Source organism: Sorghum bicolor, chromosome 4 (assembly GCF_000003195.3).
Source record: "Sorghum bicolor cultivar BTx623 chromosome 4, Sorghum_bicolor_NCBIv3, whole genome shotgun sequence".
In the NCBI taxonomy this organism is placed as follows: domain Eukaryota; kingdom Viridiplantae; phylum Streptophyta; class Magnoliopsida; order Poales; family Poaceae; genus Sorghum; species Sorghum bicolor.
This window is the reverse complement of record NC_012873.2, coordinates 52,890,832-53,030,654: the sequence shown is the minus strand read 5'-3', so window position 1 is coordinate 53,030,654 and position 139,823 is coordinate 52,890,832. Positions and strand designations below refer to the sequence as shown.

The following is a 139,823-nucleotide window of genomic DNA, read 5'->3' as shown; positions in this document are numbered from 1 at the left end:
TTCCAGGTTGGCAAAGAGGCCCGAGGCCAAACCGAAAATGTTCAGAGCCGCCTTGACAGCCAGCAAGCTAGGAACGTCTGGGGTGACGAAGAACACGAGGTCGTCGGCATATAAGGATGCCCTGTTGCCATTTAGCCCCGGTACTTGCATCAGGAGCCCTCTCTGGTCAACCCACCGTAAAAGGTGGTTAAGCGTTTCCATAACCAATACGAACAGCATGGGTGAGAGAGGATCGCCCTGACGCAGTCCCCTTGCATGGCAGATCCTTCTCCCTGGACGGCCATTCAGCAGCACTTTAGTGCTAGATGAAGCAAGTATTCCTGAAATCCAGTTGCGCCAGCGTAGGCCAAAAAGCCCATGTGCTCTAGAGTCTCCAACAAGAAATTCCAGGCGACGCTGTCAAAGGCCTTCGCGATATCCACTTTGAGCAGAACGCACGGTGTGTGGTGCCTGTGGATCTCCACGCACGTCAAATGGACGTTTCTGAAGTTGTCATGGATGCTGCGACCTTTGATGAAGGCACTTTGGTTGGACCGGACTAGGCCATGGAGAACTCTTGCGAGGCGGTTGGCCAAGCACTTGGTGATAAGTTTCCCGAAGCTATGAATGAGGCTTATCGGCCTAAAGTCAGTGATCATCTCCGCTTGATCTTTCTTTCTGAGCAAGATGAGATGAGCATCGTTGACATGGTGCAGGCTTCTGAAATCTTGTGCCCAGAACGCGTTGAACGCGTTGACGACATCCGTCTTGATGTACGGCCACGCCACCTTATAGAAAATCCCAGTGAACCCATCGGGTCCAGGGGCTTTCTCATTTGGTAGCCCCTTAATGACTCCCCAGATTTCATCCTCCGTAAACACAGTTTCAAGCTCATTGAGATCTAGAGCAGGAAGGCCGATGGCATGAAGGTCCACTCTTCTTGTGCGCTCAAAGTTGGTCCCCTGCAACTGATTGTAGTGATCAAAAACTGACTGCGTCAGGGACTCGTCTGAGACAACCTGCCCTCCTTGCAGACGCAGCGAATCAATCCTCCCTCTTCGTCTGCGATGGCAAGCCTGCAGGTGGTAGAAACGAGTGTTGGCGTCCCCCTCCGCAAGGAACAGCACCCTCGCACGTTGTCGCGCAATCGTGCGCGGAATGGAGGCCAATCCCAGTACTCGCAGCTTTAGGGAAGTGCGCATGCTCGCTTCCCAAGGTGCTAGCGGACGCCTATCTTGCTGTTCATCAAGTCTTAGGATGACCTCTCTAGTCATCGCCAACTGAAGACGAATGCTTCCGATCTTCGTGCAACTCCAGCGTTGCAGCTCTCTCGCTGTGTTCCGCAGTTTTTGGTCCAGTACCCTGAATGGGTCGGCTCCCGGTATCGGCGTTTGCCACGCCTGCAGGACGACGTCTCCAAAATCGGCGAACTTGGTCCAAAACGACTCAAATCTGAACCGCCTTTTCCCCCCTTGCACCGTTAGCAGGTGCAGCAACAACGGGCAGTGGTCCGAGCAATCTGAAGAGAGTGGTTTTAGAGCATGGTTAGGGAATGCAGCGAACCAGTCGCTGCACGCGAAGACTCTATCCAGCAGCTCTAACGTTGGGTTGTCACGCTCACTGCTCCAGGAGAATTGCCTTCCCGACAACGGTATCTCTTCGAGTAGCAGTGAGTGGAGGAAGTTGCGGAACCGCCTCATGCTACGACGATCTAGGCGATCGTTGTTTTTGTCCTGGGCCCGATAGATCATGTTGAAGTCACCACACAGCAACCACGGCCCCTGCGCACCATCTCTGAACCGCCTTAGTTCGGACAGAAATTGCACCTTAGCGGCGTCTTGAGTGGGACCGTAGACAACAGTGAGCCACCAATGCAGTATCGGTGGAGCCGTCGCTGTGATCCGAGTGGACAGGTGGAACGAGCCCCTGTCGACGTGAGCAACGGACCAGAGATCCCTCCGCCAGCCAAGCAAAATTCCACCGGCCACACCCACAGAAGGCAAGTAGACATAGTCAAAGGGGCAGCCCAGGATGTCAATTGCAGTTGCATTACAAATGTTGGAGAGCTTAGTCTCCTGCAGGCAGACTAGAGAAGGCTGGTGCGTTTGAATTAGCGTTCTAACAACATTCCTCCACGCTCAATCATTGAGGCCGCGGACGTTCCAAACTAGGCACTTGGTATTTGACAACATTGGTTCACCAGTGGCTTGCTCCTGTTAGGCGGATGATCAGAGCATCTCCGCCTCCAGCCCGGCCACGTCCAAATCCATGGCGGAGAGGTCATAACCATTTAGCAGTAAGTTCAGACAGCGCTGCTTATTAGTGGACATCCCTCCCCCAAACGCAAGTCTGAGCTTGCCCTCGACGTCGCTATCTGGTTCATCTTCGCGAACGGAGATCCCCAGTTTTTTGAGCAGGACCCTTTGAGCCTGTACTAAGGGCCAAACACATGATCAGTTTTACAGATTTTTAATAAGAGTGGTTACATGCATCCAAGGCAATAAAGGAAACAGGGGTACAAAGAAAGATAGGAGAACTAGTAACGCTTTGGTCAGATACTCAGATATTTCGAGATCTCAGTGTCACGGTAGTAACGCCTAAAACATCGAAGCAGTTTTTTTTTCCCTTAAAGGCATATGTCCTCACTCTCTCACCCATTGGATTCGCTTTGAGAAGTGTACAAACACACATCTCAAAGCAATTTCGCATTGAGATGTGTGTTTGCACACTTCTCAAAGCGAATCCAATAGATGAGAGAGTGGGGGCACATGCCCTCAAGGGCAAAATAAACTTTACCCCTGAAACATTCATTTTTTCCTGCTCTCGAGGTGAGCTATGCCTCCAGCTTCTTGTCCTTCGCCCCAACAGTGATCACCCATCCCCGATCGTCCATGTAATAAGGTGTTCGCAAAAATTTTCAAGATTCTCCGTCACATCGAATCTTTGGTCGTATGCATGGAGCATTAAATATAGATAAAAATAAAAACTAATTGAACCGTTTATTTGTAATTTGTGAGATGAATCTTTTGAACCTAGTTACTTCGTGATTGAATAATGTTTGTCAAATAAAAACGAAAATGTTACAGTAGCCGAAAACCACAAATTTTGCAAACTAAACAAGGCCTAATCCACCTTGGACAACATGCATATAAATGACCACATATCGCCATCCTCGCCCAGTCCCAAAGTGGGTGTGCTGTAATTAAGCAGCCTCCTCAAGCTCATTGTATCGTCGCATTTTCTGGTTCTGGGTCAGTGCTCAGCCGTGGCAATGGCAGCAGCAGCTCAGAATGCCTTGGTGGTTGTCAATCCTTCCATGAAACCGTGGAAGAAAATACTGTTGGCTGATTTTTTGCTGCTGATTCGGTTGATAAGCTCAAAGGAACATCTCTCCCCTGTGCCAATCCTTAACTGGCATGGTCCAGACGGCCGCATCCCTTGTCCCTGCTGCTCTCCTCGGTTGGTAGTAGCTAGGGAAGGAGGAACCAAGCAGCAGGGGCCGAAATCGTCCATGGAGACGGATGATCTAATCACGGCGGGGAGGAGCTCTTGTTGTCGGACTCGGAGAAGCCGGGGACTCCGATCCTGATCCATATAGACGACGAGACCGTATCGTATGCAAAAGGGGCGTACTTTCCATAATTCCATGGATGTATATATCGACCGAACAAGAGTGCAAGAGATCGATCGACTGCGAGTACGTCTGCGACTGCTTCCATATCGTCCGTCAGCGGCGGGCACAATTGTGTTCATTGGTATTCAGTTGAATACCCAAAATTTTTGGCAAAAAAATATATATATATATAGTATTTATACATATATGTATTAGTGTATATAAGAAAAACAAAAAATATTGCACCTGTTACACTCGTGCAAAGGTGAATTACATAAAAATATTCTCAAACTCCATCGGTAGCATGAACTATATATATATATATAGTATATATCATATATGGCACTATACATGTCGAATATGAGCCATTTGGTTGTCAAAAATTTTGAAGCCATTTACTAGTTGTCAAGTTTTTTTTGAATACCCAGCCCTCAAATCCTGCGCCCGCCACTGTCGTCCGTGCACACATGGACAAGATCAACAAGATGACGACGACGATCATCCCTGCTTCTACGTGGCCGGCGAAGCGGCTGGCTTTCAAGATCCGCAAGCGAGGCTTCGTCGCCTACAACGACACGAGCCTTCTCATCAGCAACACGACCTAGGCGTCTGGTCGCTCCACCGCCGCCGGTACGTCAAGAGGCGGCGTTTCCTCCGTTTCAGTCTGCTCAAGGCCGAGGCCTTGCCGGTGGAGCGCCGGTATACGCCGCGCTGCGGAAGGCCGGCATGAACTCGTGGCCGGAGTACGACGAGCAAGTCGCCTTGCTGAGGAGCAGGCTGGTGGACACCTACTGGGACGCCGCGCCGGCGTGGTACAGGGAGGATGTCGTCGGCTACTACCGCGCGGCGAGGCGCTGGCGGATGCGGGATTGGTGGGTAGTACGCTTCGTCGTCGCCCCTACCAGCGCAGTCATGATCGCCGACGCAAGCTTTCCACTTGGTCAAGAAGGCCTTCTTGGGGGAGCGAATACGCTTGCTACTCTGCATCGTCTTCTATGTACATCAGCTGATTGTGTGGTGTGTAATAAAGCTGTTCAAACCGGATCTTAGTGCTCTTAAGATGTTGGAGATACTTCATAAAAGATATGTAAACGAAATAATAGAATGAAGGAACTCTTATTTTTGTACTAGCTATAGTAGACATGTAAACTTTTTTATGTGGTTGTAGTATAATACGTTCTATTATTATAGAAAAAAAAACTTTAGGATCATAATGTGTATATATCACATTGTTTAGAACCTGATTTTAGATACTAAATTTGTTTCAATGTATAGTTTGTTTGACTTTTTTGACCTAAAGTTTGACCACTCGTCTAATTCAAAATTTTTTGCTAAATATCACTTTTTTTTGTTGTGGCTTGATTTATTAACAAAATCCTTCAAAAATGACATAAATTTGACTATATTTACATAATTTTTTTAAATATGACAAGTGGTCAAACTTAAGGTTAAAATAATCAAATGAATTATAATTTAAAATAGAGGAAGTAACATTTTGTAATATAAATATATGTGCGATTACATAGCATAAATCTATCACTAGCGCGCCCATAATAGGCTATCGCTGTCAGTTCACAATTGAGTTGACGTATATACCGGCGCGGTTGCTTCTTCGAAAACATGTACGTATACTTTCTATACTGCCCCATATGAAAACAGCTAGTATCGATGCATACTTGTTAGGAAGAGTATGAGTACATATACGTACTACTGTTGTAGCTAGGCTGTATGTGTACGTCCTCAACTTTTTAGGAGTATGAGCATATACGTACTGCTATATATGGTAGAAAGTATGTGATACGTACACATTTTATTTGAGAAAATGTATGATTACATACTTTTTTTACACAAGGAGTAAGAGTGGAAACATACATATTTAATGGATCATAACGACTTAAGTATATCCACATACCAATACGAAATTTATTAGGAAGTATGTCCACATACCAATAGTACGTGCATACATATACAAGTGTATCTATATACGTACTAGTAAGTATATTGACTCACGTGTTTTCACTTTTTTTTTTACAAATGAGTATATGTATGTACATGCCATTCAGAAAAGGAGCATTAGTGCATGCATACAAGTCCGTACATGACTGGTGAAATATATAGATGGATAGTATATGAGTAGAAACATGAGTATGTCTATGTTATTAAGTTGGAATATAATATTTAAAGTGTATTGTAGAGAACATGTATCTAGTGATAATCTAGTATGTCTATACTATTAAGTTGAAATATAATATTTGAAGTATACTGTAGAAAACATGTATCTAGCTAGTGATACTCTATCTAAAAGTATGATACTCTAATTCTGAATAATGTATCGAGAGAGTGCATCATGCACATTCATTCTGCTAGTGCCGATGATTGTGGGAGCCGTAACACAAAGCAGTGTGACAAATCATATGGTTTAGAATCAGCAAATTAATTGTGTTCTAGTAAGAGCATCTCCAACAGTTCCCTACTTCTCACTTGCCAAATTGCGAGTTTTAGCAAGTTGCTATAATGATTTACCAAGTTGAAAAAAGCTCATCTCCAACAGTTCTCTATTTCTCCTTGCCAAATAAAAAAAAGATGAGGCCCACCTCGTTTAGTTTGTTGACCGGTACTTTGCCTGGCCGATCGATACCGCTTCATCCATCACGCGATCTCCTCCATCGCGCACGAACACGGCGCCTTCCTCACGCCGTCGCTGGAACACGTCGCCGTGGTGGTGAAACAGGACAACGGCGCCCCAGCCCCCCCTGCCGCAGGTCAGCATCTCTCCCTTGTAGCGCTAGGTTTTTTTTTGCTCTGTATGCCTGGTTATGTGATCTAGGTATTGATGTTGATCCTCTCTACTCGCGATTAGGAATCATGCCTAGGAAAAGATCCCGTGCTAGAAGAGTACTAGAGGAGTCATCATCCGATGACGATGAATTGCTAATATTATCGACTGCTCAACTTGTGCAAGCCGCCTTCTCCAATGAAAAAGGAAAACACGGTGGCTCTGTGAAAGGTCATAGAGTTCTTCACCGTGATAGACAAGGCGGACACGACAGGATGTTTCAAGATTACTTAGCGGACAATCCAACATACACCGATGAGATGTTCCGTCGGAGGTTCTTGGTCTTACAACTTTTCATTAATTTGTTTTACAAGCTGAAATCTTATTTTAGTTATGAACATTTTGTTTTGTTCTTCAGGTACAGGATGTCTAGGGACCTTTTCAAGCGCATAATGAAAGCTGTGGAAGAGCATGATGATTACTTTGTCCAGAAAAGAAATGCGGCCAATGTTCTTGGACTGAGTTCCTTCCAAAAAATCACTGCAGCAATGCGTATGCTTGCATATGGGGTTCCTGCTGATGCGACGGACGAGTATGTTCGCATTGGCGAGAGTACTGCACTTGAGAGCCTGCGCAGATTTGTTCGGGCAGTTATTGAAGTTTTTGGTGATGAATACCTCAGGAGCCCTAATGAAAAGGACATAGCACGCTTACTTGCATTGGGTGAGAAAAAGGGATTTCCAGGCATGATAGGGTCCATTGATTGTATGCATTGGGCATGGAAGAACTGTCCATATGACAAACAAGGTCAGTTCAAGGGGCATTGCGACAAGCCCACTATCATTTTGGAGGCTGTTGCTTCAGAAGACCTTTGGATATGGCATGCCTTCTTTGGAATGTCCGGGTCTCACAATGACATCAACGTTCTTGATAGATCTCCCTTGTTTGATAACTTGGCGGAAGGTATTGCTCCAGAAGTGAAGTTTACCGTTAACGGCCATGACTACACAATGGGTTATTACCTTGCAGATGGTATATACCCCTCATGGGCTACTCTCATCAAGTCCATCACTCTGCCTATGGGGAACAAGAAGCAATATTTTGCCAAAGCACAAGAAGCAGCGAGAAAGATGGTCGAGAGAGCTTTAGGTGTTCTTCAATCAAGGTGGGCAATTATTCGAGGACCCGGACGCCCTTGGGACAGTGAGACTTTGGCACTGATCATGAGGGCTTGTATCATCATGCACAACATGATTATAGAAGATGAAGGATACGTGGTTGATCCTCAGGAGCGTTTTGATTATGGTGGTGACAATGTGGAGCCTGAACATGGTAGAGCTCATCGCACACTTGAAGAATATATTGAAGCGCATAGAAAGATCAGAGACAAGGACACCCATGTGCAGTTGAAGGAAGACCTCATCGAACACCTGTGGAACAATCACTTTAGTCTTAGCAAATTTATATTGTTTCAAGCGCAATGATCCCTCTATATTTTATAGTCAATTTTGTATGAAAAGTGAAAACATTTGTATTGTTTCTATTTTTATAGTGCTTCTTGTCTGTGCGAAGGATATTATGAAAACATTGGCAGGTGATGGCGACAAAGTGCTCACGTACATAAAATACTAGAGCATGGCCAATTAACACAAAAGCAAATATTCGCCAAACATAATGATTTGGTAGCTGGTACAATATGTAAACTGAAATAGACTAATTGTTCATTGCATAAAAAACTAAATTGATAGCAACTTGATTTGGAAAAAAAAAAGCAACTAAATTTCAGCTTGAGTTCCACAACGCTTGGCAACAATGTCCTCCTGCATCATCTTAAGCCATTGAAGCTGCGCCGGGTTTAGGCCATTGAAGCTCGCCAACATAATATCTTTCTCTTGCTTTAGCAACTCGGCTTCAGCTCTCTTCTACTCAGCTTCAGCTCTCTTTTGGTCAGCATCAGCTCTCTTGAGTTCAGCTTCAGCCCTTGTCTTCTCCAGCGCTAGATTTTCCTTGTCAACCTCAAGGACAGCCACAAACCTCTCTTGTTTTGACTTTTCTTTTTCCTTATCGGTCTCCTCCTTCTTTGCCCACATCTTGTCGATCGCCTCCGCGCATACTTCCGCACCACCTCCCCGAAGATTAGCTTTCACCTTCTTAATTCCATCTGACCTTTTCCTGGGCTGTGTTTCTGGCACATCAGCAGCTGCGGCTGATTTTTCAGAGCTGGTTTCTTCTTCATCCCTTGGCCTGGACTCCTTTGAGGCCTTCTGAGTCTTTTTGTTTTTTTCCAGTTTCTCAAGCTCTGCGATCTCTACCATCTTAGCTGCCCACTTGTCTTCATCCCTCAGTACGTTCCAACAAGGGATAAGAGTGAATTTCTTTTTGTCCTTGTCTTCCTCCATGTACAACTTGCATGCTGCAGACACCTGCACAACAATGTACCAATTTATATATGAGTCACAAACAGATTAAAAACGGATTAAAAGTAGATTAATTTTTTTTTGGTAAAACAGATTAAAAGCACGACATAACCCTACCATGTCTGTGACAGTGTGTCCACTTTGATGCCTGCGTTTAATCGCCTCATAGCATCCGCAAAATTTGTTCACTTGATGCTGAATTGTGAACCACCGATGCATAATGGAACTCTCTGTCCGCACAGTTTCAGTTTTTTTGTTTTGCTCAAAATAAGCATGAACTCGACCCCAAAAAGTGTTACGAGTTTGGTTGGCCCCATTGAGAGAATCCTTGCTATCTTCCTTGAAATGAAAATTCTTGGAACGCTTGGTATGGTTCTTACTCTTGTTAGCACGACTTGTAGGCACGATTTCAACATCGGCATCTGGACTAGACTGTGTACCTGTAGCTAGGGAGACTGGAATGGCGAGGTCGTCCAAACCAACAACATGTTCGGCTTGTCCATTCAGGAGAATGCCCCCTAAGAAATTTTCTTCTTCCGTATCCATCATTCTAAACAAGTGCAATTTATCATCAGCAACATACTATGTGTACAATCATCAAAAAATTTGCAACCCCGACTACGTACCCCGACCAGCAATTTATCATCATCAACGTACAATAATAGAGTATCATCAAGGAACAGCTAGCAACATACTATATGTCCGATCATCAGCAAGGAATAAACAACAAAGTACCCATGAATGTATGCCGTAAAATTCAGAGAACTATCCTAAAATATTTGCATCAGAATTAGACAACTATCATCAATCTATGCAACAAACATACAGTACCATCAATCTAGACTATCATCTATCACTACATGCAGGAGGTTCACGCGAACAGATCGAATAAACACACGGCCATGAACTGATTCTATCGCGAGATCAATTAATCTACCAGCTGAACCCTAGCCTATCGATGAGAAAGGCATGAACCTGATCGCAAACCTGGATGGCGGCGCAAAACTGAACCCTAGCCTATCGCGAGATCGAAGACAACGGGGAGAAGCACATATCTGATCGCAAAACTGGATGCCGGCGCAAGGAGGACGGGCGCGATCCGCGATCACTCGTCCGGTTCCCTAGTGGCGGCGCAAGGAGGACGATCGAGAGGGAGGACGTGCGGGAGGGAAGAGTTTCACGCGGGAAGGAAAAGTCCAACGCGCGCCATCCACCCTCCGAGAACCGCGACGCTCGATGGCAAGGAGATGCGCGTGCGCATTTTTACGCACCGGGGGGCTCTCGATGGCAACTTGGCAAAAAATGGCAAACTAAATAGAGAAGTGTTGGAGATTGAAATTTTGATGTTTTGCCAAATTTTAGAGGATGACAACCCATATAGGGAACTGTTGGAGATGCTCCCCACAGCTTAGATCTGATCTGCTTTCTTCGGTTATAGTTATCCGACCATGAGCTGCTACGACAATTACTTAATAATAATACACGTATAGGATGAGGATGAGTCTGCACGCATTCTAAACTCATATACAAGGCCCCGTTTGGATCCCAATATTGCTAAACTTTAGCACTTCACTTTTAGCATTTTTTTAGCACTAAGATCCAAACAAGAGTGCTAAAAAGAGTGTTAAAAGTGTCCTAAAGCCTATAAGGCCCTGTTTGGTTGCTCACGTTTTTTATCACTTATCACATCAAATATTTAATACATGCATGAAGTACTAGATATAGACTATTTTACGAAACTAAAAACACAGCCAGAGAATAATTTACGAGATAAATCTTTGAAGCCTAATTAGTTCATGCTTGGACATTAATTACCAAATAAAACAAAAATACTATAGTACCTATTAAATTTTAACACTGTACATCCAACTAAACACCCCCTAATATGGGCTCTAAAGGAAGCCCTAAAAATCTTTAGCCTTTAGTGCTAAAGTTTAGCACATAGCAATGGATCCGAACAGCTCCTATGTCAACATGAAAAATATCATTTCGTAATAAACAGTGAAATAATGGAAAACAACGAAAATTGTCCATGCAGATTCCTCTGAAACGGCATCCTGATTCATCCTGGAACAAGAAGCGGCGCGGTTCCCATATCCCAATATCCAATGTGACGGGCGACGGCGGCCCTGGGTGTCTCGGACTCGATTGGAAAAGCCGGGGACGGTCCTGGGGTTTTTTATTCCTAGTTGGATCCATATAGTCCTAGTTCCATCCATGGATATATGTCTGTTATTATTAGCGGTAGATGGTACTTGAACCCGATCGAATCCATCGAACAAGCGCAAGAAATCGATCTCGACTGCGACTGCGACTGCTGCTTCCATCTATATATGGACAAGAACAAGAAGCAGCAGGTGGCTGGCAATAATAATGCACAAGCACGGAGGACGACGACGATCATCCCTGCTTCTACGTGTCCGCTGAAGCGTCTGGCTTTCAAGATCCGCAAGCGAGGCTTCGTCGTCCATAACGACACGAGCCTGCTCATCAGCAACTGCTTCGGCGTCTGGTCCCTCCGCCGCCGCCGGTACTCCGTTTCGCTTCGCTCAGGGCCAAGGCCTTGCCGGTGGAGAGGCGCTACGCCGCGCTGCGGAAGGCCGGCATGCTGTCGTGGCCGGAGTACGACGAGCAGGTCGCGTTCTGGAGGAGCAGGCTGGTGGACATCTACTGGGACGCTGCGCCAGCGTGGTACAGGGAGCATGTCGTCGACTACTACCGCGCGGCGGGGCGCTGGCGGCTGCGGCGCCAGTGGTGGGAAGCCCGCTTCGTCATCGCCCCTGCCAGCGCACTCATGCTCGCCGTCGCGAGCTTTCTGTTTGTCAAGGCGGTCTTCTCGCAGCGAGTAAACTTGCTACTCTTCACCGTCTTCTCCGTCTTCTGTCTACTTGAGGCCATTCTGTGGCGTATAATCGGGGTTCAAACCGGATGCTAGTGCTCTTAAGATGTTGGAGATACTTTCATCAATGAGATGTAAACGAAATAATAGAATTTAAGGACTTCTATTTTTGCACTGGTAGATATGTACACCCTCCGTCCCTTTTTAATTGTCGCTTGCGTTTCAAAAAAAATAACTGCTAGCAATTATATATTAAAAATATTAATATTTATAATACATAATTAGTATCATTAGAAAGACCTTTGAATCTATTTTTTAACAAATTAATTTGGAGATATAAATGTTGCACATATTTTCTATAAATCGAGTCAAATTTGTGACATGCACACCAACAACGACAATTAAAAGGGACAGAGGGAGTACCGGATAATAGGTGTGTGTATATATACACGGTAGCGCTATTCTACACTCTAGGTATAGAATATTATTCTATACCGCAAGCCAAAACTGAGTAGAAAAAATATTGAGCAATACTGAATATCATTCAGTATTACTCGACACTACACTCAGGACCACGAAATACTGAGACATGAATACTGAACGATACTGAATTATGTTCAGTATAACAGTTCGGTGTAGAATAGTATTACTCCATCATGTCATGCAAGCGGTAAATTCGTTGTGTGCTGATCTCCGGACTTTTAGGCCTTGTTTAGTTGACAAAAATTTTCGTTTTCGGGTACTGTAGTATTTTGTTTTTATTTGACAAACATTGTCCAATCACGGAGTAACTAGACTCAAAAGATTCATCTCACAAATTACAGCTAAACTGTACAGTTAGTTTTTATTTTTGTCTATATTTAATGCTTCATGCATATGACTAAAGATTCGATGTGACGGAGAATTTTGAAAATTTTTGCGAACTAAACCAGGCCTTAGTTTATTGCTGATAGTATTATTTAGACGAGAAACTTACTCCATCATGTCATGTGAACCATAAATTTGACATGTGTCAATCACACAACGTCCGTACACTGCTCGTGCTTCTTTTTATTATCGTTAGTATTATTATTTTTTATTAATAAAATAATTCTTTAATTTCCCATGAGCGGTAAAATAACCATGTTCTAATCCTCGAGGTGTCTGATTACCGATTACCGGTTGGGCTATCTTTTAAATGAGAAAATTATTCCATCATGCAATGCGAGCGGTAAATTCACCATATCACAATCATTGGGGGCATCTAAACATGACCAGACTATTAGTTTACTACTGGAAATATCATTTCGTCGGGAAAATTACTTCATCATGTCTTGTGAGAGTTAAATTAGCCATATCCTAATCTCCGGGCCGTCCGGTCACAGCCAGGCTTTTAGTTTATTACTGATAGTATCATTTAGTTGAGAAAATTACTCCATCATATACTATAAGAGACAAATTCGCCATGTGTGAATCACCATTAGCGTCCGAACACCGCTCGTGCTTATTTTTATTATTGTTAGTATTATTTTTTGTTAACAAAATAATTTCTTCCTTTCCTGTGAGCGGTAAATTAGTCATGTGCTGATCTTCGAGGTGTCCGATCACTGGCCAGGCTTTTAGTTTATTACTGATAGTATCGTTTAGATGGGAATAAAAATTACTCAATGAACAGTAAATTCGCCATGCGTCGGTCACCGTGGCGTCTGGACTCAGCTCGTCCTATTTTTATGATTGTTAGTATGATTTTTCAAAAAACAAAATAATTAGACATGACCAGGCTATTAGATTATTACTGTAGTATTATTTAGTCAAGAAAATTACTCCATCATGTCCTGTGATAGGTAAATTAGCCATGTGTTAATCTCTGAAACGTTCGGTCATGGCCAGACTATTAGTTTATTACTAATAGTATCATTTTGTTAAGTAAATAATTCCTTCTCTGACTGTAAGCGGTAAATTTTTCTAAGCTAATCATGGCCATCACTTGGATCACCTTGATAAACTCTTCACATGCACTTGCCATCTCTCAACCATGGCCTTCATGTTTTACTCAACTAGCTTGTGGACTAATCACATGTTCATCTAACATGAAACACATTATACCACCTAATTTGGTCACTCAATTATCAAAACCAAATTGGGACTTTCACTTTGTCTATGCAAGTGAGTTGGTCCAATTCTGCCACAAACATTGAATGCCAACACTGTATCTCAAGCTTGACTTTCCCAAATCCTTTGATTCAGCCCCATGGAGCATAGATGTTTGTGGCTTTGTGCCAACCTGGTTCAATGGGTAAACCAAGTATAGACTAACCACCTCATGCTATGCAGTCTTGGTCAATCCATCAATGGTTGCCCCAATCCATGGATAACATGCAAAAGGGTGTTGTGACAGGGAGACACCCTCTCCTCCTACTTGTTCTTGCCAATTACTGACATCATACATAATTGAGCAGGTTGACATTGTTCACCACCGACCATTAAGGGATCATGCTCGTTACTCTAGTATGATGATAAGAACTTAATCCTAGTCCAAGCGGAACTATTTCATAACTAAAGCATAAAAAATGTCCTAGACTACTTCACCTTGGGTATGGTACTATGCATCAACTTTAGGAAAAGCATTTCAGACCCGGCCTATGCATGTGCCTCCCAGATTCTCCCTCACCTAGTCAACATCTTTCGGTGCGAAGAGGCTTCATTCCCACAAGTTGATAAGCCCATGGAAGAAATAGTGATATACTTCATGGCTAGCTAGCATTGATACTTATGGTTTCAGAAATCAATACTATATCATTGGAAAGGTATATGAGTCTAGTTTTCAACGCAACAATCGATGCGTCTTTTGGGTTACTGATCTAGGAATTATGACTATGCTAGTGGAAGTTGTTAAGGTTGTTTTGTGACTGTGGGAGAAATATTATCCACAAAGATGATCTTTCACCTGCTTTTATTTATGCTTATTTTACACCCAATTAGAAGTACGCTCCTAGTATAAATAATCCATGTCCATCAACTTGAGAGAGTTGATAGAGAATTGTCCATGACTCTTATTTGAGAAACCTATAGAGAAAGCTATGGTGCTAGTTGATCTTGTTAAGTGATCTCTGAGTGATTCTAGTTTTATCCAACCCACCACCACATAACCTTTTGTGAGTTGATCCTTATTATTTGGTAATCAGAACTTAAGGTTATGGTTGGTCGTCTAGCAAACTCCAGCAACAACATCAAGAATGTGATCATCAAAGCATTCCAGGTAGTAGAAGCCATCTCCATGTCATTAGGTTTCCTTACGGACTCAAATACAAGGGAATAATAGTATTCCTAGGGTTTTTATGACTTTCCCTAGGAATCTGAACCCTAAGAGAAACTTGTGAATTCCAATAGTAAAGGTTTGGGGGAATAACTTCACCAAAGTCAAGAACACCTAGAGCATCTTCAAGCTACTAGCCATGAACCACATCATCAAGGTAGTTGGTCATGAGAGAGCTCACCACCATGCACATCGATGAGCCTAAAAGAACTTAGCAATGAAGTCAAAAATGGTTTGTTCTTAAATTTGTGTTGGCAAACATCGAAACAATAATTTCACTTATGTGTTAAGTAATGAAGTTTGATCCTCATAATTTATTGAATAGCTAAACACATGAACTTGCGGGCAAGTTTGATCCTAATGGATTTATGCTTAACACCACGGACCATGTTTTTGCTTATAAGAGGTCCCCCGATGAAGATAAAATGTTGCTAGCTAGTATAGGTGTGCTTGGTTACCAGGCTTCCTTCTAGCCTGGCTAGAAAATAAGTAGGCTAGTTTAAGCCTGCCTCCAGCATGCTAAGGTGGACTTGTTTGGTTGCCTACACTATATAAGCCTGGCTAGCATCTAGTTTGTTTGTTTGGTTGATTTGACTAGGATAGAGTCACCTCTTCTTTGGGCAGGTAACTTCACCACCTTTGATGCACTTCATCAAACACGTGCTAAGTAGAGGCAAGGACAGTGACCGCACTCCTTGTCGTGGTGGCAAGCTCCAAGTCCTAGGTGATGCCATGGCTGCCACTTCTCCCATAGTCTAGGTCTAGCAGCGGTAAAACTGCATGACATGGTGACTGCAATTGAGCACAATATGGAAAAGGATAAGGTATTTTCTGAAGAGCTCCAGATGCAGCTAGAAGCTCTAGAGGTTGTAAAGATGGTGTTGGAGCAAAAGCAAATTCAGCACATGAGGATGCCAAAATTCTCAACTAGAAGGTGGAGTTATCGGAAGCAGATGCTAATGTTGAGACTTTGCAGTAGAGAATGACTATGGAGCATAAACTTAAAATAGCAGACATGGAACTCATAAAGTTGACACACATGGTGAGCTTGCTCCATAGGGAGATCGAGTAGGAGAGATTGCTATTAGAAGACTAAGAACATAAATGCCAAATGCTAGAGGTTCAGTTCTCAAGAGATAGCTAGGATGCAAAGCTCTAGTGGCTCGCAAACTCAAATGGAGATCTAAAGGTTAAGAAGGTAAATACTTCTTCCCTTTCTATAGCACCTGAACCTAATATACTCGTATGGATTTATAGTACTTTAACCATACCATTCCAGAGGACAATTGGACAAACAAGACCATTAGCATCATTGAATTCAAGTCAAAATTTTATCATTTTTGTAAGAGAAGAAGCTTGTTAACGCAGCTGGAAAGCTCGCAATGTGCCAGAAGACAATTACTTCTCTAGAGCATCAAATCAAATCACTGACAAACCTCGACACTACGGACATGCCATTGCCAATAGACTTTGGAAATGGTGATGATGAATTTGCTATGTTTACATGTGACTTATATGACTTTGACCTTCCAAACAATAACAGAACCTTCTTTTTTCTACTCCTATCGATCAAGCCCTCGCTGAAAGGTCCAAATGGCTAGAGGGGGGTGAATAGTCTATTTAAATTTTCTACAAACTTCAACTAGACAAGTTGATTAGTAAAACAAAAGGCGAAGCTATTCTAGCACTAGCACAACTAAGCTATGCAAGCCACCTACACAAGTCTAACAAGAAAGCTAAACACTAGTTACAACAATAAAGCACAACAAGAAGCTTGCTACACTCCTAAACAAGAAAGCTAAGCTAAACAAGCTACACAACTAGTAAGATAAGCATATAAGTAAAGGAGAGGGGAGTGATTGTTATACCAATGTTGTAGAGTAGAAATATAGCCAATCAATCAATCACAATTACAAGAGAATCCTCGGTAAGAGATGACACAAGATTTTTTACCGAGGTTCACTTGCTTCCCGGCAATCTAGTCCTCGTTGTGGCGATACACCCACTTGATGGATCACGAGCAAATTGGCAATCCAAAGCCAAACCCTCAGCGGGTGCCGCACATCCACTCACAAGATGGGGATCCTCCAAGCCACGAGCAATCCACTAGAGTAGCCAATTGCGATCTCCCATGGGGAAGGCTCAAGAACCACTCACAAATCCTTGGTGAGGCTCGAAACAATCTCCAATCGCGAGCTCAACACCACCGCTGCTCCAAGCCATCTAGGGCGTCGGGAAACACCCAAGAGTAACAAGAAATCTGCAGCGAACTCAAGAATCAAGTGCCACTAAATGCAACTCTCAAAACAAAGCACTTGAATCTCACTCAATCTCACTAGGATGAGCAATCAAGCAAGGAGATGAGTGGAGGGAGTGTTCTCTAGCTCAATGTATGCCTCAAGTAATCAAATGTGCAAGAGAGAACCTCCCAAAGCCGGCCACCCTCAATTATAAGCCCCTCAAAGAAACTAGCCATTGGTCATTTTCACTGGGCTGAAATCGGGGGCACCGGACGCTACCAAGTGATCACCGGACGCTCGACCTCCAGCGTCCGGTGCTCAGGGGTTGGCCACGTGTCCATCCTGAAACTCGCGTGTCAGATCCTAACGGTCACCTGCAGATCACCGGACGCGTCCGGTGCACACCGGACTCATGCGCAGAGAGGGTCGCAAAACGCAGGGTCACCGGACGCTAAGCACCGGTAGCGTCTGGTGCTCACCGGACCCATGCGCAGAGAGGGTCGCAAAACACCCTTACACCGGACGCTAACCACCGAACTCTGAGGCCAGCGTCCGGTGCCTCCGTACTCAGCGTCCGGTGAGTGTTTCTCAGTGAGAAAACACTCCCGCGACTTCTCCAAATTTCCCACCGGCGCAATAGAAAATATACACTTATTTTTCTCAAAAGCGCCAAACCTCTCTCAACCCTAGGAACTCCACCTCCTTTGCAAAAGTGCTAACACCAATAAGTGTCCACCACCAAAGTGCATGTGTGTTAGCTTTTCACAAACATTTTCACCAAAGGAGTTAAGTTAGCACTTTACTAGATCCTAATGCATATGCTCAAGATATAGACCTAGTAGCACTTGATTCGAGAGATGACCGTGATTTCCCCTCTTGATAGTCGGCTATCTATCCTAAACCCAACATGGTGGCCGCAGAGGACACACCTTCCACCGATAGGGACAGCTCTATGTGTCGCCACGACAGCACGTTCACTTGGTCCTCAGCTCCTACTCAGCAGGCGGTGATAGGGATAGCTCCGTGGATGTTGTGGACCCAAGCCAAATCCTAGAGAGAGAGTGCGCAAGGAGAAGCGTGGCAAAGGACTACATAGGATGGAGCCCTCGCTGGTGGTAGGAGAGTTGTGTGTGATGCTTCGGGCAACGCTGAATTCGCGAACTACCAGGTGAGCAAGGAGGGCAAGGGGCTTGGTCTACTCCACCCGACATTCATACGAGAGAGTAGAGGGATGCAGAGAACGGAGCGTGGGGAGGGCCGCCGCCCACCGAAGACGAGCAGGGCGAGCAGACAAGGCACTAAAAGGGGAGCGAAGGGGGTGACGGGAATCGGTCAACGAGCTGGCCCAAGCCTAGCCACCGAAAAAGGAATGTCATCTCATTTTCCAGAACCTGGCTAAGGCCTCTAAGGTGGCTTAGTTGAGCCTGTTGAAAGGTCTTAATATGGCTAAAGGGGGGGGTGAATAGCCTATTTAAAAATTCTACAAACTCACTAGAGCAAGAGGTTAGTAAATAACAAAGCGAAGCTTTTTGCTTTAGCTCTAATGGGGTGTTTGCAAGCCACCTATCCAACAATTCTAGTTGATATAATCACTAGGCACACAAGAGCTATGTCACTACTTACACTAGAAAGCTATCTAAAGTTTCTATACAAGTAAGTAAGCTACTCTAGTTTGCGGGAATGTAAAAGAGATGGTTTGAACTTTATACCGCCGCGTAGAGGGGATGAACCAATCAATAATATGAAGTCCAATCACCGGGAGAAATCCAATGAACAATCACAATGGAGACACAATTTTTCTCCCGAGGTTCACGTGCTTGCCGGCACGCTACGTCCCCGTTGTGTCGACCAACACTTGGTGGTTCGGTGGCTAAGAGGTGTAGCACGAACCTCGTCCTCACTAGGACACCACAAGAACCTACTCACAAGTGAGATAACTCAATGACGCGAGCAATCCACTAGAGTTACCTTTCGGCTCTCCGCCGGAGAAGGTACAAGACCCCTCACAATCACCGGGAGATGGCCACGAACAATCACCAACTCATGCCAATCCTCCTCCGTTGCTCCAAGCCATCTAGGTGGCGGCAACCACCAAGAGTAACAAGAAAACCGCAGCTAGAACGATCCTCAAGTGCCACTAGATGCAATCACTCAAGCAAATGCACTTGGAATCACTCCCAATCTCACAAAAATGTATAATCTATGAAGGAGATGAGTGGGAGGTGTTTGCTTAGGCTCACAAGGATGTCAAGTATGTTAGAATGCCAAGAGTGTGAGCCCCAAGCCGGCCAAACACGTATTTATAGCCCCTCAAGAAAATAGAGCCGTTGGCTCTTTTCACTGGGCAAATTGCGGGGTCACCGGACGCTCAACACCAGCGTCCGGTGCTCCAACGTCAGCCGCGTGACAGAGTCTAACGGTAACCTGCAGTGCACCGGACGCTGAGCAAGTACGTCCGGTGTTCACCGGACCCATGCGCAGAGAGGGTCGCAAAACGCCCGCACACCGGACGCGCACCATCGGACGCTCAAGCCAGCGTCCGGTGCCTATCGTCTGGTGCCTTACCCTAGCTGGGCCAGGCACTGTCTGCACCGGACGCTCAGACTTAGCGTCCGGTGCCTCAGTGGCCAGCGTCCGGTGAGTGCTTCTCAACGAGAAACACTCCCGCGACTTCTCCAAACTTCCCACCGGCGCAATAGAAAATATGCACTTCATTTTTTCAAAAGCGGGAGGGAGAGAGGAACCCATCCTCTCTCTAACCTTCAAACTCCACCTCCTTCTCAAAGTGTGCCAACACCACAACGTGTGTACCAACAAGTGCACGTGTGTTAGCATTTTTACAAACATTTTCTTCGAATGAGTTAAGTTAGCTCACTAGATTCTAAATGCATGCACAAGAACAATGACACCTAGTGGCACTTGATAACCGCTTAGCCAAAGAATTCCCCTCTTTATAGTACGGCTATCTATCCTAAATGTGATCACACCCTCTTTGGTGTCTTGATCACCAAAACCAAAACCCTAAGCAATACCTTTGCCTTGATCTCCATAGGGTTTTGTTTTTCTCTTTCTTCTTTTCCAAGTGGAGCACTTGATCATCTTGTGGTCATCACCATCATCATCTTTGCTCCATCACTTGGCATGTACCAACCTCATTAAGTCTACACACACTTAGTATAGAGGTTAGTACTAGGGTTTCATCAATTATCCAAAACCAAACTAGGGCTTTCACCTGTCTATGAGCTATTTACATGCAACCAAACAACAAGAAATTAGCTTCCTAAAGTCTAGTTGGGAGTTAGCTTTTGGCATTTTTGTTTGTACTCTTCTGATAGCAATCTCTCCTACTCGATCTCCCTATGGAGCAAGCTCACCTTGTTTGTCAATTTTATGAGTTCCCCGTCTGTTATTTTAAGTTTATGCTCCATAGCTATTCTCTCTGACTACAAAGTCTCGACATTAGCAGTGAATTCATCAATTAACAACATCTGCTCCTTGAATTTTGCTTCCAATGACTCCACCTTCTGGTTGAAAATTTTGGCATCCTAATGTGTTGTCTCCGCTTCTGACTCGAACAATTTCTTTACAGCCTCTAGAGCTTCTAGCTGCATTAGGAGCTCTGCAAAAAATATTTTCTCATTTTCCACATCATGCTCAAGTGCAGTCACCATGGGTGTGGTTGGTTTCCTGGCTTATTTCTAGCCTGGCTAGAATCTTAACCTGGGTAGCTTTAGCCTTCTCCTACCAAACCAACTCCTACTTGTTTGGTTGTCTATGTTATTTAAGCCTGGCTAGCGCAGGGTGTATTTGGTTGTCTGGTTTACTTGGCATCGAGTCACCTTTTCTTTCAATTAGTAAGTTTACCTCATTGAGGATTTTGTCACTAGCGTTATGCTCCCATGGCCATCACATAGTAGTAATCTCCATGAAATGCACTAATCTTACATCAGAAAACTGCATGTGCAATGCTTATTTTAGAATCACCATTTGTCAGTGACTGGAGAACAATTCCCCACCTACCCTATTCTACAAAACCAAATTCCACCCGCAACAAATTCTCCCCTTCCTTTCTATGTACTTACAACAACACCAACTGCCCTGTTCTATAAACTCAATCCTCCAATTCCACCTGCAGGAAGAACACGAACAGTGCTCCTGCCAAGTGCCAAGAACACAGATCTTGCAACCTCTCGGTCAAGAAGAGCACAAGTAGCAGAAACATGGGGATGAGCACAAGCAGTAAAGCACCACCGTAGACATGGGATGGCGTCTGGGGCGAGCAGGATGGTTGTGTGTGGGCTCGAGATGGAACAGCAGGAGAGAGTGCACCATCCACCATCGATCCCAAAGGTCTCTGCACATCAACATCGACCACAGCTCTGTCAGCAGCCCGCTCCTCCTTACTTCATCCAACAACACGACCTAGATTCGCGTTGTGGGCGTGCGGGGCTGCCGGGACAAGCAGCGGAGAGCGGCGCAAAGAACGTCCCTGGCACAACTATGACCGCCCGAATCCCATCGGCACCGGTGTGGCAGCAAAAGAAGATGAGCGGATGAACGGTCCTGGCGGTGACGATACTTTGAAGCGGAGCTTAGCGCAGCCTGGCTACAGAAAAACGGACCCTCATCTCATTTTTCCGGAGCATGGCTAAGACCTCCAATGTGGCTAAGTTGAGCCTGGCTACAAGCTATTTACAGGCAACCAAACAACCCAGAGTTGGCTCTGTAGAGCTTGATTAAGGGATAGCCACCCAACCAAACAGACCCCATGTCACGTAGTTTTGTGGATGCTAGGCCTAGACTCTGCTGGAGAAGTGGCAGTCACGGTGCCGCCTCGGAATTGAAGCTTGCCGCCATGACAAGGAGCACGACCATAGTCCTTGTCTCCGCTCACCTTGCCTCTGCTCAGCAGTCAGCACGTGTTCAATGAAATGCGTCAAAGATAGAAAAGTTATCTACCAGAAAAGAGGTGACTCTATCCTAATCAAACCAGCCAACCAAAATGCTAGCTAGGCTTAGATAGTGTAGGCAACTAAACAAATCCATCTTAGCTTGCTGGAAGCAAATTTAAACTAGCCTAGTTTATTTTCTAGCCAAGCTAGAAGAAGCCAGGCAACGAAATACACCTTATCCCCTCTACAGAACCATACATGAGATTTTCACCTCATACGGCTCCTCATTCAATTCTTTCGAAGGGATCCTTAGTTAGTCCAATTAAGTCACGTTTTTATGTTCTAATTGAACACTTTCCATTTATGATTAAAGGAGAAGATTGTTCTTTTACCAAACATATGTGGATCAAATCACGTCTTATAATAAGAAGAAATCAATCTTTCTCGGTATCAATCCCCTTGCCCTCATTCTTTGAGAAGACTGCTTCTATTTGGTGGGAACAACTCCATCTATTTGGTGGGAACAACTCCAATGCAATCATGCTCAGCTAGGGGAAAGGCGCATTAGACAGAACTCCAATGCTATCGTGCTTAGCTAGGGGAAAGTCGCATTGCATTAGAACATAAGAGAAGAAGCGAAGGGAGTTGTTCAAAAAGTTACTACCCAAAAACTATCTCCAAGATGCCAACAACAAGTTACAATCCTTCGAGCAAGTTGACAGGGCTGCAAAGAGATTTGATTACTTACTCAGCCTCACAAGCAAAGAAGCACAACGATAATGTAGGGAAGAGAAGATTCGAATACCAGTGACTAATTAACAGTTGTCGCATAAACTGCTAAAAGGTACTACTACAGATAAGAGACGCGGCAGCACGATTAGCCCCACCGAAACTTCTAGCAAGTACCCTACAGGATAGCACATTTGCTGCCCTGGCTCTGCGCCATCCTCCGGAACTCCTCGTTTTCCCTTTGAGCCTTCTTGAGGCTCTCCTTGAGCTTCTGGATCTCCGCTTCTGATTTCAGCCTAGCTTCATACGCCACCTTCTCAGCTTCCAGCCTTGCGTTCTGTTCTTCCATGAGTTGCTGTTGCAGCTTCTCCACAGTGCAGTTTAACTTTTCCTCGACCTATATATGAACATGCCCAAGTCAATGTAACTTTTAGATAAGTCAACTTGTAAGAACAAAACATTCCCAACGTCCATTTTGCATGATTTCCCTTAAACAAACAGAGAGCCAATCGCCATTGACAACTTGACATGGTAAATAGTACTGAGTTGTAAGTCTCACGTGCTAAATAGTAATTCTAATGATAAAATTGCTGCAGACTGGACCAGTAATTCTAATAAAAATCTTAAGATCACAAGTTCTATAGATTCTTATTAAATAAGGGGTTATAGATTAAGAAATAGTTTCCAGTCTTTCAGCAAAACAAGTTTCATGATATACAATAATGTTGTGCTGAAGAAACCCTTGCCCAAACAGATCTTGTGGTCCTAGAAATTTACACGTGTTGCAATATCTTAGATGTCACAGATGCATTTAACTTAATTCCGGTAAAATAGCATCCCCAGAGCATGATTGATTACAACTAAAGAGGTGTTGCTTTGCAAAGCATTCATTCAAGATATAGATCTTAAAATTCCAAATGTGTTTTTGAATAGGATAAGCTCTTACCATGCTGGTTATGTGTGCAAGCTGTTCATCCCTAGTTCTATGAATCTCCTTTTTCAACTCAGATATCTGCTCTTCTGAATACCCCAAGGTATGCACCTCTTTTTCTCTATCATGCACCTCCTACACAAGACGAGACAAATAATAAGAACTAAAATTCAAAACCCGAATATCAACAAATTTACCATTTACCTTGATGCGAGTGAACATTTGATCTGAAAATGGTTTTCCTCCATTGTTTGCACAAACTGAGTCCACTACATCAAGCAATTTGTCAAGTTGCTGCGCTTGGAGCCTTCGGTCATTGGTCATGTTATCGAAGACGACAACTCTGTTTTGGCATAGCTCAACAACATTCTGTATTCAAAACAACCATATATATTAACTTGACTAAAGGCCATATGACTAAATGATGTAAGAGAGGCGAGAAGTCTATTATGGCAGCAAAATAACCTGCAAATACTCTGGCGCATTATTTAGCATGTTCTTCAACTTAGATTCACCAACTAGATCTCCATAAGTAAAAACTAAAATCATGTGGTCAACAATCTTTTCCCCAAAGAAGACCTTAATGGTCTCAATTGTACTTGCATCCTCTCGAGAAAACCGAGATGTGGCAGAGAAAACCATCAGAACTGCATGTATCCCATCTTTAGCCATGTTCATACATTTAACAATCTCTTTACCAGCTTCATCAGATGAAATGCTCATATCAAATAACCCTATAGGAAGTTTAAGTTAGTAACTAGCCCAAAATACAAACTTGAACAACATCGCAAGAAAAGAACCAGTGGCTGTGAATACCTTTTAAATATAAATATATAATCAGGGACCATCAGCAGGAGCATTTTCTAAGTATTCTAGGCTTTTAAAAAGGTGTCATGTTATACACAATTTTCATATTTCACAACTCTCTATAATGCATAAAGTTACTTTTACCTCTTGAACAAAAAAAATGCAGTGTGAATAGATCATAAAACAAAGGATAACTAGTATGCTTCACCACGCAACTGGGAAACACATGTGGAACCTTCTCATTCATTAAGTATTTTAAGTATGGGACTTTTCATATTTTTCGCGGACACAACTGGCACATATTTCGTTAAAGAAGAGCAAAGTCATGCACCCGAATCCAGAAGTGGCTCAGGTGGCAGAGTTCAACAGTTTTTACTTTTTAATACACAAAAACAACCGAAAAGCGACCTGGACCTAGACTTTTCATATTATATAGTAAACATATTTTGCCAAGATGAAAAAGACCTCCAAAGAATGAAAATCCGTTCATAACAGTGGCACTTCTTATATGGTAATAGCAAGCATCAAGTTTATCAATATAAAAAGTAACTTCAGTGAGTAAACTACATCATGTATTGCACTATACACTATCATGCTAAACGTGAGGGTAACAGATGGCTTCTCCACTCAGTTTGAAACTTTGAATAGATAAATAAAGTAACAAACCATGGGTCAAACATCATAATATCAATGACACTTCTATAATAAAGGATAGAAGTAACAAACCAGAGAAAAAAAGACAGATAAGGATGAAATGTGGCACAAGATCAGATATAGGCATCACAAATTTATAACACCAAAAAGGCCAACAGATTGAACAGATAGAAATAACATTGAAAATGGAAGTCTTACCTGGGGTATCAATAACATTGATGGTGCGGCCGTCCTTCAGGGTAGTGCTTCCCAACTGACAAGTATTAGTAACACTGGCATGTGAATATTCCGATACAAATGCTTCCCGTCCAAGGATGCTATTTCCAGTTGCACTCTTGCCATAGCCAAGTTTCCCAACAAGAACAAGAGTGATATCGGCACTGGGCAACACCCATTCATCATCGTACTGGCTTCCACCCATTACAAGTGGTGGTGACAATGCTTTACAAGAACTGTTCAGGTAATCAGGACATTAGGACTTCACTCTACCAATTATCTTAAATGACTGACTACATTCAAGTTATATAACAAAACTAGCAAATGAACAGATGAAAGAGAAGTCCCTGCGCATCAAATCTACTTATCAAGTATAGCCACAGTTTAAGCTGCATAGACGCTTTCCAGACAAACTTTCTAAAATGATTAGCCAGTGGCCAAATTAATTGTTTTAAGTTTAAATTAAGGAAGGTCGGGTTAAATTATCTTTATGAATGCAAAGGTTCAATTGAATTGTTATGAAAAAAATCATGTTATCTCAGGAAAAAAAAACTTAGCTCAAAAGTCCTGTGCAAAAAGAAAATGAAATATATAAGACTCAAAATCCCCAATCTTTTATTTCCATTTATTTATGGTAAGATTTTAAAAAAATCATGGCATGTCAGAAGGCAGATATAATGGATGAATCATTATTTTATTTTTATTTAAGTTAAAAGTGCAAGAAAAAGTGGAATGGCCATACTACCAATGAATGCCAACAGTTCAAATCTATATATTTTGACCATATATGGTCACTAAAGAATATTTGCTGCAACGGGGCAGGACAAGGCCAAAGTATCTACCAGAAGGCTAGAACAAGTTACCCTAAAATACAACTTCATATCATATATATATCAAAAAAAGGAAAAACTTCAGTATGGCACACCTATTCCAAATCAGAAACTGAAACCATCCCAAATCTGAACCAAAACTTACAGCCTTCACCAGATTAGACCTATCGAATGATGAAATTGACTGTGAACCACCAAAACTACCAAAAATTTCAAATAAACCGACAGTGCCACACGTATTTTACAGTCTAGACTAGTTCATATAAAAAAGAACAATCAGGGATTAGAAACCACTCGCTTGTAAGGGACCAGGGTTGTGAACCACCGACTGTGTTGAGGTAGGGAGTTAGATCAAATATTATTTCAAAAACAAAGAAAGATGCTTGTAGGGAAGAAGGACAAACTCTGTTAAGATAGAATTGTAACTCTTGGACTAATTTCATGTTGTTCTCTCCCTCAATTTTCAGAGGGCTGCTTATATCAGCAAGAAAATCCACACTCCACAGCAGATTATATCACTGCAAAGAATCAATTATGTACTACCGGTGTGCAAGCAAAGCTGATCAGTGTAGTGGAGTGCATCATCAACTCTACTCAATTTTGATTACCTAATAGATCCTAAACGCATCTCTGATGCCTAAACAAATTCCCATAATCAATAATCAAGATGGCTATATATTGCGCAAAAATCTAAACTGCTACAGCGCTGCCAGATTCTTGGATTGGATTGCAGGGAAGCCCTTCCGTCCCAGGAGTCATTGTGCTAATGCGACACAACAAAATAGGATGGTTCTAGGAGTCAATGGTGAATGGGAAGCTACAAGATAGGATGGATTCAGAACTCCCAGATTAATTCCACCTTGTTTCCTCCCTATTCTTCTCAAGTTCTCAGTTAGCTGCTAACCAGCTAGAAAAAGTTTTTAAAAAAAACACTGGCATGTATTGTCCTACAGACTGCAAAGCATCGATTAGTGTAGAGCGCATATAAACGAATTCCCAGACTCAACAATCAATATGCCGCTATATTGCCCAAAAACTCAATCAACAACATCGCCGCCACACCACACCGGGACAGACCCCCGGATTGCTGGTGGAAATAACAAGGAGCATACTTGACAGTAAAGAAAAGAACACCCGCGTACTAGGTACCCATCAGAACTCGATCTAACATCTCGCCATCAGATAGAGTGACTGGAGAACAAACCCACAGCGGCCCGAACAAAACCCCCCAAAATTGGCGCACTCCTCCTCATCAGATCAACAAAAAAAAAATAGAATCCACCATACGCACCGGCGGAATTTCTATCGGAAGTTCCCAAATTCACGACGGACTGCGCAGATTAGACCCAGGAAGAAGAAAAGCAGAGGGGACTAATTACTTGCTCGCGAAGAACCGGCGGCGCTGCGCGGCGCGGCGGAGCAGCTGCGGGTCGCGGTCAGGGGTGCGGTCGGTTTATCTCCCGGTGCAGAAAAAGGACGCCCACCGCGGGGACGCCGTGTGCCTACGTGTGGCGTTTTATAATAACGGCGCAACTGTGGGTTGCCGTGTCGTAGCGGCCCTGCCGACTCCTGAGTTCTTGATGATTTTTTTTCTTCTCTTTTGAGATTACAGTTCTTGATGACTCCTCCTGCCACCGCGTTGCGTGGCCTCGGCGGAGTGCCCCTGAGCCGTCCGATCTGCGTCCGCGTTCCTGTGGGCGGGGAACACGAGCCGCCTTGCCGGGCCAAAACCGGAAGCTGTTGGCCACATCACCCGGTATGCTCCTCCTTGTGTTTTAGGGATTACCGAATTAGCTCACAGGGTGTTTTCATGGTCTTTGAGGTTACAAGAGATCACTGGGCCAGCGACGGTGGCGGTCGAGACGGTAGTAGAGGAATGAAGTGGTGGGGACGTCATCCGCCCAGTGGTGGGAGAGGCTGGTTGCATAGTGTAGACAGCTGGACGACCAAAGAGGGAGAAAGTTAGGGTTAGCATGGCGGTAATAGATAGTGGCGGTGGTGCGTCGATGAAGGCCAAGAGGTGGTGGACACACGAAGGTCACGTCAGATTTGAAGAAGTTTAGGTTAGGAGCGGTCACGGTCAAGGATGATGCAAAAGTGACGAAGATGCCGCCGGAGCCGAGCGGGGTGGGTGCCAGTGGCGAAAGAGCGCGGTGAAGAAGACGAGTGAGAAAGAGGAGGGGAGTGAGTGCGTGGAGAGGAAACAAAAACATATACCCACCGTCTAGTAATGTCTTATTAAAGTGCATTTTTTTTCTTTTTCTTTCTCTCACAGATTTTCTCTTTCCTTAAAAGCTTTTTTGTCTTTAAACACCTCCATGGTAACAGTAGACTAGATTGTAAGGGTCATAGTAACTAAGCATGAATATATATATTGCAAAGATATACTGACTATATTGTTATTAACAGTGAAGTTGTCAAGTTCATCAACATCGAGATAATACCTCGCTAGTAATAATTGCAAAATAATAAATCTAAAAACCGCTCGATTGTTTTTTCCAACTAATCGGCAAACACCATGTAGCTGGATTATCCTCATCCGGTGTCTTTCCCACGTCATCTTATTTAACTTGGACGAGGTATTCAACGAGTTAGGGTTAGGGTTAGGGTTAGGGTTAGGGTAGGGGCTGGGTTGATCTATCACCGACTAATTTACAATAAATTAAGGTGAATCTAGGGCAAAAAAGTAGATCAGCAGTAGTGACGGGCGCGCGGGCAACAAGGTAGTGGTGGCGATGTCGACAAGGGAGTAGAAGGTGGCAAAGACGGTGCATCATGGTGATAGCTTGACAAAGACAAGTTAGTGTAGGGTGGGTGGCGGTGGAGGATTCCGCAGCAGAAGCCGCCAAAGATGGGGATGGTCGGAGTAGGGCAAAGATGGGGAGGTCGGTGTGGTGGCAAGAGACGAATATGGATTTGGATATGGGGAGCTGCCAAAGATGTGGTGGAAGATGGACATGGAGGGTTGAGATTGCAGGGGAGGAAGCGATGTACACTGATGAGCTATCACGATAGTGGCGACTTCTCTAAGTTAGGAGTTGTGGGAGAAAGAAGAGAGGTAAGGAATAGTGGTTGCTAGGTTGTTGGATGAGGTCCATTGGATAATCCAAAAATCAGGTGAAAGATTATACTCTTTACACCTGAGCGGCCCATTGAAAACTTTTTTATTAAGTGCATGTTTTTTAAATAAAGATATAAAACATGTCTCATATCTTATATTTATCAAGAAAGTAATTGATGGTACAAAAATATATCACTTGACACAAAACAACATCTAAAGAAGAGTGTATCAATAGTGAGTCTAGTCGTCTTTTTTCCTTTGATTATTGACCATCTAAACACCCTCGCCATCCAAGGCTAGCCTTTAATTTGAGTGTAATCCTTGATGCATTCTTTTCTATCTGATTGTTACTTTGCCTTTTCTCCTACCAAAATTATTGTGCCTACTCAACGATTTCAAACGGATGCTTCCTCCCTACCATGGTGTCTTTGATGATAAATCTCCCTATCTCTGTATGTTCATTGTTGTTAGCATGCATGTTCTAAATTTGCCTTGGTGATTTATGATTTTTACGTAGTTTCTTTCCATAAATATTCTCATGTGTTTTGTGATAAAGAGGTTGAAAGTTAGTGGCATGACATAGCTATTAGCGAAAGATGATGTGGATATCTTGCACGTTGAGATAAAAAATTTAGTGGATATTTCTTCATAAGAGATATAAATTGGACTTATGTACTTAATCCAGTACAACAATAGAGATATTTTTGTGATTAAATGAAACAATGTTGCACATATAAATTGTTGTGCATATTGTCTACAATTTATTTACAGTACTGAATACAAACTGTTGTGCATATTGTCTGCGGTATTTTCTTCTTCCAATCAAAGACAATAATGAGGAAAATCGTATATTAGGTTTAGATACGTCAAGCGTCTTTCGCTTGTAGCAAGTAGCTTTTGATTGTTGGGTTCAATGAAAGCAGCTATGTGAAGATTAATGGATTTTGTACTACAACTATTTTATGCAATTAATAATCACAAAAAAACATCAGCCAAATCCTTGAACAACAATGGCACTGCACAATTGTGCAGTCTACTCAATTTAGACAAAGTGTAAAAGCAAAACAACATTGCTGCATTTTTCTAATAAGACAACTTCATAATTTACTGTCACACTATCTCATTATGAAAGACTGATCTTTATTGAATTGCCCTTTCATGCGGACGTCATCAGGGTCTTCATAGGATGTTTCCATACCAAGATACATATTTACCACGGCAAGCACTAGGTCACTACACAAAACCTACCAAAGGAATATAAAAAGGAGAATATATTCTCATTTATCTCATCCATTTTTTCCTCAATTGCTCATTTTGTACGGTGACCTATTGGTTCGATACATTCTAGAGAAACCACTGTAGTTGCCTATGGAACCAGAACACTAGACCTTCCAAGTTCGAAGCTGAACGTTATTTGACCAAGCCACATGGCCTCGGTCAATTTAAATTAAAAATACAATATAATGTTAATCATCATGTTTTTTTATCAGGTGTTGTAACTTTCTTCTTTCCCATATTTTAGTGTCATGGCAAAATTCTAGATTCACACTCACATAGATGCATTAGCAACGGTAATAATAAATTATAGCTAAAAGGGAATAACAAATTCATGCTCTACAAGATCATTGATGACCTATATCATGTCTAGTATCTCTTAAACATCTCAAGTGTCTTCCTGTATTTATTAAGTTGTCCATCTTAACTTAGTTGTATCAAATAGAATTGTTGATTGTACTCACTTTATTCTATGTTGACCATACAAAGAGATGATACATGCACATGGATTCTGCAATATACTAAGGATAACAGGTTTTGGAACTAAATGCGACCCCTTTTGGCATAACTGGCCTAACATGATAAACATTCCAGTCACATATCCTACTGTCTTTAGTGAGAACAGAAGGGGAAAACCCCCTAGTGATTATATATATTAAGAAGAAAAGGAAAGGTTTATGTAGGGCTTTAATCACATGGAAAGTCTGTTAATGTTTTTATATATGAATTACATTTTCTTGGAATACCATTCTTGAAGATAAAGCAAACTTCTCCTTTTATTTTCTCTTTCACTGTTTGCAAACAGATTTGCAATGGATGCATATACAAAATTAAACTTCATTTATGTTTTTGTGCAACAATCGAAGTTTGTTGACTAAACCCCATGATTGTCTCAGAGTTTTAGTGGCATGGCATACCGGCCATATTTTGGAACTGATGGCAACCTTTATCAGAAGATTTATGCAACAATAATGCCATTCAAAAGTCATGAAACAATCAGTGTGAGAAATAGTTAGTAAAAACAGTTTCTATATAGACATCTTTAGGCTCAAAACAAAATTATGATGGAATTCCTAATCCCATTTAAGTCACTAAGATAGATAGGCTAGGAGATCATTATGGAGAAAGAATTTAGACTACACCACTGAGGAAGGGGATTAGTGTAGCACTTTAGATTGGATAACATGGTAGACAAGCAGTCGTTGGAAATTAAACCTAGATTAATCAAATATAGATAGATGGACCTTTAATTAAGCTAAATAAATTGGAGAGCTAACTCGCAAAGATTAGCCAAACTGATTGCACACCTTTCATTGGTCCAACTAATGCTTGGTTAACATCATATGACTCTGAATGGAAGTTTCTACATGAATATCCGACTTGCAAGTTCCCTGAAAGGCTGGAACATGAAGGAATCAACCTCAAAATTCAGTACTTTTATTAATAAACTAAGCCATAACAAAAGAGGTAATCTTTTGTATATTTTTTTGAATAAGATGAATAGTCAAATTTAATGAAAAAAAATCAAATGTCTTATAATTTGAAATGAATTTACAAATATACTAGGTACTAATTTTGTGATTCTTTTCGCGAAGTAATAAGGCCTTGTTTAGTTTGCAAAATCTTTAGTACTGTAGCACTTTCGTTTTTATTTGACAAACGTTATTCAATTATGGAGTAATTAGACTTAAAAGGTTCATCTCGCGGTTTACAGGCAAACTGCGTAATTAGTTTTTATTGTTATCTATATTTAATGTTCCATGCATGTACCGCAAGATTCGATGTGACATGAAACCTTGAAAAATTTTGGGTTTTTGGGTGAACTGAACAAGGCCTAAGTAAGGCAATGTTTAGTTCACCCCAAAAACCAAATTTTTTTCAAAATTCTCCGTCACATCGAATCTTGCGGCACATGTATAGAGTATTAAATATAAATAAAAATAAAAACTAATTATATAGTTTACCTGTAAATTACGAGATGAATCTTTTAAACCTAATTACTCTATGATTAGATAATATTTATCAAATAAAAACAAAAGTGCTACGTTCCGAAACTAAACAACGCCTAAGGCGAGTCTCTCGCCGTAAATAGCACTGGAAAAAACTCGAGGTTGCTCGCAGAGCTCGCTGCAGCCGAAATATTCCGCCGGCACCGCGTGCGGCTTTGGAGCTGGCTCGTGGCTTCTGTAAACGTGGGGGGGTAATGGGCACTTGGGCAGACACGTCCCTTGGCCACGTCGCACGATACTATTGCCACGTTGAACTTGAAGGTTCACGAGAGGGAGGGAAATACGTACAAGTTAGGCTATCTCCAACACGAGAGGCATTTGAAAACCCAAACCCAAAATAGGTCTCCAACACAATACCTATAGCCTCCAACAGAGAACCTATACAGAAGACTCACTTTGGGTATCAGGAGAGGCATAACCCAAATTTGGGTATCCTCTCTCCTCGAGACCCATTTGCAGAGAGTGTTGTCTTTTAGGTCTTGTTGTTGGAGAAGACTAAAAATAGGTATGGAACCTTTTACCCAAAGAACAAATGAGTCTTGTATTTTGGGTGAGGATTGTTGGAGATAGTCTTACATATGCGCTGCCTCTTCTACTTTTCTTCTGGCTCCTTTTAGGTTTGTGATTAGGGCCTTGTTTAGTTCCGAAAAACTTTTCGGAACTGTAGCACTTTCGTTTGTTTGTGACAAATATTATCTAATCATGGACTAACTAAGATCAAAAGTTTCGTCTCGTGATTTACAGCTAAACTGTGTAATTAGTTTTTATTTTCGTCTATATTTAGTGTTTCATGCATGTGTCACAAGATTCGATGTGACGGAAAATCTTGAAAACTTTTTGGTTTTTAGGGTGAACTAAACAAGGCCTAGAATTTTCTCTGGAAAGACTCTGTGTCTTTTCCGTGATATTTTTTCTCTCCAGGGAAGAATGTTGTCGTTGCCTTTGCATAGAAGTATGGAACGCACATTTGTTAGAATTAATCTTTGTTTACTCCCTCTACAGTGATCTCTATCTTACATTTCGTTAAACAATCTCAACTTTAATTGAATATATAATAAAAATATTAATATATTTATTATATACGAGATAAACATCATTAGCATGCTATATATGTTTATATTAGACCTATTTTGGACATATAAATATTAGAATTATTTTCTATAAAATAATTAAAACTAAGATTGGTTGACTCCTCAAAATATGACGAGGGCAGTAGATTACAGCTAAAAATTGAAGTTTTGAAATGCAATAATAAGATTTTTTTTTTATCAAAACATAATTGTAGGAGTATTCCTGTGTGTCACGACGAGTGTGTGAACGTATCTTTCACTCGTCTCTAAGTCTCTAACCAGAATGAGTGTACATAATACATACTTCTTCTGTCTTTTATTTGTGTTATTTAGGTATTATAGACGAAATATAATCGATAGTCTACCTAGAGTTATACTCAAGGTAGTAAATTATTAGTAGACAAATGCTTAAGCTAACAACTAGATGGTGACGCAAGATAAAGACAAGAATTTTATTCAGATTCAGCCGCTGTGAGAGCGTAATACCTCTATTATACGTCTGATTGTATTGATGATATACGATGTAATGTGCCGAGTTGTCATCTAGGGAATTCCTACCCCTCCTTATATACTATGAAGGGATAGAGCTACAAGTAAAGTATTCTATTTGTTACAATATTTTCTTGTAGTCTTGCGGTGCACGTCGACCAGCGTCGTGCGCCACACGTCTTCATCTTGTGGGTCGGGCCACCTCCGATGGTGAGACCTATGTTGAGCCATGAGGGTATAAGGGTTTATTCCCCCATAGCTAGTTCCCCGAACTCCTGTGATGCGACATGCCATCTTGAGCTTCTTTGACTAGTGAGGCTTGACGTCGCTGATCAGCAGAAAAGTTGTCCGAGCAGTTGCGACAATATTTCAGCCATCTTGAAAGACAGTCGAACACCATTAACATCGAAGAAGCAGGTTGTCCGAATAATGCATGGTGCTCTTGAGAAAAAAATTATGATGAAGTATACCCACTTTACTTTTCTGAAAAGTATATGATTTGAAAAAGCAAGCATATTCACTGTAAGGTGAAGTGTGCTTACTTAGTCATCGAGTCTGGTAGTAAGTGACGTAGACACGTGATGCCAAGATCTAAAAAGAAAAGTCTATATAGAGATTTTGATACTAAGATGCATCATCAGGTGCATCGTATCGATGTAGTCCCCAAGCTTGCTGAAAGACAAAGTATAAGCCTTGTAGCAAGGTCTAAAAATTTAAATTGCCCCTTAGTTGTATATGAGTCTAATTCATATATAATTGTGAAGAGCAGTCCCAAGCTGTGATCAGAGAGTGATCAGAATAGTCCTCGAGCACAACATAAGGAGTGATCGATGACTCTCTAAGCGTGGTTAGGAATGTAAACGTGCTCGGTGGTCGAGCAGTTCCCAAGCGTAGCGTAGGGAATGGTCGATGAGTCCCAAGCATGGTAAACGTGCTAGGTAGTCGGAGCAGTCCCCGAACACAGCGTAGGGAATAGTCAACGAGTCCCCAAGCATAACTTTTTGACTGAGCTAAGCTCCTAAAAATAAATATGAAGAATATGTAGTATATGATATACAAATAAACACTAGACAACAAATTCAGCAAGTACAAGATTTTAGCTTTTATATTATATTAAAGTTAGCACGAGTAGCTAGTTAATTTATCCTAGAGCTTGCACTAGCTCTGGTCTGACCAACAATCTGGAGCATGAGACGCGAAGCCTAGACACGTGTAGGATTGCCAGGCTCACCAGAGAGCTACTGCCGACCACCCATAACACAGAGGATAGATCTCGTGCACGTGTGGAGAGGAGTCAAAGACAACGCCAACTACGAAAAACTCGAGTAGGAGAAAAAACTAGTCGAGTAACTATTAAGCATAAGTTGTTTGAAGGATGACGCAAATCTGGTCGGTAGCGATAAAATTGTCTAACGCTCGAGCTTTTCAACGTGTGGTCGTGATGGTAGTCGCGGTTGTCGTAGCACCGTTCTTTATGGCGATCATTATTACGACACGACACATGGTTAGAGCGAGGGACAAGTAACTTGGTCCATAGCTTTGAGCAGGTCGGTATTATCAATCTACCTTCCTTTGTAGCGAGGAAGCGGGCGACGTGTTGTCGATATGGTCGAAGATGTTGCTAGAGTAGTCGAAGCCGTAGCCAGCGTGGTCGGAGCCATAGCCGATGCCGGTGAAGAAGTGGTCGACGCAGATCAGATCAGCGCCTCCTCCATAGTCGTGGCGGCGAAGCTGTTGAAGCCGGTGGTCCAGATGATCTGGTCGACGGTGAACGTGAGCCCGTCCGCCACGGCCACGAAGTCGAGGATGATAACCATCTGATTTGCCTGAGAAGCTGTACACACACCTTCTACTTGGCGCGCCATTGTCGAGGAAATATAGTCGACAACCTACCTAAAGTTATGTCAAAGGTAGTAGATCGTCGGCAGACAGATACGCAAGATACGAACTAGATGGTGACACAAGACAAAGACAAAGATTTTATTTAAGTTCGGCCGCCGTGAGGACGTAATACCTGCATCCTGCGTTTGATTTATTGATGATATGAGATGTAATGTGTTAAGTTGTTCTCTAGGGGACCTCTACTTTTCATATACCGTGAAGGGATAGAGTTACAAGTAAAATATTTTATTTGATACAATATCTTCTTGTAGCCTTGCGGTGTACATCGATCAGTGTCGTACGCCGCACGTCTTCATCTTATGGGTCAGACCACCTTTGATGATGAGACCCATGCCAAACCATGAGTATAGAAGTTTATACTTCACAAATATCTTAGTAGATAGAGAATCTCTATGAATATAGATATTAGGTCTGTCTAGATGTTTGGCGGGAGTTGTGAATCTAAACATTTCACTACCATAACGACAGTCAAACAAGGACAGAGGAAGTACACATTTAAATAGAAATCAATCTTCTATTGATTTTCATATAAAATAATTTCTTATTATTACACAACATTAATTATTATGACCTAAAATTTGTTTAATTTATTCAATCTTGGGGAAGTTTAATTAAATGTAACAAAAATAGCTAGCTAATCGTGTATAGGTAGTACTGTACTAGATAACAACGTGTAGGTTCGGCTGAAAAATATGGGTGAGTATCTATACGTATATGTACGTTTATACGGTGTTTTGAAAAACAAAATTTCTCTCTTTCGCAAAAAAAAAAAAAAAAATTCTCACTTTCGCAAAGAAAAAAGAAAAAAACAAAAAGTCTCTGAACGCACCGCCCAATCTAACGTGGATGCAGTAAAATTTCCTACGTTACCACCCACCCACGCTCCCTCTCTCCGCGCCCGCCACCGTAAAATTTTCCCTCCATTTATTTTCTCTCTCTATATATTTCTTTTTGACCCCCCCCTCGCATCTTTTCCGCCACCACTCCTCTCCTCTTCTTCGCAACCCCAAAACGAAGGAGCCCCCCAGCTCGAAAACGAAGGCGCCAAACCATTCCCCAAACGCGCCCGCGCCCGCGCCCGCCCGCCCAGCTCCGCCCGCGCCCTCCCATTCCGCCGCTGCTGGGGTCACTCGCCCCCGCGCCGGCGAAGTCCCTCCCGCGCGGACGCCCCGCCGCCCCGTGGCGCGGCGTCGACGGTCGGTTCCCGGCCTCGCGGAGGCTCCTCCCCGTGTCGAATCGAGGTATTTGTCGGTGAGATCCGCGAACCCTAGCACGCTCCTTGTTTTCTCCGTTCTGTTTGTTGAGTGTGGATCGTACTGCGGCAAGGGGGCATCGCTGCCCGTGGGGGATGGCGCGGTCGGTGCCTCCTCCGCGGCGGTGGCGTGGGCCAGCTGGGCCAGATAGGAATCGGGGATTGGATTCTGGGGGTCGAGTCGGAGGAGCGGGTGCTGCGGCGTAATACCCCGGTGCTGGGAATCCACTGGTGCGGGAAACGGGAGAGTTTGGGATTGGTGGGGATTTCTGGGTTCTTAGATTAGATTTCGGGATGCTTTGCCCATTTTGTGAGGTTAGGGTCCAGGGTTGCTTTTGGACTGGTTCACCTTGCGCTTGTTCATGTCGCACAAGTGCGGGGCGGCTTTGTGTGACCCGTGATGGTGTTGCATTGATGCGCTGTGCTTGATGTGGGTAACAAAACAGCAAGTTTCAACATGCTGCTCTGATGCGCCATTTTCTGCTAGAATCATTTCACATTAAATTGCCTTTCCCATTGGTGCAAGAACATGGTGCTAGTCCTGTCACTATGTACACTATTGTAATTGTTCCTTGCTCATTTTTGCCTGGAGCTGTTGGCAGATGCATTACTAATCATCTTATTTGCAGTGTTCTAGATTTTTCCATGCAAAAGAGCTTTATGGGAGAAATGAAAGTTGTGCTTTATTTTCACGTGCAGGCAGGATCCTAGGCCAAATGCCTCTCTTTGATAAGAAACCATTCTCCTTACTGGAGCCCCCTAAGGACCTGGATTCAAAGGAGAAGGTGTTCCAAATTCGATTCACAAAGGAGATATTCCGAGATTATGAGTATCCTTTTCTTAATGATGCTTTTGCAGTAAAATTTGCTGTTGTTTGTCCTGGAGCACTTTTTGCCAATGGTGTGCAGGATTTTTGAGCCTTTTGCATTTGCAGGGAAGTAATTTAGCAATGCAAGTTCTGAAGCTTGTATCCTTAACAATAAATCAGAGAATACCTAAAGAGGCTAAACCTTTATCGCCAGAGAGTTTGGACATGTAAGATTTCTGGAAAATCTAATTTAACTTTTGAAGAAGCTTTGGTATCTGAGCATAAAGCGATGGAGAAGGCTCAAAATTTGCCAACTGAGCTAATGGCTCATGTTCTTCGGATGACTCAATACAGTAAGTGCATTTTTTTTTAAAAAAATCATGTACCTTATGTGTTGTGGTTCTGGATGGTACACTTCCATTCATTTGTCTTTGTAATGTGGACTGTATTCTGTGCTGAACTGCTGATATAGTTTTGTTGCAAAAATAATTATTTTCATCTAAGTATCATATGTAGCTTCAAATTATATGCTTGGAAGCTGGAAATCACATGTGATGTATTGCAACTAGATTTAAGGTTCAGATAGTGTCATGTGATAGTAAACTGTATTGGCTACTGCTACTCTGTTATTCTGTATGCACAATTGACTGCTTGCCAATTACAAAACATCTATGTTACAGCAGCAATCAGAATGCTATCGTATTTCATGTTAACTTCTGTTTCAGGCACTATTGGTTTACATGAACTTGTCAATAAGATATATGCTAGTCTGCTGGAAGAAGTATTTGAAGGAATAGAACTACATGCTAATAAGGATGGTGCTGTGGCACCTTGCAAGATCTTGAAGATTTTAGATTCTGGTTGCACAAAGATGTGTGAAGTTGGTTGGATTCGACAGGGTAAAGCTGTAACCAACACATCAGTAATCAAAGCTGCAGATCTGTTTTACCGGAGGGCACCTGTTAGCAGGAATACCCTGAAGATTTTTATTAAAGATGCTACATCACAAAGTAATCCATGGGTTATCCATGAGAATCTCGCCAAAAAATTTGGCATATCCATGGACCCCCCTGACAGCATAATGGTGAGTATCCCACATTTATTTTGTTTCTCATGTATGTTACAAATCTGTTGCACTAAACTACCTTTCTTTCTCTATTATAATGAATATTTGCAGAAGAAAGGGAGAAAAAGACAAGAGGATGGAACTATTGAAGATGGGAGGAAAAGGCTCAAGACAGGTGATTCAACTGAACCTGAACCACTTGTAGTGAGCTAGCGATGGTTTTGTTCATTCTTGCAAGCTTCTAATCATTGACCCCTATATGATTTCCAGATGAAGAACAGGCATATGTAAAGTATCCAATAGATGATCTGCTAGTAAGGCCCAATGCAGATGATCCGGCTTTATTTAAGAGACCTCCTCTGGCTACAGATTTTAGAGTACCAAGATGTTCTGTGGGAGATCTCCTTATGGTATGGGACTTCTGCTCGTCTTTTGGGAGGGCTCTGAATCTGTCCCCATTTCCACTAACAGATCTGGAAAATGCAATTTGCCACAAAGAAAGCAATGTTCTTCTCGTGGAAATACATGTGGCTATGTTTCACTTGCTTATGAAGGATGAAGGTGACTATTTCACTGTTGTGCAGAACAAGAAACGGAAATTAAAGGTCCTCCTCTAATAATACTATTAAGATCGACTGCCCTCCTTTATTGAGTGTACATTTCATCCTTTTTTTTCTCTGTGCATCCATTGCAGCTAAGTTCAGTAACATGGGACGAGTATCTATGTGATTTCTTGGAAATGACAAAAAATGAAGAACTATCCACTAACATTGCAACAGTAAAAAGGGTTTATTATGGTGTTATTGACACTGATATAAAGCTTAAGATCCTCCGGGAACTAGTGGAAGAAGCTATTCAAACCTCTGCCATAAGGGAGATACTAAGCGACCGTGTGGACCAGAAACAAGTCCTTAATGCAACAAAAAGAGAGAACACCAGAAGGGACAAACAAGAGCAAAATCTTAACACTGAAATTGCAATGAAAAAGGAGGAGAATCAGACAGATGCTGTGCAAGGTGGCCATGAGGGTGTAGATGAGCTGGTTAGGGGAAAAGAAAATGACAAGAGCAATATTTCTCGGAGTAGGACAGAAGGGAAACGACACCTGGTGAGCACTGGACTCAATTGTATTTGCGTTTGCAGATGCACCATTATATGTATTCTAGTCATGTTTGGTTTTATGTGACAATGTTTGGTATTGAGCCTTACTGTTTTTCTCCATTTATCGGATTTTGAATGTTTTGAAGGTACGACACCTTGATACCGAGATCGATAAATTATCCATCCGTTCCAGCCCTCTTGGTAAAGACAGGCAGTACAATAGGTACTGGTTTTTCAAGTGTGAAGGAAGGCTTTTTGTTGAAACTGCAGATTCCAGAGAATGGGGTTACTACAGCACTAAGGAAGAGGTGACTGATGATCTGGTTGTAAATCTCTATTCTCACCATCTGTGGCTACTCAGATAAGTTTTTTTTTAATGACAGCTTGATGCGCTCATGGGCTCATTGAATGTGAAAGGTATAAGGGAGAGAGCTTTGAAACGGCAACTAGAGAAGTTCTATAATAAGATAAGGTATGTTGATCTCTGCTAACCTTAGTTTTGACCTGTATTGGACCTTGGTTTTGACTTCTGTTGATCATATCACGTATGTTAACACTAAAAGATATGAATATCATTATTTTGCCTTTATAACCCCAATATTGTGGTTCATTAGAGAAGGCTTTCATGACCTGTGATGTTTTGGTAATCAGGGCACTTGTACTTGGAGGCTTATAGGGTGTTTGGTTTGAGGAATCACTCCATCCTATGAGGTGGTGCATCATGAGTCCATTCCTCAAATTTTGATGGAATGACTCCATTCCTCGTAATAGTACTAATTGTTATACAATGATGATGCATCATTGCATCAAACCAAATAAAAAAAGTGAGGAATGAGTAGATGATGGGCTAACTCATTCCTCAAATCAAACACCCTATCATTTTTCAGCTGAGAAAGCACTTAGTTTTTTCTTGATACCTGAAGAACTCACCCTTGTACTCTTATTTGTTCAGTTTTATTTTCTGGTCATAATTTTCACCACTGCTGATCCTGCAGTCTGTACTGTCTTCCATACATGACTTGATGCTAACCTTCTAGACTCATTTCACAACTGCAATATTCATTCTTGAATCTTGAGACGCCCAAACATCACAGTGTTAGTATTTTCAAAAAAGTTTCAATAAGTGCCAACTGCTGACTAATTCCTCTCCTGTTCCATGTTACAGTAATGCCCTAGAGAAACGATCAAAAGATATCGCAAACAAGATGTTGCTTGAAGAGGGTGTGCTGCGCCGTTCCACACGCGTCCGGGCTAACCCAAAGGACAACCCGTCCATGGCATTCCTCAAGTATGTCAACAAGTGGAAGGATAACTGAGGTACTCTGAGATGGTGATCCGCCAGCACAGTGGGAGGATAACTGAGCCTTGGGCGTGACCCTCTTAAGTTATGTAGGCTTTGCTTGGTTAGGTCGTCGCAGTGGGGCTGCCATACTCATGGCTGGTTTATTGACCCCTCATTAGCTAGTGAAACCTGTATCAGAACCCACTTTTCTTTTTTCTTTTTCCTTTTGCTTTTCATGTGTTGGACACCGGTTCACAAATGAGAACCCTTTGCTCCTTAACTGAACTGTGTCAGGCTTTACATTTTTTTAGAACAGTTACTAATCTTTTGCACGAACGATGTAAACGTGATGAGGCCGGCGTGGAGATGCTTCGATTTGCAACTTGCAAGGGTGGGCCGCGGGCCAATGTTGCTGTTACCATGTTCGTTCGTTGAGTAAAGCAGCTGCCCACGATGACTGCTCGGAGCTTTCTGTGGCTACGGTCCTGTAGCAGCTCCCAGCCGTCTCTGTCCGAGCTTCAGTTTTGCTGCGATTTTCAGGAAAAGGGTATATACGGTGGCTGTGCGATTCAGGAAGGCCAAGGTCCAAGGGACGCCGCCTGGTTCGCTGGACGGGCCAAGCTCCAGGGCCCAAGGGAAGGGACACCGTCCAACGATCTCTGCAGCAGCCAGCGCGGCAACGTGGACGGACTGGCGACCACAGGCAACAGACTGCTATCACCGGAAAGATATTTGCTCACGACGCTTACGGCTAACGGCTTACACACAAAAAGAGAGCGTCTGGTGGTCTGGATGATCCAATTCTCCTGTGTTCTTCGTTTCCTGTCCCGTCGTGTACTCGTGTGTGCCATCTGCCAAGAAGACCCAAGAGTAGGAGGAGGAGGAGGAGCAAAGTAGAGATGGCGTGCCCTGCGCAGTCCATGCTCTCCCTCTCCGCCAGCGGCGGCATCTTCCTGAGGAGCAAGCCTCAGGCGGCCGCGGCCTGCCATGTGCGTGGGGGCATCATCATCGGCGGTGGCAGCAGCAGGCCGTTCCTGCTCACCTGCAACGCTTCCTCGCCGCCGGCGCCGACGCAGGAGGACCCCGACTGCAACGAGGAGGAGTGCGCCCCGGAGAAGGAGGTCTGTACTGCTCCTCTCAATTTCCTTCACTTGTCGTGCCTACCTCGTTGAGCTTGCGCAGCAGTAGATCTATAGATAGCACTGTAGAGAGTGGGGTGGGGTTGAAGCAGCAAAAACCCACGAGAATGATGAGATGCCAATTCCATTTCTGTGGTGGGTGCGCAACTGCGCATGCAGGTCGGGAGCCTGAGCGCCGAGTGGCTGGCCGAGGAGAGGACCCAGGTCGTCGGCACTTTCCCTCCCAAGAAGAGAAAGTGGGGCTACGTCGAGAAGGACACCGCAGGCCAGACCAACATCTACTCCGTCGAGGTAATTAATTCGCCCTCTTCTTATATACGTAACATTCAAACGCCCATCAATCTTTCTTTCTGTTTCTGGAGCGCGAGGAGATAAAAGATACTAGCTTTTACATTACATCACTCTCACTCCTGCGACAGCCGATGGTGTACGTGGCCGAGAGCGCCATCAGCTCCGGCACGGCGGGCACGTCGGCGGAGGGCGCCGAGAACACGGCCGCCATCGCCGCGGGGCTCGTCCTCATCACCGTCGCCGCGGCCTCGTCCATCCTCATCCAGGTGAACAAGAGCCAGCCTAAGGTGACGCCGGAAGCCGCCTACAACGGCCCGCCGCTCAGCTACTACGTCGCCAAGTTCCAACCGGCGGCGGTGGCGCAGACCCTCGAGGCCCCCGCCCCCGCCGAGGCGGTAGAGGCAGCGGCGCCAGAGGCGACGACGTCCACCGTCGACGCCTCTGCGGCTCCGGAGGCGCAGCAGCTGTCGTCGTGAGCTGGTTCGGTTTTGTCGTCGTGAGCTGAGCCTGTAGTGCATGATGATGGAAGATATGTATACATGATACACATGAGAGCATTTCGGAATTGTATCAAGTTTCATGTTTATACATATATATATATATATATACACATATTATATACATATGCATTCAGCTCGCCTATGCTGGATGCTTATTTGAATCCCAACATCACGGCACTCCCACAAACCATTCAGTTGTAACACGGTGAACACATACCATTTTCACACATAGACACGCGCTGTCCAGAACCTAATGGGGCATGAGAAACGCTATATATATCCGCGGTAGCAGAACCATTCACAGCAGCTGCGTGTACCATGGGCCATGGACCTGCTCTGACACCATTGCTGCTTTGAGAAGCACTTCAGCTGCCTTCACTAGCCGTGCAGTGAGTTTTGTTGCCCCGATGCGCCTCAGGGATGCATCGGCGAGCTTCCGGCCCTTCTCCCCACTGCCGCCCAGAGTGATTGCACGGAATGCACAGTACACAGACTGAGAGACCTTCTTGAAGATGGTGTCATCGGTCTGGAGGCTTTTAAGGAAGACCCTAGTCAATATCTCCTTCCTGGCATCCATCATTTCATGATCTGACGATGAGCTCCTTGAGGTTGATGAATACATCATGGCCTCAATGATTTTCTCAGTGCCAACATCTGGAAAGTTGTCTAGTAGCCTTGTGAGGACGTTGAACAGTTCCAAAGTCGCATTCTCCAGCTCAGGAGGAGTGATCTTCGGGTTCTCACTCACTAACACCTGATGCAAGACAAGCATGCTGCAAACAAGAGGAAAATAAGGCAATTGGGTTCAGTCATTCCATTCTATCAGATTACAAACAATACAACATGATAAAGAAACATAGAGCAATCAGATAATGGTTCACCTTGTCGCTACCACAATCACTTGTTGAAATTTACTCTGAACAGACCGCAGCCTCAACCAATTGAGCATAAAGGTCTCAGGAACTGATTCCCTTTGCACACCCTCAATGCTGCTGATGAGCTGTAATAACCCAATCCTTATGAGCTTGCCGAGTATGTCTCCCCTACATTCTGGTAGTCCTGCATTGTCTGCTTCACAATATGCAACATCAGTCATGAATACGGGCAAATAGCAACCTGTGGTGAAAGGAGGTAAACAAAGAAAATACCTGCTGCAGGTATCACAGATTGTAGCTGACCTGGAACTGCATGGCCAGTTCGGAGAGTGGCAACAAGTGGCTGAACCTGTTATACAGTTGGGAACGCTCAGAAGTTCTGTGTAATCAGAACTACAGAAGAAAATGATAGGCACAAACTACAAAGTAAATAAGTTGTTGCCAAAAAAACATAGATAAACATGGCATTGTCACCCAGCCCGCAGCTGAAGTTCAAACATGAGGATTGATTGGGGCCAAAGGTTGGGCATTTCTGACCATTGCTGAGGATTGATTGATTTTAAGTGCTCTCATTGGTTGTTCTGAACTAGGGTGTGGGGTGTATGAAACTAGGTATGATATCGGTGTCCATGTGTTCATGCCTATGTGCATTTGTTTCTTAATGCAATGATGCACAGCTCTCCTTCGAGGAAAAAAAAGAAAAGAAAAAAAGGCCAAATGAAGCACTAACATGGTCTGCTTCTGTCAGAATTGATAACGAGCTGACATGTTCATTCCATTGTTCTTCCACAACATCTTTCAAGGAGGAAATCCACCGGGCAGTTGAAGGGAGAGTAGCTAACGCATCAGAAGGGGAACCATAGCGATCAGCAAAAGACTTATGCAGGTACTCCACTCCACCTGGTCCCTTGATCATTGGTTCCAATAGTTGGATGCGTGCTCTATTGACTTCTGCTTTTAGAGCCTGTATCAGTAAGGAAATTTATTCATGAGGTAATATTGTAAGTTCACATATAGCTCATCAGTTTATTTGAAACAGACTCATATAGTAAGGACCTCTAATTCCTCCATAGTGAAGCGCAAACCCTTGATAACACAAAGAACAAATGAATTTGAATCTCTATAATTAGATTCAGAGCCTTCAATCAATTCTCCCAACAATTTATCATGACTCTTCTTCATCTCGAGTTCCTTCGCAGGAGAAGACAGTTTCCGAAGCTTATCCAGGGAGTACTGCAAAATTTGTCCAAGGTATTTTCTGTCCTGGGAACCTGATTCAAGTAGCTTTCCGCCAAAAACAATATACATTTGTCTCAAATATGCATCGCAGTTCACTATAATCCACAATATACTAACTGAAATATTCTTACCTGGGTCAAAATTTCAAGGTTAATATTGTCACTGATTTCTACTTTCCACCCTGGAGGAGCTAACTCTTCCAATGCTTCCCTGATTTCCTTTACCAGGCTGACCAGATAACCATAGTCTGGCATGTCCCCTCTCATTGAATCCGCAACCACATCCCAGAAAGCTTTCTCCATTGTTTCCTTGACTTTTACCTGACAACAAAAAGGATAGGAAATATAGAATTACACAAGAAGAGAATCATCTCATACACCCTGAATTCAGATATGTTAATTTCCCAAAAAACCCTCAAAACTGATAATAATAACTTTGATGATATACATTGCAAATTTTATATTATTTGTGCTGCTGAACTTTACATTAAGATTGTAGCTAACCTTGAAATCACCTTCAACAGTACCAGTACCATCGGAGATGTCAGCAAAAGAACCATGTGTATTATGGAGTATCTCATTGACTATTTGCTCATTTTCAGTAGGCATTTTTTCTGGTGCTGCGTTACTCATCAGCTTGCCTCCTTTGCTACTTTCATATCGTGAAGAGGAAGCTCCAAACAGAGATTTGACAATTCGACTTGTCTTTTCAGCATCCATGTTAGAATTCTCCCCAGTTTCAGAGACATTAGACTGTCCTGAAGAACATGTAACCGAAGGAGATGTAACATTTGCAACTGTAGTTGCAATGGAACTCCTGTTCTCCTTTGCTTGAAAGAACTTTGACCGTGTTTCAGATAAAGCAGATTCCATCCTTCCAATACCAGCTTCACCGCCCAGGTATTGAATCCTCTCCCTTAAAAGTTTCTGGTCTTCTGCGACCTGGATGAGGAACATAAACTTAATTCAAAAGATAGTTCGCTATTGAAGATGTCAACAAGAGGGCATAAAGATTAATGGAAGAAGTGTTAAATTTTAGCTTGATCCTTGTATTTTAATAGATGAATCAATGCACCTCCAGGCTGATTGCAAAAAGTGACCAAGAAAGAATAGGCACTGAATATACAAATCATACCTGTTTCCATATGGCTTTCAAATCACCGCCGAGGTTATCAGATTTGTCTTCATCCGTTATTTTGCAAGTTTGGATCATTGACAGCTCGAGCTTGCATGCAGCCCTAATGAGATCATCCTCTAATGATTTAGCATCTTTTGCTTTCCACGCCGCAAAATGGTAAAGATAAGCACACCAAGCTTTGTCAAAGGCAACCAGCTGAGTTCTGAATTTCTTCTGATCAGCAACAATGGATGAAGATTCCTCATAGTTAGAACAACCAGGAGTGGCATCATCTAGAACTGACTGACTCAATATGCATGCACCATCTAGGGCATCAAGCACTGTTTTAACCAGCAGTTCGAATTCCTTCACAAAGTTTGTTGCTGATTCCATAAGCAATTTCTCTTGCTCACCTTGTCCACTAAGAACAGATTTTGGATGACCTAGTATCATATAAGCACAAAGTGCAATCCTTTGTGAATATCTAGACAACTTACTGGAGTCATAATTTCCAGCTGCCTTTTCCAGTGTTGCCTTACTTCTTCTCACATTGCTCGGTAGGATCCTCCTCTTCGGTGATCCAAGATCCTTTAGAAGGTGGTCGATATTTTCTGGTTTTGATGAACTTGATGACTGAGAGAAGACGAAACGACTCTCCAGACGGTTAAGCAAAGCCTTAGTGGTCTGAAGAACTGCAGGAGATTCAATGCAGAGAGCTAACTCTTCAAATGGCATAGACACAACTGATCGCTGATTTATCCCCAATACATCAAAGGCCCTAGCCAATACCACTGTTGTTTTCCTAGAAGTTCTGAATCTTCTCCAGCATCTGAAGTCCCAAAAAATGAAATGAATCATAAGCTGCAGATGGAAGCCAAAGAATTAATTAGAATTTTCAGAATGTGCTATGACTATGAGACATGCCTTGCCAGTTTTCTTGAAAGAAATTCTCCATTTTTAACTGAACTGCTGTGCATAGAACTGTGAAGATTTCCTCGCTGCTTCAAATACTCAGCCCTCTGCTGCTTTGCCTATTTTGGCATATATATAGATGGTTATGACACAAGTTAAAGAGCTAAAACAATTACATCGATGCTGCATCATAGAAATGCATACCTTCTGAAGCTTTTCTTCTAATTGCTCTTTTAACTTGCTCCTCTCAGTTTCTCTCTGGTTAGAGGCAGTCCTCGCAGCAAGTTGAACCTGCAAGAGCCTACCCTGTGCCTGTCTTTTCTCAAATTCCAGCAGCCCCGATCGTCTCTTCTCAGCAGCATTATGCTTCTGCATTGCAGATTGTACACGCTCCCTGTACTTGTTTTCCCCAGCCAATCTTTTCATGAAGTACCTTTTTGTCCTCTCCTCTAATGCAGCCTGCCTCTGCAAACGAGCATGCAGGAGTTGCATACGATTGTTCTCAGCCTTCTGAACCCGCGATTCAACTTTCATTCCGAGTTCTTCCCTTTCCCTCTCGAACCTCATCTCTGCATCACTCTTCACAGCCTGTCGCAGTTTGTCCAGCTTAGCCAACCGGCCCTGTTCCTTTTCCAAGAGGCTCAACCTACAAAGAGTACGAGTTTTTTCAGTCCTTTTTCCCAAATACAACAGAGTAATGTACTCTACTGGGTTCCTCTTTTGAATACCTCTTCTGCTTGGCAGCCACAAGCTTTGCCTCAAGAAGCTGCCCTCGATCCTCCTCCTGTGATGACCCTGAAGGACTCTTAATTGAGCGCCTTGCTTTGGAGGACAATGCTTCGTGGAATTGCTGGAGAATAGCAAGTCATATAAGATAGTAAGATACAGGACATAGTGAAAACCCATTTGTACCAGCATAACTTAAATTCTGAGAAAGCTAACTAGCCAAGCATGAGCTTCCTTTGTCCATAGAGCTGCTTCCAGATACATCTCAATTCTCATGTCAATTGTCATGCTGCTCCTGAATGTGGTGGTCAGGTGCAGTGTCCTAGACGACTGGTTGCTCCTAAGCTAATGAAGAGTTCACCAATCCACCTAATTGAGTTTTATCTATAAACTAGGAGAACATAGAAATGGGCTTGCAGTAGTTAATTAACCAAGCGTGAGCTTCCAGAGTTCATAGAATTGGCAGGTAAATGTAACACTCCAAGTCAAGCATGATGCTACTCCGGATTTGATCAACTAATACGTGTGGTGTGGTAGACTGCTAATTACTCCTACGCTAACGCAGAGTTCAGCATCCACCGACACATTCTGATCTACATGATATTACTAAGACATGTACAAAATCCCCGCTCCCAACTACACCAACCAACACGAAATTCAAATCGGGGTTCGGTTAAAAAAATAAAGCGCATCAACATCTCAACCAATCCACCGACAAATCCAACAGCGACAAAATGAAGCAGTAATTTCTACGTCACGTGAGGGAGAAGGGACAACACAAACACACCTGCCTCCGGAGATGCGCCTGGTGTAGCTTGGCCTCGATCTCCTCGGCCGTCGGCGCCTTGCCGCCGTTTTCTCCGCTGCCCCCCGCACGGAGGAGCCTCCGCCTGATCCTGGGTGGCACCCTGGCCAGCGGCGTCGGCGACCCCTCCTCCACCGCCGGTATGTCCAGCGCCACCGCCTCTGGCACCCCCATTCCGCCGCCCGATCACCGAATCAAAACCCAGTCTCCACTCGGAACTCACCGGCGGCCGCGCCGTAGCCCCCTCTGGGCTGCGACGAACAACGACGGAATCTCGAAGGCCGCCACTCGTCTCGAGTGCCGAGTGCCGACTCCTGGCTTTCGAGTTGGGCCTCGAGGCCGTTGCAGACGTCGCCCGGCTCTTCTCGTGACGAGACTTGTTTGGAGCGGACAGCGGAGGGGATCTGATCTGACGGTGTCGGGTGAATATACGGTAGACGAAGGCAACGGGTTGATGGAAGCTTCCAACCTTCCCCTTCCAGGCTCCGGGAGCGGCTTCTCGCCGTTGGGTTTGAGATCAGTTATTTTTTTTAAAAAAAAAGTTTATTAACTGATTTTACAAAAAATATTGATATTTATATCCATAAATAAATTTATTATGAAAATATATTTCATAAATCATAACTAATCTAATAATATTTTTTATCATAAATATTAATGATTTTTTATATAACATTAGTTAAACTTGAGATTATTTGACTTATCCAAAATAATTTCATCCTTTTTTGATAGAGGGAGTAAGTATTCGAGGAACCAAGTAACTAAGACTATCTCCAACAATCGTCACTTAAAATATAAGATCTATTTGTGCTTTGGGTAGCGCTACAGGTAAATGGTTTCATACCTATTTTTAATATTCACCAACAACAAGACTTAAAAGACAACACTCTTTGCAAATGGGTCTCGAGGAGAGAGAGGATACCCAAATTTGGGTTATTCCTCTCCTGATACCCAAAATATGTCTTCTGTACGAGTACTCTGTTGGAGGTTATATGTATTGTGTTGGAGACAGGCCTAACATATATGATTTACAATCAGAACGTGCACAACCTATATCTATCTTTATCGACTTGCCTAACTACATATCTAGATACACGCATATATGTCCTGTTCGTTTGGCTAATAAGTCATGGTAGAAAGTACTATTCGCTAATTTGTTGTAGAGAAAAATATTGTGAAATGGCTGACAGATTCGGTTGATAAACTTAAGTGAACAAATATAAGAGCATCTTCAAAAGTCTCTCTAAATATGATTCTCTAAATAATCATTTGAAAAGTCATTTGCATAAAAATCATTTTCTATGTCTTTTGACTCACTAACAGTTCTTTTATATTTCATGCATAGTTTACAGAGCCTTTTTAATCTTCTATTTTTGGCTAGCGAAAATCTAAAATAGAAGATGGCTATATTTTGAACAAGCATTTAGAAAAGCAGTTGGAAAATAGTTTTCACTAAATCTATATTTCTAGTATTTATAAAGAATATAAAAAGTCTTTTGGAGATGCTCTAATACTCTCTTTATTTTGAAAGAGTGACACTTTTCACTTGTAAATATCATGTTTGACCACTTAACTTATGTAGTTTTTTTTTCTGCAAATAATAAAATAAATAAGTTACTATTAAAGTATCTTGATAAAATAAGTCACAGCAAAATAAATAAATAATATTTATATAGAATTTTTTAATAAGTCAGACAGAGAGTCTAGAAGTAAAAAACATCATATTGACCGAATGAGTATTAAAGAGCATAACGTTTTTTTCATGCCACTTTTTTTATTTCCAATATGCTCCCTATGTCTTGTTTGTGATCTTGCTTAGTTCGTTTGACTGATAAGCTATGGCTGAAAATACTGCTCATTATTTTGTTGTGAGAGAAAAGCATTGCTGAATGACTGGTAGATAAGCTTTAGATTCTACAAGTACAACTCGTGTTCATAAGTTTTATCACTTTTATCTTTGTCATAGTTAGGGTTGCTTGATACGATTTTTCTTTAAATGCTCTTGAAGAGAAGCTACTTTTTATAGCTTCGACTTTTGGTCTGTTCATTTAGCTGAAATATTCTAATTAATTATAAAAAAATATTACTGAACAAGTAAATTTAAAAATATTTAATACGATTTTTTTTAACTTTTACGGATAAGCTAACCTGCCATAGGTTGGCCACCGTGCCACTGCCACCCAAGCCCGCCTATAAGTTGTGATGTGAGTTGTGACACCAGTTCCCCATTACCGGCCATGACAGACCTGGGCCCACTCATCATAGAAGAACGCCTCAGTTTACCAAATCAACCCCCCAGAAAACCTGCAAAATCACACTCCGTATCTCTACGAGTACACCCACCCAGTTGCTTCTCTCCAACTCGTCACGCTTCTTCAGCGCCGGCTCTCCTCTCCATCCCTCTCCTACACTGACCTTCTCCTCCACATCTCCCGCAACCGCAAGCAACCACTGATCCAGCCCGCTCCGCCTCCCGGTAAGCTCGGCTCCCATCCAATCCTCGTTCCCGCGATTTCCTTCATGCTAGGGTTTTTGTTCGGGATCGGAGTTCGTTCCCCCCCCAATTTGGCAATTTCGGTAAATTTTCCGCTTCGTTTTAGTATACTGTTTTTTTTTCCTCCTTATCGGGGGTGGATAGGCGAATGGTGACGAACCAGGACGCGGAGGCGGCATCGGCGGCAGCGCCGGGGGCAGGGGCGACGGTGGACGCGATGCGGCTAGCGTCGCGGTGGCGATCCCAGGCGGAGTGGGCCTGCGCGGCGGCGGAGCTGGAGTCTGAGCCGGCGCCGTCCGAGCTCAACACCGTCAACAGCTCCGGACTCTTCTCCGTCGTCTCTACCGACAAGTTGTCCGTGAAATACCTCGGCAGCCATCACCACGGCCACGACGTAGGTGTCGTGCAGGCCGACCGCCCCGCGCCCACGCGCCGGGCCGTGTACTACTTCGAGATGAGCGTCAGGAACGCGGGATACAAGGGGCAGACATCCATCGGGTTCACGAACGAGAGCTTCAAGATGAGGCGACAACCGGGGTGAGGACCCTTGCCTTGCTGCCCTTTTTTTTGTGATTAGTTAGGATTTACGTTTTCTGCTCTGTCATTTATCATGAAAGCCTGGGATGTCATTTCTGATAATTGCGTCACTTGTATAAATTTGTGTACCATTTGTTCCGGAAATCTACAAATGTTAGTTAAGTGACCGGGATTGGCTATTTGTCTCTAAGGTCTTTTTCATGATATAGCTAAATTTCTAATTGTAAGCTTAAAGAGGCTGTCCTCGCAGACTATTTCTGATTTATGAAATTTCTGTAGGTTAACTATAAAGACCCCTTCTCTTCTTTGGGCTGGCCTCATATTGTAAATGCTAGTGTTTATGTGGCTTAATTGATTTTCTCTCTCTCAAATTTATCCTTTGTGCCCTTTGTTCTTTCTAGTTGGGAGTCAAACAGTTGTGGATACCACGGTGACGATGGCCAGCTTTACGTGGGTCAAGGGAAAGGTCAATCATTTGGGCCAAAATTCACATCTGGTGACATAATTGGCGCTGGCATCAACTACTTGTCACAAGAATTTTTCTTCACGTAAGTTTGAGAGTTCTTTGTAAACTGATGGTGTTTGCTTGTTTGACTGGCTATTATTAACCTTCTAGGGCATTTTCCCCCCTTGGCTGAACATAGGATGATCAATATCTTTGTATGGCACTTTGGCATAAACCTTTCTAGCTTTGCAAATATTCTTATCAGTACGTCTGTAGAATGTCAAATCTTGAATTTAGGAAAAGAATTGAGTCTTTGTATATGCACCTGGCACCACTCTTTGGCTCTTTGCTAGTTTTGACATGCCAATGTCATTCTTCTTTATGTTCAGGTTGGAATGTGCTGTATTCTTATTTTTGTTTCTTTCTCTTGAGGCTTTAACCTTATGTCCTTTAGATTTCAGAATGTATTGCTGCACTGTAATCTAATTACACATAGCATATTGCAGGAAAAATGGAGCTCAGGTTGGAGCCATTCCAAAAGAAATTAAAGGCCCACTATATCCTACCATTGCGGTTCATAGTCAGGGTGAAGAGTAAGCTGCCACTTTCTTTAGTTTTTTAGGTGACATATAATTGCTATTTGGAGTAAGTTGCATTTCGCCCCAGGTATTCCAACCTGAGTTGCAGAAACATCTGTCAGACTTGGATAGTAATACCTGTGCCAAAATGCAATTTACTCATTTGTCTTTTGCATGTTATATGATGGTTTCCCCTTCTAGCACAACGTATAAAAGTCACAAGTCATGCCTCAATAGTAACACAAGTTAATTACTCCCTGTTTAATTCTTGGACATAACTTTATCAGTGATTGATTCTTGGATTTGTAGGTTCACATATAAAGATATAATGAGTCAACTGTTGAATTGATGATTTATGTTGGAATGTAAAGTCCTACTTAAATAAGTTGTATCATATGTGGTGTTCAGAATTTGCTGCACTATCTGTGATAGCTTTTTTTATATCCCCCCATTCCAAATTATAAGACGTTCTGTTTTTTCTAGATACATAGCTTTTTCTATGCACTTAGATATACACTATGTCTAGATACATAGTAGTAAAAATAATATATCTAGAAAAGCCAAAATGTCTTATAATTTGGAATGGAGGGAGTATATAATTTATATCTATACCCTTTTCATTTTATATATCCTCATTGTGGGGTCTGATCTCTAGTCGACTAAAAGTCTGTTGCCGTTACAGGTTGACTGTAAACTTTGGAAAAGAACCATTCTGTTTTGACATTGAGGTGAGGCAAGATGTTTATTCTACATGTTTTTGTTCACCTACCATTACCTCACTGAGCTACATCAAAATGTTCTATTTTTTTTTTCTGTCGCAACTGAAAATCCTTATTGATGACACTAGCTGTATACCAATAATACTCTTCTGCATCTATGGCACATGCTTCACTTTCTATTATGAATTACTCATCAGATTTTTTAATAAACTTGGTTGCATTATCAAATCAAATACATTTGACAGGGATTTTGATCTCATGCACCCTTTACTGTGTTATTGTCCAGCAACCACAAAAATATTATGCCGCTAAAAAGTAAAAATGCAATTGATTTTCCTTTATGGTTAACAGTTGCAACTTTATCTCTTTCTTTACATAACCACATAGCGAGTTAATGCGGAAGATGTGGATATAGGGACCATATATTACTGGCTTTAGCTTTATCCCAGTTACTGAACACTAATTCACAAGTGTTTTGGTGCACTCTGTCAGTAGCTTTTGGAAATGATGTATTTTGCTTATATTGGCAGGGTTATATTCTTGAAGAGAAAATGAGGCAACAATCTGTGTCTGATAAATTGAACTTGGAGCCGGACATCAGTCATTGGTATTGCTGATACTCACTTCTTGTCTATTTCATTGCTTGCTGTCTCCACATCTTGATTTCCATGTTACCTTTTATAGGTTCTATTAAATTGTTTATTACTGGCTTATTGCATTCCTTGGGTCCTCCCTTTCCTGGTTTTTGAAATCAATTCTATGTTGCCTTATTATCTTACGGATATGCACCATAAACTTGTGACAGGATTGTCCGTTCATATCTCCTACATTATGGATACCAAGATACATTAAATGCTTTTGATATGGCAAATGCAACTGATCCCCCCACCAATCGCCAAAATGGTCATGCAGAACCTCCCGAAATGTATGGTCTTAGCCACAGAAAACTTTTGCGTCAGGTGAGCTTAGAAACTCAATGCAACTGATTGCTGAATTCATTTCTCTGGTATCTTAGGTAGCATCTCCTTGAATTCAGTTGATACTTTGTAAAAGTTACACTGAACCTTTTTTTCTTCGATCAAAATAAGTTGCATAGAATTACACTTCGTTTTTAGTCCAGTTTGATAGTGTTGACAATTAGGCACTGGTTCTCATGATTGATGCATGGGAAACTTTGTGTGAAGTATCTTCATTGTGGTTACTGTTTATGCATGTTATTAGGGTGGCCTGACTTTTGTTTGTTTTTCATACAGTACTAATCAATTAGGTTTGGAAGTACTATATATTTTCTTAACTTATTTGGAATTGTAAAATTGCATGCTTGTGAACTCATTATCTGTCATTTTCCATTCTCACAGCAAAATGGCAGTTGGTCTTTGCTCTCAGCTGCCTTGCAAGCTTGAGCTCTTATATCTTTGGTTGTGCAGCGCAAAGATGTTGTAGTATTACATTTATCCACTTCATTCCACTGTATCTTGCAGATGCTGCTGGATATTGATTTGATATTTCCCTCTTTTGATTTTTTGGCCTCTGGTATGGTTTCTGCCTTCTGAAAACAGTTTATTTTATTTGATAAAGCTTATCATGAGTGGGGATATCGACTCTGCATTCAAAAGACTTGGGGAGTGGTATCCACAAGTGATAAAGGTATACTCTACAGTCTTGTGGTTGATTTAATTTACCATCACCCTTTTATTTTCAGGAAAAAATATGACATATTATCTCTCAAATAATTTTCTGAGCTTGTGTTATAATTAATTAATTAATGTCTGTCATACATTCAGTCCTGTTTTCCTGAAGCACTTAGTTATAATTTCCATGTGTTCTAAGAAAGAATTTCTTTCCTTTGCAGGATGAGAAATCGGTTATTTGCTTCCTACTCCATTCTCAAAGATTCATAGAATATATCAGGGTAATTATCTGAATATTCAAATTTCAATTCCTGCGCTTCATAGGTCACACCACTTCAGTATAGGCTGAATAGATTGTACACCATTTCATTGCTGCATTGCATATCGACTCATATTTATAACTTTGTCTAATGGATTAGGCTGAACAACTGGAGGATGCTGTGAAATATGGTCGTGCTAACCTGGCAAGCTTCTTGACACACAAAGCTTTTGAGGGACTGCTGAAGGTAATGCCATTTGTTTTGGCTTTCTTTTGTTCTGTTGTATGCATTGTGCTTTCCATTAGTAATATTCTTTGTAAAATATGTTTGTTGAAATGAAATCTTCTTAACTTGGTGTGTTTACAATTTCAATGAGCTTAAGCGCTTTGTATTGATGAGCTAAATAGAGAATTAGCTGCTTTCTGCAGGATAGTGTGGCCCTACTTGCGTATGAGAAGCCTGCAGAATCATGCATGGGATACCTGATGGACTCTCCCCAGCGTGAATTCGTGGCGGACGCAGTGAACGCAGCTGTCCTGTCGACAAACCCCACCATGAAGGACCCTGAGAGCTGCCTTTACTCGTGTCTCGAGAGGTTACTAAGGCAGCTCACAGTTTGTAGCTTTGAGCGGCGTGCATTCAACAACGACCAAGGAGATGCATTCTTACTCCACAAAGAAGTGCAGAATTATGAAAGGTCCAGGCGCTCATAGCCATCATCAGGTTTGATGCGCATCTGAGAAGTAGACTCAGATGCTAGACTCCCGACTCCTGTTTGAAGGGACGAAGATTCATGACGGAGTGGTTGACCATGGCTAGCACAGATCCTTCCCTTTGAAGGTCTGCAGTGCCCCTCAGCTTTGGCAAGGGGGAACACCAAATTGCACAGACAGAGCTCAGGCGCTTCGGAAGGTGTTCTATCCTCCCTGTAATCAGAAAACTCATTGTGACATACGGCCAACGTTTCAGTTTCCTTAATTTGTTGGTTGGCTACTATGCTGTTTGACATTGTGAAACGTGAATGCAAAAAAAGTAAAGACGCTTCAAGGTACTCCCTCGGTCCCAAAATAACTGTTTCTTGAAAAATAACTTTGATTAAATATATATTAAAAATATTAATATTTATATTACATAATTAGTATCATTGGAAAGATATTTAAATCTAGTTTTTAACAAATTTATTTGGAGATATAAATATTGCACGTATTTTTCTACGAATTGAGTTAAACTTGTGACACAGAAACCGGGAGTATGCCCTTAGGCCAGTCTCAATGCATAGTTTCATGGCACAATTATCAAGACTATAAACTAGGTAACCGTTTATAGGGATGAAACTCCTCTCTCATCTGATGAAACTTCTTCACCCTGCCAAGTCAGCAATTTTGCTTATATGGCATCCTATTTAATGTGCATGACACTCCTATAAAATATGCACTGAGAATGACCTTAGTACAGTATCTTGTCTCATGCGACATGTATCTACAGCTTGGCTTCAGTGCCGCGCAATAAATAAAAAAAAATTGGTCACGAAGTCACGTAGGACCAAGCCCGACATTTATATAGTTTCCTAGTGACAATCTACTATGGAGATAAGCTCCTGAATCTTATTTTGCACTCATTTGTTACTAAGGTTAGAAGTGAATGAAGTCCAGAACAAAACTAATAAGAGGATGAAGTAATTAGAGATATTGGGCCTGTTCGCTGCAGTGTACCGTGTACAGCTGTTCATGTAGCTTGAAACGTTGCAGCTGCAGCCGCTTGAAGGTGAAGCGAGTAGGCCTATTTATGGGCGTTGAGAGCATCTCCAAGGCTTTTCTAAATTTTATTTTTTTAAATTATCATTTGAAGAGTTATTTGTATAAAAAACACTTGTTATATCTTTCCACTCCAAAAGTTTTTCTAATCATTCTCGTCTTCTATATTTGGCTAGTAAAAATTCAGAATAGAAGATGGTTATATTTGGATAACCATTTAGAAAGACTGTTGGCGTATAGTTTTTTACTAAAATCTCTTGGAGTTGCTCTCATGTAAGAAAAGAAAGAGATTAAAAATTGACATGCAAGGAAAGGAGATATATTCATGAAAGAAAATAAAATTAAAGTAAAAAAGATAATCAGATGGAAGAGTCATAATAGAAACCTTGCGTTGGAATAATGACTGAATTTGTGATACTGATAACGTCCCAGTTACATGCACAAGCTTTCATGTTTGGTTACAGGATGTAAGTACTATATATGATGTTAATTATTATTAAATTTAGAAACCAACGTGAAAGGGGATGTAGCTCAAATGGTAGAGCGCTCGCTTTGCATGCGAGAGGCACGGGGTTCGATCCCCCGCATCTCCAATTTGTTTTTGGCCGTTTCCTTTTTCCCTTTTTGTTTCTGGTGTGCCTTTTGTGGCCCACATGGACTTCCTGTTTCTGTTTGCCATTTCTTTTTGTGTGCCTTTGGCCCACATGGACATCCTGTTTTGTTTCTGTTTGCCACCTTTTTTTTCAACCCTTGTGAAAACTGTCGCGATTGCGATCGAATAAGCTAACTGCACTGCAGTGGGACAAATTTGTAAGACCATCTCGAGCAACTCCAACCCACCTCCTAAACAAGTCCATATTCTAAATTTAGGGACTTCATTAAAAAATCAACTTTAACCCACTTTCTACTTGGGCTCCCATTTTCCATGCTCTCTTAAATTATAGTTTCAACCCCTCACATTTAGAACCCCTAACCTATGTAGGTTGGAGTTGGGTCTTAATTTGAGCCTCTACTTTTTATCATAGCATGTAAATAAAAATTTAAGGGCTTTGGGCTGGAGTTGCGTACCCAACATACGATGTTACAGGCTTTTACCACACACATTTTATGCCTCCCTGAAAATAACGCTTTACTAGACAAGTGTAATCGTGCCATAAACCGGCATCGTAATCTGCTTGTCATGAATTCGAGCAGAACCTATCGCCGGCAGGCCCAGCTCAGGACTTCTTCACAGGTCCATACATCATAGATGACACAGCAATCACATTTTGGTTCAGTAGATTTTCCACCTGTATTCTTATATCCCATTTTCCAAAAAAATAAAATATAAAAAGGAGTAGACATGAGAAAACACCTCAGACCATCTGGGCAGGCCCGGGTCATGAATACCCCCTAGAGCTGGGACGCCGTGCCAGCATGGGCCAGTCCTCTCGTGCTTCGTGCCGCTTCGGATTATACTTTTTAGGCACGTCAGACCGTACCGATACGGTACGGTGAATCCTTTTTTCGGTACAAGCACAGCTCATGACATGTCGGCGAGTGTTCGGATGATGCCAGCCCAAGCACAATCCTAAAAAAATATCTTTACTAGTTTATTTTTTCGCTTCAGATATCAAATATTTATATTTTGTGTGTATTATTTTAATGAAAATTTTAATGATTTTATAATCTATTGAAGAATTAGATGAGAGTTACTATAGTAAATACTAAAAAATTGCATTATATAGTTGTAGAAATGTCTACATACCATTTTGTGTCGTGCCGACCCAGGTATGGCCCAATGCGGATGGGGCCATGTAGCCCACCGTGCTGACATTCTAGGCATGACACGACCCTCGTGTTTATGTCGTGCTGGCATAGCCTAAAATATTTTTGTGTCGTGTCGTGTTTCAGGTCGTACCAAAAGATCGTGTCATGACCCGTTCTCAAATGGCATGGCCCAAGTCCAAGCTCTAATACCCCCTCCCCCCTATTCCCCCTCCCCACCCCAAAAAAAACACAGTTCTAGCTACAATGTTTAATCAATCCATTTTTATTTTTTATCAACTTTTTTAAAAATATCAAATTTATGATATGTCAATAAGTAGCTTTAGATCCATCAAGAGATATATTTTATGATATAACTATTTCAAATTATGATTGTTGATATTACTTTATATAAACTAGTAAAATTTAAAATAGTTTGGCTTCACAAGAGAGAGAATTACATTCCTTTTGAGTGGAGAGAGTACACATGGCGGACAACTTTATAGGCTCAGTTCAATCATCGTTCCGTATTTTCAGTTCTTTTCTTTCTCTTATATTTCATTTTTTCCAAAATGGAAAATATACTCCATTTTAAACTATAAGAAAATATATTAGTTTCTACAGTATAAAATAAATCATCTATACATATTATGAAAAGCAATATGTTTTTTTCTTTAGTCGTTTCCATAAACATCTTGCGGTCAAATCTACAAAAATGTATTTCGTCGTCACATCGTGTGGCAGGTACATGTACCTAGAGGTGGGCATTCAGGTAACCCAAAAAGTTTGGATCAAATAATCTGATTTTTCCCAAGATGTTGCGGTACTGTGTACGGCATGCACACTTTGCAAAAAAAAAACTGATATTTTGGATAGAATTATTTTTCAAGATAAATTTTTTCTTGAGACCAACTCCAACTCACCTCCTAAATAAGTAGGATAAAGGGTTCTAGATGTGAGAGGTTAAAACTATAATTTAGGAGGGCATGGAAAATGGGAGCCCAAGTAGGAGGTGGGTTGGAGTTGAATTTTTTTGGATCAAGTCCTAGATTTAAAATAAGGACTTGTTTAGGAGGTGGGTTGGAGTTGCTCTTAGAGAGTGAGATTTAGAAAGGCTCATAGACATGCTCTTATACCCACCGTTTGGTAAGTTCAAAGAAGAGTTCCCTTTTTCAAAGGCCCTTAGAGCATCTCCAACAGTTTGCCAATTGTAATTGCTATTTTTGTTTTTTTGGCAAAACAAGAAAAATAATAGTACAACAGTTTGCTAAAGCACTTGCCAAGTTTCGCTGGTTTGCCATCCAGAGCTATATCACGCGTAAATTTGCGCGCTTCGTGCGAGTTGCCATCGCGCAGACGCATTCCGTCCTTCGCGCGTGACCCAGGAAAAGACGGCCGCCTCTCCTGCGCTCGTCTGGACAACTTGGATCAGACCTCTCCTGCGCTCGCCATCCAAGAAACTGTATATCAATCAACCATCACCCAATTACTCCTTTGTTGTTTGCGCCTTTGGAAGCACAGATGTACAATATTGGTGTAGAGATCAGCATGATGTGGAGTCCAAGACATGTTGCTGTACCATCCAATTATTCATGCCAATGTTTCTCTGTCCCTGGAACTAAAATAATGCCCCTAGATACCAATTCACAAATCAGATTAAGATTTGAGTTGCGTGAAAAATTAAAGTTATTTTCATTTGAGTTGTTCACATATGCCCCTAAAAACAGTTGATCTGTTTGAAGTCGGTCCATTTTTCCTAATTTTGCCAAGCTCAAATACTAAACTATTGGAGATACTAATTTTTTTCACTTGTCATATGTTTTAGTCACTTGCCAAATCATAAGATTTGCCAAGTGATTTTTACCAAATTGTTGGAGATGCTCGGGTCATTGGAAATTTGGAATACTCTTCTAATAAAATAACTAGGAGCCAGGTTAGAGAACTACCATCAAGGTTCTTCTCAACTGCAAGACTTACGAGTTTGAGACGAAATTTTTTATTTTTTGCTAAAAAAATAAAATAGAGAGTTGTTTTACAAAACCATTAGAGATGCTAATATGAAGAGAGAGAGAAATGGTGGAGTTGCACAGAAGTGTGGCCCATTACTGTTTTGGTAACGAATTCGAGGAGAACTTGTCGGCCCGTGCTCCTGCGCAGGCCCAGTCCACGCAAACACCTTAACGGGCCCACACTTCAGTCACCGTTATCCGGGGTTTACATAGGTTTTTCCCCTTCTCGCAGTCTTTCCTTTTCTTCGTTTGATTCCCTCCCGCCGCCGCCGCCGCCGCCGGAGACGCCGAACCACGACAGCGCCCCAGCGTTTCTCCTCCCGCTGGAGTAGTAAGGAGCCGGAGAAAAGCAGCGCAAGAGAGATGTGGTACCTATGCGTCTTCTACCACAGGCTCCTGGACTACCGGCGGCCGGAGGTGGAGTCCCTCGCCGAGCTCTTCGCCGGCCCTGGGGGCGGCGAATCCGTCGAGTGGCGTATGCCGGAGAACCACCACGTAGACTCCCCTTTCCACCTCGTTCGCCTCCCCGGAGACGAGCGCCTCGCCGCCCAGGTCGCCAACCGCAGTAAGCGCGAGCTCAGGTCCTTTTACACTTCCCAACCTTCTCCTCCCGTCGCCGATTATTGATTCCTCTGCGTGATTCTCTGGCGTCGTGCGGGGTAGGCTTGTTGGTCAAGGGGATCTACGAGCTCTGGGGCCATGGCACCACCTACGAGGAGCTGGAGAAGTCGGTCACGGAGTACCCCGACGAGAGGAAGCTGCCGTTCCTAACCCCGGAAAGCACCTTCAAGATCGTTATCGACAGCTTTGGCAAGGTGATCAGCTCCCAAGAGCAGAACGAGATCATAGAGAGCCTCACTTACATACCATTTAAGGTTGATCCATTGTTCCCTTAGTGATGATCTTGTGGATGCTGAATGGTATTAGTCACGTGTCGAGGCTTTACCTTTTTGTTTCTTTTCAGGGACGTGTTAATCTGAAGAAGCCTGATCACAAGTTCTTTGTCATGGAGACAGATGACTATGGCTCGAACAATGGTCTCCCACCGGTTGTGAAGAGGTCAATATTCTTTGGCCGGGAGGTTGGAGCAGCTGATAGGCATCTCCTGCCAACATACCAGCTCAAGAGTAGGAAGTACATTGGCCCGACTGCAATGGATGCTGAAATGGCTTTTCTCATGGCCAATCAGGGTCTGGCCCGGCCTGGGAAGCTTGTCTATGACCCTTTTGTTGGGACCGGTAGCATTTTGGTCGCAGCTGCGCATTTTGGAGCTATGACAATGGTTTGTGTTTGTGCGAATAAATATACATTTTAATTTTGTTTGTCTCTATTGTATTTCTGATAAAGGCTTTTCAGGGTGCAGATATCGATATAAGGGTTGTGCGGGATGGCCGAGGCCCCGATTGCAATGTTTGGAGCAACTTTGAGCAGGTAATTTCACGCTGTTATCTTCAATCAACTTCTTGCATGCCATTGTTGTCTCTATAGCCCAGTTATCTGCAATTTGTTTGGAATTATGAGCCTCATGAAAAGGACATGTACAACAATTTTGGTGGGTGTTATAACAATTGATGGTGCAACAGTGATTTCCCTGTCACGACATTTTTTTGGGGAACTTTTATTATCCTCTATATTTGTGACTCTTGTAGACTTTATCTCTAGCCTATCTCAACAAATCAGTAACGCTCATAAGTTGGTCTATCCATACTAGATCTTGAGAGTTTGTACCATAGTTCTATCCTCGACACTCAAAATAGGTCTGTTTTGCCAGCGGTGGCCAAAGCGGCTACCAACAACGATGAGCCAGGGTTTTGTTAATTATTTTATTTATTTAAATTTATTCAATTGGATAATTACCTCAACTTGTTGGGATTAATGTGTTTGGTTCTTTGAGCCCTTGTCGAGTGAGAAATCGAATGGGATCTGTGCTGACAAGTTTTTATCTTGCTTCCAAGGGAGAGTTATTTCTGCTCACTTGGGCTGGCAGGGCAAGGCTTTCTCTTGTGGGCATGGCAAAGCAAGCCAACACATGAATGAAACATGCCCATGCTTGTTATATTAGCCTCATTATGTCATGATTTGCATGGTTTTTGGACTTCTAGTTTAAGTCACGGGAAACATCCATGTTTAGTTATTCACCTTTTTCTTTTTGGCAAGAATATTTAGGGATTCATTTGTTAATTGAATGTTGGAATGCTAGATTTAATGTTAACCACTAACATGTTGTCTGTTTATCAGTACAAGTTACCAGAGCCTTTGTGTTTGCTAAGGGCAGACAACAATCTCCCACCCTGGCGCCCAGGATTGAAGGAGGTAACAGATGTGCATTATGTACTATTTATGGGCATGCATTTTCATGTTAACATTGATTAGCGTTTATTAGGGTATGAACTGAAAATGACGTAACCTTTTCCACAAAATGCACAAAAAGAACTTATCTGGTTAGTTGCTGGAACCAAACCTTTTTTTTATTGTGTGCGTGTTTGGGCGGTGGCTGTCAGGGGGGTGGTGGTGGGGTCTAATTTTTCATTATAAGAAGTAGCATATCAGGCAGAAAGAAGTGCAAGTTCATTAAAAAAAATTATGTATTTGCGCTCAAACTCAACTAAAATGGCTTCATGATTAATGCTTTCACTTTATTTGAAAAGTCTTGTCTGCAACGGGTAAATCCATTACCTCGTAAAGCTATTGCATAATTGCAATGCTACATGAAATTTTATTAAAGCTTATATTATGTGTTTTTTAGTTTCTTTCTTAGGCGTTCATTAGGGAATAGTTCCTTTTATTGGAGTCTGCAATTTGTGAGCCTGTCTTTATTGTTGCTTCTGCCTCCATGAGCTAATTTTAAAACTTTACATGCTCGATCAGATTTGTCTTAATTGAAAATAACATTGGTTGTCATCAATCAGATGTTCGATGCAATAATTTGTGATCCACCATATGGAGTCCGGGCTGGTGGCCGGAAGTCTGGTGGTCGGAAGCTCATAAAAGGCGTCAAAGGCCCTTACACAGTGCCGGATGAGAAACGGGACAACCACATCCCATCAACAGCGCCATACAGCCTCGCCGAGTGCGTTCATGACCTCCTCCACCTCGCTGCAAGGATGGTAGTCATGGGGGGCAGGCTCGTCTTCTTCTACCCTGTATTGCGAGGTGAAGATGGCGCTGCCAGCCCGCAGTTCCCTGAGCACCCATGCTTCAAGCTGATCACCTCCTCTGAGCAGATCCTGAGCTTTCGGTACAGCCGGGTTCTGCTGACCATGGTGAAGGTCGCACCCTACACCGAGGAGATTGAGAAGATGGCCGCAGAGAGGCACCAGGAGTTCAGGGAGAACCACCACAAGTGGATGGAGGAGGGCAATCTCCACTCTGCCGTGTTTGAGCCAGCGGATGGGAAGCCTGATAGAGACTCCAAGCCCAAATACAGAGGCAAGTACGTGTAGCAGCGCAGATACTAACTCGTTGAATTTAGTGGAAAGACATTTTTAATGGTGTCCTGTTCTGCATCCTGAGCTAGAAGAGTGTTGGCAGGCGCTGCGAGATGTACCACTGTCCCAGAATGTAATTGTATCTCTATTTTGTCTGAACTTAAATTTTTTGTTAACCTGCCTTTAACACGGCAGTCGAAATTGGTGCTGCTTCTGCTGAATTATGCGGAACACATGCCCTATTAAAAGTACTTACGTGGAAATTTTCTTTTCTTTCTATTTTTAAATGATTTACTATGGGTGCATATAGGGTGTATTTGGTTATTTGCATTAGTTGTCCTACAATTAAACCTTATATAGTACTAGCTAGTATAAAGATATGCAATGTCTTGGAGTGTAAATTGCATTTGGTAAAATTGTAGTATTTGATTGCTTACATTGTGTTGTTTTTATCAGAGGATTTATTTAGGAAAAAGTCTACATAACCTCTCAAACTATTAAGGGTGGACTACTTCACCCCCCGAGCTATAAAACCGGATATTCTACCCTCTGAACTTTCAAAACCGGTCAAATAACCCCCTAGAGTGGTTTTGGATGGTGGTTTTGTCTTTTTCTTTTTTATTTATTTCCGCTAAATCTTTGAAAAATCATAATAAATTATAGAAAAATCATAAAATGAAAAATTCAATTTTGTTGGACTTCTGATGAGTAGATCTACACAGTGAATATATAATATGGTATACTTTATTATAAAATTTTTGTTGTAGCTTTAAATCTATGTTTTTCTGTAATTAAATCGAATAATTGATATATGCAGTTCCTATTATCCAATTGTGGTGAAATTTTTATGGTTAGCTTATTATTGTATGCTTGAACTATGGTAAAAGTTTCGTATCTAGTGGATCACGTATAACTTAGTTATCAATTTATTTAGTTTTATTCTTGTTAAATCTATGCTTTATCTATAACTAAGTTATACGTGATTCAATGAGCATGAAATTTTTACCATAGTTGAAGCATATAATAATGAGCCCACCATAAAATTTTTACCACAATTGGACCACAGGAACTGTATATATGAATTATTCAAATTAATTATAGAAAAACATAGATTTAAAGGTACAACAAAAATTTTGTACTAAAGTATACCATATTATATATTCACTGTGTAGATAAACTCATCAGGAGTCCAACAAAATTAAAATTTTTATTTTATGATTTTTTAAAAATTCAGCGAAAATAAATAAAAAAGAAAAAGACAAAACCACTCTCCAAAAACACTCGATGGGGTTATTTGACCGGTTTTGAAAGTTCAGGGGTAGAATATCCGGTTTAATAGTTCGGGGGTTAAGTAGTCCATCCTAGATAGTTTAGGGGTTATGTAGACTTTTTCCTTTTATTTATGTTTGTATTAGAGGTAACACATTTTTATATAAACATTAATTATGGAAATCTGAAATGTTCAATATGATTCAATCTTGAATTTACTTTTAGCAACCTAAGTCTGTGATTACTGATTAACCAAACACAAGCAAATTGTAACATAACTTACGCATAGCCAGAACCAAAGAGAGCTGAGGGTAATGCATCGATATGAATGTTTGTCCGATATTGCACTACATTATTCTATTGCATTGTCTGCTCTATGGTTGAACTGCATAACAATTGTCTGTCTAGTCTTCAGTTTTGTTGTGTGCATCAGTCAGAATACTACAACTTGAATCAAAGAATTAATTTTCCTTCGAAATGTAAAATTACTGATCAACTCTGTGATTCATCACTCAATATACTGTAGGAGACACTGATCAGCGCTGTGACGTGCCATTCACTATTTATCCGTATACCATAAGCATCAGTTCTTCATTTAGGCCTTGTTCAGTTTAGAAAATTTTTTTTGTTTTGGCTACTGTAGCACTTTCGTTTGTTTGTGACAAATATTGTCCAATTATGGATTAACTAGACTCAAAAGATTCATCTCGCGAATTACAGATAAACTGTATAATTAGTATTTGTTTTTGTCTACATTTAATATTTCATGCATGTGTCACAAGATTCAATGTGACCGGAAATCTTGAAATTTTTTTGAAACTAAACGAGGCCTTATTTGCTGCACATTCACCAGCTATCATCGTCAGCCTTCATCTACAGTTATCCATTCATCTTGATTTGATTCCTGTTCTTTCAGTTATCCATTCATCAGCTCTGTTACGTGCCATTCACTCATTCGTTACTTTATCAGCTCTGATTTATCCATATACCGTAAGCATTCATCAGTTCCATCATTATTGTTTGCAGCGCATTCTCCAGTTATACCATTGTCAGCATTCATCAGTTCATGATCTTAATTTGTTTGCAGCGTTTTTCAGTTATCATCGTCGCATTCATCAGTTCGTCCTCAAATTTGTTTGCAGTGCATTCTTCAGTTATCATCGTCTTCAGACTTCAGTTGTCATGTGTCACATACTACTGTATTCTTGCATGTTCGGATCGTTCGTGTCAGTTGCGTGATGAGATCGTTAATGTCATAGCTACTCCATAGACATTTAACTCAAAACGTTACGACGATAACAGAACTTGGATCACAGATAAGAATGTAGCAGCTTGTTCGAGGCCGTCACAAAACAGAGGGAAATCTGAGCGGCACGGAGAACTGCAGTTTTGTTGTCGCCAACCTTCAATGCAAAGATGGCCACTTATCTGGCCCCTTTGCTCTGCGAATTGGCTTCATCTGCGTTACGATGATAAAGAACTTGGATCACAGATAAGAGAAGATGTAGCAGCTTGTTCGAGGCCGTCACAAAACAGAGTGAAATCTGAGCGGCACGGAGAACTGCAGTTTTGCTGTCGCCAACCTTCAATGCAAAGATCGCCACTTATCTGGCCCCTTTGCTCTGCGAATTGGCTTCATCTGTTTCTTTAAAACAGCTCTTTTCACTCAAAGCAGCAGATCCAAAACAAATCCAGCTCAAAGAAAACAAAGACAAATGCATTGATTTTCACCCCCTCTGGCTTATTCGAGGAAAGAAACAAGGGATCCCAACAAAGAAAGATTCTGAATTATGGAAAAGCAACGACAAGTGGAGGCAAACTTTAGAACCATCAGAGTCCATTAGATTTGACTTCAATTAGAAATTCAGTCCGCATCATGGTTGGATCGGTTGGATCCACATCAACTGGTTCTCAAGAATCACTCAAGAACCCCCAACAAAACGCAACCAAGAAACAGGGAGAAAGCCCATGCAAGTCGAAGGCTCAGACGAATAAATGGGTAGAAAGTTTCTTTGTCAGCCCAAAGAGAGAAAACAATCCCCTCTATTCAGAGTGGTGCATGACTTTGTATCATCATTGCCCCCTCATTACAACCTCTCTTTTCCTCCCCAAAGAGGAACGAACAACAGAAGAGAAAAACGGATCCAAAATCAATCAATCAAAGCAATAAACACACGACGACGGCGACGGCGGCGGCGGCGGCGGCGGCAGAGAGAGGAGATGGTGGAAGGGGACGGCGGCAGGAGGGTCGTATTTATAGGGTGGCCTGCGGCGACGGCGGCTTCTCTGCTAGGGTTTCCTTCGTTGGGCTCGATTCTTTAGTTTCTTTTGGCCCAACAAAGCTGTTTCTCTAGCGCAAATTTGTTGGCCCGATAACGACTCTTGTGCAGATTTTCTGGCCCAACTATGGATGGCATGCTTCTCCGGCGCTGGGCTTCTCTCATGATACAGGCGCCCGCCGGAGTAGATGAGAAGGAAAATGGAGGCGCGCGGTTGCAGTTGCACGATGAGGTCAGTGTCAAAAGACTATAAACTAACTGACGCACGTGGATTTTATGGGAATAATTTTTTTTTTATCTGATGAAACTTTTTCATTTAATGACCTAATGAAGTAAGACCTATCGACTATCGTCTTTTGTGCATGCAGCCAGGGCCAGGGGAGAGCCATAGGGGGCTGGCAAGGGACATGCCCCACAAACAACTAGAGAGCAGATTGGATCTGCGGCCATGGGCAGAGTCGGATCACATAATCTTTCTTCCTTTTTTTTTGGTAACGCGAAATCATGTTAAAATCACAAAACCCCCCTTATACACTTTTCTGTGTAATGCGAAATCGCGTTGAATCATACGGAGAGTAGCCGAATCCATATGACATAAGGATTTTAGTATATTGGTTGGGTTTTAGGAACTGAATCGATTAGACATAGTAGAGTAGTATTTTCACTAGTGCTCTTGAGTGCTACCAGGTGAAAGAAATCCTAGGATGGCGACGATGATAGTGATCGGAGTCAGATAAAAATGTATCCTGTACGTGACGGGCCAGGACTCTTTAGAGCACTCCAACAGCTTTGCTATTTTTATTATGGAGGCCTTTTAGAACTTCTATAGTAGAAAAAGAGGCTCCAACAGATGTGCTATTTGGTTTTGTAAAATAAAAAGTTTGCTATCCCTTAATTTTTGCTGGCCATATATAGCTAACCACTGACACTAGCTATCTGATAGCAAGACTGTTGTGAACATCTTATTTTTTAAGAAGTTATCTATTTTACAAAATGGCTAAACATTAGAATTTAACTACTAAATTTAGCCAAGCTCTTGGAGATGCTCTTAGGTTGCCTCCGGTTCGGTTGGCTGAAAGTATTGTTCGTTGATTTATTGTAAGAGTAAAACACTGTTAAATGACCGACCGACAGATTTGGTAGATAAGTTCAAATAAACATGCTAGGTACCAAGGAAATAGTAGGAGCAACTTCTTTTCTTTTCTTTTCTTTTTTTTTTTGCTCTTGCTTGTAAGTAATAGACGCGTGCACACGTTTTCCAGTGTTAGTTAGGATTTAGGATTAGGACCATGCTGCTGCCGCCATCTGGAAAAAATTGGGTGCGTCGTGTATATGTTTCAGTACTAGTGGTAATAATAATTACAGAGATCGTTCGTTTCTTGATTAGATTAGAGGTCATATTGCGCCTCGCAATTGTCTTTGTCAGTCTTAATACATGTTTCATGAGAGTGTTATGCACATTAAATAGAGTGCCACGTAAGTAGAATTGCTGACTTGGCAGGGTCATTAAATGAAGAAGTTTCATCAGATGAGAGAGAAGTTTCATACTCATAAAACTTATATAGCTCAGTTACATAGTTTATAGTTTATAGTTTTGGTAACTGTGTCATAAAAGTATGCGTTGAGACTGACCTTAGGTTTCAAGTTATTGCAGCAACAGCGGGCCAGCAGGTTCCATTTGTCGTTAATTAACAGCTACACAGAACGTTTTTAGAAAGGTCAAGAACGTTATTTTCTCCTTTTGAACTAGACGCGTTATCCGTGCTGGTGCTGTGCCCTCTACTCCAATCAAAAGCTCTCACTCAAACCCTTTGGTCTTTTTCTGTGTTTTTGTTGCAACGCAGGCAAGATAGGACAACATATTAGCGAAGAAATATGGGCTCTAGATCTCCCCATGTGGAAGCAAAGTAAGACCTAGCTACTCCGTTCCAATGAATACAAAAACTTTAGTTAAGAAACAGCACGGCTCTCAAGTTAAGAAACATTTTTTATTTGGTTGTTAATTTGTTATGTACTTAACTTGTATATGTATTTCGTCATGTGTAATTTTGTTATCCGTTTGAACACCCTCTTACATTAGAATCCTGGCTCCGCCCCTGTTTGTGTGCACATATTTGAAAAGAAAAAATATATTTCACCATTACAATCTTGTATCCTCAATATTTATGGCATTTAAGATGTTAATAATCATATTAAGTTAAAAAGTTTGACTCAAGACATCTCTATCCTACTCATATTTATAAAAAAATGTTTTAGATGAAATAGTTATATGTTTGATCTTTATGGTATTTACATTTTAATAATTAAAGCTAAAAAAAGTTTGACTCAGGATATTTGTAGACGAAATTACAATTTTAGAAGACTGAACTAATTGTAGTTGATTTGGGCAAGCTATTTACAGTTTTACACTACTGGAAACTCGAATTAGCGAACCTTCACTCGATTACTCTTCAGCGAATGTTCGGGCATGCTTCTATCCTTTTTCTATTTTTAGTTGATGTCGCTGTGAACTTTCCATTTCGGACTTTGTTGGCGAGCGTGTTGAGGTCAAGCAATAAAGGGACGTCTGTTCATTATCTTTTTGTGTGCTTCCCAATCACTTTAGAGTTTAGATGTGTTTCCCAATCTCGCAACAAAATTCACTAGAAAAATTATATAAATACAAAATTTTAACTTGGAATTTGTGTGCCGAAAGTTATACAAGCACATAAGTTATACACATAATTTATAAAAACCAACAAATTCTGCACATAAATTGTTTACATAACTTGTAGAAAACAAAAAAATATGCACATAGAAAAGGAATTATGCATGAAAACGGCAAACCAAATTATCATGCGCATAATTTTACAAAAAAAATTATGCAAGCTAATCAAAAAATTATCAGAAAAGTATAAAAATACCAAATTTTGACTCAAATTTTATGAGCAGAAAATTATACAAGTACATAAGTTACACACATAACTTTTGATGACAAAAAATTATGCACACAAATTACATAACTTGTAAAGAAAATATGCACATAAGTTGTGAAAAGGAATTGTGCATGCAAAAAGATGTTCGCATAACTTGGATAAACAAATTATCATGAACACAAAAATAAATTATGCAAGCCAAGAATATTCATGTAATTATGAAAATAATAATGTACTCACATTTTTTTTAAAAGCGTTTATTGGCACGTGCTTCATTAAAAAGAAATAGGATACAAATTATGCCCAGTGTTGCAAAACGGTGAGTTGCCGATGGCAGCTAACCGGCGGAACACTTACGTGAGGCACCCGCTTCAATGGTGGCGCTGTAAAGATGTGGTAACTAAGGAAACTAACTTTGCGACTAAAAGAAACTAGTGTTCAGTCCAACTAAAGATGAGAATGATGCTCTAAATGGGTACCGTGGTTCTTTTCTAGTCTAACTGAACTAAATAAACAACTTATTTTCTTTTTTTTATTTAGCTTATTAAGTTAGACTGGAGAAGAATTGTGGGTACCAGCACATAGTCCAACCCGGTCATGGACTGTGCCCTGCGCGCGCCGTGCGAGGGGAAGAGCTCACCCATCACTGCCCTCTTGGATGATGGCAGCGGCTCCGTGAAGGTCTCTCGTGGAACTTGGTTGCGGAGTGGAGCTTACAGCGTCTTCAGGCCTCCGATCCTCCGCCACCTGTTCATAAACACAATTTACTCACATGGTCTCTCAACACAAATTATTCACACAAATCTATCACACAATTTGTGAATAAAAGCTATACTCAAAAGGCAAACTTTTTTTTTAAAAAAATCATGTAACACCAGTTTTGACCAGAAAATTAAAGAAGTTACTTAGGCCTTGTTTAGTTCCTGAAAAATTTTGCAAAATTTTTCAGATTTCCCGTCACATCGAATCTTTAGACACATGCATGGAGTACTAAATATAGACGAAAATAAAAACTAATTGCACAGTTTGGTCGGAATTGACGAAACGAATCTTTTGAGCTTAGTTAGTCTGTGATTAGACAATATTTGTCAAATACAAACGAAAATGCTACAGTGTCGATTTCCAAAAATATTTTGGAACTAAACAAGGCCTTAATAAGAAGCTATAAGACAAAATAGAAACACAAGTTTAGGCCTTGTTTAGTTCCTCAAAAAATTTTCAGATTCCCCGTCATATCGAATTTTTAAACACATGCATGGAGTATTAAATATAGACAAAAATAAAAACTAATTGCATAATTTGCATAGACGAATATTTTGAGACTAGTTAGTCCATGATTGGACAATATTTGTCAAATACAAACGAAGTGTTACAGTGTTGATTTCCCAAAAACTTTTGAAACTAAACAAGGCCTTAGGAAGAAATATCATGAACAAATAGTAGGAACACAATTTTTCAATCAAATCAAACAACATATAAAGTGCACAAAATACAAAAAGGAGAAAGATATATAAAGCATCTCAGTGACGACCGGGCCGTGAACCGCTGCGTATGATCTCCGGTGGCTGGCTGTGTGGCCACGCATGCTTGTTGTCAAGGGCTCCCTTGCCCAGAAGTTCCATGGAATTCCGAGAAGATATGCTGGAATAATCAAGAGGAGAAAGATGGCGCACAGATCACGGGTGAACTTATCTCTTTTTAGAAAAGAAAATATATTAATATATCTTAACTTCTGTATGGGATTAATACATAGAGTATAGCTGTGGGTGAACTTATCTCTATATTATCTCAAACCAGAGGTCACATGAGAAAAAATGAATTTCGCCTCGTAGTCTTAGGTTGCAAGTTGCAGCAACAGCAGGCCAGGTTCCATTTGTCGTTAACAGCTACACAGAACTTTTTTTTTTATTACAAAGGTCAAGAACGTTATTTTCCCCTTTTGAACTAGACGCGTATGCACACGCACGTTCTTACTTGGACCGTGCTGGTGCTGTGCCCTCTACTCCAATCAAAAGCTCGATCACACTCAAACCCTTTGGTCTCTCTGTGTCGTGTTTTCGTTGCAACACAGGCAAGATAGGACACATAGTAGCGAAGAAATTAATATTGGGCTCTAGCTCTCCCCATGTCGAAGCAAAGTATGTAAGACCTAGCTGCTCCGTTATATATTTATCCTCCAATGAATACAAAAAACTTAAGTTAAGAAACAATCACATCCACATTAGTCTGTGGCGTGTATATATATGTATATATTTTCTCTGCAAAATCACGTGCGCGTCACTTGCCTCCTGCCCTCCGGCTACTACGTTACGTTTCGGAGAGAGAGTGTAATTGGAATTGGAATTGGAATTGGAATTGGCAGTCCAAGTCATGCTGTTGGACCTCAACTCAACTCTAGCAGTCTACCTTATATTCCACGGGTAGCTAGCTACATCGATCATATCAATCTGCTTGCGCACACTTCACCTAATACACGGCAAAACTAAAATGACTTTGGTGCTCCGTAACCTCCACTCAATCTCGTTATGACGCACCTATTAATGGTTCAATCAGGGTCAGGGTTTCAAGATTATTCCCTTCCCTCCTCTTCTTTCCGTACTCCATTTGCATACATTCGTTTTCTTTCTTTTGATCTAAAATCTCTTTCATTTTCTTTTGATATCTATATATATCCTATAAAGACAAACCTCACTAAGCTAATTCTCTTGCATCTCCTTGCGCCACGTCATCATCCACTTCTACTGCTGCCGCATGCAATTAAATGTCCACTCACAAGATACAACTACCTACACATAACCATACATGCATACTGCTAGCAACTATTCTCTCACGCGACCTTCTCTCTTTCTCTTTAGAAATTAACTACTAAAATTATATATAGATGACTCGATAGACTATACACTAAAATCGTATTTATATTTCTTCTTTATACCCGCGGCAATGCGCGGGGAATCCTCCTAGTATACTATAAAAGGTTTCCAAACCTATTTTCATCCTAGACTAGATAAGCTGCTAGGAGTAGCTTACTAACATGTAGTAGTAGTAGTGTAAAAGTTTGGTTGAGTTTACCTGAATCCCTTGGCCACAAAGCTATAGCTAGGCCACATGCAGCAGCTGCAGAGATTTGCTTCAGGTCCAACCAAACACAAGCACACGCGCCACCCCTTCCCCGATGCATCATCCATCCATCGGTTAGGTTTGGTGAACGTCTCCCAAACCTGCACACTCCTCATCTCTCATGCGGTGTTTGTATTGTATATATGGTAGCCAATCCGCGTTCCAACCACAGCAAAAGGCATCCATGATATTCCATCTATCTATCTCATCTCACCCTGCACCAACAAATGCAGGCTCTGGCTCTTCTCACCTAGTCCTAGCTGCTTCATTCTTCAGTCATTCAGGCTGATCGATGTGGTTCTGATTCAGTTGTGTACATCTTTGTCAGACCAGACATATTTTGTGATGAGTTGCACCTACTCTACTCTTTCCTTGCAAATAACATAAGTAAGGTCACACTCACACCTGATGATCTGAAGCAAAGATGGATGCGGCCATTCGATCTGATCATCTGCAGCATGCATGGTTGAGTGATCACTGAGGATGGACGATGGATGTATGGAAACGTACGTGCTAACGAAACAAGACAAGGGAACAACTGAACGACCAGTGAAGGGGATTGTTCCACTCCTTTTTCGTTCTATCCTAGTATTAGTTAGGTGATCTCTGGAGGAAGGCCATGCACTGATGCACTGCACCACCCTTTCCATGCAAAGTACTCCATGCATGTGCTGATGTGCCTTTTGCAGCAGTGCAGGCGGCCGGGGATAGATAACCGTGTCCACTAATGTGATGCTACCTCTCCAAACACAACACTTGTGAAAGGGACCAGGTCTCAGGTCCTCCTTGCTTGAACTTGTCAACCAAGTGTCCTCCCTTTCCCTGCTGGCCGGGTTACTTTGGTCTCTCACCAGCTCACCTGCCCCCCCCCCCTGCCCCAGTGCCCAATGGTAGCTATAAGTTGCTACCAATGCTTTGGTTGCACCTCCTCATTTTTGTCCCTCAGACCTTCCCTTGTTGCCACTTGTTGGGAGACTCTCTTATATACCACAGCTAAACTCTCTTCATATATATACATACATATATAACATATAAGTAGGGCTTGCTTTGCTTCATGCTGTTGAGAATAAGTTGCTCCAATTGCTAAACATCTCAAGCTTCAGCCTACAGGGGCTGATCATCATATATATCAATATAGCTCGAGGATCAACCATATACATCGGATCGGAGTTCTGTCGATCGACAGAGCTCGTCATCGTCCTGCTCTATATCTTCCTTTTGCACAAGACGATATCGAGAGACACCAAGGATTTCATTAATCTGAGTTAGCTATAGCTCCCCTTGCTCTTGGTGCATCAAGATGAGAGGCTTTGCTTGTGCTCATCATGCAGAGAAACGCCATCGCCTGGACAGAACTTTGTGAGTTTATTTCCCTCCTCTCCTCTCCATTTTTTTTCTCTTTCCCTGTACTACTTCATCTTTATTGTTAAATTTCGTTTGAATCTTCATGGATGTGCCACGTGTCGTCGTCCTGTTCGTCTGGCTGGCAAATGAACAATGAAGCGAACACCATGCCTGCTAACAACTCCATGCCGTTTTGTTTTTCTCCTAATAAATTTTCAGTTTCATTGCCCTCGTCAATAATTTATTTCCGCAACGTTGCTTTGCACTCATCTTATTCTGATTGTTAGGCCATTTAAGCAGAAACACACATACTCGGTCCTGTTCTGCAATCCAACATGACAAAGCCGGTCACAATTTTGAACTAGTTGGTAAATTGTCAAGAAAACCGATTTCACCACATCGAATCCTTGCAACTTTTGAGAGCACAAGTAACTTTCTTTTTTCTCGAATACGCATATAAACGACGCGCTTCGGGTGCCCTAGGTGGTCTAGAGTTATAGCAAAAAGAGTCAGACCTCCCTAGTTTCAGGTTCACGCACAAGTAACTTTCAGAGACGGTATAGGTGAACCACCCAAATTTCGTGTACAGTTAACAGAACCTAGTTTTTCAAAGTTGCCTATGATAACCTGTTTTTCTAGTAGTTTTCTAGGCGAGCTAACCCAGACTAGCTAGTTAATAATTTTATATTAATACCGACGTAATACCGAGTTACTTTCATGGTTGGCTCACCTGTTCTCTGACCAAGCAATTCATCCGGTGATCGAGGGCGTGAATTGGTTTGGGGTGAGGAAAAAGTCACAGCTCGTGTTTCTGCACTGAACAAGTCTCTGCGTGCTTCTGTTGATGCCAATTGCCAAGTGACAGAAACAGGCTCTAAATAGAATTTATGCGCAGGACAAACAGAGGGTGACACACACCCAATGCATGCTTGGAGCCTTGGAGATGAAGTCGTCAGCGATAACGAAAGGGTGAGTCTAGACTCAACTCTAGAGCAGGGACCATGTAGTCAGCGATAACGATGAGAAATCAACTCGATCGACGACCATGGAGCTGTGATGACGTTTGGCAGTTGATAGTATATGTGATGATCCTGGACCGTTGGGGAGTATGGAGCTAACTGTTCTTGGTGACCTGCTGGAGTAGGTGAAGAGAGAATTTCTCCATGACTAACGACTTTCTCAGGTCTTGAGTTGGAAAAAATCAAATGCAAATTGAAGAGGATCAGGATTTGGTCACTGCAAGCAGCATATAGAGGACCAAATTAAATGCACCGCGAGCTTTCCATTCACACTGTAATGAAAGTTAAAAGGCATGTTAACAAACAAAGCAGTACAAAAAACAGCTTGTTAACAGCTCGGTTAAAAAAAAAGCTACACTGTCACTTTGTAACAAGATCCCATTTTGGCTGTGTATATATTGATCAGTTCATCTTTTGATTGAGTTTGTTCAGTTCATCTTGTCACTGAATGTTACTGACAGTAAATATAATACGATTTTTTGTTGTGTTGAATTGAATCCAGTAGCAGTTTGAGCAGGAAGGATTGCATCGGGAGCTACTACGCCAAGGATGCCAAGTACAGGCCGTTCAGCGCGCTGCTGCCCGAAGGCTGGAGCGGCAAGGTTCTGTACGTGAAGCTCGTGCTCGTCCTCCTCATGTGCGGCTCCTTCATGGGCCTCCTCAACTCGCCGTCCATCCACCTCGCCGACGAGCACCACCACCACACCACACAGTGAGCAAAAAATCTTGTCACGTCTGTGATGATCACTAACAACAGCTGCTAAAAGATTTCAACTTGCATTGACTGCAAAAACTTCAGGCCAGAGGCGGCGTCGAAATCGAGCTGGATGTCGCACCCGGACGCGGCGAACTCGGGGTACGCGTCGAGCCTGAGGATCGACTGGTCGCAGATCGAGACGGCGGCGGAGCACTTTGCTCCGGCAGCGGCGGACGGCGGCGGCACGTCGCGGACGCGGACGCGGGTTGCGCTGCTCAACTTCGACGACGGCGAGGTCGAGGAGTGGAAGGCGCGGATGCCGCACACGGACGCCTCCGCGGTGCGCCTGGACCACGTCGGCAGCGACGTCACCTGGGAGCACCTGTACCCGGAGTGGATCGACGAGGAGGAGCGCTACGGCGCGCCGGCGTGCCCGGACCTGCCGGAGCCATCGGTGGAGTCGGAGGAGGCGAGGTACGACGTCGTCGCGGTGAAGCTCCCGTGCGGGCGCGCGGCGAGCTGGTCCAAGGACGTGGCGCGGCTCCACCTGCAGCTGGCCGCGGCGCGTCTCGCCGCGCGCGCGCGCCACGGCGGTGGGCCGGCGGCGGCGCACGTGCTCGTGGTGAGCCGGTGCTTCCCGATGCCTAACCTGTTCAGGTGCCGGGACGAGGTGGCGCGCGACGGCGACGTGTGGCTGTACAGGCCGGACGTGAGCGACCTCCGCCGGAAGCTGGAGCTCCCCGTGGGGTCCTGCAAGCTGGCCATGCCGTTCAGAGCGCTCGGCGAGCCGTACGTCTCCGCGGCGCCGCAGCGCGAGGCGTACGCGACGATCCTGCACTCGGAGCAGCTGTACGCGTGCGGCGCCATCACGGCGGCGCGGAGCATCCGGATGGCCGGGTCCGGTCGGGACATGGTGGCTCTGGTGGACGAGACGATCAGCGCGCGGCACCGCGGCGCGCTGGAGGCGGCCGGGTGGGTGGTGCGGACGATCCGGCGGATCCGGAACCCGCGGGCGTCGCGGGACGCGTACAACGAGTGGAACTACAGCAAGTTCTGGCTGTGGACGCTGACGGAATACGAGCGGGTCATCTTCCTGGACGCCGACCTGCTGGTGCAGCGGCCCATGGAGCCGCTGTTCGCGATGCCGGAGGTGAGCGCCACGGGGAACCACGGCGCCTACTTCAACTCGGGGGTCATGGTGGTGGAGCCCTGCAACTGCACGTTCCGGCTGCTGGCGGACCACGTCGGCGACATCGAGTCGTACAACGGCGGCGACCAGGGGTACCTGAACGAGGTGTTCGCGTGGTGGCACCGCCTGCCGTCGCACGCCAACTACATGAAGCACTTCTGGGGCGGGGACACGGCGGAGCGCGCCGCCGCCAAGCGCCGCGTGCTGGCGGCCGACCCGCCCGTGGCGCTCGCCGTGCACTTCGTCGGACTCAAGCCCTGGTTCTGCTTCCGGGACTACGACTGCAACTGGAACGTGCCGGCGCTGCGCCAGTTCGCCAGCGACGAGGCGCACGCGCGGTGGTGGAAGGTGCACGACGCCATGCCGCCGCGGCTCCAGGGGTTCTGCCTGCTGGACGAGCGGCAGAAGGCGCTGCTGCGGTGGGACGTCGCGCGGGCGAGGGAGGCCAACTTCTCCGACGGACACTGGAGCGCGCGGATCGCCGACCCGCGACGGAGCATCTGCGCAGGCGGCGGCGACGCCGAGGCCTGCCGCGAGAGGGAGATCGCCGGCCGCCGGGTGGAAGGGAACCGGATCACCACGTCGTACGCCAAGCTAATTGACAGTTTCTGAATTCTGACGGCAGCAGTAACAACATCATATTCATCATCTAACGGCGCGTGCTCCGTGCTCGTGCTTTTCGAATTTTGGTGCTATTGATCCATCATCCACATCCATGGCCATCAGGATTGACCTGCTGAGATGGTCGAGCGAGATGCCAGGGCTATGTCTGTCTGTCTGTCTGTCTGTCACGTGGCAACATGCTCAGCAATCTTTGGTACCTCGTCTCATGCATGCCAAGTGGATGCTTGCGTCAAAACCTCTTTGGTGTGATTTTGGTCTGTGAATAGTCGATTCTCCGATGAAAGACCTTACTCAGCGAGCTCAGTGTACCGTGATCCACTGTCCACACCGGATACAAGTTGTCACGATCTTCCTCTGGCTCACGCTGAAACGCCGGCACTAGACAGCAAACCGCCGGTGGAGACACGGTCGTAAAGCGAGTTAACAGTGCTTCCTGGGCTAAAAAGCACGGTGTTGTCCATCTCAAAAAAAAAAAAAAAACACGGTGTTGTAAACTTAAACTAGATGAATCTTAATGCAATGACACGTAAATCTTTTATAAAAAAAGACATCCGTGACAATTGCTATCTAGTCGATCCGCACGCTAGGTGATGTGAACAATATCTGCTTTACACAGAACAGAGTTTCCTTGAGATTGAAGGTGTCTAACCAAGCCCAAGACCCTCAAATCAACCTTATTCCTCACTCCCACATCTATATGTCTTGCATGTTAAGGGCTTAAGGCCCTTTCCTTGCCAAAGACGCATTTTCACCCTTGTTTTCTACCCTGGCAGCTTCCTCCCATCCACAGCGATGCCTCTCCTTCACCCCTTCTACCTCGCCACCATCTCCCTCGCCGCCATCTCCCTAACCCTTCTTGTTCTCCTATCTCACAACACCGCCACAAGGACTAGCACCTCCATCGCCCTTCCGCCCCGTGCCTCCATCCGACTATGGCTCCGGATGACGCACCATCATCAACCACGGGACGCCTCCTCCTTTGCGTGCTTGCATTATGCAACTGCCTTGACAGTTGTCTTCCCACCTTCTCCGACCGTGGCTCCACAAACCGCTCCACCTCATCGTCGCCTCACCCGTCACCCAGAGACCAGAGCCACATTCGAAGCTGACAAAACGACAAATGTGACAATGAGTGCATGCGAGCATTGGAGCTGACAATGTTGCAGTACGCTTGTGCAATGCAAAGTGCTAGTGAGGAGCAATGAAGGAAAGAGAAAGAAAGAAAAAGAAAAAACTAGTATACATAGTTATAAGTCGTTCTAACGTGTCACCGACTACTGGAATCAATTTGAAGGGTTCAATTAGCAGTTACTGCTGGAGTTGATGATTAGATTTGTGACCTCAAAAGATAGGAGAGCTCTCAAACCCTAAGTAGAGGCCCTACTTAGGTTAGAGTTGCTCAAAGTCCACAACAATAGAAAAAAGTTAAAAAGACTAATGCAAAGTACAATAGATACGATTATTCAAAAATATATGATACATAAGAGCATCTCCAATAGTTTCTGAAAGGAGGTAGACGCATGACCCGTCTTCCTCCTCTGTGCCACCTCGTCGCCAATAGCCTCACCGCCACCACCACTAATACTATGCTCGGTCGTCTCTGCTGTTTGACTTGTCTATCAAATATCTAGCAATGCTCGCTCGATGACGTCCCGGTTACCTCACTTGCCACTCATCAAACTCACTGAGTTCGTAACCACCTACTTTCACCATCCTTCTAAAGCAATCGATATTGAAGGCCCGAAACCTCATATTTGTAACCCTAATCCCTCTTGCCACCGCCGACCTCGACCACCGTCCATGCCTGCGTGGTGAAGTTCCACTCCCTTTATTATGCCCGAACGGGAGGAAGAAGCAGCAGCTCGCAGCTTAACTGTGTCTCACGTGGACACGTGTTCTTGCGCTCCTTGCTATCGTAAGCACGCAATATTCTTTCTACACTATGATGTGCCCCCACCGCCAGCGACTCCGGCTCTTGCAGCGAAAAACGATCGACGACCACCAGACACCAGTCCAGTCCAGTCCAGTCGTCGACCCACAGCTTCCACACCAGGAGAAACAGGGGCATTAACCCGCCCGGCCGGCTCGCACACCGCACGCGCACAGGCACAGGCACAGCACGGCACACGCGCGCGCGCGCACCGCAGACAAGACCGGAACGCGCAGCGCGGGGCAGACGGCAGACGCGCTCGTAGTCGTGGACTCGTAGCCGCGGCCGCAGCAGCTGTTGCACCGACCACCTCCCTCCCGCGCCTCGGGGATCGAGCTCTCGCTGGGAGGGACGGAGCACCAGAAGGCGATGCCCTTTTGGTGGCCGAGGAGGAGGTCCAGGCCGAGCTCCAAGCGCAAGGACGGGCCCGTGCCGGCCTCCGCCTCGGCTTCCTGCTCGCCTCGCCACTCCGTCGACGTCGTCGTTCCACCCACCGCGTCGCCGTCGGCCCAGTGGGAGCGGACATGGACGCGCAGCCTCGGCTCCCCGGCGCCGCGGGGCGCGGATAGGGCCGCCGCCGCTGCCGCCACGCTATGCGGCGGCGGCGGGTCAGGACCAGCTGGGGGACCGGCGGCTTGGCGTGGGCAGGGTTTACCGCTCCCGCGCCCTGCCGTGTACAAATCGGCGCGCGGTGGCTCGCCGGTTTCGAGCGGGAGCTCGTCGGAGTCAGATGAGGTGGTGGATAACACGAATTACAGGTACGAAATGCTGCATTTACCGCGGGATACGTGCTGCTGCTTCGCACTTTCCTTCGTTGCCGTAATCTGTACGATGTACCTTCACGGTGCGTGAGTACAGCGAAAATGATGCTATGAGTCTATGTCCAGTGTCGTCGCATGACTAGAGCTCTGTGGTGATCTGGGTGTGCAAATGTCAGTAATTTAGTGGTTTCCAGTTGAGCGCCATGACCAAGGAGGAGTGAGTGAGGTTTCGCACCAATTTCGCCCGTTGACCCCCTCTGCGCTTGTCATCTGCCGACTGCCGTGCACACGGGGAGTCAAAGGTCAATGGTTTGTCATCGTGTGAGAAATTGCAACCAGGCGTGTTTCACTTGGACAAGTCTTTCTTATCCTTGCAGAAGTTGGTGTGCAAACTCATCAACCTTAGTCCTGTGACAAACCGAATAGTATAGTAGATTATATTGCCATTTGAATCATTAGTTTTGCTGTTATCTTAGTTTATATAACTCCCTACAAAGCCAATCTTTTGAACTACTAGGTTTTTTAATGACCACTTTTTAGATTATTTACATGTGGTATTCAAACATTTATTACCATTAATGTTAAGTACAACCAAAACCGGATGACAGAGGCCTAATGAAGATTTGATAGCTCTTGGTGCAGGATAAATACTTTTTACATACTCCCTCTGTTTTTTTTATAAGTGTCACATTTTGTTTGTCCTAAGTCAAACACGTGTATCTTTGACTATTGATTTTTTAAAAATTATATAGTTTCATGTCATAAGATTTTTATTTTTAGATTTATTATGAGAAAGACTATCATACTATAAAGATTTTTTAAAATGGTTGGTCAAAGATTGCAATGTTTGACTTAGGACAAACCAAATGTGACACTTAAAAAAACAGAGGGAATATACAGCAATGATCACTTGCTATAAGACCATGGGGTGTAACCATCATTACCAATATTTATTACAATGGTTATTAAATGTGTTTGTATGGTTGATATCTGTTTTAGTATTCTGATTCTGTGCAACAGTAGTGACAGGCAGGGGTTATCTGGCCTAAACACAAGAGTCAATTAGCTCAAGTTCTTACCTCAGTTTTGATTTCATAGAATTCCTCAAAGGTTCTTTTTTTTTTCCAAAAGGTCAGCAAGAGCTTTGCTGAAATTATTAGTAGGGGAAAGACAAAAAGTTATAGAGTATTTACAACACCGAAGCATTCCTCAAAGGTTCTAATAATCCAAAATCTCCCATCCACACTCAGGATTTTTCTATCTTGAATTTCCACACTTTTTCCTATTTCTTTGCCCTTGTCAGAGTTGCCTGTTTATTATTTTTGTCTGTACCTATTTTGCGCCTCTGACTATTTGTCATTGTCAGTCCTGTTATGTTTTCTGATATTTTTTATTCCTTGATGCAACACTGCAACCTTTAGGTATGCGGATCCATTTGTACATCCTGGAGCAAGAACTATGCCACCTGATGCACATAAGCGCACGACAGAAGAAAAACACCGTGTTTCATGTAGTGCTCCGCCTCCGCGTGAGCACCATAAGTTTTTTGAGGTGCCTGTATCCAATGCCGGAGAAGTTCATTTGCAAAGCTATGAAGCTGCAACTACTGGGACTACTTCGCGTGGTAGAGTGTTTCATAAAAATGCTCGTGCAAGAACGAGGAGTCTTTCCCCAGGACCAAGAGGGCAGGATTTTGCTTCCAGTTTTGCAACTCCAGGAGACCTTGGGGTTAGTTCAAGGTCAATGGTTAAAATGATGGATGATCTAAAGAGTCAGTCTCAACCCATTTTTGCGAGCAGTCTGTCTCAACCCTTGCCTCGTCCTCCGGCACGTATTGCTAGCTGTCCCATTCCTTCATCTCCCATTGCTTCTGCCCAATCCCAATCACAGTGGAAAAAGGGGAAGCTGTTAGGTAGCGGCACATTTGGTCAGGTTTACCTTGGATTCAACAGGTATGAATGCCCTTATGTATCATTTTAATAAAACTTAAAGTTCCATTCAGGTCCTTTTTTACACGTATATTTGTTTTCGTTCCTGATGATATAAGTATAATGGAAAGACGAACTCATTTTTCATAAAATTTTGTATCGAAGTGGATGTTTTTATTGTTGAAGTTTATGTATAGATTTCAACTCTGCAAAACACAGCTTCTAATAAACGCGCTCTCTTTTTGTCAATGTTGGCACACCAATTCGTTACTAGGTGTAATCTGATAAAGATCGATTTAGACTGTCGGGAGTCATTTGGATTGCCATGTCAAATTCAGTGAGCTAAAGGTGTCAGGAAATGAGAACTATCAGATACATGTTATGCTTATTGTTTTCTTTGACTAAAAAATGCTATATCTTTCACTTTGTTGCATGACACGGAATGAAATCTGAGAACCATTTCTATCTTCTACACTCTTGGCTCTTGTATCATTAGAATCTTGTGTTTGATCTTAACCATGTCTTATATAGTGAAAGCGGAAAGTTTTGTGCAATAAAAGAGGTACAAGTTATTTTGGATGATTCAAAGTCAAAAGAACGCCTCAGACAATTAAAGCAGGTCATTTTCTGCCCCAATTTGATTGATAAGTCTTCTATAGATCAAAGGCAATTGTATTGATGTAAATACATGTAGCATGTGCCTTTCTGAGATGTAGATCCTGAATCATGTTGATTCTTTTTATTAACTTGTACAATTCTTGTACCACAGGAAGTAGACATGCTTAGACAACTCTCACACCAAAACATTGTGCAATACTATGGAAGTGAACTGGTGAGTTCCATGATGCAACTGATAACTATTACCATTTGAGGGCCTGTGGCCACAAATTTTTTGCTATGCAATATTGCTTATGTTTATGTAGTGTGTCAAGCCACTACTGTTGCCTAGTCCCTTCTCTTTCACCTTTTTTCTTTGGACTTCTTTCTAACTGTTGCCCCCATTAAGTCATTTCACGCCAAGAAAAAAATTGTTGCCTTTGGTATCAAACGAATGTACATAAGCTTTCTACATGAAGTGCTGATTATGCTTAGACTTTCCTAATACTATATTATTTTGGGCAGACTGATGAGTCACTGTCCATCTATCTTGAGTATGTTTCTGGAGGTTCAGTCCATAAACTGCTTGGAGACTATGGTCCTTTTAAGGAACCTGTGATTCGTAACTATACTCGGCAGATTCTTTCTGGACTTGCCTACTTGCATGGTAGGAAAACTATGCACAGGTACTGCGAATGATTTAACACTATTTCAGTTTCTAAAGTTAAAACTGAAGAAACATTAGTATAACACTTCATAACGCTTTATTTGGCAGAGACATAAAAGGAGCAAACGTACTTGTTGGCCCAAATGGCGAAGTCAAACTTGCTGATTTTGGCATGGCTAAACATGTAATGCAGTTTCTTTTCATTTTCCAAAGTCCTTTTTTTGTGTCCTTTTTTTTTGTGCATGCCTGTGTTTAGGAGCATTATTGGAACTTCACTCACCTACCCCCACTGTAGCATTTAGCTAGGCTATAGTTTGTCTCCATGGCCAGCTAACCAGGTGTCATAGTTGTACATTTAGCTCCTCCTAGATTGGATCTCATTTTATAGACACTTTTCCCTGTGAAGGATGTTGATGGTCATATTCTGTTTTCTGCACTCCATAGCATCATAATATAACTGAAGCAAGCATGACTCAGATTGCTACCTGCTGATCTTTTTGCAATATAAAAAGGCAACTAGCCAAAAGGAGATCCTTTTGAGTTTTTTCCTCCATCTCACATTATTTGCTTATATGCAGATAACATCTTTAGCTGAAATACACTCACTGAGAGGAAGCCCATACTGGATGGCTCCTGAGGTATGCTGTTTTCTATCAATGACATTTGAAGAGTTTGCCATGTATGGTTTCCATCTCCAAGAAAAGTTGTGTGAAGTACTTCAAACTCTTCAGGTTATAATGAACAAAAATGGGTACAGTTTTGAAGTTGATATCTGGAGCCTTGGGTGCACAATTATTGAAATGGGAACTGGGAGACATCCTTGGCATCAGTATGAAGATGTATGTCTTCACATTCTGTTACATTTTACTGAAATATTTCCATCCAACTTGGATCAGTCACTTTGCTTCTTATAGTCAAAGTAACTAGCATGTACTTCATGGTTTTTTTATGCTAATGTCCATTTTGTCTCAACACATGTCTTTCAGGTACCTGCAATGTTTAAGATAGTTAACACCAACGATATGCCAGAAATCCCAGAGAGATTTTCTAAAGAGGGGAAAGATTTCCTTAGTTTGTGCTTAAAACGTGATCCAGGGCAGCGCCCATCTGCAACTCAGTTGCTGCGTCATCCTTTTGTTCAAGACGATCAGGTAATAAGAGGGGCCGAATGCAATACCACTTTGAGAAATGGACTATCTTCACCTGCAGAGGCATGTCATAAAAAGGTGACTCACCTGCTTATCCATTTTAATAGAGATTGTGCTAGTTTCTTAGAAGTATTTCCTTTCATGTTAATGTTTGTTTTGAAATGATCTTGATAGCCTTAAATTTGTCTGCAGTCCAACAAAGAACCTTCATTGAAGAGAAGCATTGCTCCTCTGCGGGACATTGGAGGGCTAAGAGCGCGAGGTTTTATGGGATCTTCTTCAGCATGCGTTTCGCCCCACAAAACTTCCAGGTACAGTAACTTGCATTTAGTGACCATCCTTATGTCCTGTTCATCCAATCACACCCAGTATCCTGACTGATAACTTTGTCATCATCCTGCAGTAGGCATATTGATGTGAGAGCAAACATGTCTCTCCCAGTGTCCCCATGCTCAAGCCCGTTACGCCAGTTGAAGCAATCGAACTGGAGCTCCCTTGCTTCCCCATCACATCTGGCATTCTCCTCAGGATCTTCAGCCCACAACCCAGTCAGTTACATGCAAAACCAGATGAGAGGAAGCGACCCAGTTCCAGATCCATGGCGCGACATCAGCCAGAGACCACAAAGTCCATATGGCTCCCCAAAGAGATTCTGATTATGACCTGTAGAGCTGTAGGAGACTATCAGTTATCGATATTTTTCACGGCAAAGTTAGGTGATCCAGGAGACGTTGATAAATCCTTGGTAACTAGGAATCCCGATTGCTCATGATCTGATTTATTGTGTAGATGAAAAAGAAGGTGTAGCTGATGACTGTCAACTATGTGCAAGTGTTGTAAATGGTCAATGTACATCCTGTATAGGTTAAATATGACGATGACGATGATTCTGGAATAAGGATGTATTTTTTTATTCATATAAATAAAGTCAGAGAAATATACGCATCTGAAGTTTCTTCCCTTGCATGTTTATGTTGTGACTAGTGAGCTGTGAGCCCTGTGACAGGACACATGGATGTCGGACCATGTGAGCCAGTCAATTTTCAGTAGCTGGAGAGGGTAACTAGATGTACTATATATGTGGCTACTCAGACTTTCAGGTGGCAGCGTTTAACTCAACCTAGATTGCTAAGAAGTAAAGTACTCTAAGGCCTTGTTTAGTTCATCCAAAAACCAATTTTTTTCAAGTTCCTGTGACATCAAATCTTGCGGCACATGCATAGAGTATTAAATATAGATGAAAACAAAAACTAATTACACAGTTTGCCTGCAAATCGCGAGATGAATCTTTTGAACCTAGTTAGTCCATGATTGGATAATATTTGCCACAAACAAACAAAAGTGCTACAGTACCGAAAACAATCAACTGACTACTAGATTGAAACAATCACTCATGGTTTGTAGCGAGAAAAAATGACGGAAAACTCCAACCAGAACCACTGGCACAAATGGGAAGTCCAGAACACGCTTGGTCAAAGTGTGAATGGGTTTAATAAAAAAGAAAAAATAGCAAGAAAAAATGACAGAAAACTCCAACCAGAACCACTGGCACAAATGGGAAGTCGAGAACACGCTTTGTCAAAGTGTGAATGGGTTTAAAAATAAAAAAAGCTTGGTCAAAGTGTGAATGGGTTTAAAAAGGAAAACAGAAATATCTAAGTGTTTTTTTTAAAAAAAAACGGGTAAAAAACAAAAAAAATGCGGTGAGCGTGGATCGAACACGCGACCTTCAGATCTTCAGTCTGACGCTCTCCCAACTGAGCTATCCCCGCTATTGATTTACGATCAAACTTAGTTTTTATACATCGTAAACTCAAGGTCAAGGTAGTTCCAACACTTCACACGGCTTGCCTGCCTAAGAATATCTTGTGAAACTGTCTCCCCCAGCACTCATCTTCTGTTCCTTAGTCCATCATCTCTCACTCTATCATTCTTGATTTGAGTTTTAGAGCTACAAAATCTTGGTCGGCGTCCACTCATCTTATGGACCACTAAGCCCTTTCGCGTTGGCACACAAACCGATACGTGGATCGCCTTCCACCTTTCTTAAACTTTTGATTTATACACACCCATTTAAGCCTAGTCAATTTTCTATACTAGATTAATCTTTTACTACAGTAACATTTGTTATAGACTTTAGAATTTATTTACTCCTAATTTAAGGTTGGGCCATACCGATTAAATCCAACAAAACCAACTAGCTTATTGTTATTGGCACGAGTACCACACAACAAATTGCACGTCTCAACTCTCAAGGCTATTGGCAGTTCTAGCTACGCTGAAATGATAATCCTCCTATCCAATATTTTCTTTTCCAAAAGGGAAAATGAGTGAGTTGGATTTAAGAGAGACTTTAGGAATTTCCTAAATGAACTTTCTATTTGGATTCTTGGCAAAAAGAGAAAAAAGATCCTTCCAACAGTTTGGGTAAAACAACCCCTTAAAATAAGAGCTTGGCAAATCTCCCCTCCAACATGTAAATTACCGTAGGCAATATAGAAACTTTGTATTCGCTCCTTGTCTAATGTTCTTCCCGGAAGACCAGAGTAAATTGGATGCAAAAGTCTATTAAGAAAATAAAGTGTTTCAGGTGAGAAAGCAATAATAGACAAAGAAACTATTATTAAAAAGTTAGTTGGTTAGAAATAGTTTAAGGTTCCCAATCATTTAGGAAACTAATATAAAATACTATTATAGAGAAAAGTAAATTCGTTGCTATTTATTTTATTAACTGGCTAAATTTATTAGCAAGTTAATTATAGGAAACATCTATAGTTGTTGCTACACCGTCTAAGTGGAGTCGTCTTATTGTACATAGCAAAAACCCTTTCTTTGTCTACCAAATTGATATGATATGATTCTTCGCCCCCTCCCCTCCCCCAAGACTCATAACGTAGTGTGCAACCGGTTTCTGAATGAAGAGAGAGATCTAGACATCGAAGCATACCACTGCAGGAGACGCAGTTGGAATCAAAAAATCCTACTCGAGTCATGTACATGCATCAACCCTCAGTGAATAAATTACTATTTTCTTCTCGGGTGAATACGGGAGATATCAAAGAATCATGTATTATTGTTGAGTTGGTCCCATAAGAATTCAGCATCGATGCTGATATTGTGTGCTTTATGGTTTTCCAGGCATCGGAAAGAGGTGGCATGCATGGGCATGATAATTTTCAGCATCGGCTAGCTATGCTGTGGCCGGCTGTGTTGACAAACCGAAGTGCTTAGCTAATGCGTCTTTCCATCAAAGGGGAAAAAAGAAAGAGAAAAGGTGTAGCGAAGGCGCGGCTTTGCTCAACAAGTGCTGCCTCCAGTTCAGGACTTTAGGCGTGGAAAAAGGACTGATTAACCGGTGTTCATCACCCACTAATAATTTGATATTGTACAGAATGATTGATTCGAATCTACTGTTGGGCACGTACTGGTCAAATGGACGTAGACGTGGCAGAACCAGCTAGAACGCTATATGCAATGCAGTATGCAGGTGCCAGTGCATGACAACCGACGACCGGTGCGTCAAACTCCCCAAAACCCCCCAACTGGAACGCGTGCATCGCATGGAGTGGGGATCCTTGCAGGCACGTACAGGCATGGGCATGTGGCACGCGCGATCCATGCGAGGCTGTAGGATACGGGAACGGGATCGGAGACACGCTGACACGCATGATGATGGGACCGACCGAATGAACTCGCCTACTCACCGTCAGCGATCGGCATCGACACACAGCTTCACTTGCGCTTTGTTTAGTTCCCAAAATTTTTTAGGTTCATATACTATAGTATTTTTTGTTTTATTTTGGTAAATATATTATTCAATTATAGACTAATTAGATTTTAAAATTTTATTTCGCAATTTACAGGTAAAACTGTGTATTTAGTTTTTGTTTTCATCTATATTTAATACTAAAGATTCGATGTAACAAAAAAAATCTTAAATTTTTTTTGATTTTTAAAATGAATTAAACAAAACCTTGGCCCATTGAATTTGCCTCGTGTCGTGTTGGCCCACGGGCGTAGGCTGACACTGACAGACACCGAGACACATCGGGCCTTGTTTTTCCACCAAAATTTTCAACCATCACATCAATTCTTTAGACATATATATAAAATTAAATATAGATAAAAAAACCAATTAATTACATACTCCCTCCATCCCAAATTGTAAGTCATTTCAAGAATCTTAGAGAGTCAAACTTTTCTAAATTCGACTAAATTTATATTATAAAATAATTATTATTATGGTACTAACTAAGTATTATTAGATTTTTTTCTTAATTATATTTTTATAGTATACTCACTTTACGTTACAAGTCTTAGTATTTTTCTCTATAATTTTGGTCAAACGTGAAAATGCTTTGACTCTCCAAGATTGTTGGAATGACTTACAATTTGGAATGGAGAGAATAGTTTGGTTCGAAATCACGAGACAAATTTTTTAAGCCTATTAATCTATGATTAGCCTTAAGTGTTATAGTAATCTACATATGCTAATAGTGACTTAATTAGGTTTAATAAATTTATCTTACCGTTTTCAAACAAGTTATGTAATTAGTTTCTTTTATTAGTATCCGAATAAATATTCAATGTCACACCTAACAAATTTTCATACTCTTGACAGACACATCTCAGGCTGGAGCGAGAGTTCAGGAGTTGGCCGGGTGCAGGGCTGTGATCGACGGTAGTACATACAACTGGTAGTGTTTATTTTCTTATCTATTCTGCAAAACGGACAACATAATATTTAATCTTGCAATACATAGATGAAGTATTAAACATAGATAAAAAAGTAACTAATTATATATTTGTCTATAATTTACAAGACGAATCTTTTAAACTTAGTTGGCAAACGAAAGTGCTACGGTACCTATTTTTTAAAAATATTTTGGAACTAAACAAGACCACAGTAGCGTGAACCAAGGCATTGTTTAGTTGCAAAAATTTTTAGATCTTGGGTACTATAGCATTTTTGTTTTTATTTGATAATTATTATCTAATCATGGACTAACTAGGCTCAAAATATTCATCGGTAAATTATGTAATTAGTTTTTTATTTTTGTCTATATTTAATGTCTCATACATATACCGCAAAATTCAATGTAACGAAATCTTGAAAAGTTTTTTGTTTTTTATGAACTAAAAAGACCCAAAGTGCAAAGGCAGCTCCACGTGCATATTCTGAGAAGACCCGTAATCGTTCACCGTACGTGCCACTCGTGGCTGATGTACTCCCTCCCTCTTAAATTTATCTAAGTTTAATGAGATTTATATTTTCAAATAAATTTATTATACTAATATATTTTATAATTAATTTAATAGTACTTATTTATCTCATATCCTATGATTGAGAGATAGGAAGTACTAGGTGGTATCAGCGTTATCCGTTCCTTGTAATCCCCCACATCTCGATACAACGTAGAGCCGTAGACCAACAGTGCTTAGCAGATCAAGTGTTATCTGGTGCCTGAAGTAAGTATATAGTGACAAAGCTAATTGTCTTGTTTAGATCCGAAAAGTTTTTGTATTTCAATATTGTAGCATTTTTGTTTTTATTTGATAAACATTGTCTATTTATAGAGTAACTAGGTTTAAAAGATTTGTCTCACAATTTACAGGTAAACTGCGCAATTAGTTTTTGTTACCATCTATATTTAATGTTCCATGCATGTGCCACAAAATTTGATGTGACGAGAAACTTTGAAAAGTTTTTGGTTTTGGAAATGAACTAAACAAGGCATTAGAATCTCTCTATTGTCTAGAAAACCTTGCTAGCAGCTGAGTGTCTTATCATTCCCCACACCAACTATGACTATCTTGCATGTATTGTGGCATTTTCTCTACCCACTAAGCAACAATAAAACTCTGATGTAAGATTTATCACGACACACGGTATCTTTCTCCACAAACAAAATAAACCTCTTATAAAAGTAAGGCCTTGTTTAGTTCGTTCCCGAAATTTTTTCGAGACACTGTAGCACTTTCGTTTGTTTGTGGTAATTATTGTCCAATTATGGACTAACTAGGCTCAAAAGATTCGTCTCGTAAATTTCGACCAAACTGTGCAATTAGTTTTTATTTTCGTTTATATTTAATACTTCACGCATGTGTTTAAACATTCGATGTGACGGGGAATCTTGAAAAGTTTTTGGATTTTGGGTGGAAGTAAACAAGGGCTAAATAAATATAATAGATTAGTTTCTACCAAGTACCAACCAACAACTATTGAAACTTGAAATGAGCTTTGATTGACACTACCTTCGTTCTAGAAAGAGTGTAATTCTAACATAGTATTATATTTTAGTAGCTTAAGTTTGACTAATTTAAATTAAAAACTATCAATGTGTTATGATATTAAATAAATATTATTATATTAACAATATATTTTTATAATAAATTAATTTAAAGTTATAAATATGAATATTTTTTATTAAAAGTTTAATCAAACATGAACCATTTTTCGTAGCAAGCAACTTATAGTTGCATTCTTTTTAGGATGAAGGTTGTATAACATCTGCTTTTCCTTTTATGAGCCGTAACATCCTCTATCTGAAAGTCTTAAATAAACTGATAAAAAAATTAAATTGATAAGTTAACATGATTTATTTACTCCTGGCACTGCGCAAGCAATGCGGCGACCACAAGCCATAATCATACACCCCATTCGTAGCATCTGTTAGCTGACACTGGAGAAGGGAGGCAAAAGCGAAAGACAGCAGCAGAAAGTGAAAGAAACAAGACTTAACAAATAATTTTCGGAGAAAAAAAATTCTAACAAACAATAAAAAAAAAGAGGAAATCAAAGAAAGGCGAGGTAAACAACACGAAAAGATTTCGATTGATTGTGAATCAAAGCAGACGAGAGAGAAAAAAAATGGATGGGAGAAAAGTAGCTGTAGTGGTAATCATTTGATCTTGAATTCTTGATCCACTAATCCAAGGAGAAAAGAGGGAGGGAGGGAGATCACTAGTTGTAGTTGAAAGCCTTGCAGGTCCACCATCACCTCGCGCCGGCCGGCGCGTCGCAGGCATTTGTTTAAGGGAAGGGATTCTCTCTTCCGCCGCGGCTGGCAGCTGGCTGCGTCGCCACGCCCCGCGCACCTCGCGCTGCCCAGCTCTGCCGCCGCTGCGTGCGCATCACTGGAAAGATGGGCCTGTGGGGACGGGCTCCTGCTTTCCTTCCCCGCGCCATGAATGATGCGCCTTTTCTCTCTTCCTTCCTTCCATCTGGCTCAGTCAGCTGTGTCGCCTGCTCCTCCCTCTCGGTCTCCTGTGTCTGTCCATGGTTTGCTCGGCTGCAGGCCTCCTGCATCTTGCTTAGGCGTTCTTGGTTAGGAGGGAGCAGCACCGCCGGCGATGGCGAAGGAGACGGAGTACTACGACGTGCTCGGCGTCTGCCCCGCCGCATCCGACGACGAGATCCGCAAGGCCTACTACATCAAGGTCCGCCTAATCTTCTGCTCCCCCGTGCCCCGGTTTTCTTGCTCTCTGCCGCTTCTGCTGAATTTTTCGGTTCCTAGCTCCAAAAACAGCAAATGCCTTATGGTTCCTGCTTATTTCGGAAAGTACTGTATATCTTCATGTGTTGTTAGGGGTTATTATTCCGTTTCTTTGTTCAGGCGAGACAGGTGCATCCTGACAAGAATCCCAACGACCCACACGCGGCCGAGAAGTTCCAGGTTCTCACTGCAGCTTGATTCAATCCATGTTCTTGTTGGATAGCGACTTGATTCAGTGGAGTAGATGTATGATGTACTGACAAGCTGAGATTTTTTTTTCTTTCTGTGGATGATTCCTAGGCTCTTGGAGAGGCTTACCAGGTGCTGAGTGACCCTCTGCAGAGGAAGGCCTACGACGGCTACGGCAAGAACAGCATATCCAGGTAGATACCATAGTTGCCATGATGGTATTTTCCAAAAATTAAAATTAAAATAAAAATGGGAGAATGATATAACTCAGTAGCAATCTGTACTTTAGAACTCTTATATACTAGTAGTAAGTGGAGCTAAATCTTGATATGGTGGTCATGTTATGTTGGATCAATACTGATTGTCCAACTTTTTCTTTTTTTCCCCCTAGGGAGAACATACTGGATGGTACTGTGGTGTTTACCCTTCTTTTCGGGAGCGAGCTGTTCGAGGACTACATTGGTCATCTTGCTATGGCAACAATGGCTTCCTCGGAGTTGACAAACGATAATGACAGCCCTGAAAAGCTTCAGGATAGGCTCAAGGTTAGCTGACTAAGTAAAAACAATGACCTCTATCTCTACTGATGATACTGTAGTACTTCAAATTTTGATGTGATGCTGTTGGTTTCACTTTATTTTATTGTGATCAAGAATGTACAAAGGGAAAGAGAGGAAAAGCTAGCTAGATTCCTCAAGGAATTCCTCTCTCAGTATGTTCGTGGAGACAAAGAAGGATTTGCTAACCGTGCTGAAGCTGAGGCAAAGAGGCTCTCAAGCACTAGTCAGTCTTCTGATCCTAGTAAACGATTTTTGTTGTTTATATGTTCTTGCAAATTCAACTCATTGTGAATGTCCATTTGCAGCATCTGGGTTGGATATTCTTCGCACCATTGGATACATCTATTCTCGACAAGCAGCAAAGGAGCTTGGCAAGAAGGCCGTGTACCTAGGAGTGCCATTTGTGGCCGAGTGGGTGAGGAACAAGGGCCATCTGTGGAAGTCGCAGATCACAGCAGCGAAAGGTGAAAAACATTTTTCTTGTAGCAGCTTGTGCTCAGATGATTAAAATTGCTGACTGATGAGGGGGCAAAAGGAGAAATGCAGGGGCCCTGCAGCTGTTGCAGTTGCAAGAGGAGGCCTGCCGGCAGAGTAACAAGGATAGCAATGCCACAGAGCAGGATGTCGACTTGCAGATGAGGATGAACAAGGACCTGATGATGAGCTCACTGTGGAAGCTGAATGTTGTGGATATTGAAATGACTCTATTGCATGTTTGTGAAATGGTATGTGTCTTGAGGTATCCAATTTGTATAAAGTATGAGCAGTATGTGTTCGTAGCTTCAGAATAAAATTTCCTTTAACTAAAAAAAGTGCGACAACTGTCTGGATTACAGATAGTCTCTATTCCAGGTTTATCTGTTCAAATTATCAGCAAATCAATCTTATTTAATTTGACAAGTTTGTTCTTTAGGTGCTATACGAAAACAATGTCAAGAAAGAGGATCTGAAGGCCCGAGCAACGGCCTTGAGAATTCTGGGGAAAATATTTCAGGTACAGTGATTGCCTATTCGTTAATGCAATTTATATAGCTATATGTGCTACATCAACAGTTAGACCAATAAAACTGTCATTTACAATGTCAATTAAAACATGAATAGAGGGAAAAGGAGGCACTGCCAGCGCCAGCACCAGCACCAGCACCAGCACCAGGTCCATCAGGACCATCAAAACGAACAGTTCTTGACGATGACAGCAGCTCAGATGAAAGTTCAGACGATGACCTGGCTCGGACAGTGCCATACCGGACTCCTGCATTTACTCAGGCAATTGTCCAGCCACCCGTGTAATTGTTATATATTCAATGATTTTATGTGTTGAAATCTTCAGTAAAAAGTTTGTATGTTTGTGGTGCAGGGAATCGGCAGGCTGTTCCGATGCTTATGCAACCCAGCTTATGATGTTGACGATGATTTCGAGCCCCGCAAATGAGTCCTAAAGAGGCAGGTACCAACGGATGTTCCAAAGGTTCGTGACTTTTGTCAAGCATATGATTCAGAACAGTGTGAATTATGGATCATATGTTGCCATCTTTTGCCTTAAGGATGCACATGTAGATGCTACTTGAGCTCTGGTGATCAGACCAACAGATCAGAGATCCTCATTTTCTCTCCCATGAACAGTAGACCTCCACTCCTTTTTTGAAATAGATCCAACTGAATGGTGTTGTGCTTATGTAATTGGTTGTTATTGATGTTGTCAAAAAAAAAAAAGAAGGAAAAGAACAAGTGCTTGTAAAAATCCATTTCTGATCCTAAAATGATATGGGAAATTCAGGTATGAACATCGACTTTTGATCCTTTTGTCGGGCGTACTGTATTCTGTCTGCAAATATTTTGTAAGTTCATACACCGGCTGTCATTGTCAGAATATACGGGAATAGTAGCTTGTTCTCTTCAATGAGACTTCTTAGCATTAGAGAATGGTGCAAGTGCTCCTGTTTCAAACATGGGTGAAGGTTGGAAGTCATGCAGAGCCAAATGCAGAGACAGTTTCAACAGATGAGCATGTTGGATGAAATTTTGCACAGATGGGATGAACCCTTAACAAGCAGTCTGCATCCACAGAAAACCACCATTCTGGTTGAGGCTCCTTATGAACTGTACAACCACCACAGCTGCCACATAGAGATACACTTGCTGTCTCTCTCTATCTCCCCCTTCCAAGTCCCACCCCACTAGCCCACTACCCTAGTTCTCCAGGTCATTACTTCTACACCAGCTACACACAATGGGAGTTGAATCGCCTGACCACCCAGCATGTCAGGCCCGGAGTTTCGCGAAGAGGCTGCCGAAGGAGAAGAAGCTGTTCCTGACAATGCCGCCGCTGGATCTCGGCTCGGGCGCTCTGGCCACCGCCGCAGCAGGCACACTCACCTTCTTGACGTTGAGCATGGCGGTCTGGCCAAACTGACCCCGGAGCCCCTCGACGGTCTTCATGTCCACCGGCTGGCCCGAGGGGTCCCGGACGTAGAAGACGTTGGTGGCCTGCCCTCCCTCCGTCGTCACGTCGGCGCGGCTCACCGTGAGCCCGTGCTCCCGGAGCACCCTCGTCACGTCCGACAGCAAGCCCACCCTGTCCCTGCCGCGCACCTCCAGCGTGAAGCCCTGCACGTAGCGTACGGCGCCGGCGTCAGCAACGGCGGCCAACAACAGAACGTGTTCCCGTAGAAGTAGAATTGCTCTGAGACTGAGCAAGAGACAGGATGAACTCTGTACCTCGGATACTCTTCTGGAGATGGCTGCTTCCAGGCTCCTGATCACCTTCTCTGCTTCGTCTTTCAGAAGCGTTTTGCCGTCCTTGCGGCGGATGTACAGCTCCTGGAACAAGAACAATGGAAGGAAAGGAAAAGCTTCATGAACGTTGCTTGCATTGCATTGCATTGAGACTATTATGTGTATGTACCTGGATGCCGTAGTTGGCTTCGGACGACACGGCGGCATGGAACACGACGTACTCCATGTCCGTGAGCGTGCACACGATGTCGAAGAGCAGCTTGGACCGGTCCCTGCACTTGACGTTCACCACGGAGTAGGACTTCTCCTCGCAGTGCTCCACCGTCACCTCCGGCCTGTCGCCCTGTCCACCGGCCGCCAGAGCCGCCGCGGGCGCGACGTCCACGTCGGCGTGCATGAGCTGGTGCAGCCGCCGGTCCAGGTGGTGCGGCGTCGAGGAGGCGTCCGTGAAGTTGGCGTGCGCGCCGCTGCCGTCGTCGTCGTCGTTGCCCCCGCCGCCGCCGCCGTAGCCGCGGAGCACGTGGCGCAGCCGGTTCTCGATCCGGGACACGCGGCCCGGGTCGTCGATGGCCAGCCCCGTGGCCACGTCGTTCACGTACACGACGCAGGCCACGCGCATGCGGTGCGTCCACACCTCGGCCGCCAGCACGTTGCACTGGAGGTCGGCGAGCACGGCGAAGATCTCCGAGAGGAGGCCCGTCCTGTCGGGCCCCTTGAGCTCGATGGCGGTGTGGTCGCCGATGGAGTGCAGCCCCACAGACCTCCCCTGCTTGTTGCTGGCTTTTGGGCACAGCAAATTGCTCTCTGGACCCAAAGCCTGAAGTCAAGAAATTGATGGAACAAGTTTGAGTTCATTCTTTCGGCGTTGCTTAGTTGATGAATTGAACTGTCAAAAAGGTAAAATTCACACTATAAATTTCATTGGCACAAAATCGTTGCAGGATTTGCCAACCTTCTCGATGTACTTGATGGTCTTGTCATCAGTAATCTTCTGCCCTTGCTTATCCACGACATGGAACACTGCATCAAGTTGCAACACATGGTATATATGACTCCAGTTGAACTTGAACTATATGAGTTGCAACAACGACACATAAGTAGAACGCGGAGGGAGTAGTATATATATCTTACCATCCATGAACCATCCACCATCAGAGGTGATGTAGGCTTTGAAGATGTGGAGGTCCAGATCACTCAGGACCTGCAGCACCTCCAGCAGAATGCCATTCTTGTTCATGCTGTCAACCTGCATTTCAAAGGCAAGCACAAGATGAGATGGTTCTCGATCGGGAACATTACTACTCTGTAATCTACCACTGGAGCTAGCGGAAGAGGTCAGAAATGCCGCTTACCTTCACCAAGGTGCAGTCGGTGCATGTGGTGTTGTCAATGCAAACCCTGCAAAGTCATCACCGTCTGTAAGCACATGAAGTAGCAGAGGTCCTGACAAGCACTGAAGAAAGATTAATTGGACGACAATTGAGCAAGAGACCTTGGAGGGTTGATGCGCTGGTTGAAGTTGTCGTAGTCCGGATCAAAGTAGGGCAGCATCTTCAGGATCGGTGAATCGATCCTTCCACTGAAACACAAACAAATCTATGAGCAAAATATCACCATCTCAGCATCGTCTATCAGCAACTAGCAATGTCATGCTAGCTGCAAAGATGCTGTAACTCGATGTCAAGTTGTCAACCATGCATATATGACAATCCGAGCCAATCATTGAGAGCAGAGACTTGGGATCCAATTATTCGACGACAGAGAAGCTGGCCAGCACTAGTGAATTCCTTGGTAAAGAAGGTGTAATCATTGTGGACAAGAGAACAAACATACCTTTCACTAGATTCTTCTTTCAGCCTGAGCTCCTCACCTCAGATCACCTGGAAATTAAGCCATTAGCTGCTGTCGATCGGTCTCCGAGCAAGGACATCTGAACTAACGGATGAAATTGCTGCACTGCTTGCAAGCTCTGAACTCACTCACTAGGCTGGGAATTCAGACAGTTAGAAGAACACACAGATGCGCAGAACTGCGGAGGAAGCACTTGCATATTTCTTCACCAGACAAGAGCACATCGCAGCTAGCCGGCCGTGGACCGATCGATCGAACCGGGGGGGCCTAAGGCTACGAGTAGTAGCTATAACAAAGCCACTCAATGCAACTACCAGGTAACAACGGTGGTTGTGGTCGGAGATGGATGACACGATAGATCGACCTCTCTCTAGTCTCTACTACAGGGCTACAGCACCACATCCATAAAAGGCGCAGGCAGGCACTGATCTCCTTCACCTCAGACCGCACAGCGGCGACCACCCTCTTGGGCTCCGGCGAATCGGCGACGAACAAAGTGGAGACCTAGAGAGCAATAATAAAGATATCATACACACGCACGCACTCATGTTGGCATGTGGTGGCTGCGAGTTTTTTTCGATGGATTCAGACCGACGAATGAACAGCCACAGCAAGAGCAATGGGTGGATGGCGGCAGGAATATGACCCAATCCGGCGGGAGGAGAGCAATCAGCGGCAATGGGTTGTGCTTGTGCAGTGCAGGGTCGATATGCAGTGCAGTAGAATAGAATATAAAATAGGCACTGAGGAATCAGGAACCACGTCAGGGTGACTGGACGCCGATAATAAAGAAGCGCGAAAATGCCTTTGGCCGCGCAAATGACAAGCGCTTTAGTCCCGCCGTCAGATTCGCGCCAAAAGTGAGTGCGCGCGCGGCCACCAGCAGAAATATATCCCCCCGCTGCAACTGGCTCAATTGGGCTACCCCATTGGCCAGTAATTGGCCATCTCACGTGGCTTTGTTTAAAAAGAAAAAAGAAAAAGAAAAAGGTTTTATAAATTGGAAAAGGAAAACAATTACTGATCGCCCACCCTTTCTTGACCGTATAATCATGTTTGACGGTCAAATGGCCAATTCTACTATTTTTCATAACTATTTGTTTCCTTCGCTAGGCATTATTAAGTTTTGCCGAGTGAGGATGGTAAGCGAGGACACATGTTTGCTTTTCGTTCCTAAGCATCTTAAAAACTACGCGGGTAAAAGATTTGGTTTGGTCCCGTGAGGGCGTCCCCAAGAGGATGATGACGTCATTGGCTTAGCTCAATTTACATCCTACGTGGAAGAGTGTAAAAAATTCACTCACTAGCGACTCAACAGTCACTAGCTAGGCTCACACACCTCCCAAGGAACTATGTGTCTCTACTCTCTTTGATTATTTCACGCATACAAATGAATGTACTAGCTTTTTTTTGTGTTCTTTCTCTGATCCAAAAAAAAATAAAAAGGTTTTATTATTGGAAAAGGAAAAAATACTGATCACCAACCCTTTCTTGACCGTGTAATCATGTTTGACGGTCAAACGGCCAATTCTCTCCTTATTTGACGAAGTTTACTTTTTCTCATAACTATTTGTTTCCTTCGTTAGGCACTATTAAGTTTTGCCGAGTGAGGATGGTGAGCGAGGACATATGTCTGCTTTTCGTTCCTAAGCGTCTTAAAGACTACGTGGATAAAAGATTTGATTTGGTCCCGTGAGGGCGTCCCCAAGGGGATGATGATGTCATTGGCTCAGCTCGATTTACATCCTATGTGGAAGAGTGTCAAAAATTCACTCACTAGCGACTCAACAGCCGCTAGCTAGGCTCACACACCTCCCAAGGAACTATGTGTCTCTACTCTCTTTGATTATTTCACGCATACAGATGAATGTACTAGCCTTTTTTTGTTCTTTCTCTGATCCACCTCAGCTAGCGATTTCACTAGTATTGATGGAGACATATTGATAGAGCCAAAACAGCTCTCCTATGCACACGAGCTTCTCATTGCTCGTGCCGGCGCACCAAGTGGAGGTGAGGTGAGGCAAGGCCACATTGAGAACCAAACAAAGCCATCTGCCTATATTCAGTGTTGAGCTACCATCAGGGCTATATATGGCTGCAGTAAGGTGGCAATCAGGGCCGTCTCTAGAGGGTGGGCAGCCCGGCCGGGGGCCCACGGTGTTAAGGGGCCTATAAGTGTTGATGGGCCATTACCCTTTTGCTTGCACAAGGGCCCTCAAAATTATAGAGACGGCCCGAGGTGGCATGATAGCTCAGTAACAAGAGCCTATCACTCGAGCAGGGGCTTTAAGGTGGTGTTTGTGAGCCTGGGCCCATGGTGAGCTTTGCCGTCCCACCAGTCCTAGTGGTTGGCATGGCTCTGACAAAAACATAGGCCTCTCTAAACCTAAAGTTGGAAAAAAAATGATATGAGGCTGACATAACAGATCAGCAATCACCGCTCTCTTCTAACGATGGTTGATAATAGACCGTTGCACTACGAGTCCAAACTCGAGCCTAGAGCGCCTCACTATATAGCAGACCAGACCATCTCTTTATGAAGACATTATTATCTAAAAAAGATATATAGCTGTAGCTTCACCATGAGTTGATCCATATATAGGTGTGGAGCTGAAGTGAGCAAGCCCAAGGTGACTACTATACTGGCTAGCTAGTTAGGGTCCAGGGCTGGAAAACTTGGAATATCTGAAGTCCACCACTTGCCTTAGAAGGAAAGCCGATCGCCTGTCACACAAGGTGGTGGTCTAGCTAGAGCGGTGGCACACCACGACCGACGACGGCTATGGAATGAGCGGGGGCATGGAGAGGGAGAGCCGCGCCAGGAATGAGCAAGAGAGGCAACAAGTGGGTCAGGGATAAATAGGACGTCGTCATGGCCGTCTAGCTAGCTCATGCTCATGCTCATGCATGCATGCATGAGAGCGATCGCGCTAGCTAGTCTAGCCCTGAGCCGGAATCTTATGTGTACGTAGAAGTAGTTGAATCGAACACGACTTGACAAAATCAAGCAAGCAGCTGTGGTGAATGAGCTAGCTAGTGAGGGCGTGTACGTACTCGATCGTACGTACGTACGTGTTGGCAGAGGAGGACGGACGCCAGTAGACAGTAGTGCTTCCGGTCCCCAACGCCGCCGACGGTGAGGTACACCGTACAGGGTCCCCTTGGAAAGCAAGCAAGTCGTCACGTTTCGATTTTCTTCACATGGGACATGGCCGGCCGGCCAGCCAGCCAGCCTCCAGCAGCAGCAGGAGCCTCCTGCCTGGCTAGCTTGACGTCACGTGGTCTCGCTCGCCGCTGGTGTTGGGACTATAGTAGGACAAATCACAGTATCTGTACACGCTCGCGAGCTCGACACGAGGATTTGTTGGCATGCGATGCGGGTACTGCTTGCTGGTCCAGCCACTCGATCTGGCAAATTTTGGCAGTGGGCAGCGGCCGCGTCCACACACGTATATATGGTACGTGGCCCGGCCGCTGGCCGGCACGGCTGGGGCCCCATGGGCCATGCATGGCCCAGCGGGACCCGAGACGGACGCGAAAATGCCAGCGGGCTGTGCTACGACGGCTAGGCACCCAGGTCCCTTGTTTGATGAGCCCACGACGACGACGACGAATTTCCCCGCAGAAACCGAAGAAAAGGCTGGCCGCTTTCTGCAGACAGACTGCAGGTGGGCGTGCGCGCTGCCGGTGCCGGCTGTCTCATCTCATGATTATCTCCTCAATATCAGCCTGGGCCTATGCGTAGGCTAGGTTGGTAGCCGCCGCCGCTGCCGCTCGGGGTGGCCACTCGGCGTCATGGGGTGTGACTTGTCCAAGCATTTTGTCGTCTCTCTCTTTCTCTCTAGCTCTGGCTGGGGTGGCATTCGTCGTTTCGTTTGCACTACACACGCCGCCGCCACCCCTTCTCTACGTCGCCGTCGCTCACACTCGACAACCCGACCAAAATAAATGCCTGCCAATATTATGCTAGTATAGTACGCCCAAGAAAAACTACTATCCACAGTATGAAACCGAAGCTCGGGGAAAAAAAAAGTAGTATAAAAGAGCGGTCAATGGCAAACACTAATAAACAATTGCCTTCCCAACTTAACCATAACGGACACTACTATCCTTATTAAACCCCCTCTTTTTCATTCATTCGCGGAGGTGAGACGGCCCGCGTGAGGGACCGCGACGCGACCTCGCTCGTCAGCGACACCACCAACACCAATCCAATCATCATCAGATCGATCACAGTAGACGACGGTAGAGAGGAGGAGAGAGGGGGCGGACACAGACACAGCAGGCAGCAGCAGCACCCCGCAACACACGAGGTTTCGAAAGGGACACGCGGTCGGGCTGCGGGCAGGCTACCTGCTTCTCTCGTCGATCAGCCGTACGTCACCCGGCCGGAGACGGAGAGGCGATAACAACCGCCAGCAGCAGCATTCCCAATCCAGAGAGCACCTAGTACGATTACACGACGGACGGAAATCCCCACCACACAAAACGAAACATGCCAGCTCGGTCGATCGGCTGCGGCCGCGCCGGCCGATCGTCGACCGTCCAAGCTAGAATTTCGATTCTGAGCCGGCGAGAGGAGGCACTGATGGATGAATGAATGAATCGGAGGAGGAACGTACAGACGACGACGCGAGGGTCGATTAAGAGCGAGCTGTTGTTGTTACCTACCTCTCGTCGTCGTCTCGTCTGTCCGATCCGGCCTTTTTTGCGTCGTCGTCGGTAGCCTTCTGATCGATCGGCCGCCGCTTCCTTCCTTCCTTCCTTCCTTCCTTCCTTCCTTCCTCTGCTAGCTTGCCTGGCTGGGATCCTTGTGTGCTCGCTTGCTCGGTTTCGATCGATGCCCGCCGCCGGCGAGTTCCTACATCGCACGAACACGAAGAAGGTGGGTGGGGGGAACGAGGGAACACACCAGGGGGGTGGAAGAATCAAATCGAGAAAAAAAAGGAATGGCAAAAGGGAGGGAGATATGGATGAGCGGATGGACAGAGAGAGAGAGGGCCGGTCAGGGCCGCCTCCTCCTCGCTCCTAGTAGTGCCTAGCAACTAGAGAGAGAGAAAGAGGGCAGAGAGTCAGGTCACTCACCAGTCACCAGCCCTTCGTGTGGCCGCCACTTGATGCCGCTCTAGCTATGCCATGCCACACACCGCACCGTCTCTCCGGTAGTCTTCCCCCCTCCCTCCTCCTCCTCCTCTAGGGCTGTTATTATATAGGGCCCTGTAAATGCTAGGTGCCACCACACATGACCTCAAGTCCTCAACCAAGGTTAGCTGGGAGGGGCACCCATCTCCCCCCCCCTCCTCCTCCCTCTCTCTATTGTAGAGGAAAGAAACAACCTTCGCCATGGTGGTGTTCGTGTCGCGAGCGCGGAGGAAACCACGCGCGATCAAAGCTGTGAGCGACGTCCGACAATTAATTGGTGGGTGCCAGGCAACCATGGCACATCGCGGCGATGCTGTTGGTCGACGATGCTAGCAGCTACGTACAACTAAGCATGACGTGGCCGATGTCCTAGCATACTATATACGGTGAATCTGCGAGGCGTATGACGACGTGGTTTTCTCTCTTGTTCTCAACAACCTGTGACCACGACAAAATAAAATTTTGGCGCGCATATTTGAAAAGATCCATGGGGGGTGGGGGTACGTACGTAAAGGCTTGCATGTGTATTGCGTAACGTAAGAGCTCTCTCGCCAAAAACACGTCATCACCTACGGCTACACGACAAGGGAGAGAATGACAGCGTATAAGTCAACAACCCATCGAATTGACACCGTGTCGTGATACGTTACAGTTCATCTCATCTTGTTACTGAGTAACTTACTAGCTATGATCACACGAGCGACGACAAAATTGTAACGCATAAAGTTTTAAGTAGTTTACGTTAATTATTGCTAAACTTCAACTGGCCTCACTGGCATAGCCTGCCAAATTGGCCAAGGTTTTGCTGGCATTACCCGCCAAATTAGCCAGGGTTACTGGCATACAGCTCTCACCAAATTGGCCAGGGTTGTTGGCATAGCCAATTGTCAAGTAGTGAAACTATTCGTCTAAATTTTATTTGTTTATACTTTCTTAAAAAATATATTTATGATGTAGAAGCTATTAGGAAATCTCAAGTTGGTCCATGGATCACCCTGTTCAACCCCTAGTATTTAGGAAATTTTTATTTATATATGAGAACCTACTAGCATTGTGGTATCATGTGTATAATTGAACTACAAACTGTTAAATATACAAGGCTTATAAATATGTTTTGATTTTCTATGACAATTTATGTTGTAAGAGTCAATTTCATATTTACTTTAAAATGTCGTAATGACCCTTTTGATTATGTTTTTGTAGTATTTAGGCATTTTCCTTTTAATAATTGTTAAACAAACTATTCCATACTTATTCGAACTAATAAAAGGTTTTGAGATAACATATAAAGTGATACGAATTTCCTCACTCATTCATGCATGAATAACTTTAACTTTCTGAAAACCCAAACCCTCCAACTCCTATAAGGAGTTAAGGACTAGTATACATGTTAATTATTTCCACCGTGAAAATTGACATCATTTTTTCAATTGTATGTTGTGTTAAAGAAGGAATGGCTCTAGCTAGATTCATGGGTGGCAATAAAAAATATGCTATAGGAAACTTGAGCTAGCTAGCTAGTGCGCATATGTCACTATTAGCATCTCTGGAAACAATATATAGGGTGTAGTATTCTATTAGCCGTTGTGCGGCAAAAGAAAAAAATGTATGGACACAATGGAAATGGATTATTCCATGGCAGCAGGCATGGTGACATAAGGCAGTAGGCAGCAGATTCATGCAGAAAGAGAAATTCCCTGAATTAAAATGATTGCAGGTCAGCTGTATTTTTTTTACGTGTGGCCAGCTACTACTGGTTGTTTAACTTTCTCAGCAAAAAGGAAAAGGATTTATGTCCCAGCTATAGCGAAAGAACAAATTAAACAAGGGAAAATCTATATATCGTGTCTGGCCGACTGGCCGTGGCAAGATAAGTACACACGGCGAGAAAGGCATGAAGGATATATTTAACATGGTAAGGTCCGACGATCCATGTGAGGATGTGAAGGAGGATTCGCATGCCACGTCTACTGATGTACCATGCGCGTGCTTCGATTCGGTGCTATATATGCATGCATGGATGTATCCATGACTATCCCAGTCGTATATGAGTTCTTTGAGATTCTTCAAAAAAAATATGAGTTCTTTGAAAAACTAAGAGTATCTGGAGAAGTTTGGTATAATTTACTTGTTAAACAATAGATCTAGCAAGTTAATAAAAGAAATAATAACTTTAAATTTTATTCTTCTCCAACAGTAATCTATAATAGCTTTCTAAAATTTAAAAATTTGTAGTAGGATCCATATTTATTTGTTGTTGTTTTGGTTTATTAGAGCCGATCATATCTTTTACTAAAGGGATAGAGAGTTTTCTCTACTTTGCAAACTTATGATTTGAGGAGGATATTTGACAACTTTTTTATTTTTAAGTACCTTTTTTTACCAAACTATTGGAGCTGGAGGAAACATTTTTCTCTTTTTGCTAAAAAATTGAGATAGGAAGTGGTTTTACCAAACTCCTGGAGATGCTCTACCTCTAATTAAGAGTGCAACACTTCTTAATTATCTCATTTGTCCATGTCCATCCAGCAGCCTGTCTTGGTCTGTGCCCTTTGAGTCTATAGCCTAGAGAAAAGGAAACAACCGCGTTGGCCCGGTTTAATTTGTTCATGCGCATGGCGTTGTTAGCAGATAGATGGTGATACGATACAGCAGCGCTATAGATAATATCTATCTCTACTTGGTGATATAGATAACATCTATATCTAAACACTAAAAAATCCGCAAGATATAATTAATTAATCACATGATCCTCGCATGCACTCGCAACATCAACAAATGGCGTATGTATAGCTACAACATGCGAATGCATGTATGACACTTGGCTGGTTTGGGAGGGTTTACCGGCTTTATTTCTGCATGCAGCTTCGGCTCTCTTGCTCCGGAGCATTTTCCATCTAATTTTTTTTTGTCTCTGTTATATTTCAAATAAACTATAGTAGCTCATAATTAAAACCTATATTTTTTCCTTTACCAACTCACGCTTTTTGGGCTACCGTAACAGAGCAAGAGCGCCCTTGATGTCTTGTGCATCGTTGTTTGATGTTCCGTGAATTTTTTCTTAGCAAAAACACGTCATCTCGTCGCTCTCGATGATTACAGGGACGAGCGAGAGAGAATAATTCAGCACTATTATACGATTGTAGACGTCAAGGCAGGTATTTGTACGCCAAGTAATCTACACATAAATAAATATATAGCTAATACACACAAATAAATATATAGCTAATATAAGCGATATTTTGGGTTATCCTAAAGTCAAATATTCCAAACATGGACCACGTCACTATTAGTGATACAGTGAAAGAAAAGAACAAACAAGAGATATGATCTATCTGAAACTGGCAGGATTAGCACAGCTATCTTGTGATGATCGGAATCTAAAACAGGGGCCGGGCAAGTGAAAGCGCACATACATGGAGGATTTAGATTCCAGATTTGTGTGGATGCATGCGAAAGATTCAGATTCCATCTCCATTCGCCACTATACAATAGTGCACTGCTGCTGAAGCCTGGGGATGCATGACTATCACCACTTGTGCACTACTGTTCGGATAAGCTTTAGTGAGACCAGATCTTTCTTCGATATAAGTTTTGTGAACTTATCTGGACAAGACAAATATATGAGTATATATGACATAGCTATGCATGTTCACCTAATATAAACACAAGTGCAGAGAGCAGAGACTATGCTAGCTAGCACTCTCTGTTTCTCAACAACTGGCCACACCTTGTTCCTCTCAATGAAAGAGGTAGTTTTTTTTGCAATTTGGCCCTTTTTCAAAACAATTTTTACAATTAGACCCCTCGTGAAACAATTTCTAAAAATAGACCGTTTTTCGGCGTTCTCATACAGTACGCCGTGGTATGTGGCTCGGCGTCGTATGACGCAACGCCGAGGTGGTGCCACGTCATCGACGACCATTGTCGTCGAGAACACGTGGCCGGAGCACGGCGTGAAGTGACGTAGCGCCGAGCCTCATACCTCGGCGTTAAATGACCTAGCGCCGAGGTCAGCGGTTGGACACAGAGAGGCCCAATTCGCACGGCGGCCCACATACCTCGGCGTTTTGCACTTTATCGCCTAGCCTCATAGCTCGGCGTCACACGACTCGACGCCGAGCTCTGGCTAACCAACCCGAGCCAAGGCCCCTTCTTCTTCCTCTCTTCATTCTGCCTTTGTGCCCATCCCCTTTTTTCTCTTCCTCTCTCTTCCCACGAACCCTAAATCATAAAACCAAGCATAGAGGTGTCGGATCGAGGCTTATAACGGTTTCCTAAGGTACTACTCCTTCCCCTCTTCCATTTTATCCATTGGGATCTTGTTTTTAGTGGTGGTTTTTTATGGAATATGTCATTAATGGTTTGGTTCATGTCATTTGTGAAATGTCTTTTATCCAATGAGTATTTGACTCAAATGCGTGTTTACTATGGTATAGTATGTACGATTCATGTCCTCATTTAGTGTTGTATGTTGGGGATTATGGTTTAGGGTTTGCTACTCTTTAGGGTTTTGCTACTCTTTAGTGCATTGGGCCACTTTGTTAACTTTTTAGTAAGTACGGTTCATGTCCTCTCTTAGTGTTGTATGTCTTGGTGCTATTAGATGTGGCATTAGTTATAGTAACACTTGTTTATGTAGATGATGAACCTGTATCGAGTAGAGTATTGGAAAAAACGCGGTCGACCGAGGGAGCTATATGCGGACGCCTCTTGTGTGGATGCCCCGGTACCTCCGGACCTCCCGGTTCCAAATTGTGATTGTCAAAAGCCGGCAGAAGTGATGCAATCTAGGCATCCTGACACCGCTGCACGGTGTTTCTACACATGTGGCCAATTCAATGTAAGTTTATGAATTTGTGTTTGAATTTTCAAAATGTAGGTTATGGTTGCACCAACGCTTTGCATGATTTATTTGTTTGGTTTTCTAGGACCATGAGAAGTGCTTCTTCTTCCAGTGGATCGACGGCCCCGACAAGTTTGACCCACGGTTCTTGCTTTTTGCTGGTATTTGCCACGGGAAGTTTCCACGTGATCGCTTCAAACGTTGGGTGCCGCCACCACCAAACCCCCCACCAATGACTTCTGAGGAGAAGGAAGTAGCTACGGCAAGACGCCTTGATGACCCTCCTAAGTGCTTTTGTGGTGACAAAGCTATGGTAGAGCAGACGCGAGGTCTTGAGTTTGTGTGTCCCAACAAGCATCCAGTAAGTCACTTTTCCTAGTATACCACTTTTGGTTTCTTACAAGTAATTTATATAGTTTGCTCGAAGTCCATTGATTTTCAATTGTGGCAGGATTATTCTATGGAAAAGTGTCGTTTTAGAGAGTGTCTATATGGTCCGAAGTCTCATTGGCCGGAGGAAAAGAAGAAAAAGAATGACAGGATTATTACCGCAGCGCCTCCGGTTAAATGCAAGTGTGGTGTTGAGGCTAGCTACGGCTTAGTTCCTTCCGAACTAGGAGTCGGATATTTTTGTGGTCATATGGTAGACTACGATGTGGTGAGCTCCTGTTTTTTTTCGATAGTGCTAGAACAACAATATGTGTTCTTACTAATTGTCGGCGTCTAGACTCGCGGTCTAGGCACTAACAAGTATAAGTCTGCGTGACTGACCAAGCTTGGATGGTGATGCAAGTGAGACACAGAGGGTTTATACTGGTTCGGGCCAAGAATGCCCTACGTCCAGTGTGGTTGTGGATTCTGTATAACCTTGCACCCAAAGGTGCTTGCAGTAGGGGGTACAAGCTGATTGCGAGAGAGGGCTAAGTCCCAGGTCTCGGCTTGGTGTGGACAGAGTGCGGGCTGCTGCTCTGTGAAAGAGTGTTGTGTGCGTGTGTGTTTCTCTGAACCTCTCTTTAGTTGTGAACCCCGGCTCCCCTTTTATAGCCTCAAGGGAAGGCCAGGTATTTACATGAGTGGATGTCTTTTATTGAATGGTGAAACCACAGTCCCGACCCTGTTGAGGCTGGTCCATCTCGTCCTTGAGGGATGGTTGACGGCATGGCTGTTCCTGTAGAGGGTTACCGAGCCCTGTAGGGGTCGTGGGGGTCGGATCGCCAGCACTGCTGCACATCCCGTCAATAGTGGGAAAAGACCTCAAACATTGGTGCTGATTTTACCTCTCCCATCCCCTTTTTACTGTGCGACAGTATGCTACAGCAAAAGAGGTATGGATGTACAGTGACAGAGGTAAGGCCACAGTGACCGGGGTGGTTGGAACAGTTATCGCCTTGCACTGCGGCGGTATGGAAGCCGTCGCGTCTGTCATGTCGTGGGTACGGGCGCCGGCGGTGGAAGTCTTGTTGCCCAGGCAGAGTGGGGTCTGGCGCCCGAGCCTGGACGGGGTCGGGCGAGCCGGGAACTGCGTCCGAGGCCCTGGGGGGTCGGGCGAGTCGGAACTTACGTCCGAGGCCCTGAGGGGTCGGGCGAGTCGGAACTTACGTCCGAGGCCCTGAGGGGTCGGGCGAGTCGGAACTTGCGTCCGAGGCCCTGAGGGGTCGGGCGAGTCGGAACTTGCGTCCGAGGACCTGATGATTGTGGTTAGTACGTTCCTTTGCGTTTTTTATTGCTCTGATTTGGGTATCCCTTATTATGGTAACCAACAGTAGCCCCCGAGCCTCTGAAGGGGTGAGGTCACCTCTTTAGAGGTTCTCTTCCCACGAACTGAAGTCGACTCGGAGCCTTTTACTTTTTTCCGGGGGGTGCGCGCGAGCGCACCCGCCGGGTGTAGCCCCCGAGCCTTTTGGAGGAATGATGTTATTCCTTCAAAGGCTTTCACCCCTTGACATCTTTAGTCTGGAGTGTTTTAAGGAAAAGGTTGCGTGTTCTTTACACGTAGTGCCTGTTCCTGTGGTGCGAGGAAGCCCCCGAGCCCTTTCCCCGCAAGGGTCGATCAGGTTCTTTCTCGTCTTGTAATTTCGTCTCTCATTCTTCCTTTCGCTCGGAGGAGGGGTGGGTCGTGCCGTACTACCCTCGGTGGGCGAGTGACGACACTTCCCGGGAGCTACAGGCGGGTAGATCCGAGTGGATGTCCGAGTTCCGTTCGATAGGGGTCGGCTAGTGGGCTTATGGGAACATCTCAAAAAGTACCCGAGGGCAGTCACGGTGGATGTCGGAACCGTTCGTTAGGTCCCGAGGGCTCGATGCCTCCCTCGATGGGATCCCACTCTCGCGACACCCGCATGGGTCTCGGATATGACTTGCAAAGATGCGCCGACTCCCTGTAGGGTTCGGACCTTGGCCTCTATTGTGCTCATCTCCAGTCATCCCTCACTCAGTTATCCTGAGGCGACTGTTCGAACCTGTGTGGCAGGTCAGTCTCGCAACCTCTGGAACGTAGATGGCCATGGCCTGGGGATTTTGGGCCTTGAAAGGCTTTCTTTAGACTCGTTCTTTCGCGTCGGGGTCGGGCGAGACGGAATCTGATGCCCGACTGAGACCTCCATGCGACGCTTGGTCAGCGGGGGGTCGGGCGCCGCGTCCCTTAGAAGGAACCGCCCTGACATAACTTTTCAGGGCGCTCCTTTTGAGGCGCGGCGCGTGGGGACTCGAAACGGCTGTGCCGTCTCGCCCCGGTTTGGACGGGACGTTTCGCCTGCGAATTTAATGCGCGCGTGCGGTGGGCGCGGGAATCGGAGGGAGCTGGCGCTTCGAGTTTTTCACCTGAGTGGGCGACGGTTGCTCTCTCTTCCGCTTGGCCTTGCGTGGTTGTGGCTCGCCCCCTCCTATAAAAGCGGCTGCTGGGGGCTTGATTTCTCTCTTCTCGTTCCTGCGCCACAAAGCCTTTGCTTCCTGCCCCTTCTTCTGCCTCCATCTCCTCTACTTCCGCCGCGCGGACACACCTCTTCCTCCCAAAGCCATGGCCGGCGTTGAGCGTGGCCGCCCAGCAATGTAACCAAGTCTGCGCTGGAGGCGCGCGTGAGGGCCGGGATTCTCCGCCCTCTCAAGGACGTCGGTTTCCCGGAATGGATCGTTCCCTCGGCGAACGACAGGGAGCCAAACCCGCCTCCGGGCTATGTGGTGTGCTTCCTGTCGTTCTTAGACCGGGGGTTCGGGGTTCCGGCCGGCCGTCTGATCAGGGCCATCCTCCACTACTACGAGGTGGAGTTACACAATTTGAACCCAAACTCGGTGATGCAGGCCGCCGTCTTTACCATGGTCTGTGAGGGATTCCTGGGGTTCCAGTCAACTGGAATCTCTGGCTTCACCTCTTCAAGGCGGAGATGGCGGCCCGTTACGTGGGGAAGGAGAAGTTCCCCCTACGGGCCGGCAGCTGCACGCTGCAGCTCCGGCAGCAGCGGGCCGGGCTGTACATCTGGAGTTCGATGCCCTCGTCGAACCGGGGGTGGCAGAGCGGATGGTTCTACCAACGGAACGACGGCGGCCTGCTGCCGAAGTACACCGGGAAAATGGTGACGGAGGTTCCCATGAAGTGGGCGTGGGGTGCTCCGGCAGAGGAGCAGAAGAAGCTCGCCCCGCTTCTCGCGGGGCTTCAGAAGCTGCGAGATGCCGAAGTCACCGCGGCCACGGTGGCAACTGCCTTCCACAAGAGGAGTTTGCTTCCGCTGGCGCAGCGGCGAGTGCCCATGTTCGAGATGACCCGGGGGGTCCCCTGGGCAGGGACGAGGATGTTGGCCGAGCCGATATCGGCCTCGGACATCGCCGCCCGGGTCGAGAGGACGACTTCCTCGGAGATGAAGTACTTCCGAGTGGTTCCGATGCGCCCTGAAAAGGGCTACATTTCCCTGGTAAGAAGGTGTCCTTTATTTCGATTTCTTGCCCACGTTCTTTCTTTCGCCTGATTCCCTGTTGATCCGTTTGCTCAGGGGATCGGGGCCGTCAAGGACTCCCCACCCCCTGTCCCGGAGGACAAAGAGATCAGGGCCAAGAATCAGGCCCGGAACGAGGAGCAAAAGAAAGTCAAGGAAGGCAAGAAAGCCAAGGCGGCGCGAAGGGCGGAGAGGCGGGAGATCGCCTCCAAGAACCGCCGTGAGGCCGAGAAGGCAGGGGTCGCCCCGCCTCCGTCTCCTGAGACTTCAGTCTCGGAGATAGAGGGTGGGGGCGGCAACGTCGACTGGCTCGACGAGCTGATGGAGGAGGACGACGTTATCCCCCCGGCCGGCGGGGGAACCGAAGTCCCGGAGGGGTCGAAGGCCCGAGGGGGGTCGGAGGCCCGAGGGGGGTCGGAGGCCCCCCAGGAGACCCAGGCGCCGAGGGGCGGGCAGCCCGTCCCCCACATCGTTGTGGTTGACGAGGATAGCGCCCCTCGTGAAGATCCAGGCCCCGTGAGCCTCCAAGAGGGGGAGAAAGCGTCGGAGGCCGAGCCCGAGGAGGCCCCTCAATTGGTAGCGCCGGAGGGTCCGGCCGAGCCTACCCCAGCGTCTGGGACGGGAGCTGGCGCCTCCGTGGAGGCGTCGCAGGTCGAGGCCATCATGGTCCCCCCTGTGGCGTCGGCCGGCGAGGCGGGTGTCCGACCGTCGGCCCCTGGCGCCGCAGGAGACCCCCAAGGAGCCCTGGGCTCCCATAAGAAGTCTGCTCCCCGGGCGAGGTAAAGATAGGATTCCTGATCCTTCTGCCGATTTTTTGTTTTTCTCTTTCTTCTAACTTGGTGTTGTTTCCCCAGCCGTAAGCAAAAGGCGCCTTCGGTGGCACTGGCCCCCCTGAAAGCTGTGAAGAGGGGGGCTCAGTCAACTCCCGGGTCGGCTAGGCCCGTGTCTCCGCCGCCTCCAGGCTACGAGGAGGCAGGGCGCCACCCGGGACAAGACACGGGGGCGCCGAAGCCCCAAGGACCGGAGGACGCTGACCTCGGAGGCGCGGCCCGTCCTGCGTGCGCTGAGGAGGGGCGAGCCATCGTGGTGTCCAGCGCGGCGCCCGAGGCCCCCGCGGCGGGGAGGGAGGAGGAAGCCGGATGGGGCAAGAGCCCCGTAATCTGGCCCAACCTCGGCGATGCTGAGGGGGGAGCCAGATTTGTCCTGGACGACCCGTCAGAGAGTTACCTCTGGCAGGGTCTGGATGCGTGTGGGCGCGCCGGTGTCGAGGCCCTCAACCGAGCTACCCAGCTCATGGGTCGTGACATGTTTAATTTGGCTCAGGTAAGATTTTTATCCGTGTTATAAAGTAGTTTTGTGCTTACCTTTGCGGTACTAACCCCCTGTGTGACCTCTGATCTTGCAGGCACTCAAGGCCACCTCCTAGGAGAAATCGGTATTTCTCCGTCGGGAGAAGGATGCTTGGGCGTCCTTTGAGAAGGAGAGGGCTGCCAGAGAGGCGGCCGAGGGGGAGCTCGCGAAGGAGTGTGAGATTTCTGCCGAGCTTCGGCAGAAGTGCTCGGTACTGGCCACCGAGGCTCGGGAGGCCCGGGACAAGGTCGCCCCCCTCGAGGAGAAGATTGGGGTCCTCGCCTAGGAAACCGAGGCGCAAAAGGCGGCGGCTGAGGGGTACAGGGGTGAGGTCGCTCGGCTTGAAGCTTTGCTCGCCGAGAAAGACCTTGCCTTGAACCAAGCTCAGACCGACCTGGCCGGGGCTCTGAGCGAGGTGGCCCGCTGGCATAAGAGCTCGGCGGAGCACGAGAAGCGTGCCGAGGGTAAGATTCGCGCCCTTTACTTTGGACTCCTTTATACTTTTGAGTTAGCTTTTCCTGACTTTTTGTTTTTTACTCTATTTTTTGACAGAGTTAGAGAGGAAGGTGGTCGAGGCAACCTCAGCTGCCGAGACCCTGCAAAGGTCCCTTGACGCCGAGGCTTCAGACCGTTCGGCTCTTGAAGCCGTGGTCACCTCGGCGTGCGAGGGGCTCGGGGTATCGGCGTCGGGGTCGTCGCTGCGGAGTCGGGTTGAAGCCCTTTACTGCCGGGCCGGGGAGAGGATGAGGGAGGCACTCTACGCCGGGGTGAAGAAGGCCCTGGCGGTGGTGAGCTCTCACTATGCCGGCATTGATTTGCCGGCAGTCTGTGAGGGCTACGTTCTCCCGGACGATGAGGCTGAGGCCCAGGAGGAGGTGCAGAGGCTTGAAGACGCCGTGGCTGCCCCCGGAGATGCGTTGGCCTTGGGGCTCGAGGACCTGAGTAGACAGGGCAGCAGGACCCTTAGGTTTCTTTTCTTTTTGTGGGTGTTAAGGCCGGTGGGCCCTGTAATATATATATATACACAATGTTAATGTAGATATTTGTATGAATGCTCTTTTTGAGCTTTTTCCCTAAGTGTTTTATTTTCTTTCTCTTTATGCCGATCCGACCTCGGCAGCGCGAGGTCGGGTGAGCTACTTAGAGTTTTGCGCTAGCCAGATTCCCCGAGCCTAAGTGCTTTTCCTTTTTCCTTAGTAACTCTTGGAAGCCCGAATTCGTTCCCGAATCTAAGGTGAGTTGAGGCGGTCTTTGCTCGTGAGCGCAGATCCTTCCTCGGGCTCATGCCTTAAGATTTAGGGGACGGATTTTTGGTTTCTTGAGTCTTTTTAGGAGGGAGGAGGAAGACCTTGGGTCGGGGTTCTTTCAACTTGCGCGAAAAAAGAAAATGATTCGGAGTCGACATAGGGGGTTCCCCCCATGTAGCCCCCGAGGGAGGTTCGGACTCTGCTTGGCAGGTCCGAGGCTCTCTGATAACTTAAACTTTGATTTATTCCATGAAGGTAATGAACAAAGAAATTTTTGCAAAGTTCTAAGGGAAAAATGACGTAGCTGTTCTATGTTCCATGCGTTTTTGAAGACCTCCCCTGCTTCATTGGCGAGCTTGTAGGAACCGGGTCGGAGGACTTCGGCGATGACGAAGGGTCCTTCCCAGGGGGGTGTGAACTTGTGACGACCCTTGTTGCTCTGTCTGAGCCTTAGCACCAAGTCGCCGACTTGAAAGGCTCGGCCTCGGATCCGCCGCGCATGGTATCGGCGGAGGGTCTGTTGGTACTTGGCGGAGTGCAGGAGGGCTACGTCCCTGGCTTCGTCGAGCTGGTCCAGCGCGTCTTCTTGGAACGTCTTGCCGCTACTTTCATCGTAGGCTTGTACCCTTGGAGACCCGTACTCCAGATCAGTGGGGAGGATGGCTTCCATCCCATAGACCATGAAGAACGGGGTGAAGCCCGTGGCTCGGCTTCGGAAGGTTCTCAGACTCCAGACGACGGCCGGTAGCTGTTTGAGCCACCTTTTCCCAAACTTGTTCAGGCGGTTGAAGATCCTGGGCTTCAGGCCCTGGAGGATCATACCATTGGCGCGCTCCACTTGACCATTGGTCTTGGGGTGAGCCACTGCCGCCCAGTCCACACGTATGTGGTGTCTGTTGCAGAACTGCAGGAACTTTCGCCCGATGAACTGTGTGCCGTTGTCGGTGATTATGGAGTTCGGTACTCCAAATCGATGGATGATATCCGTGAAGAATAATACCGCCTGTTCGGCCTTGATCCTTGTGATGGGTCGGACCTCGATCCACTTGGAGAACTTGTCGATTGCGACAAGCACGTGGGTGAAGCCTCCGGGCGCTTTCTGCAGAGGCCCGACCAGGTCGAGGCCCCAGACAGCGAAAGGCCAGGTGATGGGGATCGTCTGCAAGGCCTGGGCAGGCTGATGTATCTGCCGAGCGTAAAACTGGCATCCCTCATAGGTCCTTACGATCTCTGTGGCGTCGGCCACAGCGGTTGGCTAGTAGAAACCCTGCCGGAAGGCATTTCCTACCAACGTCCGAGGTGCGGCGTGATGGCCACAAGCCCCCGAGTGTATGTCCTGCAGGAGCTTGACTCCTTCCTGACGTGGAATGCAATGCATGAGGATGCCCGAGGGGCTGCGCTTGTACATTTCTGCGTCGAGGAGGACGAAGGTCTTGGCACGACGGGCCACGCGCCTTGCGTCAGCCTGGTCTAGGGGCAAAGTGCCATCGACCAGGCGTTGAAGCAAAGGGTAGCGCCAGTCAGGCGAGTCGTCGATGCAGGTGGCTCTGGCTCGATGTCCATGGCCTCCCGTTCTCGAGCGACAGCGTCTTCGGGGTCGGCATTCTGTTCACTTGGGGGTTTGTCCGACCCCCCGTCGTCCTTGTAGTCGACGGATGGTTTGTAGAGGTCGCTGACGAAAACATCCGAGGGGACCGTGGCCCGCTCGGATGCCATCTTGGCGAGCGCGTCGGCGGCCTCATTATACTTCCTTAACACGTGGTTAAGTTCGAGGCCGTCGAACTTCTCTTCCAGGCGTCGAACCGCTTTGCAGTACGCGTTCATCTTGGGGTCATGGCAGCCAGACTCTTTCATGACTTGATCGACGACGAGTCTGGAATCGCCTCGGACGTCGAGCCGCTTGACCCCTAGTTCGATCGCGACGTGAAGACCGTTAAGAAGGGCCTCATACTCTGCTGCATTGTTCGAAGCAGGGAAATGTAGCCGGATTGCGTATCGCATCCTTACCCCGAGGGGTGAGATGAAAACAAGGCCCGCGCCGGCCCCAGTTTTCATCAGAGACCCGTCGAAGTACATGGTCCAGCATTCGTGCTGGATTTGTGGTGGTGGGAGGTGAGTCCCAGTCCACTCCGCCACAAAGTCTGCCAGGACCTGGGACTTTATGGCTTTGCGAGGCTCATAGGTGATCCCATCACCCATGAGCTCTATGGCCCATTTGGCAATCCTTCCATTGGCCTCTCGGTTCTGAATCACTTCTCCCAAAGGGAAAGATGAGACCACTGAGACCGGGTGAGATTCAAAGTAATGTCGGAGTTTACGCCGGGCCAACACTACAGCGTAGAGTAATTTTTGGATCTGGGGGTATCGAGTCTTTGTGTCGGAGAGTACTTCACTGATGAAGTATACCGGCCTTTGGACCGGCAGGGCGTGCCCTTCTTCCTTCCTCTCGACCACGATAGCCGCGCTGGCCACCTCGTCGGTGGATGCGATGTAGAGAAGAAGTGGTTCCCCCTCGGCGGGGGGCACCAGGATGGGAGGGTTGGTGAGCAGAGCCTTGAGCTTGTCAAGGGCTTCCTGGGCCTCGGGGGTCTAGGAAAAGTGCTCAGATTTCCTAAGTAACCTTTACAGAGGCAGCCCTTTTTCCCCGAGGCTAGAAATGAAACGGCTTAGGGAAGCTAGACATCCCATTACCCTCTGTACTCCCTTTAGGTTACGAATGGGGCCCATATTTGCGATGGCCGAAACCTTTTCTGGGTTGGCCTCGATCCCTCGCTCAGACACAATAAACCCAAGGAGCATGCCTCGGGGGACACCGAAAACGCACTTTTCGGGGTTGAGTCTGATCCCTTTCACCCTGAGGCATCGGAATGTTTCTTCCAGGTCGGCGACCAGGCCGCTCGCTTTCCTGGACTTGACGACGATGTCGTCTACGTAAGCCTCTACCGTTTTTCCTATAAGGTTCCCAAAAACCTGGAGCATACATCGTTGATATGTAGCCCCCGCGTTTTTGAGGCCAAAAGGCATGGTTACGTAACAATACATTCCGAAAGGGGTGATGAACGAAGTCGCGAGCTGGTCGGACTCTTTCATCTTGATTTGGTGGTAGCCGGAATAAGCATCAAGAAAGACAAAATTTCACATCCCGCGGTAGAGTCAACTATCTGATCAATACGAGGTAACGGAAAGGGATTCTTTGGACATGCTTTATTTAAACCAGTGTAGTCTACACACATCCTCCACTTCCCATTTTTCTTTTTAACTAGCACGGGGTTGGCTAACCAGTCGGGATGGAATACCTCCTTGATGAATCCGGCCGCCAGCAGCTTGTGGATCTCCTCCCCGATGGCCCGACGCTTCTCCTCGTCGAATCGGCGCAGGCGTTGCTTCACAGGTTTGGAGCCGGCTCAGATGTCCAAGGAGTACTCGGCGACTTCCCTCGGTATTCCAGGCATGTCCGAGGGACTCCACGCAAATATATCGGCGTTTGCGCGGAGAAAGTCGACGAGCACCACTTCCTATTTGGGGTCAAGGCTGGAGCTAATCCTCAACGCCTTGCCTTCAGAGGTCCCGGGGTCGAGGAAAACCAGCTTGGTCTCCTCTGCCGACTCGAAGCTCCCGGCATGACGCTTGGGGTCGGGGACGTCCTGGTCGCAGTCGCCGAGGCCGGTAAGGATGGCCAGAGACTCTGCCAGAGCCTCGGCCTGCTCGACGCACTCGACGTCGCACTGGTAGGCGTGCTGGCTGGTCGTGCTGACGGTGATGGTGCCCTTCGGCCCTGGCATCTTGAGCTTGAGGTAGGTGTAGTTAGGGACGGCCATGAACTTGGCGTAGCACGGTCGTCCCAGGATGGCGTGGTAGGTCCCTGGGAACCCAACCACGTCGAAAGTGAGGACCTTGTTGGGTATTCTTAACATCATTACTAAAAGTAGACTAAGTTCTCTAAATCTAGCAACGGTGCCAAAAATGCCAAACCTATCCCTTACACCACTTAAGCCAAGTTGTCATCCCCAGCATGATATAAGAGACGCGGTATTGAAATATGCAATTGCTCTTCTAAATAAATAATGAATGGGATCTGCAAGCGCACAGATTAATACCGATGTAGCATTTTAACCGGGAAGTATTCCAGGTATCGTTATTTATATTTTTACCACTGGGAAGGGATTAGAAATCATCACTAATGATTACAGAATAGAATATGAGATTGAGCATCTATCATTGCATGTATAATTGAGAACATTATATCTAACTCATCATACAGGGATAAGTGTCACATAAAAGATATATGAAATAATAATAGTGACAAGGATAACTAATCTGATCTAGCCACATAATAAATATGATAAGCACCTCAATTAGATACTCTAGAAAGTCATTAGCATGGTATTAGAACGAACTACAAGAATATTCCCTAAGTTATTCTTAACTATATAGTCTAGCATTATCATAGTTAGTGCAAGCATACTTAGCAATCATTGCAAGACAAGACTACGCCCATGCATAGTGATATTAGCAAGGAATATGAGAAACATAGCAATCACTCCCCTGTAATAATGTTGTTCTGCCAGCCCCATACACGAGAGGGGGACTATATAAGAATCAATTTAGCTATCACTATCACGAACCACCCCACGATCTGGCATATTGGGTACAATCGCAGATAAATACGGTATAAGCACCACGCCTACACAATATCTATCATTTACCCATGGATCCGATGGATAAACGCTATACGATCCTAAGCATGTATATAGATCGTATCTAACTAAGCCAAGTACATAACTATGATAAACTAAGAACAATATAATCTTGAATATAAGCAAATAGAGCAAAGTCATAAGCAATATATTGAAGTAGAACAAAGTCATATTCATAATATTGAAGAACAAAGATAATTAGAAAGCAATTAGAAGCACAATTAGAGAATTACCAAGAATCCTCCTGACAGATCCGGAAACCAATCGAAGATTGACTCCTTCTAGTTCTAATCCTATGTAGCTATGCTAATCTAGATATCTAATTGATGTGGTGGCTCTAATCTTGATCAGAGGCTTCTTCTCCCTTGATGGAACAATGAATTAGGGTTGAGAGGCTCTCTCCTCCAGGGGCCAGGGGGTCTGGTTTTATAGTCCCTTCAAGTGAATATGGGCCCTTGGATCAAACCGACATAGATTGTATGGTTTAGATTCATCCTTTAGGTCGGTGGAGATCTCCCGCAAAGCAGAGTCCTGATTGGACTCAGGGGCAGGGCGGGCGCCCTGACCAACTGGGCGGCCGCCCAGGGTCTGGCCCCGTTTCGCCTCCGCTTCGGTCTCGTGGCTTCTGGAGTCTTCTAGATGTAAGATAATTGCGCAGCACGTTAATATCTTTACGTAATCCTGACATGTGGGCCTTTCTTCCATATTTCCTGATAACCCCCTGCAGAAATAGACAAACACCAAAACTCGTGGAATTCTGTCAGATAAAACCCTAAGTCTAGATCTTGATTTCATTTGGATCCTTTTCTTTATTTATTTGATAATTAAATTTGATACTTAAGGACCGTCAACAGACCTCTCGTCTGAAGTTGTCGGGGGTCCCGAAGCAGACGGGCAGATCGATCTGTCCGAGGGGGTGGGCATGATGTCCCGGCACCACTCCATGGAATGGCGCAGTGTCGTTCCTCAGCCGGGACTTGCTGATCCCCATGAGGGCCAGAGTCTCGGCGTAGAGTATGTTGAGGCCACTGCCTCCATCCATCAGCACCTTAGTGAGACGGGTCTCGGCGATGATGGGGTCGACGATCAACGGGTAGCTCCCGGGATTGGGAATCCGATCCGGGTGATCTTGTCGGTCGAACGTGATTGCGCTCTGTAAGTGCAATCAAGCCCTAGTGGGTTTTGGTGTTAATGACCACACAATTAGAGGACTAATGAGATTTGTTGAGATGACAAGCAGGTAAAATAAGAATGAGGATAACATATGAGATATGAGATGGAAAAAGCCCAATTTACCAAATGTGTTGGTCCATTGATGGAGTTGAACGAAAACATTCGGTGAATTATAGCACCCCAAGTTTTCAATACGGCGTTTCGACTCAAGTGGCTACAAAGTTTTTATCTTTTGTTGACTTTTAGGAAACGTCGTACTATCAAGAGGGATGCAAATTAAGTTGGTAAGATGAGGATAGAGGTGCTCAAGTCAATTTACTTAATGCGCTTGAGAGACACACTTGCACTCACAGGCACTCAGGAAATTTCTTCTCTGCCACGGTGACCCGGTAGTACCAACCCTCAGGGCCGGTGGTACCGGCAGTGCCAGCCCTTCTCCTGAGTTTTGCGAGAAAATGAACTACCGGTAGTACCAGGCTCGGGCCGGTGGTACCGGCTAGCACCAGTAGTACCGATGTGAAACGCCGGTAGTACCGGCAGGCTAAATCTGCGCTGACTTTGATTGCGGAGATTTAAACTGCCGGTGGTACCGGCCTTCTACCGGTGGTACCGGCAATGGTCGGTAGTACCGACAAAAGCCCGGTGGTACCGGTAGGCTTATTTCTCGCAAATCATAGAGACTTCTTACCGTTAGATCTGAGGGCCGGTAGTACCGGCGTCTGGCCCCGGTAGTACCGGCAGTTGTTCAGGACCTATGTATAAATAGCTTTTCCCTCATTTCTAACCGTTGGCTCTTCCATTCCTTCGAATCCACATCAGAGAAAATAGTCTCCAAGCTTTGACTCACCCACTCTCTCTCCTTCTTTGCTCCTAGGCTTCAATCCTTGAGAGATTCGAGCTAGAGAAGTGAGATTAGAGAGTTGGGAGCTTCGATTCGTGACTTGAGCACTTGGTTTCTTCGTCTTGCTGGTTGGTTTACATTTGTTACTCTTGGGTTCTTGGAACCCTAGCCGGCTAGGCGTTCTTCGTGGTTGCCCGTGTTGTTTCACTTATGAGGGCACCCCGAAGTGTTTGTATTACCCCTTGATTCTTAGTGGAAATCTCTAGCTAACCTTCGTGGTTGCTTGAGGGAGGAGACCTAAGTGGTCGGACCTTCGTGGTCACCTCAACAACGAGGACATAGGAACTCCTTAGTGGGGATTGCCGAACCTCGGGATAAATATCTTGTCTTACTGTGGAGGTAGCTTTGACTATCCTTGTTCTTGTGTTCTTCGTGTTCTTCCTCTCTATCCCTTTTCATAGGTGAACAAGGGCCGATCTACGTTTTGGAGAAGAACCGAGTCAAGGGAACTTCAACATCATCCTCAACTACATCTAGGAGAGTGGGGTAACTCCCAGATCTGAAATCAAAACTCATTATACTCTGATTTCGTAGCTCTCTTAGGAGGTCGGTAGTACCAGCAGTTTGCGTCGGTAGTACCGGCTGTCTTACACCAGTAGTACCAGCCCAAACTGTCGGTGGTACCGACATGCATTTAACTTCTGCAACTTGAGTTTTTGAGTTTCAGGTTTTTTAGATAGCCTATTCACCCCCCCCTCTAGGCTACCAAGGATCCTTACAAGTGGTATCAGAGCCGGTTACCTCGTGTGCGCTTCACCGCGTGAGGTATGGAGCACGGAGGAGGATCGGGCGGTGCAAAGTCTACGAAAGTCCGTCTGGAGGAAATGGGCTTGCATGACACTGGCACTGATAGCAGCCAACTCAGTGTGTCAATAGCAAGTAATACCACACTTCCTCATCTCGAGCCTACCGATGGTGAAAGGGCTCTCAATGAAGAAGAGAAGAGAAAGAGGAAAGAAGCAAGAAAGCTCAAAAGAGAAGCAAGAGAAAAGAAGAAAGAGCGACAACGATTAGATGAGAAGAAGGCAAGAAAAGAAGCTAGAAGGCTCAAAAGAGAAGAAAGAAGAAAGAGAAGGGAAGCTAGGAAGAAGAAAGAAGAAGCCAAAGCTCCCAATACATCTTCTAGTGAGCTTTCTAGCAGCTCCGAAGATGGTGATGATGATGAGTCCTATCAAGTGCATAGCAAGAAGGACAAGAAAGGAAAGGGCAAGAAGAACGACAACGGCAAATATGCCGCCGTATCCTTTAACTATTCTTCTATGTCTATGACTAACCATGATCGCAAGTCTTTTATTAATGTGCCCGCAGGGAAGTTACCTCATTTTGATGGGACTAACTTTGCCAAGTGGAAGCACTTGATGAGAGCTTATCTTATAGGTCTCCACCCTGGTATTTGGGAGGTTGTTTGCAACGGGTTTGAGTCACCGGTTGATCCCAAGAACCCAACATTAGAAGAGATGAGAATCATTCACCTCAATGGTCAAGCCACAAGTGTGTTGCTTAGTGCTTTGGATGGTGATGAGTACAATAGAGTGATTGGTGTTGACATTGCCAAGCAAATATGGGATACTTTGCACCTTGCACATGAAGGAGTTGACAAAGTAAGGAAGGCAAGAATTGATTTGATGATGGCCAAGCTCAACCGATTTGTTATTTTGGATGGAGAGGGGCCACAAGAGATGTTTGATAGGTTGATGTCCTTGGTGGGCAAGATTAGAGGCTATGGTTGTGATGAGTTAGATGATCATAAAGTTGTCAAGATTATGTTGGAAGCTTATTCACCAAGAAATGAGACCGTAGTCACTCTAATTAGAGACAAGAAGAAGTTTGAGTACTTCACGCCAAATGATGTACTTGGAAGGATTTTGACATTTGATATGCAAAGAGAAGAAGCAAATGAAAGAAAGAAGCTTGGTGAGCTGCAAGCAAAGCTAGAAGGCATCAAGATCAATGATGATGTAGCTCTCAAAGCCAACAAGTCAACCAAACGACCCTCTACAAGCAAGTCCAAGTCCAACAAGCAAGCATCAACTAGCAAGACCAAAGCACCAAATCAAGTCAAAGAAGTAGAGACAACATCATCATCAAGTGAAGATAAAAGTGATAGTGAACAATATGAGAAAGTGCAAGATATTGCTCTCTTTTTAAGAAGATATCAAAAGGGACTCAAAAAGCAAGGCTACAAGGTAGTGAAGAGGAAGTTCCCAAACAAGAAGAAGAGGCTATGCTACAATTGTGGAAGCACTGAACATCTCATTGCTCATTGTCCTCATGAAATCGAAGACAACAATTACAAGAGAGACAAGAAAGAGAGCAAGACCGACTACAAAAAGAGCAAAAGACACATGGGAGAAGCTCACATTGGACATGAATGGGACTCAACAAAAGATAGCTCAAGTGAGGAGGATGAAAAGATTGCAACCGTGGCTATTCACAAGCCATCCTCCACACCAAGGCTCTTCAACAACATGTTTGATGATGACTACTACTCCCCTCACATTTGTCTTATGGCAAAGGGTGAGAAGGTAAAATCCAAATCCAATCCTTCTCCCCCTAGTGACACATCTAGTAGTGATATAAGTGATTACTCTAGTGATGATGTGTCTAGTGATGAAGAAATTGATAACATAACTAAAAATTTAGATAGCAAGACCAAACTGTTCATCACTAAGCTAATGGAGGACTTAGAGAGTGTTCAAGCTGAGTTAGAATCTAGTGAAGAAACTCTTATCAAACAAGAGAACCTCTACATTGCTAGCAAGGAAGCTCTTGCATTAGAGAGAAGTGAGGTGGAATCCTTGCGCAAGGCTTTGGCCAAAGAGCAAGAAGCCCATGCTATCACAAAGAAAGCAAATATTGCCCTCAAGCAAAAGTATTGTGACTTAGATGGAAAGTACAAGCAACTTGAGGAACAATATAGCATTCTTTGGGATAGCAACTCACATCCCTCTAAGGCAAAGGGTGCCTCTACTCCCTCCACTAGTCAAGGTTGTGGAAAATGTTATAATCTTGATTTGAATGCTCATTCTACTAACCTTGTAAACTTAGAGACTATGAGAAAGGAGATTGAAAGGCTCAATGAGATCATTAGTAAGAATTGCTTAGGTGGTAAGGCTCAAGTGAGTGATAAAAGGGAAAATGATCCAAAAGGGCCTCAATTCAAGCAAGGAAGACACCCCTCAATCAAGCATGGGCTTGGACACACAATAGGAGCCAAGACAAATGGAAGAAAGATAATCAATGGCTATGAGTGTGTCAAGTTTGAAAGGATGGGCAAAATTGGTGTAGAGCGGCCTGCACAGATTGTGACAGTACAACGTCCCCGAGTGGTAGTGCCACATAGTGGCAATACCATGATGAAGGGCGGTAATGTCACACCCCGCAAAAATGGGAAGGCTACCAATTTTGTTCCTAATCAAACTAAGCCCGAAAAGAAAGTGACATACAAGGAAAAGAAGATTTCCTAGAAGCCAAAGGAATTAATATGGGGAACTCCAAACAAGTATGCTTATCAACCAAAGGTCCATGCACCTCGACAAAGCTTGTCATCATGCTTTGTGTTGAAAAGTAACAACCGTGGTGAAGTTGTTGCTAAGTATGTTGGCAAGGAGACCAATGTCTACAAGAATACTTCCATTTGGGTTCCTAAGATACTTGTGACTAACATGCAAGGCCCCAAGTCTATTTGGGGACCTAAATCTAGCAACTAAACTTGTTTTGCAGGCATACTCCTCCGGTGGATCAAGTTGGGTGCTTGATAGTGGATGTATAAATCATATGACCGGAGAAAGGAGTATGTTCCAATCATATACCCCAAAGGTGGACTCAAATGAGAATATTGTCTTTGGAGACAATTCTAAGGGGGATGTGCTTGGTCTTGGTAAAGTTGCCATAACCCTTGAGCATTCAATTACAAATGTTTTGCATGTTGATTCGCTGAGCTACAATTTGTTATCCATTTCTCAATTGTGTGAGATGGGTTACAATTGTCTCTTTACGGATAAGGGTGTGGAAGTCTTTAGAAGGGAGGGTTCCTCTATTGTCTTTACAGGTCGTTTAAAGAATAAGCTTTGCCTAGTTGATTTCAACAAAAGTAAAGCTAATCTTGAGACCTGTTTAGTGGCAAAATCTAGCATGGGTTGGCTTTGGCATCGCCGACTAGCCCATGTTCGGATGAGGAACTTGGCCAAACTTCAAAAGGATGAACACATTCTTGGACTAACAAATGTTCACTTTGAGAAAGATAGGATATGTAGAGCTTGTCAAGCTGGAAAGCAAGTTGGCGTACCTCACCCACCAAAGAGCATCATGACCACCACACAACCATTGGAGCTCATCCACATGGATCTCTTTGGACCGGTCGCCTACCTAAGTATCGGGGGTAACAAATATGGTCTTGTTATTGTTGATGACTATTCCCGTTTCACTTGGGTATTTTTCTTGTTTGATAAGTGTCAAGTTAGGGACAAAGTGAAGACATTTGTTAGAAGAGCTCAAAAGGAGTTTGGTCTCCCCATCAAGAAGATGAGAAGTGATAATGGGACCGAATTCAAGAACACTCAAGTTGAGGAGTTCCTTGATGAAGAGGGCATCAAGCATGAGTTCTCAAGCCCATACACCCCTCAACAAAATGGTGTAGTAGAGAGGAAGAACCGAACACTCATTGATATGGCAAGGACAATGCTAGATGAGTACAAGACTTCAGATTTGTTTTGGTGTGACGCTGTCAACACCGCTTGCCATGCCATCAATCGCCTCTACCTACACAAGAAATTGAAGAAAACTTCATATGAGCTTCTAACCGGTAACAAACCAAAGGTGTCTTACTTTAGAGTGTTTGGGTGTAAGTGTTTCATACTTAACAAGAAACCCAAAACATCTAAGTTTGCACCTAAAGTTGATGAAGGTTTTCTTCTTGGTTATGGATCAAATGAGCATGCCTATCGTGTTTTCAACAAAACCTCTGGGAGAGTTGAAATAGCGGTAGATGTGACATTTGATGAATCTAATGGCTCTCAAGTAGAGCAAGTTGATTCAAGTGTTGTAGGAAAGGAGGATCCACCTTGTGATGCAATCAAACAATTGGCTATTGGTGATATTAGGCCACAAGAAGATGAAGTCACTGATGTAGTGGTTTCCCAAGCTGCTGGTGAACAAGTTTCCGCTGATGTACCTGATATTGAGGGGGAGCAAACCCCTGCTGCAGCACAACAGAGCAGTTGTGCCACACCTAAGAGTGGTAATGTTGCACCCCCTTCAACAACAGCAGCAAGTCCAACTCAAATTCGAGGACAAAACCTACAACCCATATTTGAAGAAGAAGAAGAAGAAGCTGAAGATCTAGAAAGTGATCAAGAGGCCATCGAGCATCCAAGACTCAAGCAAATCATTCAACGAGATCACCCCGTCGACAACATCCTTGGGAGTCTTCGAAAGGGGGTATTGACACGTTCTCATTTAGCAAATTTTTGTCAATATTACTCTTTTGTTTCTCCTGTGGAACCAGTCAAGGTTGAAAAGGCTCTTGAAGATGAGGACTGGGTGATGGCCATGCAAGAAGAGTTGAATAACTTTGAAAGAAATCAAGTTTGGACATTGGTGGAAAGACCCAAGACGAACGTGATTGACACCAAGTGGGTCTTCCGCAACAAGCAGGATGAAAATGGAGTGGTGACTAGGAACAAAGCAAGATTGGTTGCTCAAGGCTACACTCAAGTAGAGGGCTTGGACTTTGAAGAAACATATGCACCAGTGGCAAGGCTTGAGGCAATCCGAATGCTTTTAGCCTTTGCTGCCCATCATGACTTCAAGCTATATCAAATGGATGTCAAAAGTGCATTTCTCAATGGCCCTATCCAAGAGCTTGTCTATGTTGAGCAACCACCGGGTTTTGAAGATCCCAAGTTCCCCAACCACGTCTACAAACTCCAAAAGGCGCTCTATGGGCTTAAGCAAGCACCAAGAGCATGGTATGAATGCCTTAAGGAATTCTTGCTCAAACAAGGCTTTGAAATAGGCAAAGCTGATCCTACCCTTTTCACTCGCAAAGTCAATAAAGATATATTTGTGTGCCAAATATATGTCGATGACATAATATTTGGTAGTACTAACCAAGAATTTTGTGAGGAATTTAGTAGGATCATGACCAAGAGATTTGAGATGTCTATGATGGGTGAATTGAAGTTCTTTCTTGGTTTTCAAATCAAGCAATTAAAGGAGGGAACTTTCATTAGCCAAACTAAGTACACCCATGATATGTTAAAGAAGTTTGACATGGTGAATGCAAAGCCCATAAAAACTCCCATGCCAACCAATGGACATCTTGATCTTAATGAGGAAGGGAAAGCCATCGACCAAAAGGTATATCGCTCCATGATCGGCTCTCTACTCTATTTGTGTGCATCTAGGCCTGATATTATGCTTAGTGTGTGCATGTGTGCTAGATTTCAAGCTAACCCAAAAGAGTGCCACTTAGTGGCTGTTAAGAGAATCTTGAGATATTTAGTACACACTCCTAACCTTGGCTTGTGGTATCCTAAGGGCTCCAAGTTTGATCTACTTGGGTATTCGGACTCCGATTACGCCGGTTGCAAAGTGGATCGAAAAAGCACTTCGGGGACATGTCAATTCCTTGGACGGTCCCTAGTGTCTTGGAGTTCTAAAAAGCAAAATTGTGTAGCCCTTTCCACCGCCGAGGCCGAGTATGTTGCAGCCGGTGCATGTTGTGCTCAACTACTTTGGATGAGGCAAACCCTTCGTGATTTCGGATGTCGTTTTACCAAAATCCCATTATTGTGTGACAATGAAAGTGCCATAAAGCTTGCAAACAATCCCGTAAGCCATTCAAGAACTAAGCACATAGATGTCCGACATCACTTCTTGAGAGACCACGAAGCCAAAGGAGATATCGAAATTCGCCATGTGAGCACCGAAAAGCAACTAGCCGATATCTTCACTAAGCCTCTTGACGAGACAAGATTTTGTGCTTTGCGTAGTGAGCTAAATATACTTGATTCTCGTAACGTGGTTTGAAATTTAGCACACCTTTGATTGATCAACTAGTATCTAGGCAAAAGGTTTGCAAAAAGGTTCATAATGTGGTTCAAAATGCTTTTTCAAAAGAGAACTTGCATTTTATGGTCATTACTTGTTCTTGTTTATCTGTTGCTGACCATAACATGTTAAGTGTGTTGTATCCCTCTTTCTTCCTTTCTCACTTTTTGGTGTTTGTTGCCAAAGGGGGAGAATGAGAAGGGGGTACAATTTTTTTTCCTTGCCTTGAATGATTGTGTGCATACTTGTCATACGCATCACATATATTCTTGTGACACTATGTGCAGCACCCCACAGAAGCATGGATGTAGGGGGAGCCCCATCACTTAACTTTATATGTGAAACGTGAATTTTGGCCTCTTATGCCATTTTGAGAATTCAATTCTCCATTCACATATTTAGGGGGAGTCTCTACACCCATGACTTCAAAATCTCAGTTATACTTTGAATATTTTTGTAAGCTCTAGTTGTGTTGTCATCAATCACCAAAAAGGGGGAGATTGTAAGTGCAATCAAGCCCTAGTGGGTTTTGGTGTTAATGACCACACAATTAGAGGACTAATGAGATTTGTTGAGATGACAAGCAGGTAAAATAAGAATGAGGATAACATATGAGATGTGAGATGGAAAAAGCCCAATTTACCAAATGTGTTGGTCCATTGATGGAGTTGAACGAAAACAATCGGTGAATTATAGCACCCCAAGTTTTCAATACGGCGTTTCGACTCAAGTGGCTACAAAGTTTTTATCTTTTGTTGACTTTTAGGAAACGCCGTACTATCAAGAGGGATGCAAATTAAGTTGGTAAGATGAGAATAGAGGTGCTCAAGTCAATTTACTTAATGCGCTTGAGAGACACACTTGCACTCACAGGCACTCAGGAAATTTCTTCTCTGCCAGGGTGACCCGGTAGTACCAACCCTCAGGGCCGGTGGTACCGGCAGTGCCAGCCCTTCTCCTGAGTTTTGCGAGAAAATGAACTACCGGTAGTACCAGGCTCGGGCCGGTGGTACCGGCTAGCACCAGTAGTACCGATGTGAAACACCGGTAGTACCGATGTGAAACACCGGTAGTACCGGCAGGCTAAATCTGCGCTGACTTTGATTGCGGAGATTTAAACTGCCGGTGGTACCGGCCTTCTACCAGTGGTACCGGCAATGGTCGGTAGTACCGACAAAAGCCCGGTGGTACCGGTAGGCTTATTTCTCGCAAATCATAGAGACTTCTTACCGTTAGATCTGAGGGCCGGTAGTACCGGCGTCTGGCCCCGGTAGTACCGGCAGTTATTCAGGACCTATGTATAAATAGTTTTTCCCTCATTTCTAACCGTTGGCTCTTCCATTCCTTCGAATCCACATCAGAGAAAATAGTCTCCAAGCTTTGACTCACCCACTCTCTCTCCTTCTTTGCTCCTAGGCTTCAATCCTTGAGAGATTCGAGCTAGAGAAGTGAGATTAGAGAGTTGGGTGCTTCGATTCGTGACTTGAGCACTTGGTTTCTTCGTCTTGCTGGTTGGTTTACATTTGTTACTCTTGGGTTCTTGGAACCCTAGCCGGCTAGGCGTTCTTCGTGGTTGCCCGTGTTGTTTCACTTGTGAGGGCACCCCGAAGTGTTTGTATTACCCCTTGATTCTTAGTGGAAATCTCTAGCTAACCTTCGTGGTTGCTTGAGGGAGGAGACCTAAGTGGTCGGACCTTCGTGGTCACCTCAACAACGAGGACATAGGAACTCCTTAGTGGGGATTGCCGAACCTCGGGATAAATATCTTGTCTTACTGTGGAGGTAGCTTCGACTATCCTTGTTCTTGTGTTCTTCGTGTTCTTCCTCTCTATCCCTTTTCATAGGTGAACAAGGGCCGATCTACGTTTTGGAGAAGAACCGAGTCAAGGGAACTTCAACATCATCCTCAACTACATCTAGGAGAGTGGGGTAACTCCCAGATCTGAAATCAAAACTCATTATACTCTGATTTCGTAGCTCTCTTAGGAGGTCGGTAGTACCAGCAGTTTGCGTCGGTAGTACCGGCTGTCTTACACTAGTAGTACCGGCCCAAACTGTCGGTGGTACCGACAGGCATTTAACTTCTGCAACTTGAGTTTTTGAGTTTCAGGTTTTTTAGATAGCCTATTCACCCCCCTCTAGGCTACCAAGGATCCTTACATGCTCTCGGACCATTTAAGGTACGAGGGCGCCGCTGCGCTGACTGCGCAAACTTCTCAGAGTTCGCGCTTCCTTTGACTCGCAGTGAGGCGAGCCGCGCGTCCCCCAAAGATTAGAAGGCAGTTCTTGATCTTGGGGAAAACCTCCACCTCGGGGCCGTCGTCCTTGGGAGGCTCTTCGGCACTCTCCTTGGTGATGATGTCGGTGTAGTACCGACGGAGGACGGTGCACTCCTCGAGGGTGTGTTTGGTTGGCCCCCTATGATAGGGGCACGGCTTCTTCAACATTTCGTCGAAGAGGCCGGGGCCAGCAGGAGCCCTCTTGGGGTTCTTGCGATCAGCCGCGGCGACTAGGTGGTCGTCCGACTGACCCTGCTTCCCCTTGCGACCCTTCTTCTTCTTCTTGGGGTCGCGTGATCCTGAGGCTTCGGTGGCCTCGGCCTTCTGTTTCCCCTTGGCTGCGCCGTCGGAGAAAATGGCGCCGACTGCCTCTTTGCCTGAGGCGAAGTTGGTGGTGATGTCGAGCAGCTGGCTGGTGCTCGTGGGGGTCTTACGTCCGAGCTCATGTACCAACTCCTTGCAGGTGGTACCGGAAATGAAGGCTCCGATCACGTCGGAGTCCGTGATGTTGGGAAGCTCGGTGCACTGTTTGGAGAATCGCCTGATGAAGTCACGGAGGGACTCATCAGGCTTCTGCCGGCAGCTCCTGAGGTCCCAGGAGTTCCCAGGGCGCACGTATGTGCCCTGGAAGTTCCCGACAAAGATTCTGACCAGGTCAGCCCAGTCATGGATCATGCGCTCAGGGAGGTGTTCGAGCCATGCCCTGGCCGTATCGGCCAGGTGGAGTGGGAGGTTGCGGATGATGAGCAGGTCGTCACCCGCGCCGCCCAGCTGGCATGCTAAGCGGTAATCCGCTAGCCAAAGTTCAGGGTTCATTTCCCCTGAGTACTTGGCGAGGTTGGCGGGCTGTCGGAATCGCGCCGGGAACTTGGCCCTGCGTATGGCCTCGCTAAAGACGCGGGGACCCGGAGGCTCTGGTGACGTGCTGCGATCGTGATCGGGGTCGTACCTCCCACCTCGGCGGGGTCGGTAACGTCAGGACTCGGCTTCGTCCCTGTCGCGGCGTCTGGCCTCGAGGGTGGCCCGCACGTCCGCGCCTGCTCCGACGCGCTCGTGTACCGACGGGGCCTTGTCGCCCCATTGGGGGTCAGGGGGCGGCGGACCCTGTACTGTTGGTGCCTTGTTCGGAGGGGGTCGGTCTCCACGACGTCTTGTGCTATGGGATTGTGAGGCAGAACTTTCCGCGTTCTGCACCACAGCCTTCTCCAGGAGGCCACGTAACCCCTGGCGCACTCTTCTTCCCTCAGGGGTCGATGGCTCGGGCATCGCCCTGAGGAGGAGCGCAGCGGCCATCACGTTCTGGCTGGCCGTGCTGAAGACTGGGGCGTCTCCCCCTTGGTCCTCGACAATGCGACGGTTGACATCACGGGCACGACGCCTGGCTTCACCACCATCTCTGCGGCCTGTCGGCTCTCGGACCAGAGTCTCGCGGAGTTGGCGGAGGCGTGTGCGTTCTTCTTCGAGCCTGGCCTCCAGCTCATCGAGTTGTGCGAGGTCAGGACGGTGTCCTCCAACGGGGGCCGACGCTACCCCTCATGCTCCGGGATCGGTCCCGGGGGTTGGGTTGGGAGGTGGTGTTGCGTTCTCCTGCCTAGAGGGCCCTGCGTCCCTCTGGGCGTTATGCGGCGTGCCTCCGACTTCCAAGTTGAAGCACTCTCGCGATGGGTCGTAGCGTCCATCGTCAGAGTCGGAGTAGCCAAAACAGTAGTTGCTGGCTTCCAGGAAACGCATGAAAGTCTCCGGGTCGCCACACCCGGAGAAATCAGCTCCAGCCCTATCGTCGTCGACCGAGGTGAGGTCCTCTGGGTATGATGAGACGGGCGGTGTGGAGACAAGGTCCAGTGTGGACCTCAAATGGTGCCCTGGAAGTTCCGCGTACGCACTTAATGAAGTGCTCACGGAAGAGGCGTAGGTGGTGGCGGCATTCCTGAGCCCAAAAGGTAACTCAGGAGGTGCCGCTGCTGCTCCTTCATCCGTAGGTGGAGGAGGACGGGATGTTGAGGCCCCTTTGTCCCTCTTGCGGGGGACGGGCGCGGGCCGTGCCTTCCCCTTTGGACGGGGTGGGACGGGAGGCCGCGATGATCCTCTGTTGGTCCTGGGACCGGGGCTTGACGCCCCGCGAGCCCTTCCTCTAGCGACTGTCGGGCCGGAGGAGCGGGCGACCTGGTGAGGAATATGCGGGGGGAGGACCGGACGGATCCTGGCCTCAGTGGCGGGGTCGGAGATCCTAGATCTCTGACGCCCCCTCCGTGAGCCCCCCGCATGGTGTCCCGAACGTCTCCCACGCACTGACTGTGGTGGGATCGGCTCGGGGCTAGGCTCGACGTCGTCTCGTGGCGGGAGGAGGATCATGTCGTAGCCGGAACCGAGGGACATAAACTCCAAACTCCCAAACATCATGATGGTGCCGCGACGGAGCGGGCGAAATTCGTCTGCCATCCAAGCCTTCCCAGTAGGGACTGGCAAGCGTCACGCAGAAGACCCCTACCTGGCGCGCCAACTGTCGGCGTCTAGACTCACGGTCTAGGCACTAACAAGTATAAGTCTGCGTGACTGACCAAGCTTGGATGGTGATGCAAGTGAGACACAGAGGGTTTATACTGGTTCGGGCCAAGAATGCCCTACGTCCAGTGTGGTTGTGGATTCTGTATAACCTTGCACCCAAAGGTGCTTGCAGTAGGGGGTACAAGCTGATTGCGAGAGAGGGCTAAGTCCCAGGTCTCGGCTTCATGTGGACAGAGTGCGGGCTGCTGCTCTGTGAAAGAGTGTTGTGTGCGTGTGTGTTTCTCTGAACCTCTCTTTAGTTGTGAACCCCAGCTCCCCTTTTATAGCCTCAAGGGAAGGCCAGGTATTTACATGAGTGGATGTCTTTTATTGAATGGTGAAACCACAGTCCCGACCCTGTTGAGGCTGGTCCATCTCGTCCTTGAGGGATGGTTGACGGCATGGCTGTTCCTGTAGAGGGTTACCGAGCCCTGTAGGGGTCGTGGGGGTCGGATCGCCAGCACTGCTGCACATCCCGTCAATAGTGGGAAAAGACCTCAAACAGTGGTGCTGATTTTACCTCTCCCATCCCCTTTTTACTGTGTGACAGTATGCTACAGCAAAAGAGGTATGGATGTACAGTGACAGAGGTAAGGCCACAGTGACCGGGGTGGTTGGAACAGTTATCGCCTTGCACTGCGGCGGTATGGAAGCCGTCGCGTCTGTCATGTCGTGGGTACGGGCGCCGGGCGGTGGAAGTCTTGTTGCCCAGGCGGAGTGGGGTCCGGCGCCCGAGCCTGGACGGGGTCGGGCGAGCCGGGAACTGCGTCCGAGGCCCTGGGGGGTCGGGCGAGTCGGAACTTACGTCCGAGGCCCTGAGGGGTCGGGCGAGTCGGAACTTACGTCCGAGGCCCTGAGGGGTCGGGCGAGTCGGAACTTGCGTCCGAGGCCCTGAGGGGTCGGGCGAGTCGGAACTTGCGTCCGAGGCCCTGAGGGGTCGGGCGAGTCGGAACTTGCGTCCGAGGCCCTGATGATTGTGGTTAGTATGTTCCTTTGCGTCTTTTATTGCTCTGATTTGGGTATCCCTTATTATGGTACCCAACACTAATTATCATATCTTATTCAACATTAGAGCACTAGGAAATGTGACTGGGAGTATTGGCATGGGAAAAGAGACTTCTACCAAACCGGCGAGCAAAAGAAAGCACTAGGCATTAAGCTTCGATGAGGGAACTAACTGTTGGACAACTATGTGAAGTACTACAAAGAAGACGCACGTCGTGAAGCAAGAGAGGGCCGTCACAACAGCCCTGCAAAAGTAATGTGGGAGAAATGGAGGCTAGAAGGTATCAAGCAAAAAGAAGAGGAGAACTCTTGGAGAGCTGTACTTCAAGAGTATGACGAAATGAAGGGTTTAGAGAAAAGATTGTGTGCTAGTAAGTAATAATAATTTTAATGTCTGTTTCATGTCTTTTGATTTTCTAACAATTGCTACTTCATTGTTAAAGAGATTGGATGCACCGGAGATTGGGCCGCTGATGTGGCTCGTTCAAGATGTTTGGAGAAGATAGCTATGGACAAGATGAAGGAGGATGAAGTCAAAGAGGCAGACGACAACATGGATGAGGAGGACAACTCAAGATTGGACGCTCTCGCCGAACTTGTGCTTGAGCATGATGCTTCTAAGATGGCTCAACAAGAGCATAATGTACATGTGCACAATGCAGGCAAAACCATCCGCGCTACGGACTTTGTGTTGCAGGTGGAGGAGGATGAGGAGGAGGAATGGTATACACAAGCCGTAGATGAGGCGGAGGCTGCTTACTATAGCCAAAAGATTTTGGTGGTAGAGCAGGAGGAGGACGATGAATGGTTAACACAAGCCGTGGATGAAATTGAGGCTGCTTACTACAGGCAAAAGGTGGAAAAGGCAAAAGGAGTGGTGGTGGAGGCTTGTGAGTCCGACGACGACGATTTGCTACCTGGCTACGTTTCTGGTTAGAGGTCCATAATATTTGAGGATGTAATGGATTCTTTATGTGCTAGTCTGAACTAGTGGTACATGTCTATGTATGTTGAGGACTTCTGTGCGACGCCATGGATTGCTTCTCCCATTAGTGGTACATGTCCTTGTGACTTCGCCAACTCCTTCCCCATTAGGTAGGATTTTTATAGCCGGAGCCTTTATTTGTTGAGGGGAAACGAGTCCAATTTGAAGTTATTAAATAAGTTAATTTATAAAGAAAAATTTAATAGTTTGGTCTCCAAACAAATTAAAAAATAAAACCTAATTATCTGTATATATTGTAACTTGTAAATACTTAAGTACAATTAAAATTTACTAAACAGTAGTGATGATTTCCATATGTTCGTAAAAAATGAAAGGAAAGCGAAGTTAAAAAAAAATCAGCATGGTCGGCGTTAAGTCCCAGCGCGCCGAGGTTGGCTACCTCGGCGTCCCGAGCATCGCGCACCCAGAGAGGGCCAGGTTTGGCCTCTACCTCGGCGTCAATTTAAAAAACGCCGAGGTCTCAAGCTCGGCGTGATGGGGCTCCACGCCGAGGTTGGCTACCTCGGCGTGTCGACCACAGCGAACTCAGAGAGGATTCAGGTTGGCCCTTACCTCGGCGTGAATTGAAAAAACGCCGAGGTCTTGGCTTAGCATTTTTTTTATTTTCGCCAAAGATTTTAGCAATTCACAAAGTAATACAAATCCATAGTCACAAAGTAATACAAATCCATAGTCATATAGTAATACAAATTATATACGCACATACGTAAATAAATAATCGACACATATTCCATACATGAGCGCACAAGTTCAATCATAGTCCATACTTGATTGGATATTAGAGTAGGTCATACATAACATAGTCGTTCACACATAGTCCATACACTAGTTAATTACACATTGTTAATTGGCGTTAACACATAGAGTTTGCACATAGTTCATTTGACATTGTCGAGCCATCCACAAAGTCGTTGAAGACAAAAGAAGCCGCTCATCCATATTGTGACCTGTGAACAAGATGTAGGGGGCACCTTAGGAACACACATATATGGGACAACGAAGGAACATGTAGGATGAAAGGTTTAAGTTTTTACCCTAACGTGGACGCCGACCACCACGCCTTTCCCTTGGCAGCACATGGGAACCGGGAGTGTACCTCTCGACAGGTCGGGTCACCCTTTGTGGACGTCCAGAGGTAGAGGCACCCTGCGTACCTTGTGGAGCATCACCCAGCTGTGACATGCCAATCTCTTCTTGGTCATCAACCCCATAACCCTCGCCTTCTCCTTGTCCTTGTTTCTCTTCAACTTCTATAGAAGCCCCAGCTCCATGCGTGGTAGACGGGCCAGCTCCTTCAGAGCCGCCTGCTCCACCAAACTGTTGGGGCTCCACTACGCCGGTGGTTTGTCGACAACCAAGGCGGGCGGCTACCTTGCGCAGGCGATGCATTGCACGCTGCATGGAATACATATTATAATTGGGTAACAAATATATACGGGCGAACAAATATATACGAGCTCGATGTTGGATTACCTGTAGGGCTGCTCGTAATTTGTTAGCTTCATCTGGAGCACCTGGAGGGATCATCAATGCCCTTCCTTGTTCAGCGACTGTCCTCATGATTTCGGTACCCTGCTCACAAATACTATGAGTATAAATCATTTGACAAAAGACAACTATCAACAAAATACAAATACATTAGGACTAACCGCTCTAGACAGCACAGGAGCAATCTCAACTTGTCGGCCTGTCCTGGTGGCTTCATCGTAGGGGTTGTCGCCCTCATCTTCACTAGCAATGTCAGCGATGTCTTGCTCCGTCCATGCAGGCCTCAAGCACAACCTTGTCCTTGGGCCTAGCCACGCGAGGTACTCATTGAACGCATTGTCGCGGTGCACGGCATGAATTCTCATGTTATTCTGCTCATAACGTAGCCACTCATCAATGTATCTCTGGTGTTCGGCCTGCCAGTTCGTAATCTTCTTCTGTCGCTGACGATTCAACCTGTCAAATTGGGAAATGGTTAGTACAAGGACCATTAGAATTAACGAAATGGAAGAGTCAACTTTGAGAACTTAAGCGAGGTACCTATGTAGCTGCCAACTCGTGGAGAAGTCCTCCGGTGGACAAGGTTGGAGCCTACCAAATTGCCGGGCGACACGATGCGGGAGGTGGTACTCGACTGCATAGAAACATATGAGGGGGCACCTCATAGTCCACAAATCCTCATCTGCCCTGCACACTGTGCTAAGTGCCAAGCCAAGGATCCTTTCCCTCCTGTACGGTCTCCACTCAACCTGAAAACAACGACTGCGTTGAGTACTATGTCCATATAGATTGCTACAAGTCAAATAAATTGCTGGTAGACTTACGTGCTGTGGTTGAAGGGTGTCCATCTCATTGGTGTAGCTTATGTAAGCGTGACGGGAGATGTGGTACACCCCGCTCGTACGCTCGTAGAGGTGAGCCACCGTAGGAGCAACGATTGTGTCCCCTTCCGAGAACCAAGCAGGTGGCTGTTGCATCCTATGTGGTCTTCCAACAGGAAGCCTCTCCCACATCCAAATCTGCATTCAAAAGGAAGAAGAACTGAGTATCATAGGTCTATCATGAAATTAATGCCTTGCAAGTGAAACGAAAGACTCAAATTATGTACCTGTAGAAGTGTCATGCACCCAGACATAGTAGAATGTGTACCTCCAGCCCTCTGACAAGCCTCGCACAGCTGGCGGTACAAGAAAGCCAAGATGGCTGAGCCCCAGCTTCTATTCCCAGCGTCATCCCAATTTTGCAAGCACGGGATGTACATCTAGGAAGCCGTGTCTCCAGTGCCATCTGGGAAGAGAACCGTACCGAACATGTGAAGAACATATGCTCTGCAGTAGAAGTTCACTGTGGCTTCATCAGCGTCTGGTGGACACTGATGCCACTGCTCTCGAAGCCACCTAAGTGGTACCCCGCTGCTCCTTCTCTTCTTCCCTGCCTCAAGCTCTGGTAGTGCACGTCCCAAGAAGTTATGCACACGGTTCTCCCACCCTTCGGACTCAGTGTCTCCGGTCACTGGAAAACCTCTGATTCTCACTCCAAGGATCATGGATGTGTCCTCTAGAGTGACGGTCATCTCTCCACAAGGAAGTGGAAGGTGTGTGTCTCAGGACGCCACCTATCGATCAAAGCTGTCAACGCCGCTGGGTTGAAAGGTGGAGTACCGCGATGGCACACACGAGCGACTGCAGCAAGGTTGGCCCTCTTCAATAGGGGCGTGTACCTCTCGTCGTACACCATGCTTGTAGCAGCCTCGTGGGTCATGGGTCTCAAACAGTGGAGCACCTGAAATGAAAACAACAAAGAGAAACAAACGAAAGTTATTCAAAAGAAAAATAGATGAATACAAGTAATAAGTAATACAAGTAATACAAGTGGTAAAAGAAGGGTACCTCTCCATCCTCGATCCTCCGAGCTCGATGTTTCTCATCGAACCTCGGGTCAAGCAGGGTTCGATCCATACTGTAACATAAGTGAGAACAAAAGGTTAGTATGAAAGTAACATTACATAAATAAGACATATTATGTAAATTAAAAAAAGGAAACCTAAACAATTGTATAACACATGTAAAAGTAGTGAAATTTTAACAATTGTGGAAATTATAACACATGTAAA

At 44.7% G+C, this 139,823-nt stretch overlaps 11 protein-coding genes and 2 non-coding genes across 21 annotated transcripts; 9 read left to right on the top strand and 4 right to left on the bottom strand.

Moving 5' to 3' along the window:
- LOC110434815 lies at positions 4,319-7,852 on the top strand. Its single transcript, XM_021459549.1, has 4 exons — positions 4,319-4,532; positions 6,420-6,702; positions 6,787-7,110; positions 7,324-7,852. Exons 1-4 carry the CDS (start codon positions 4,319-4,321, stop codon positions 7,850-7,852), a joined length of 1,350 nt encoding a protein of 449 aa, XP_021315224.1.
- On the bottom strand, positions 22,713-27,821 carry LOC8064274 (immune-associated nucleotide-binding protein 9). 2 transcript variants are annotated; one of them, XM_002452223.2, is made up of 6 exons: positions 27,598-27,821; positions 25,371-25,624; positions 24,177-24,445; positions 23,916-24,080; positions 23,727-23,846; positions 22,713-23,177 (listed from the first exon to the last, which is right to left on the bottom strand). In XM_002452223.2, the coding sequence occupies exons 2-6, from the start codon at positions 25,591-25,593 to the stop codon at positions 22,959-22,961; spliced, it is 996 nt and encodes a 331-aa protein (XP_002452268.1). In that variant the 5' UTR covers positions 25,594-25,624; positions 27,598-27,821; the 3' UTR covers positions 22,713-22,958. The 2 variants fall into 2 exon arrangements, with proteins under 2 accessions (XP_002452268.1, XP_021316203.1); XM_021460528.1 differs by having other exon boundaries at positions 22,724-23,177; positions 27,510-27,708.
- LOC8064273 (DDT domain-containing protein DDB_G0282237) lies at positions 37,006-41,950 on the top strand. 2 transcript variants are annotated; one of them, XM_021460526.1, is made up of 10 exons: positions 37,006-37,275; positions 37,976-38,105; positions 38,265-38,437; positions 38,810-39,168; positions 39,262-39,325; positions 39,421-39,755; positions 39,845-40,258; positions 40,398-40,559; positions 40,635-40,723; positions 41,417-41,950. In XM_021460526.1, the coding sequence occupies exons 2-10, from the start codon at positions 37,993-37,995 to the stop codon at positions 41,565-41,567; spliced, it is 1,860 nt and encodes a 619-aa protein (XP_021316201.1). In that variant the 5' UTR covers positions 37,006-37,275; positions 37,976-37,992; the 3' UTR covers positions 41,568-41,950. The 2 variants fall into 2 exon arrangements, with proteins under 2 accessions (XP_021316201.1, XP_021316202.1); XM_021460527.1 differs by having other exon boundaries at positions 37,010-37,265.
- Positions 42,279-43,584, top strand: LOC8068881. The gene is made up of 3 exons (XM_002453942.2): positions 42,279-42,654; positions 42,832-42,963; positions 43,092-43,584. Exons 1-3 carry the CDS (start codon positions 42,433-42,435, stop codon positions 43,437-43,439), a joined length of 702 nt encoding a protein of 233 aa, XP_002453987.1. The 5' UTR covers positions 42,279-42,432; the 3' UTR covers positions 43,440-43,584.
- LOC8064272 lies at positions 43,513-49,551 on the bottom strand. Its single transcript, XM_021460522.1, has 12 exons — positions 49,119-49,551; positions 48,334-48,455; positions 47,810-48,251; positions 47,618-47,724; positions 46,712-47,522; positions 46,081-46,518; positions 45,709-45,897; positions 45,395-45,622; positions 45,069-45,302; positions 44,612-44,687; positions 44,345-44,531; positions 43,513-44,236 (listed from the first exon to the last, which is right to left on the bottom strand). The coding sequence occupies exons 1-12, from the start codon at positions 49,308-49,310 to the stop codon at positions 43,762-43,764; spliced, it is 3,501 nt and encodes a 1,166-aa protein (XP_021316197.1). The 5' UTR covers positions 49,311-49,551; the 3' UTR covers positions 43,513-43,761.
- Positions 51,453-56,851, top strand: LOC8064271 (ran-binding protein 9). The gene is made up of 11 exons (XM_002453941.2): positions 51,453-51,612; positions 51,775-52,167; positions 52,569-52,715; positions 53,119-53,205; positions 53,873-53,918; positions 54,440-54,516; positions 54,715-54,868; positions 55,488-55,556; positions 55,762-55,821; positions 55,960-56,046; positions 56,229-56,851. The coding sequence occupies exons 2-11, from the start codon at positions 51,779-51,781 to the stop codon at positions 56,511-56,513; spliced, it is 1,401 nt and encodes a 466-aa protein (XP_002453986.1). The 5' UTR covers positions 51,453-51,612; positions 51,775-51,778; the 3' UTR covers positions 56,514-56,851.
- TRNAA-UGC lies at positions 58,075-58,147 on the top strand. The gene has a single exon. It is a non-coding gene; the product is annotated as a tRNA-Ala (tRNA).
- Positions 61,535-65,016, top strand: LOC8064270 (tRNA (guanine(10)-N2)-methyltransferase homolog). Its single transcript, XM_002453940.2, has 6 exons — positions 61,535-61,874; positions 61,973-62,184; positions 62,274-62,591; positions 62,666-62,740; positions 63,548-63,622; positions 64,219-65,016. Exons 1-6 carry the CDS (start codon positions 61,673-61,675, stop codon positions 64,750-64,752), a joined length of 1,416 nt encoding a protein of 471 aa, XP_002453985.1. The 5' UTR covers positions 61,535-61,672; the 3' UTR covers positions 64,753-65,016.
- LOC8064269 (UDP-glucuronate:xylan alpha-glucuronosyltransferase 1) lies at positions 75,256-79,484 on the top strand. Of its 4 annotated transcripts, none has more exons than XM_021460525.1 (4): positions 75,256-75,676; positions 76,557-76,630; positions 77,186-77,392; positions 77,480-79,484. In XM_021460525.1, the coding sequence occupies exons 2-4, from the start codon at positions 76,587-76,589 to the stop codon at positions 79,176-79,178; spliced, it is 1,950 nt and encodes a 649-aa protein (XP_021316200.1). In that variant the 5' UTR covers positions 75,256-75,676; positions 76,557-76,586; the 3' UTR covers positions 79,179-79,484. The 4 variants fall into 4 exon arrangements, with proteins under 4 accessions (XP_021316200.1, XP_002453984.2, XP_021316199.1 ...); XM_002453939.2 differs by having other exon boundaries at positions 77,183-77,392; XM_021460524.1 differs by lacking the exon at positions 76,557-76,630.
- LOC8064268 (mitogen-activated protein kinase kinase kinase 3) lies at positions 80,702-87,180 on the top strand. Its single transcript, XM_021458314.1, has 11 exons — positions 80,702-81,878; positions 83,303-83,833; positions 84,341-84,428; positions 84,579-84,641; positions 84,932-85,092; positions 85,182-85,257; positions 85,652-85,711; positions 85,805-85,912; positions 86,060-86,299; positions 86,414-86,532; positions 86,625-87,180. Exons 1-11 carry the CDS (start codon positions 81,490-81,492, stop codon positions 86,875-86,877), a joined length of 2,088 nt encoding a protein of 695 aa, XP_021313989.1. The 5' UTR covers positions 80,702-81,489; the 3' UTR covers positions 86,878-87,180.
- On the bottom strand, positions 87,921-87,993 carry TRNAF-GAA. Its single transcript has one exon. It is a non-coding gene; the product is annotated as a tRNA-Phe (tRNA).
- On the top strand, positions 93,161-96,266 carry LOC8068880 (chaperone protein dnaJ 10). Its single transcript, XM_002453937.2, has 10 exons — positions 93,161-93,661; positions 93,838-93,897; positions 94,018-94,100; positions 94,298-94,451; positions 94,560-94,689; positions 94,772-94,930; positions 95,013-95,191; positions 95,380-95,460; positions 95,568-95,732; positions 95,824-96,266. The coding sequence occupies exons 1-10, from the start codon at positions 93,575-93,577 to the stop codon at positions 95,896-95,898; spliced, it is 1,173 nt and encodes a 390-aa protein (XP_002453982.1). The 5' UTR covers positions 93,161-93,574; the 3' UTR covers positions 95,899-96,266.
- LOC8068879 (ACT domain-containing protein ACR3) lies at positions 96,452-104,365 on the bottom strand. 4 transcript variants are annotated; one of them, XM_021459679.1, is made up of 10 exons: positions 104,139-104,365; positions 103,725-103,914; positions 99,036-99,082; positions 98,695-98,781; positions 98,555-98,600; positions 98,334-98,448; positions 98,155-98,222; positions 97,372-98,019; positions 97,185-97,286; positions 96,452-97,073 (listed from the first exon to the last, which is right to left on the bottom strand). In XM_021459679.1, exons 4-10 carry the CDS (start codon positions 98,751-98,753, stop codon positions 96,729-96,731), a joined length of 1,383 nt encoding a protein of 460 aa, XP_021315354.1. In that variant the 5' UTR covers positions 98,754-98,781; positions 99,036-99,082; positions 103,725-103,914; positions 104,139-104,365; the 3' UTR covers positions 96,452-96,728. The 4 variants fall into 4 exon arrangements, with proteins under 4 accessions (XP_021315354.1, XP_021315355.1, XP_021315356.1 ...); XM_021459680.1 differs by having other exon boundaries at positions 103,721-103,914; positions 104,139-104,337; XM_021459681.1 differs by lacking the exons at positions 103,725-103,914; positions 104,139-104,365 and adding an exon at positions 99,182-99,787.

Coding starts and splice junctions, on each gene's coding strand:
- LOC110434815 (XM_021459549.1), top strand. CDS start 4,319: ATGAACTCGTGGCCGGAGTACGACGAGCAAGTCGCCTTGCTGAGGAGC. Junction 6,703..6,786: donor GATGAGATGTTCCGTCGGAG/GTTCTTGGTCTT, acceptor TTTGTTCTTCAG/GTACAGGATGTCTAGGGACC. Junction 7,111..7,323: donor GGTGAGAAAAAGGGATTTCC/AGGCATGATAGG, acceptor GTTTGATAACTT/GGCGGAAGGTATTGCTCCAG.
- LOC8064274 (XM_002452223.2), bottom strand. CDS start 25,593: ATGGGTGGAAGCCAGTACGATGATGAATGGGTGTTGCCCAGTGCCGAT. Junction 24,446..25,370: donor CAATGTTATTGATACCCCAG/GTAAGACTTCCA, acceptor AACTTCCTATAG/GGTTATTTGATATGAGCATT. Junction 23,178..23,726: donor TTGCACACATAACCAGCATG/GTAAGAGCTTAT, acceptor GTTCATATATAG/GTCGAGGAAAAGTTAAACTG.
- LOC8064273 (XM_021460526.1), top strand. CDS start 37,993: ATGCCTCTCTTTGATAAGAAACCATTCTCCTTACTGGAGCCCCCTAAG. Junction 39,169..39,261: donor ACCCCCCTGACAGCATAATG/GTGAGTATCCCA, acceptor GAATATTTGCAG/AAGAAAGGGAGAAAAAGACA. Junction 40,724..41,416: donor AAGTTCTATAATAAGATAAG/GTATGTTGATCT, acceptor TCCATGTTACAG/TAATGCCCTAGAGAAACGAT.
- LOC8068881 (XM_002453942.2), top strand. CDS start 42,433: ATGGCGTGCCCTGCGCAGTCCATGCTCTCCCTCTCCGCCAGCGGCGGC. Junction 42,655..42,831: donor AGTGCGCCCCGGAGAAGGAG/GTCTGTACTGCT, acceptor CTGCGCATGCAG/GTCGGGAGCCTGAGCGCCGA. Junction 42,964..43,091: donor CCAACATCTACTCCGTCGAG/GTAATTAATTCG, acceptor CTCCTGCGACAG/CCGATGGTGTACGTGGCCGA.
- LOC8064272 (XM_021460522.1), bottom strand. CDS start 49,310: ATGGGGGTGCCAGAGGCGGTGGCGCTGGACATACCGGCGGTGGAGGAG. Junction 48,252..48,333: donor GTGGCTGCCAAGCAGAAGAG/GTATTCAAAAGA, acceptor TACTCTTTGTAG/GTTGAGCCTCTTGGAAAAGG. Junction 45,623..45,708: donor ACCTTGAAATTTTGACCCAG/GTAAGAATATTT, acceptor TTTGGCGGAAAG/CTACTTGAATCAGGTTCCCA.
- LOC8064271 (XM_002453941.2), top strand. CDS start 51,779: ATGGTGACGAACCAGGACGCGGAGGCGGCATCGGCGGCAGCGCCGGGG. Junction 55,557..55,761: donor GGTATCCACAAGTGATAAAG/GTATACTCTACA, acceptor TTTCCTTTGCAG/GATGAGAAATCGGTTATTTG. Junction 56,047..56,228: donor CTTTTGAGGGACTGCTGAAG/GTAATGCCATTT, acceptor TGCTTTCTGCAG/GATAGTGTGGCCCTACTTGC.
- LOC8064270 (XM_002453940.2), top strand. CDS start 61,673: ATGTGGTACCTATGCGTCTTCTACCACAGGCTCCTGGACTACCGGCGG. Junction 62,185..62,273: donor TCACTTACATACCATTTAAG/GTTGATCCATTG, acceptor GTTTCTTTTCAG/GGACGTGTTAATCTGAAGAA. Junction 63,623..64,218: donor GGCGCCCAGGATTGAAGGAG/GTAACAGATGTG, acceptor GTCATCAATCAG/ATGTTCGATGCAATAATTTG.
- LOC8064269 (XM_021460523.1), top strand. CDS start 75,618: ATGAGAGGCTTTGCTTGTGCTCATCATGCAGAGAAACGCCATCGCCTG. Junction 75,677..77,182: donor CATCGCCTGGACAGAACTTT/GTGAGTTTATTT, acceptor AATTGAATCCAG/TAGCAGTTTGAGCAGGAAGG. Junction 77,393..77,479: donor CACCACCACCACACCACACA/GTGAGCAAAAAA, acceptor CAAAAACTTCAG/GCCAGAGGCGGCGTCGAAAT.
- LOC8064268 (XM_021458314.1), top strand. CDS start 81,490: ATGCCCTTTTGGTGGCCGAGGAGGAGGTCCAGGCCGAGCTCCAAGCGC. Junction 85,258..85,651: donor ATTTTGGCATGGCTAAACAT/GTAATGCAGTTT, acceptor GCTTATATGCAG/ATAACATCTTTAGCTGAAAT. Junction 85,913..86,059: donor CTTGGCATCAGTATGAAGAT/GTATGTCTTCAC, acceptor CATGTCTTTCAG/GTACCTGCAATGTTTAAGAT.
- LOC8068880 (XM_002453937.2), top strand. CDS start 93,575: ATGGCGAAGGAGACGGAGTACTACGACGTGCTCGGCGTCTGCCCCGCC. Junction 94,101..94,297: donor GGCAAGAACAGCATATCCAG/GTAGATACCATA, acceptor TTTTCCCCCTAG/GGAGAACATACTGGATGGTA. Junction 94,452..94,559: donor AGCTTCAGGATAGGCTCAAG/GTTAGCTGACTA, acceptor ATTGTGATCAAG/AATGTACAAAGGGAAAGAGA.
- LOC8068879 (XM_021459679.1), bottom strand. CDS start 98,753: ATGCTGCCCTACTTTGATCCGGACTACGACAACTTCAACCAGCGCATC. Junction 98,601..98,694: donor CAGCGCATCAACCCTCCAAG/GTCTCTTGCTCA, acceptor ATGACTTTGCAG/GGTTTGCATTGACAACACCA. Junction 98,449..98,554: donor CCGACTGCACCTTGGTGAAG/GTAAGCGGCATT, acceptor TTTGAAATGCAG/GTTGACAGCATGAACAAGAA.